General features: G+C 41.5%; 1 protein-coding gene across 2 annotated transcripts; it reads right to left on the bottom strand.

Moving 5' to 3' along the window:
- Nucleotides 1–41657: 41657 nt before the first annotated feature.
- On the bottom strand, nucleotides 41658–119439 carry BCL3 (BCL3 transcription coactivator). Of its 2 annotated transcripts, XR_010085996.1 has the most exons (9): nucleotides 118255–119439; nucleotides 80757–80904; nucleotides 67162–67270; nucleotides 55650–55845; nucleotides 47510–47598; nucleotides 45843–45920; nucleotides 43917–44084; nucleotides 42367–43210; nucleotides 41658–41867 (listed from the first exon to the last, which is right to left on the bottom strand). XR_010085996.1 is itself a non-coding variant. In XM_063436096.1 (8 exons), the coding sequence occupies exons 1-8, from the start codon at nucleotides 118637–118639 to the stop codon at nucleotides 42917–42919; spliced, it is 1467 nt and encodes a 488-aa protein (XP_063292166.1). In that variant the 5' UTR covers nucleotides 118640–119439; the 3' UTR covers nucleotides 42265–42916. The 2 variants fall into 2 exon arrangements, 1 of the variants encoding a protein (XP_063292166.1); XM_063436096.1 differs by lacking the exon at nucleotides 41658–41867 and having other exon boundaries at nucleotides 42265–43210.
- Between the last annotated feature and the right edge of the window lie 24740 nt (nucleotides 119440–144179).

Genomic DNA, 144179 nt, shown 5'->3' on the forward strand with positions numbered 1-144179 from the left:
TCTGGCCTGCCCCGCTTCAAGTGTCCTGTCAGAAAGGACTTTCAGTGCAGCAGGAGGTATTGTCACTGAGAAGAGAAGTCGCCTAGGTCAAAAAAGTCTAGATTACCTCACCTTTATTAAGATGAATGAGGGATGGATCCCGAAGGGACTGACACTGGGCGATACATTCGATTAAAAAAGGCCTGATGAGATGAGCTGCCTTGGGCTAAAAATGGTCCACACGCTGCTGAATTTTTTTTTTTTTGTAATTCTTTATTTTTGCGGTGCTTTGCATGACAGTAAAACAGTACATTGCAAGTCAGAATTTCCAGTATATAACATCAACATATTTATCTTGCATCTTGTGAGACTGCACCAATTATATAATTTTATAAAATACAAGCAATAACTTGGATCCGGGTCATTAACCGCTTAACCTGTGTTATTTGTGTGTTTGAGTCGTATATTCGGTGCTGGTATCCGCGTTCCGTGTGTGAAGTAGTTATGGAGTATGTGGTGCCTCCATGGTTATGACACTTGGGTGTGCCTGTATGTGTCGGTATGGTGTCCCGTGGGCATATTGATGGGTGTGTACTAGTGAGTGACTTCTGAAGCGTGTGGGCTGTCCAGTGCAGCCTCCTGCCGTGAGTGTGGTCTCTGCCTCACGTGATCGAATCTCCTAACCTAGGGAGTCGCACGGGGGGGGGTGGTCGTGGTAAGAGTGTAGCAGTCACTCCATTAAGCGTTTGTGGTATGTCCCCGTCTTAGGTGTACCAGTCGTGCGAGAGTGGGTCCCGTTGAGCCTGTGGTGTCAGTCAAGTACGGTCCATGTCAGGGTTAGGCCTGTCGATTGTTGTACGTGTGTCAGTCTTCTAGTAGGGATCGCAACAACATAAACAATAAACCGTTTAAACGTCCTTTTGTAACTCAGGTATGGTTTGAAGTTAGATAGGTTTCTCCTGACCTATGCTTTTGTATGCAATTCTTGACTCGTTTTAGACTTCACAAACCCTCGAGCTTAAAGCTCTACACCCACTAAGAGTGCAGGACAAACCCTAATCTTTGCAGAATAATGTACGTTGCCATATGGACACTTTGACGGTAGGTAATGGGTCGTATACAACCTGTACCTTTACTATGCTGCCCTCTTAAAGGCCGGCTACTGTACAGTATTCTAGATTAGTCATCTATATAAGGTCAGCATTTAATGGGCTTTAGCAATATATACATTTTGTCAGACCATTTAATCTTGCTTTTGGAGCTTGAAAGTAGTGAGGTGTGTTTATTAAATTTTAGTGCCCCTATTCAGCCTTAGGAGGGTAATGTCCCCTAGTCATGGGACACTGAGCTTGGCTTTAACCTCTATCAGATGTTTGGAGACCTTACAAACTGACAGCCACCGGCTCAAAAACAGGGTTCAGGAGAAAGAACAAGGTAATAAACAATTGTGATTTTCGCATTGAGTGTACGAACTGTAGGAATTATGGTAACGTTTCCAAAACGGCACTTGGTTACCAAAATTGGGCTCACAAAAAAATATATATATCTATATTGTTGCCCCCAAGAACAATGGGGTACTATAAGAAATGTTAAACGTTCAATGAAAATAACTTTGCAGTCTTTAGACCTGAGGTAAAGGTGAGCGCTGGGAAGGTGTCCCACTGATAGGAGACGCGGAAGGTATTAAACTGATATGAACATTTACTAAACTCACCACTCCGAGTGCTGTTATTTATTTAATTTTTTTGTGGTGAGGCTTTACAGGACAGAGTGCTTCTCCACGGGACATGTTAACTCACCGGCAGCTGGCTCATCAAGGAACCAGAGCAGCTTGAACGAGGTGACCTTGCTCGGGTCCCAGGTGTGCGGTTCCTAAAATGGCTGCCATATACACGTCCACTGATAGGAGACGCGGAAGGTATTAAACTGATATGAACAATACTCCACTCCTATCAGTAGGCCCGTCCCATTGTGATTTATGCCCCCCACCCACCGCGCAGGGATGGGGGCCGGGGGGGAGGAAAGTAGGCCCCCCCATTGTGATTTATGGCCCCCACCCACCGCGCAGGGGTGGGGGCCGAGGGGGGGAGGACAGTAGGTCCCCCCATTGTGATTTATGGCCCCCACCCACCGCGCAGGGCTTTGAGGACAGGTGTCAATCCATACCTGCCAAGTGACCCTATGTAGGGGGAACAGTCCCTATTCTGCTCTGTGTCAGTGTGTATCATGGTCTCTGTGGATGGAGAACAGTCTCTATTCTGCTCTGTGTCAGTGTGTATCATGGTCTCTGTGGACGGGGAACAGTCTCTATTCTGCTCTGTGTCGTGTGTATCATGGTCTCTGTGGACAGGGAACAGTCTCTATTCTGCTCTGTGTCAGTGTGTATCAGGGGTTTTGAGGACAGGTGTCAATCCATATCTGCCAAGTGACCCTATGTAGGAGGAACAGTCCCTATTCTGCTCTGTGTCAGTGTGTATCAGGGGTTTTGAGGACAGGTGTCAATCCATATCTGCCAAGTGAACCTATGTAGGGGAAACAGTCTCTATTCTGCTCTGTGTCAGTGTGTATCATGGTCTCTGTGGACGGGGAACAGTCTCTATTCTGCTCTGTGTCAGTGTGTATCATGGACTCTGTGGACAGGGAACAGTCTCTATTCTGCTCTGTGTCAGTGTGTATCAGGGGCTTTGAGGACAGGTGTCAATCCATACCTGCCAAGTGACCCTATGTAGGGGGAACAGTCTCTATTCTGCTCTGTGTCAGTGTGTATCATGGTCTCTGTGGATGGGGAACAGTCTCTATTCTGCTCTGTGTCAGTGTGTATCATGGTCTCTGTGGACAGGGAACAGTCTCTATTCTGCTCTGTGTCAGTGTGTATCAGGGGCTTTGAGGACAGGTGTCAATCCATACCTGCCAAGTGACCCTATGTAGGGGGGACAGTCTCTATTCTGCTCTGTGTCAGTGTGTATCAGGGATCATTAGGATAGGTGTCAATCCATATCTGCCAAGTGACCCTATGTAGGAGGAACAGTCCCTATTCTGCTCTGTGTCAGTGTGTATCAGGGGTTTTGAGGACAGGTGTCAATCCATATCTGCCAAGTGACCCTATGTAGGGGGAACAGTCTCTATCTTGCTCTGTGTCAGTGTGTATCAGGGGCTTTGAGGACAGGTGTCGATCCATACCTGCCAAGTGACCCTATGTAAGGGGAACAGTCTCTATTCTGCTCTGTGTCAGTGTGTATCATGGTCTCTGTGGACAGGGAACATTCTCTATTCTGCTCTGTGTCAGTGTGTATCATGGTCTCTGTGGACAGGGAACAGTCTCTATTCTGCTCTGTGTCAGTGTGTATCAGGGGCTTTGAGGACAGGTGTCAATCCATACCTGCCAAGTGACCCTATGTAGGGGGAACAGTCTCTATTCTGCTCTGTGTCAGTGTGTATCAGGGGCTTTGAGGACAGGTGTCAATCCATACCTGCCAAGTGACCCTATGTAGGGGGAACAGTCTCTATTCTGCTCTGTGTCAGTGTGTATCATGGTCTCTGTGGATGGGGAACAGTCTCTATTCTGCTCTGTGTCAGTGTGTATCATGGTCTCTGTGGACAGGGAACAGTCTCTATTCTGCTCTGTGTCAGTGTGTATCAGAGGCTTTGAGGACAGGTGTCAATCCATACCTGCCAAGTGACCCTATGTAGGGGGGACAGTCTCTATTCTGCTCTGTGTCAGTGTGTATCAGGGATCATTAGGATAGGTGTCAATCCATATCTGCCAAGTGACCCTATGTAGGAGGAACAGTCCCTATTCTGCTCTGTGTCAGTGTGTATCAGGGGTTTTGAGGACAGGTGTCAATCCATATCTGCCAAGTGACCCTATGTAGGGGGAACAGTCTCTATCTTGCTCTGTGTCAGTGTGTATCAGGGGCTTTGAGGACAGGTGTCGATCCATACCTGCCAAGTGACCCTATGTAAGGGGAACAGTCTCTATTCTGCTCTGTGTCAGTGTGTATCATGGTCTCTGTGGACAGGGAACATTCTCTATTCTGCTCTGTGTCAGTGTGTATCATGGTCTCTGTGGACAGGGAACAGTCTCTATTCTGCTCTGTGTCAGTGTGTATCAGGGGCTTTGAGGACAGGTGTCAATCCATACCTGCCAAGTGACCCTATGTAGGGGGAACAGTCTCTATTCTGCTCTGTGTCAGTGTGTATCAGGGGCTTTGAGGACAGGTGTCAATCCATACCTGCCAAGTGACCCTATGTAAGGGGAACAGTCTCTATTCTGCTCTGTGTCAGTGTGTATCATGGTCTCTGTGGACGGGGAACAGTCTCTATTCTGCTCTGTGTCAGTGTGTATCATGGTCTCTGTGGACAGGGAACAGTCTCTATTCTGCTCTGTGTCAGTGTGTATCGGGGGCTTTGAGGACAGGTGTCAATCCATACCTGCCAAGTGACCCTATGTAGGGGGAACAGTCTCTATTCTGCTCTGTGTCAGTGTGTATCAGGGGCTTTGAGGACAGGTGTCAATCCATACCTGCCAAGTGACCCTATGTAAGGGGAACAGTCTCTATTCTGCTCTGTGTCAGTGTGTATCATGGTCTCTGTGGACGGGGAACAGTCTCTATTCTGCTCTGTGTCAGTGTGTATCATGGTCTCTGTGGACAGGGAACAGTCTCTATTCTGCTCTGTGTCAGTGTGTATCGGGGGCTTTGAGGACAGGTGTCAATCCATACCTGCCAAGTGACCCTATGTAGGGGGAACAGTCTCTATTCTGCTCTGTGTCAGTGTGTATCAGGGATCATTAGGATAGGTGTCAATCCATATCTGCCAAGTGACCCTATGTAGGGGGAACAGTCCATATTCTGCTCTGTGTCAGTGTGTATCAGGGATTTGACTATCTTTATTCAGATTGAAAAATTACAATTCCAGGAAAAATGTAACAAACATTTACAAGAACATGTTATGCACATCATAGAAACAACGTGAACCTCTTTAAAGCCACAAACTTAAGACAAAAAATACGTACACACAATGTGTAAGGGTTTGAAAGAATATTCTGAATCCTTACATGTTTACTTTATCGTTTGTTTGATTTTTGTGAACCATATATAAACTACAAGCAGCGTGAAAACTATAAAAACTCAAGTGGCCATGCTGATCAAATTAAATAGTATGCTTTACACAGCGTATAAGGGTGATGTCACAGCACAACGGGAATCTAACAGGGGAAGAGGTGAAAGTCATCCTCCCCCTCCCACGACCCCGCCATATCTGCCAAGCGACCCTATGTAGGGGTAACAGTCTCTATTCTGCTCTGTGTCAGTGTGTATCATGGTCTCTGAGGACGGGGAACAGTCTCTATTCTGCTCTGTGTCAGTGTGTATCAGGGGCTTTGAGGACAGGTGTCAATGTTAGGTGATTTCTGCCCTTTATGGATTAAAAGCAGACTCTGCATCAACTGTGTAATTTTCCATGGGAGTTTTGCCATGGGTCCCCCTCCGGCATGCCACAGTCCAGGAGTTAGTCCCCTTGAAACAACTTTTCCATCACTTTTGTGGCCAGAAAGAGTCCCTGTTGGTTTTAAAATTCGCCTGCCCATTGAAGTCAATGGCGGTTCATGCGGTTCGCCGGTTCGTGAACATTTGCGGAAGTTCGCGTTCGTCGTTCGCGAACCGAAAATTTCGGGTTCGCGACAACACTAGTGCTGGGTGTTAATGCTGTTTTAAGGGGCCCAGTCTCTGCTCAGAAGATACTGTAGGACTTGGTTGCTTGGGAGTGCTGGGTGTTAATGCTGTTTTAAGGGGCCCAGTCTCTGCTCAGAAGATACTGCAGGACTTGGTTGCTTGGGAGGGTTAGAAATAACCCTTTCAATGCTGGCTAGACCTCCTAGGTAGTTAAGATCTATTCTCATGTAATTTTAAATAAAATAACATTTATACCAGTTCATTAGTCATTTCCTGGAACCATCCAATAAAGAAAATTACTATGTTATATAAGCAGAATTTGTCTAAACAGATACTTTATCTTATATTAGAGCAAATCAATACAGCTGGATAAATATCACGATATGCTAACATGTGATATGTCACATAAATACATACTTATCCTAATTCCATCTGCAGCATGGAATGGTTATAAATATATACTTCTTAGTTAACTAAGATTTCTAAATAACGAAATCTGATCGTGATTTACCCAGTCATATATCATGCTATTAGAAAATATTAATTAATTTTAATTAATTAATTGAAGCCAGTATATTTATCAGTTAAGTAGATATTTTCTCATCAGATATTCTCAGGTAGCTAAGTGTCAAGGAATGTTTCTCTGTCTTTTCTTTCTTAGCCTGCTCTCTCTTGATTCTTGATTCTGATGATTGCCTTGAATACTGAATCTCTCAATCTCTCACTCTCTGACCATCCTCTCTTCCCTTGTCTTAACTTTTTAAAGGGAAATTTCTCTGTTCGTCACTAAGTTAATAGACCAATAGCAACACTGGGTGTGGCTTATCTTCTAAATCATAAATTTGTTTGGTATTTGGTATTTGGTCTATAGAGGGCAGTCTTGTCCCACTAAACATACCTATCCAGGAAAGAGTTAACTTTTCCTGGTGGCTATTTTGACGTCATTTTGGTTTATCTATATGTTTGCTATAATTTATATTTCCTTTCACTTCAAAGGGTTTCTTTCAATTTTCTTCAGACTATGTGTCTCCATTTTCTGTAGTAATTCCTAATATGACAGTTTGTAATACTACAAATGACCCCTCAATACAATGGGAATCTGTTAGATATAGAAAGTAAAATTAAGTTATTTAATCTTCTCTGTCACAATGTCTGGGTTTAGAATTTTATTCTATTCCATTAGCATTTAGACAGTCTGTCCACCCCCATTCTCAATTCTTATCTATTTGGTTTGTATATACTAAGCATTCTTTCAGTTCTGGGAAAGCGGTTAGTTTTAGAGAAAGGATGGAAATTTCGTGTCTCTTTGTTAACTTGAAAATAACAAAATGGAGTCTGGTCTGTTCATAGTGAATTCAGAATATACACTTTTAATTTCTATCATAGCACAAAATGTCTGCCGATATAAATACCCTGACAACACTCCATATCCACTCTCTGATCACCACCTCTTATCATTTGCTCTTGCGTACCCCCTCACCCAACAACCTCAGCCTAACCCCCCTCAACTCAGGAGGGACCTTAATTCTCTTGATCTCCAACAGTTGTCAGCTGACATTGATTCACGACTGCTGTCCATCCCTTCCCTCTCCTGTCCTTCACTGGTCATCTCTACATATAACTCTTCTCTTACATCTGCCTTGAACGCTGCAGCGCCCCTCCAAACAAGCACCACGAGGAGGTGCCCCCAACTGTGGCATACTAAATCAACGCGCTACCTGCAAAGATGCTCCCGTTGTGCTGAACGCTCCTGGAGGAAGTCTCGCACCCAATCAGACTTTCTCCATTATAGATTCATATTGTGTTCATACAGTGCAGCCCTTGCCCTTGCCAAACAGTCCTATTTTTCCTCTCTCATTAGTTCATGTTCCCGCAACCCCAGGCGTCTCTTTGACACCTTTAATTCTCTTCTTCGCCCTGCTGTGGCCACCCCCCAAACTAACCTTACTGCTGATAACTTTGCATGCTACTTCACTGACAAGATTGAAGAGCTAAGGAAAGAACTCTCCCCTCCTTGCCTTTCGGTTTCTCAACCACACATAGATCATGCCTTTCCTACCCTTCAGACATTCTTCCCAGCTTTTGACCAAGAGGTGGCTGCTCTTCTTTGCTCCTCTCGCCCCACCACTTGCCCGCTCGATCATGTCCCATCTCACCTTATCAGATCTCTCTCCACTTGTCTCGTGCCTTCTTTAACACACATCTTCAACTGCTCGCTCTCTTCTGGCATCGTCCCTTCTGACCTTAAACATGCCACTGTAGTAACTATACTAAAAAAAACTTTCCTTGACCCATCCACCCCCTCTAACTACCGTCCCATATCCCTGCTCCCTTTTTCCTCAAAGCTTCTGGAAAGACTTGTCTTTACCTGTGTGTCTCACTTCCTCAATTCCAACTCTCTCCTTGACCCCCTCCAATCTGGCTTCCACCCTCTCCACTCTACAGAGACTGCCCTTATCAAAGTTACTAACGACCTAATCGCAGCTAAATCCAAAGGCCACTACTCCATACTAATTCTTCTTGACCTCTCAGCAGCCTTTGACACCGTTGATCATGCTCTCCTTCTTCAAACTCTTCAATCGCTTGTTCTCTGTGACTCTGTACTCTCGTGGTTTTCCTCTTATCTCTCCCAACGCTCATTCAGTGTCTCTTTTTCTAATGATACCTCCTCCCCTCGTCCTGTCTCAGTTGGTATCCCCCAAGGCTCCGTCCTTGGTCCCCTTCTATTTTCTCTTTATACTGCCTCTCTTGGCAAACTTATTACCTCTTTTGGATTCCGCTACCACCTGTACGCTGATGACACCCAGCTATATCTCTCCTCCCCGGACCTCTCCCCTGCCGTCCTGCAACGTGTCACTGCTTGCCTTTCTTCCATCTCTGACTGGATGTCCTCCCGCTTTCTGAAACTCAATCTCTCAAAAACTGAGCTCCTTGTCTTTCCTCCTCCTAATACTGATCCTCCTCTTTCGCTCTCTCTCCAAGTTTGTGGTACCAACATCAGTCCATCCTTGCAAGCGCGCTGTCTTGGCGTCATACTTGACTCTGGGCTCACCTTTGAGCCTCACATCCAGCATGTTGCCAAATCCTGTAGATTCCATCTTAAAAACATAGCCCGCATCCGCCCCTTTCTTGCACCAGATACTACCAAGGAGCTTGTCCATGGTCTAGTAATTTCCCGCATGGACTATTGTAACCCTCTCCTGATTGGTCTTCCCAAAAGCCGTACTGCACCCCTACAGTCCATAATGAACGCTGCTGCTAGACTGATTTTCCTTTCTAGTCGTTTCTCTCACACCTCAACCCTCTGCCAGTCCTTACATTGGCTTCCTGTATGCTATAGGAGTCAATTCAAGGTACTAACTCACACCTATAAAGCACTGAAGAACTCTAGCCCCTCTTATATCTCCTCACAGATCCATAGGTATGTACCTTCTCGGTCTCTCCGCTCTGCCCGTGACCACCTCCTGTCCGTTGTCCGCACCCATACGGCCAACTCGCGCTTGCAGGACTTCTGGCGGTCGGCTCCCTTCCTATGGAATAGCCTGCCTACAGCCATCAGACTCTCCCCTAGTCTTGCATCTTTTAAGAAGTGCTTTAAAACCGATCTCTTTAGGAAAGCTTATGGCCTCCAAGACTAACCCCTACCTCACATAACTGTCTCTTGCCCTCTCCTAAAGGGCAGCCCACCTTATTTGATTGCAAATTCCTGTCCTAATGTGTTTTACACCCCACCTCCTATAGAATGTAAGCTCGATTGAGCAGGGTCCTCTTCAACCTATTGTTCCTGTAAGTTTATTTGCAATTGTCCTATTTATAGTTAAATCCCCTCTCATAATATTGTAAAGCGCTACGGAATCTGTTGGCGCTATATAAATGGCAATAATAATAATAATAATAATAATAACTGATCTGGGTGATTTTTGGGTATGTTGGTCACCCAGATCAGGGCTATCAGGGGATGTGATATTTGTGGGAATATCATGTGTTTTGGGGGTACTTTTGGGGTTTAGTAAAATATGTGTTTTTTCTGCCTGGAGATAATTGGGTTAATACTGTATTTGACTCAATTATCTCCTAGGCAGAGGGGAGGGATTTTATGTTTGTTATAAGAGTGTCATTCGTTTATTCACTGTTCTTATTGGCCTGTATCTTTGTGTTGGAGTCCCCAACAAGGTACATGTGGGCGTACCCCTTGCATGTGGCACCATTAAAATTCAGTCCTGCATTACCCTCACGGTTGTAGGGACCTGCTATACAAGCTTTATCACTAGCTCTTATAAGAGCTGTTCCTGCTACGCTCTCTGGAGTAGGAGAGGTTCACCCACTGGAAGCTGTATCCTGGTCTTGGGTCCAGGGTGGGTGGAGGACAGCGAGTCCCCAACCAAGCTGCGGCGGTTCGTGGGGTCTACACTGCTGATGGTGTCTGGTGGAATGCTTGGAGTCCTCGGTGAACACTAGGAGCATTAATTGTTGGAGGCACCCGGTCGGCGTGGCAGGCGGACCGTCACATAGGGTGATATATAAACACAGTACAGGATAATGCACAAATAAATATATGGCATACACCACAAAATTAAAGGTGTCTGGGAATGCTGCTTCCTAAAAATGCTACTAGAATGTAAAACTTTGGTGTCTCAAAATATAAATTTGATCAAAGACACAAGGCTCACATTACGCATTATCTCTCTTTACAAATCAAACAGCGGCAAAAGGGTTAATGAATAATGTGGAAAGATAAAAAAAACATGAGGCAACCAAGCATGAAAACAATAGAACATTAGCAACAATTCAGCATTGACCATACATAATAAAGGGCATGGCCCCACAGAAATCCCCTGTTTCGAGCTGCGAATAACTGGAACTGAGACAACATCAACATCAAAAACTGTAGAATTTGAGGAAATTGCCATAGATACATGTGAATGTGATTTAAAGTCACATGTTTTAAAAGTAGATTCAGAGTACCAGTCAGCTGTTTCTAGAATGTCAGTCAGAGAAACCTGCTTGAAATACTTTTATTAGGAATAGCCTGATGCAGTGAGCCCCAAATTGAGGTATCAATCCCAGTCATCGTCATAGAAAGACTTACCTTACCAGCTAGAGTGGGAGAATACACTGGAATATAGGCTTTACAATATGAGATATAAAAGTTGAGAAAAGGAAGGATTTCTAAGAGAGGTAGTTTTGTATCCCCTATCAACTGGCATTGGAGTCTATGATAATATCGGGAAAATAGCCTAAAATAGCTTTTCCGTTAGAAATTTTATGTTTTGTAGCCAACAAATTAATTCTTCTTTGGTGTTTTGCGTGAGAGGTATTTTGTTCAAATATCCTAGGCTGTTTCTTAATTGTTGTGCTTTGAATCTTTGGGGGGAATGACAATGGAGTTGAGCAGGGAAAATTGCCTGAATAGAGACTGAGAGTAAACTGACAATACAGGCTATAGCATGGATAGAGATACATTTTTTTGAGAATGGAGTTAAATATTGTTCAATTTCCATGCGTGTTGCTTCCTGATAATTGATTGTAAAAACTAAAAATTATATTTCCAGAGTTGGGATCAAAATGCAATTCTTCTCGTTGAGTCTTTTAGCCCTCTTCACTTCAGAGTATAGATCTTTGAGATCTATTTTGATCATCACGTTGTTTAACTTTAAGAGATCACGAAGAAAAATAATTCCTTCCCTTTTGAAACATTGAAATTTGACAAAATCGTTGGGTTCTCTTAAATTTATTGCTGGCCTGTGGCTGCCATCTTTTTTTTTTTTTTTTTACTAGAAAGATGTTGTTTATAAAACCTGGAAGAGACTTGAGTACTGGAATCACAGCCTGTTTCGCGATTAGTTCTGACATTTCCAAATAAAGTATGTATTGTTTTTTTATGGAAAAAAAATATAAGATTGGGAGCTTGTGATAGAAGCTCTTTTAAACAATCGGAAGTAACGTGACGGTAAGTGAGCGTCATGAAGAACCATTAGAAGATCGCAATTGGATGATTAGAAAAAATGCGGGAATTACAAATGCCATAAAAACCAGAGAACGTATAATGGACAGTGTAGACAGAGGTGTCAATACCTGCCTAGGAAAAGAACATAAGAGGCAAAGGCAGAGGGAACAATATCTGCCTAAATAAGAAGTGAGCTGCGGAAGAGGTCCTCAGAGACTCTAGTCAATCTTTGGCAACTGGGTCTGAAGAGCTGTAGAGTCAATGGTAGCAGAGAGGAAATCTGTTGTGGAGGGGTAAAAATGTCTATCTCGTAACCTGTAACGGTATTGAAAACCTAATTGTCTGAAGTACTGAGTGCCCAAACTTGAGAAAAATAGGAAAGTGGTATGTGGAACGAAAGGGAAAATAGTTTTATTACCTCATGAAGGTCTGAAGCATAAATAGCCTCTTTGACCCATGGGTCTCCATGGCCTCATTCATGGAGGGAAGAATTGGTTGGACTGATAGGATTAGTGAACCAAAACAGGCCAAATGTAAAAACAGACAGATCTATAATTATCAAAAAATTATTATTATTTTTATTATTTTATTATTTATATAGGGAGTGCAGAATTATTAGGCAAGTTGTATTTTTGAGGATTAATTTTATTATTGAACAACAACCATGTTCTCAATGAACCCAAAAAACTCATTAACATCAAAGCTGAATATTTTTGGAAGTAGTTTTTAGTTTGTTTTTAGTTATAGCTATTTTAGGGGGATATCTGTGTGTGCAGGTGACTATTACTGTGCATAATTAATAGGCAACTTAACAAAAAACAAATATATACCCATTTCAATTATTTATTTTTACCAGTGAAACCAATATAACATCTCACCATTCACAAATATACATTTCTGACATTCAAAAACATAACAAAAACAAATCAGTGACCAATATAGCCACCTTTCTTTGCAAGGACACTCAAAAGCCTGCCATCCATGGATTCTGTCAGTGTTTTGATCTGTTCACCATCAACATTGCGTGCAGAAGCAACCACAGCCTCCCAGACACTGTTCAGAGAGGTGTACTGTTTTCCCTCCTTGTAAATCTCACATTTGATGATGGACCATAGGTTCTCAATGGGGTTCAGATCAGGTGAACAAGGAGGTGAACATGTCATTAATTTTTCTTCTTTTATACCCTGTCTTGCCAGCCACGCTGTGGAGTACTTGGACGCGTGTGATGCATGAAAATCATGTTTTTCTTGAAGGATGCAAACTTCTTCCTGTACCACTGCTTGAAGAAGGTGTCTTCCAGAAACTGGCAGTAGGACTGGGAGTTGAGCTTGACTCCATCCTCAACCCGAAAAGGCCCCACAAGCTCATCTTTGATGATACCAGCCCAAACAAGTACTCCACCTCCACCTTGCTGGCGTCTGAGTCGGACTGGAGCTCTCTGCCCTTTACCAATCCATCCATCTGGCCCATCAAGACTCACTCTCATTTCATCAGTCCATAAAACCTTAGAAAAATCAGTCTTGAGATATTTCTTGGCCCAGTCTTGACGTTTCAGCTTGTGTGTCTTGTTCAGTGGTGGTCGTCTTTCAGCCTTTCTTACCTTGGCCATGTCTCTGAGTATTGCACACCTTGTGCTTTTGGGCACTCCAGTGATGTTGCAGCTCTGAAATATGGCCAAACTGGTGGCAAGTGGCATCTTGGCAGCTGCACGCTTGACTTTTCCCAGTTCATGGGCAGTTATTTTGCGCCTTGGTTTCTCCACACGCTTCTTGCGACCCTGTTGACTATTTTGAATGAAACGCTTGATTGTTCGATGATCACGCTTCAGAAGCTTTGCAATTTTAAGAGTGCTGCATCCCTCTGCAATATATCTCACTATTTTTGACTTTTCTGAGCCTGTCAAGTCCTTCTTTTGACCCATTTTGCCAAAGGAAAGGAAGTTGCCTAATAATTATGCACACCTGATATAGGATGTTGATGTCATTAGACCACACCCCTTCTCATTACAGAGACGCACATCACCTAATATGCTTAATTGGTAGTAGGCTTTCGAGCCTATACAGCTTGGAGTAAGACAACATGCATAAAGAGGATGATGTGGTCAAAATACTAATTTGCCTAATAATTCTGCACTCCCTGTATAGCGCCAGCAAATTCCATAGCGCTGTACAATGGGATAAAGGTGAAGAGATAATTTGGGGGGGGGGGGGGGGGGGGGAAACAGTGCTGTTAGTGTGCTGAACTAGGCTACATAAAATGACAGCATATGTGAGTAATTGCCAAATCAACAGTATAAAATAAACTCTATAGGAGGAAATTATACATGCATAAGTACCTAACTGTTCAGGTGAGCAGCAAAGAATTAGGGGTCATGCCCTTTATTATGTATGGCCCATGCTGTTCTATTGTTTACATACTTGGTTGCATCCTATTTTTATCTAACGACATTGTTTGTTAACCCTTTTGTTGCTGTTTGAGTAGTAAAGAGAGATAATGTATAATACAAGCCTTGTGCCTGCTATAAAATTACTGTTAGTGTATAGACAAAAAGTATACTTGCCCTCATATCTGTAATATATAGGGCATTGGAAGCTGCAAAGAATCCTTGCAGAGTCCTCTACCACCCGAGATGTTGGAATGGTGCCATGAATTCTGACCTGAAAAAGATGCTTTTGAGTGAGAAAGTGAATGAGCAGAGAGTACCACAATTTAACAATAAGCATTGCATTGTCTTGCTGAAATGCTAATTGTCACTAGATGTCACTGTAGTGTGATTGATCTCTCTGTTCGGACTTTTATACAAAATGCATTTTCTCTAATATGTGGTTTTCTTGGACCTGTTAAAAATAAGGAGAAAGTCTCCATTATCTCAAAGCAGTACCAGTACTAAAGCTCTAAAAACAACAAAAACAAACAATTTACATGGTTATTTACTAAAATGTGTAATTATTTCAGATGACTTAAAGGTAGGCAGACAATGTAATAGAGCATCAGGAAATGCTAGCAGAATGCTTGGTTGTATAGGGAGAGGTATTAGCAGTAGAAAGAGGAAGTGCTCATGCCATTGTACAGAACACTGGTGAGAGCTCACTTGGAGTATTGTACGCAGTACTGGAGACCGCATCTTCAGAAGGATATTGATACTTTGGAGAGAGTTGAGAGAAGGGCTACTAAACAGGTTCATTGATTGCAGGATACAACTTACCAGGAAAGGTTAAAGGAACTTAACATGTATAGCTTGGAGGAAAGACGAGACAGGGGGATATGAAAGAAACATTTAAATACATAAAGGGAATCAACACGGTAAAGGAGGAGACTATATTTAAACTATATTCAGCCCCCCTCTCCCTAAGCCCCAGGCCCCTCTCCACCCACATCAACCCCCATCTCCTAAAGCCCCAGGCCCCCCCTCCACCCACCTTAGTCCCCATCTCTCTCAGCCCCAGGCCAACCTCCACCCACCGAGCCACCATCTCTATCAGCACCCACCTCAGCCCCAGGCCTCCTTCCACCTGCCTCAGCCCCCATCTCCCTCAGCACCCACCACAACCCCAGGCCCCCCTCCACCCATGTCAGTCCCAATCTCCCTTAGCATCCACCTCAGCTCCAGGCCCCCCTCCACCTATCTCAGCCCTTATCTCCCTCAGCACCCACCTCAGCCCCCATCTCCATCATCATCCACCTCAGCCCCCATCTCCATCAGAACTCACCTCAGCCCCCGTCTCCCCAGCACCTACCTCAGCCCCCTATCTTCCCCAGCACCCACTAAAGCCTGCTGTCACCCATCTCCCCCCAGCACTCACCTCAGACTCCATCTCTACTAGGACCCACCTCAGCCCTCATCTCCCCAGCACCTACCCAGCTGCTTTATAAACCAATCCTATGGACTGTAGAATGGGAATCTATTAAAAAAAACTTGGGGGGCATGGACAAATGCCTCCTCCAAATATTATGAAGCAGGAGGACTACATGCTCTTTCACTATTATCACCCATTCTGTAAACTCCCAAGGCATCTGCAACTGTCACTAGTCTAATACTATCCTTACCTTTTTGTGTCATTTTACCCCACTCCCTCTAGCATGTAAGCTCATTGAGCAGGGCCCTCAATCCCTCTGTTCCTGTGTGTCCAACTTGTCTGGTTACAACTACATGTCTGTTCGTCCACCCATCGTAAAGTGCTGCGGAATTTGATGGTGCTATATAAATACCATAATAATGACAATAATAATCTGGATATAGGGAACTCAGGTAAGGCGTCTGGATATACGGAACGCAGGAAAGGACTCTGGATATAGGGAACTCAGTTAAGACGTCTGGATATAGGGAACTCAGGTTAGGCATCTAGATACAGGGAACTCAGGTAAGGCAATGCAGGCTAGGCAGGACCAGACCAACAACATTAAATAGCATTAATTAATTAAGATCAATGAACTGGCAAACAAGAAGGGGTGAGGCTAAACTACATAGGGAAAAGTTAATCACAAAGTAAGGACAACTGGGAACAGATAGATCTCAGTCTGGGTGCAGCAGCTGGCAATAGCACCACAGACAGGTAGAGGTACTGCACCAGTTAAAGAATTAACCAAATTGTGACACTTTTAGGCATAATACTGGCCATGCATCAAGGGAGATGTAGCCCAGAACATCTGGAGTGCCAAAGGCTGTCTACCCCTGCTTTACTTAGGTTATTTTCAGATACATTTCCAGATACATTTTCATGATCGCATATATAGCCACCAAACTAGGCATTATAAAAAAAAGATTGTTCTTCCACAGAATGAACACTAGAGGTCACATGGAATACAGAAGATTTATCTGGAGAATCATGAGAACTTGTAAAGATACACTCTGTTTTGCCTTGCTGCATCTGCACATTCACAAATACAAACACACATTCTGTATGTATGTGTAAATGTATATCCTAGCTTAGTTGTATACATATGGATGTTGGGTTGAAATGCAGAAGGTATAAACACATTATAATAGGTATGATAATAGAATTGTAGACATTAGGAAAGGTGACCTTTCCACATTAAAAGGTCTAGTCTAAATTTTTATTTATTAAAGAATTCTTAATCCCTTGTCAACCAATTCAAAAACTGGAACTTTCCGTAAAACAACAAAGTTAAATATATGATAACACTGGGGATGGGGGAGGATTATAAAAAGGGATTTCTGGGAAAAGTTATAAAAGTGGAGTATCCCCATGGCAACCAAAATTCCCCTGATTCAAAATTACTTAATCTCAACATGACTATTTCTATAATAGGAAGAAAAAGAAGGCAATGGATACTCTAGGTCAGGCTTCCCCAAACTCCGGCCCTCCAGATGTTGCTGAACTACAACTCCCATGATTTTGATACCGGAGAAACTGACGGAAGCGAAGCACAGAGAGATGGACACAGGTTTCTTCAGGAAGGAAGAGATTCTTTATTGGATCACCGATCGGGACTCAGAGGGACTAGCGTCACCAAAATACCACAAGTTCTGAGTCCCGGACAATAGTGCAGGCTCCTTATATAGGCACATAACTCCTCCCATATTAAGCTCCACCCGCACATTCTCTTGACCAATCAATACAAATAAGAATTAACTTCCTGTTTGACCGCATGGCTTGTCCAGCACAATGGAGGAGGGGAATACTACATCCTGTATTCTTGCACATGCTCCGTACACTACTGATCGTATCTTGCCTCGTGCAACCAACTGATCGATACGTCAGCATATGCACGTACACATGCCACGTGGTAATCTCGGCCTACTAAATTTATTTTTACCGAGATTCCACCACATTCCCCCCTTTGATGCCTCTTGATATTTCACAATTACTTGAGGCATCACTTAACCTTGATTTGCATACACCGCAAGTTACCTTGAACCAGACCAGACTTATCTTATGATGTGAATCTTTTAACACTCATCTTCCTGCATTGGTTCTCCCTGATCTAGAGCCTTATACTTATAAATCGCCATTATCTGTGCAGCAGCCTTCCTCTCTGCTATATTTTCTATCAGGCTTTGCACAGACCTAACTACTAAGGGTATAAGACACGGCAGGAGTAGACACAACATTAAAATCAGTAGGACTCCACCTACCACTGCCTTAAGCCCTCCAAACCACTCATACCAGCTACCAAACCAACTACTTGGATTATACCCTTTCCATACCTGAGTAGGCACATGCGCTAGTTTAACCATATGGCTAGTAAGCTCAGCTATTGCTTGCCCTTCGTCATCTATTTGAAGACAGCAATTGCTCAGGTTAAACTTCCCACATACACCTCCCTCTACTGCCAAAAGGTAATCCAAGGCTAATCTATTTTGGTAGACTGCTGTCCTCATCCTGGTGTTATGCTTCGCTAGAAGATTGAGCGCTTGTGATGTCTCGTTGGTGATAATCTCAACCACCGCCTGTAATCTTATAATACGGTTGAGCATATAAATAGGGGTTCTATAACCAAAGGTACCATCTTCTGCCCACGTGGCTGGCCCATAATAATCTATGATACGCTGGGGAGGCCATTCATTATCTTCCCAGGCGCCTATCTCTATGGGCCCCCTTTTCTTCCTATGATTCACATCATATACTTTAACACCTAAAGTCTCACCTGTTTCAATCGGTAACAAGAAGAAGGATGGTTTGAGCATACCCAACTCCGAATAGGCTTTCTTACCACAGATCCAGTACAAATTTGCTGGGGCTCTCCAGGTAGATGTGATGGATAGGTCAAACCACACATCCTTTAAATTGGCGTATCTAGCAAACGGGTTAGATGGTTCTGAGACATTTGAAGCCGACCACCAAGTTGTATTCTTTGTATCATCATCATAAGCTTTTTGCCCTAGACAAGTTAATTCTCCTACAGAAGTATTATACATTATTCCTTTCCTTGCTATGCAAACATAACCTATGATGGAGGTCTTTAATCTCCACTCAGATTTACCTCTAACACTCATATGATAATCGGCTTGTGTAGATATTAGTTGGTCAACTGCCTCAGAACCGGACATTACCTCCTTTGCTTCCAAAGGCCATTGGTCTCCCATGTTAGTACCTCCACACACATAGCAGTTGGTAACATTAAGACTACCGGCAATACTTTCGGCTAAATCAATAAACAGGTTTTTAGCATTATGGGGGATCTTATTATCTATACTCATCTCTTCATAAAAGGAATGGTATACTTGATGAGTTTGGGAGGATACCGTATCAGTCTCTATCCCTATAAACAATACTGTCCCAGGATCTAAACCCGTCCCGTATATTTGAAACCCAAATAAATTGCCATATTTGTCTAAGAACTTATCGGGGTTATTTATAAGTATATGGATGGGATTACATTCCATAGACTTACAATATGGGCTGGTAGGCAACTTAGTCACTATCATGTCTTTGTCTACTGTCTGTCCCCAAGTCGCCCACCCCACACAAGACCAATATGGGCAAAAGTTATAGTCTTTATTTGGGCATCTAGGACTCACATATTTATTTTTACTACTGGGACAAATATATTTATCATTAGACCCATACGTCCTCTCCCATCTAAGATCCCCACATACATTCCACGGCTTTCTACCACTCGATATCGCTTTACACGCATCAAATAGCAGAACACCCGAAGAATGTACGGATTCTAACACCGTCTTATTAATTAGGGTCCCCTGAGGATCTCCATTCCTGAGAGTCAACCAAATTGTACGAGGTTGATACTCCGGACTGAAGCACTTAGGTTCTCCTACTCCTAAATGGCACACACTATAGTCTATATTTAGGTATCTACATCTCGATACATCTCCTTTACACTCATATTGTGAATGCCAAATTAGGGTTTGGGAAATATGGTTACCTGTTCTCGTAGTCTTAATGCATACCTCACAGCTAGGAGTGTCGGTACCTCTACCTTCCTGAATATAAAAACACACATAAATAAACACTATCAAAAACACATCTTTCGCCGTCATCCTCAGTCTTCGTCCGTGCGAAGGCACCTCAGCTTCCAGGATGTAAGGGCTGCAGGGAATGGAGTTCTGCTCGTCTTCACAGGAGTCCCTTCGAGACTTTCCCTGGCTTATATACTATGTGCTGGTGAGCGGACAGGCTTTATTATGGCCGTCTAAAAAAACACTCACTTCACCAAATCCCTGTAACAATAAAATTTGTAATCCACAATAGTTCCTCGTTACTCCGACTGAGTAGTGCGTTTTAACCGGATCTTGCAGGGATTCTCTGGATCTGCTGTAACTTGCCAAGAATCGACTGCTGCTGGTTTAACCCTGGAGTGATGTATCCACGGAGTCACTTCGGCTACTTTTATCGCTGTAGGGGTAGACAAAAGAACAACATAAGGACCTCTCAACTTGGGCCCTAACGGTACATTATTCCACTCTTTAATCCACACTTGATCTCCTGGATGATAACTATGAACAGGGGGATAAATATTCACAGGTAATCTATCTTGTACCCATTTCTGTACCTCCTCCATAGTCTTACCCAACTCTACAACCTGCTGCCGGGTAATTCCTTCTCCCAACTGACTCAAATCCCCCCTTAAGTTACCAAGTACGGGAGGTGGTCGCCCATACATGATTTCAAAAGGAGAGAGGCCCATCCTTCTGGTAGGGGTACTGCGGATTCGCAATAGAGCTATGGGTAAGAGAACGTTCCACTTAAGTTGGGTTTCCTGACACATTTTAGCCAACTGGTTCTTAATAGTTCTATTCATTCTCTCTACCTTACCAGAGCTCTGGGGTCTATATGCAGTATGAAGCCTCCACTTTATACCAAGCATATGAGTCAGTTGTTGTAGGCACTGATGAACAAAAGCTGGACCATTGTCCGATCCTATAGAACAGGGTAGTCCATATCGGGGTATTATTTCTCGTAGCAGGAATCTCACAACTTCTCCTGCTTTCTCTGTACGAGTAGGACATGCTTCTACCCAGCCTGAATAGGTGCACACAATTACCAGCAGGTAACGATGTCCACCCGATTTAGGCATCACTGTAAAGTCAATTTGTAAATCGGACATGGGGAGTCCCCCCATAAACTGGACTCCTGGTGGCTTTACTGGTCCTTGTCTTGCATTATTTTTAGCACACGTTACACATCTTCGTACAATGGCCTGAGTCAAGTTGGACAATCTTGGTATGTAGAAATGTTTTCTGAGAGATTCTTCTGTGCTGTCTCTCCCAGAATGTGTCCCATTATGATAATTTTGGACAATTTCTACCGCTAGTGATGCTGGTATGACTATTCTTCCATCTTCTAGCTGATACCACTTGTTCTCCAAATACTTTCCTGGTTCAGTCTTTAACCACTCCTCTTCTTGAGCTGTATAAACTGGAGTCCATTGGGACAGTGGAGTTGGTATAAGAGCAGCTATATGCCCCACATACTCCTGTCTTCCTGATTCAGCAGCACGCTTAGCTGCACTATCTGCCATCCGATTTCCCTTAGTTACATCACCATCTCCTCTCAGATGCGCTCGACAATGTATGATACCGACTTCTTTCGGCTCCCACACTGCTTCCAATAGTTGTAGGATTTCAGCTGCGTATTTGATTTCTTTGCCTTCTGAATTCAGTAGTCCTCTTTCTTTATACAAAGCTCCGTGGGCATGAGTGGTTAAAAACGCATATTTGGAGTCCGTGTAGATGTTCACTCTTAAACCTTCAGCCAATTGTAACGCTTGTGTCAGTGCTATCAATTCTGCCTTTTGTGCTGATGTTCCTTTCGCCAGTGGCCGAGCTTCTATCACCTTGTCTATTGTTGTTACTGCATATCCTGCATAGCGGATCCCTTCTTTCACATAACTACTGCCGTCGGTATAATATTGAACATCGGGGTTCTGGATGGGAAAATCACGAAGATCTGGTCTACTTGAGAATACTTCATCCATTACTTCCAAACAATCATGTTGACTTTCAGTAGGTTGTGGCAAAAGGGTAGCTGGATTTAAGGTGTTTACAGTCTCTAAATGCACTCTGGGGTTTTCACACAACATTGCTTGATACTTGGTCATACGGCTGTTACTAAACCAATGATTTCCTTTGTAATCCAACAACGTCTGTACTGCATGTGGGACTCGTACATAAAGTTCTTGACCCAGAGTGAGTTTATCGGCTTCAGCTACTAGCAGGGCGGCTGCAGCTACGGCTCTTAGACAAGGTGGAAGTCCGCTGGCCACTGCATCCAATTGCTTAGACATGTAGGCAACAGGTCTTTGCCATGATCCCAAGTACTGTGTCAATACTCCCACAGCCATTCTTCTTTGCTCGTGTACATATAAGTAGAATGGTCGTGTGTGATCAGGTAGACCTAATGCTGGGGCACTCATCAAAGCCTTCTTCACATCTTCAAATGCCGTTTGTTGTTCTTGAGTCCATAAGAAGGGGTCGTGCTCTGTACCTTTGATAGCTGCATACAGAGGTTTTGCCAGTATCGCGTAGCTGGGAATCCATATCCTACAGAAGCCTGCTGCCCCCAAGAATTCTCGCACTTGTCTTCTATTCTTGGGTATCGGTATTTGGCACACAGCTTCTTTTCTCTCTGGCCCCATAATTCTTTGACCTTCAGAGATATGGAATCCCAGATATTTGACAGTTGGCAAACACAACTGAGCCTTCTTTCTAGACACCTTGTATCCTGCCTTCCAGAGAATGTGTAGTAGATCGTGCGTTGCTTGCTGACAGATTTCTTTTGTAACTGCTGCTATCAACAAGTCATCTACATATTGTAACAATACACACTCTCCTGGGATGGACTCGAAATCCAGTAGATCTTGACTTAGGGCTGAACCAAATAGGGTAGGTGAATTTTTAAACCCTTGGGGCAGTCTTGTCCAAGTCATTTGGCGTTTTGAGCCCGTTACAGCGTTCTCCCATTGGAAAGCGAAAATACATTGACTTTCTGCGGCAATTCGGAGGCAAAAGAAGGCATCTTTGAGGTCTAAGACTGTAAAGTAAGTAGCCCCGCCCGGAATTAAAGCAAGCAGGTTATATGGATTGGGTACAACTGGATGTATACTAACAACCGCATCATTGACTGCTCTCAAGTCCTGCACAGGTCGATACTCATCTGTACCGGGCTTTTGAACAGGCAGCAATGGGGTGTTCCAGGGGGAAGTACAGAATTTTAGGATACCATACCGTATGAACTTATCCAGATAGGATTGGATGTTCTTCTTGGCCTTCTGCGGGATGTGGTATTGTCTTAGGCTCACTGGATAAACCCCAAGTTTTAGTTCAATTTTTATAGGTGGAATATTGCGGGCCAGTCCTGGTGGGTTGTTCTCTGCCCAAACTCCTGGTATGTTAAATAATGTCTCATCACTCCTAGGGTTTTGGCTAGTCAACGCTGTATAAAGTCGCCACTCTTCTTCCTTTGGTACGGATAATGTCATGATACCTGAAGGTCCATTAAACTTTAAGGATGTTGTTCCATTTGGTAGGAACGTAATCTGCGCTTGTAATTTTGATAGCATATCACGTCCTAGCAATTGGACTGGACATTCAGGCATATAAAGGAATTGATGTTTTACTACGTGGCCTCCCAATGTACAGAGTCGACTTTTAAGAACCGGTTTTTCAGCACTTCTTCCAGTTGCTCCTATCACAGTAATAGTCCTTCCAGATGGAGGAGCAACTAGATTAGTCACCACTGAATGTTCAGCACCAGTGTCGATCATGAACGCACTCCTTTTTCCCCCTATTGATACATCGACCATAGGCTCCGCTCGACCAAGGGGGATGGAGCCCGGTCGGTATCAATAGTCCTCCATGACCGTGTCAGCCAATCCTACAAAGTCCCTACCTTCTCTATCGCGGGACCTTTGCGCTGCTGGAATATACCTGTCTTCCCTAACACTTCCTCTGTTCCCATTACTCCCTCTATTACCATTACTCCCTCCGGGGCCTCCTCTACCTCTCGCTCTGCCTCTAAAGTTTCCATAACCTGCCCTGGGTTGGTCTCTCTCGTACTGCTCTCTTTGTGGACATTCGTTCCTCCAATGCCCTTCTTCCTTGCAATACGCGCACTGATTCCTACTCAAAGGCTCCCTATTCCATCTACTATCGCCTCTATCTGGGCCCCGTCTATCTACGCCTGCGATCGCTACCGCTAGCATATCAGCCTTTTTACGCATCTTGCGCTCTTCCTCTTTCTTACTTTCTGTTTCCCTATTCATATAAACCTTATTCGCTACCTCCATTAGTTGGGTGATTGACATACCTGCAAACCCTTCTAACTTTTGTAGCTTGCGCTTAATATCTCCGTAAGCTTGGCTGACAAAGGCGGAGTTCACCATTCGGGAATTGTCTGCGTCTTCCGGATTAAAGGGGGTATACAAGCGGTATGCCTCCAATAATCGGTCATAAAAGACACTGGGCGCTTCATCGCTTTTCTGAATCACCTCAACTGTCTTCGACATGTTAATGGCTTTCTTTCCTCCGGCTTTCATGCCAGCAATTATAGCATCTCTATAGGCTCTGAGTTGAACCATATCAGCACCGTTTACATTCCAGTCGGGATCGGTATTGGGATAATGTGTTGCGGCCCATGCTGCTGGATTAGCTTGGTTCAAAGTACGGGCTTTATCCTCTAGCGCTTTAATAGCCGCTTGATTTATTCTTGTCCTTTCCTCATTGTTGAATAAAGTCATTAATAACTGCTGGCAATCAGCCCATGTCGGGTTATGTGTCTGTACTATTGAGGTGAACAGATCAGTCATAGCTTGTGGTTTCTCAGTATACGAGGAATTGTGGGTCTTCCAATTTAAGAGATCGGTTGTCGTGAATGGGACATATACAAAGACTGGGTCAGCATGTGCCATTTGGCCTGCGGCATCGATATAGGCTGACCCAGGATTCAGACGAAGAGGCATCTGATAGTGTTTTAATTGTTGGGCACCGGTCAACTGTCGGGTCTGTATGGGGCTACGTGGAGGGGCGTCAGTCATAGGTTCCAGTCGGGGAGAAATAGGGTATGGGGATGTGGGAGCTTGGTTTTGGGAAAAGGTTGTAAATAAAACACTTCGAGCCGAGCTAGATGAAGCTTGACCGGAAGTCTGAAGTGGCGCCAAATCAGGATATTCGTTTTTAATGGGGGTTGGTTCTGATTCCGGAAGGGGAGATTTAGTACGAGGGGGGGTGGATCCTGTACTGGAGGAGGAAGCGGAAGTGGATGAGGGTAATGAGGGGAGGGTTGCAGGACTTCCTGCATTTGCGTCACTTCCTCTTAACGGAAAGTAAGGGGGCGGCAAAGGGATCTCGGACTCAGGGGGCGTGTCCAAAATGGGCCTAACACCAGTTCTAGTGGACAAACAAGTCCTAGCTACCATGAGGCGACACTGCTCCTCGTGGCATGTCTGGAGCCATTTTGGCGAGTCATTTACAGCCTGTCTCCAACAATCAATATAAGGAAACTGGCCGTAAAGTTCAGGCCTACCTGATACAGCCACGTGTAAGCGCTGTACCAGAGTTGGATCCAAACTGCCACGTGGCGGCCATGCCGCAACCAAAGTAGGCCACTCCCTAGTACACAAAGTGACCAAACGTACAGGAGACATTTTAACCCCAAAATCACAAGTTTTGAATCCCTTTTTAAAATTCTTCACCATACAACCTAAGGGATCCGGAATCGTTGACTGCGACGCACCCATACTTAACAATGGAACGTCGTCGACAACGGATACTATACACGCGTACTATTCAACAGTCACACCCGTTTCCTCTGGCAACAGCACCACGTGGTACGGTTACCAAGTGAAACGTACACAATAACACAATAAACACTCAGGGAATTCCCGTACACACACAGCTGTTACACCAGTCACTATATAATCAATATTATGCCCTTTGGCGAAACTATACAGTCACCCACGCTGTAATTCTCTATATACGAATTACCCGTCTATAACACACCCCAGTAACATCGTCTTTTACAAATAGCGGTTACAGTACGGTTAGCATAGGTCAAAGCACAAGTTAAGGTCACAATACAATTATTAGTGGTTATGGTGTTAAACATGCAATGGACGACAATGATTAGTACTTATATACAGTGTCAGTAAATATACAGGGTTATGGTACCGTGCACTATAATACAGCAACACACTATTAACACTCTCGCTAGACGGCTGAGCTCGCGCTATCTAACAAGATATACACTTTACTAAACAATCTTTATCACATTTACAATTCCCAACTAAACTATTGGCCAGTACCTTGAATGGACTACCTAAAACTATATACACCCGTTTTGGTTAGCCACACTGCCCAATCACCACATATAGCGAGCTAGAGAACCGAATTTACACAGGCGCCTCTTAGTCGCACTATCAAAAGTCTAGTGGGTTCCAAATTTACACGCCTTCCCACTTAGCCCAGATAGGTTGAGAGCTAGCGAACTGAATTTACACAGGCGCCGCTTAGTCTCCCGGTCCCTCCGACCTAGCGAACGTAATATACACCCTAGAACGCTAGTCTAGACAAGACACCGGTGTCCGGCTAGGGCTATTTACACCAGGACCCCGCCTGACTAACAAAATCAAACGGTCTGACTAAAGAGCGTTCGATCGAGCGGTGCGCCTTCGCTCCTTCCCTCCGACAGAGGGGGCAGATACACAGATTCAAACCCCTTTGGGCCTTCCGCACAATCGGTATACCCCTAGTGGGTCCTGCCGTCTAAAACAGCAGTTGTCTTACCTCCTCGTTCCTGAACCTGAGTTCACACTCATCGACGGGGACACCCCAGCACTTCTCACGTAGAGGCCGATGATCTCCTGGACAAAAGACCAGTGGCGCCGAGACGAAGGGAGGTCCACGCAGAAGTTCAGGGGTGCAGCCGTAGAGAACGTGGGCAAAGATAGACCGTCTCACGCCTCTGCCTCTCAGCTACCGTTGAACGATGAGCTTCCCGGCCAATGCACCAAATGATACCGGAGAAACTGACGGAAGCGAAGCACAGAGAGATGGACACAGGTTTCTTCAGGAAGGAAGAGATTCTTTATTGGATCACCGATCGGGACTCAGAGGGACTAGCGTCACCAAAATACCACAAGTTCTGAGTCCCGGACAATAGTGCAGGCTCCTTATATAGGCACATAACTCCTCCCATATTAAGCTCCACCCGCACATTCTCTTGACCAATCAATACAAATAAGAATTAACTTCCTGTTTGACCGCATGGCTTGTCCAGCACAATGGAGGAGGGGAATACTACATCCTGTATTCTTGCACATGCTCCGTACACTACTGATCGTATCTTGCCTCGTGCAACCAACTGATCGATACGTCAGCATATGCACGTACACATGCCACGTGGTAATCTCGGCCAACTAAATTTATTTTTACCGAGATTCCACCACAATTTTATGAATGAAATAGGCTGAGAATCATGGGAGTTGTAGTTCAGCAACATCTGGAGGGCTGGAGTTTATAAAAGCCTGCTCTAGGTGGTAAAAGGTGGCAGGCAAGGCTAGGGTGTGTATTTGGAAAATAATAACTTTACCCTTGCCGAGTGGTCTACAGAGGCTGTTCATAAAACTCTGTTTATGTGCGTTTACTGCTGAACACTTTAATAAAAACCCTTAAAATAATAAAATGTAAAAACAATGAATCAAAAAAAGCAATATGTTAGGCAATGAAATTAAAAGCTGGGGTAAGTGGAGCACTGCAACAAAATAACACAAAGCCGGATGTCAATGATACCAAAGTGGCATTTGGCTAACAGATAACACCACACACACATAGTACATAATCCAGAAGTGAAAGTCCCATACCGGTATATGCCAGATGTTACTTTATCACTGACATACGGCTTTGTACTGTTTTGTTGCAATGCTCCACTTGCCCCTGCATTTAATTTCATTGCCCAATACATTGCTTTTTCTGATTCATTGTTTTTACATGTTATTATTTTAACCCTTAGCCAGTTCAGGTATTTTAACCCCTTAAGGACTGAGCCGAATGTACACGTCAGGGCCGCCACCAAAAATTTTGGGGCCCCTAACTCTGCTCAGGGTCTGGGCCCCCTGGGGCCCGCCTCCAATCCCGCCCACAGTGCATGAGGATTTACACATACATACACCGACATTACATACATACACACAGACATACATTAATTCATACTGGCATACATACATATATACATACATACAGACATACTGACATACTGGCATACACACACAGACAGTCACAGACATTCTGACATACACACGGACATTCTAACATACGTACAGACATACTGACATACGTACAGACATTCTGACATACGTACAGACATTCTGACATACACACAGACATTCTGACATACACACAGACATTCTAACATACATACTGACATACATACATTCTAACATACACACAGACATTCTAACATACACACAGACATTCTAACATACACACAGACATTCTAACATACATACAGACATTCTGACATGCATACAGACATTCTGACATACATACAGACAGACATTCTGACATACATACAGACATTCTAACATACATACAGACATTCTAACATACACACAGACATTCTAACATACACACAGACATTCTATCATACACACAGACATTCTATCATACACACAGACATTCTAACATACATACAGACATTCTAACATACATACAGACATTCTAACATACACACAGACATTCTGACATACAGACATTCGAACATACACACAGACATTCTAACATACATACAGACATTCTGACAGACATACACACAGACATACATACACAAATACACTAATTTTTCTTACCTTTTTTGCAGGTGGAAGGCTGTGGCTGATGGGAGTCGGCGTGGCTCCTGCGGGCTGCGGCCTGTCTTTCCTGCCTCCCGCGCGGCGCTGAGGGGAGGGGAGGGAGCTGGGAGGAAGTGACGGCCACTTCCTCCCAGCAGTACTTTGCGGTTGGGATTTTTTTTAAAGGGGCCCGGTCGCGCAATTGCACGGCCGCAGCGCTGACCGGGCCCCTGAAGATACAGGGCCCATCGGGTGGCCCTAAGTGAGTGGGCCACCCGATGGGCCCCATCAGCATGCGCTACACGTGGGGCCCGGGCGGCCGGGCCCCCCAGGGCCGCCGGGCCCGTGACAACCGTTATGGTTGTCACCCCCTGATGGCGGCCCTGGTACACGTTGTGAACAAAACAAAACGCAAACAAAACCTGGCATTTGCGCTACATGTCTGTCCAACCGTAATTCACCTCTTTCATATTAAATGCACCCACACTTATTATATATCATTTTATTCAGGGGAAACAGGGCTTTCATTTAATATTAAATATTTAGCTATGAAACATAATTTAATATGAAGAAAATGGGAGAAAATAAGAAATTATGTTATTTGTTTAGTTCTACATGACATTTTAACTGTCAATGTCATAATACTGTTTACTTTTACTGCAATAAAATACACATATTTGTATTCAGCAAAGTCTCACATGTAAAACAGTACCCCCTATGTACAGGTTTTATGGTGTTTTGGGAAGTTACAGGGTCAGACATAGCACGTTACATTTAAAATAGAAATTCGCCAGATTGGTTACGTTGCCTTTGAGACTGTATAGTATCCCAGGAATTAAATTTACACCCATAATGGCATACCATTTGCAATAGTAGACAACCCGAGGTATTGCAAATGGGATATGTCCAGTCTTTTTTAGTAGCCATTTGGTCACAAACACTGGCCAAAGTGTAAATGTGAGGAGGTTTTGGAAAGCAATGTCACTTTAATTGTAATTTTAATTTGATATAGAGCAGATATATGACATACAATACATTGTGAGTGTACACATCTAAACACATCACATTAATTGTTTAGTTTTGACACTGCATTTTTCTGAATTGTTTTCATCACATTAATTTTGCATTATATGTATTCACAATGCTCTTACAACAGATTAATTAAATACACTTCAGTACATTTCGCACTAGCACTATTAGTCTACCACGTTGGTATTAGTCTAGGGCCCACCGATATTGGGGTACAGGGAAGTAGTGATGGGCTTAACACGATATGGCCATATAATGGAACTGAATCCTTAAATGTGTTTGTTTAAATAGGTATTTTAAGTAGCTTTATAAAATGTAAAACGTTTTATGTGTGTGTGTGCTGTTTCTTAATCAGAATTCTAAGTATAGTCACTTTATTTTCCTTAATGAGGCCAAGTACACATAAAGTTGTCATTTCTCCATAAAATATTATTATTGCTGCTAAAAGGTGACAATGTGCTGTTAAAAAAACACATTGCACTAAAAAAGCTCACTGTACTTTCCTTTACTATGCAATAAAAATGCAATTTATGACAAGCAATGACAGTTATGGCAAGGTGTACTTGCAAAAACTGCCCGTGAGATACATCTCCAAATGATTTCTACTTCCGTCCAGGTTGCTTAACTGCCTTTCAGCTTACATAACTATCTTAGTTAATATGCCTTCTGGGAGTCTGAACCGGTTATATGCAATAAGGATCCTATCTACATAGTCCAGCAATTGTGTGTCAAAGAGCTTACTCCACTTTATTACAAAACCCTTCATGTGATACTCAAAAGATTCCCGTACACCACAAAATTCCCCACCTCTAACAAAATACCCGCTGCACTTGAAAAAACATCTCCTACTGCAGGCTGCAAAGCGTTTTTTTGTTTCAGAAAAAGTTACTGTACACTTTGTCTGTAAGCTCATATCACACCATTCAAAGGACCTATGCGAAATTCCATCAAAATGGCCTGGTAAAGGGACACTTCAGACCCTTAAAGCACTTTAGCTTGCTGAAATGTTTTATGAATGAAGAGTTTGTCCTCTTTTTTTCATTTTGCAAAAAGTGCAGATCTCAGTAGAAATTGGCACTTTTATAAATAAAGCTGGCTACACCCCCGTGACTTTCAAGCAAATAACTGGTCCTGTTACTTCCTGGTTTGGTTAGCTCAATCTTGAGCTAAACTCAAGATGCAGCATTTACCCAGATCACATTCATTGAAAATACTTCTTGTTGAGTTGCATTGGGAAGTATGTGATTGGACAGCCACAGAGAGTCTGGGCGGGATTAAAAGGGAGGGCTTACAAACTCTGCAGACAAGAAAACTGTTTTAGATATACCACAATTGAAAAAAAAAAAAAACATAATTAAATGCATGCCTTCCTTTATTTGGGGTATATCTACTAAAAAATGATTCATATTAATTTTGTATTTGGACATTGGAGTGTCTCTTTAACATTTTATTAAAATGACATCTTCTTTTATCATTTTAAGCATTCTTTGAGGATATGCATAAAAGTAGATTAATCCCAGAACATGGAATTTCATTCTCACTCATCTAGTACACATTCCCAGACTTCTCTCCAATAAGAAGATTATTTACAAAACAACCTCACCCCAAACAGTGGGAAAAAAATATCCTCACCATATGTAATTATTTTTCTAACAATGTGCCGAAAGCAATGTACATGTTATGTTCATATTGGTATACAATTCTCATTCCACATTTTTAAAGTGTATTCCTATTCTTCTTTTAGTCCTTTACCGTTTGATATAATGTTTTCTTATTTCTGTGGAAATGTTATTACGTCTAAATTTTTTACATAAACAAAGCATTTACAAATTGTTCAAAAAGTCCCATAATGTACCAAAATATTCCAGTTCGCTGTGCCAAAAAGCACCTTTAAATTACGTCTTACCATCAAACTGTGTCAACGGTCCAAAATGACCCACACGCAATGTATCAAGAGGTCAGCCTGTAAGATATGACATTAATCCTCCTTAGAGCGACACATATGCCACCAATGCATAGAAACATAGAATGTGACGGCAGATAAGAACCATTCGGCCCATCTAGTCTGCCCAATTTTCTAAATACTTTCATTAGTCCGTTGCCTTAACATATAGCTAGGATAGCCTCATGCCTATCCCATGCATGCTTAAACTCCTTGAATAATGAGTGCATTCAATAGCTTTTAGCCTAAACAACCTGTGTATTCTGTGCACAATCAAATGTCAACTGTTTTTGCAAAAATAGCTAATAATTGAACGACAGCTTCCAGTAACTTCTGGACATCACTTTAAAAAGTCCCCAAGACAATCATTACGGCTTCGTTATTGGCTGTCAACTTCCTAGTTTAGGTGGTGCAAATATCATATTATCATATTATGTGTATTTTTATAAATATTGTGTGTATTATTATTTTTTTTATATTATTATTATGTGTCGTCTCAAGCTGCAGTGTTTTTTTTTTGTTTTTTTTTTAACTGTGTACTGAAATATAACATGCAAAGTATTCCACAGACCTACATTTTTGCATGGGTAAATACTATTGCACACTGTAGAAAGAAGCTGGATGCAAAGTTTTAAAAGGTTTCATGATGTGCATCCTGCACAATGGATACAAACTGCACGCTATTGCAAAAAGACACCTAGACTAAGAATGCTTCCTGCGCAATGTGTACTGTGCCAAAGTTTTACTCTGTTGCATGTACACTGTGCGTTCAATCTGACAAAGTATGGGTTCCTGTAGAATACGGGAAGAAATGCCAAAAGGCATGCCTGCACAAAGTTCTTAAAGCTGTGCCAAAATGGATTGTGAACGCTGTCTTTGTCCAATTTTGAATAAACTTTCTTAATATTTTTTTAGAGACTTGCTTATTCCCATTTTTTCTCTACTAGTAGGGTTTCTTTGGAATTAGTTATTATTCTTCAATGCTCTGTGGGTTATGCCCTTGCAGGTTCCCCAACACGACTATTTTATCCTCTATAAGGATCAATGTATACATTATTTTTGTAGTCTAAATGGTTCCATCAAGGATATCCAAAAAGGACCAACATACACTTGGCCGAAAGGGTCTTCACAGAATATCGAGAAAAACTCACTGACCTAGAGTCATGGGTCAATTGCCAGTAGAACAACAATAGTATTGTTTAGGATGTAAGCCTTATACATCAAAAAAGGGAAATAGAAAATGTTTCAAAAAAATGTGTCCTCTAGTGAATAATAACAGCCTGTTTATAAAAGCATGTATTCAATGTTCCTAAAAACTATAAACACTGTAACCATACACCAAACAGTATAAACCTATACTGTGCACAAAATATAGACAAAGGACAATTACCCTTCTTTATATGTGTACTGGAGTAATGGAGGGTCAAGAGTTCACCCCATCCATCACTTCCATAGCTGGTTTGTGATTCGGCTGGCGATCAATATGGTCAAGACGCCAAAAACTTAATTGTATTAATCTGCCCAGCTTCCACTCCACACACTCTTTCTGTTATTTTATATTATATTTCATAGTCTTTATTTGAAATTTAAATTTGCCTGCCTAAATAAATAGGGGGGGGGGGGAGTTTAATATGGGTTGTTGTATGCCACAATGTCCGTGTTATTTTTCCCTGGTGTTAAATGCCAGGTAATTATTTATGTTATTTAAGTCGCTGTGATGTCAGATAGAGGAGATATTAGCAGAAATATAGAAGGGATATCACTACATATATATATTAAAGTACCTCCCTCAAATTAAATTTAGTAACTTAAAGAAGATTATCTTGGTAATTGACAAAAATCATTAACCTTTAATTTATTTGCATGAAAGACAGTCCAGTAGTAGACAAGACGTGTCTAAGACAATGGCTGCAAGCTAGGACAATTTAAATGTTCTTGCTAGACCAACTGAACGTGCAAACAATTAACAATAGGGGTATCTAATATAAAAGGAAGAACATGACGGCTAAAATCAGAGGCATAACTAGAAAACACCAGCCCCCAGTGTGAATTTTCCCCGCGGCTCCCCCATGCGTCTTATTCTTCCCCAATCTGTCTCAGCACCTCCATGTGTCTCATTCTCCCCCTCCCCTCCATGTGTCTCTTCCCCCTCAGCACCTCCATGTGTCTCATTCCCATCCCAGCTCCCCCCATGTGTCTCATCCCACCATGCATCTCAGCCCCTCCTTGTGTCTCATTTCCCTCTGCCCTCCATGTGTCTCATTCCCCCTCCCTCCCGCTGAAGTTATGGCAGGACATCGCAGGGGTTGCAGCTGTTGTTATGCCTCTGGCCAAAATTGTATAAGAATAGCTGAGCCAGATGAGTTATGAGCTCCACAAATGCATAGACCCTTCCTACCTACCCCATTATTAGACATATGTCTGCTCTAGTTGCAAATAGTGGACACCCAGAAAAGACCCAAATCTGTATATTCTGACCAGCCTGCAGTCCTACAGAACATCGCTGCTGGAGACCTGATTACATATGTGTTATATAAGGTAGTGTCTGCTCTAGTGACTAAAGCAAACAAGTAGGGAATACCTCCATTGTAGCTAGCAAGTACCAGTAGCCTAAAATACCATACAGAGGAATGAACTGCTAAATAGCAGATAAATCCCCCCATATTAAACATTAACCCCTAGAACTCCAACAGCACCCAGGAACAATTAAAACAAAAAGAAATGCCTGACATGTTTCAGAGCTGCAATGCACTTTCATCAGAGGTCCCTGTTGGGTGTTTCTTTTTTGTTTTATATTAACCACATTACACTTCGGATGCTTCCGAATGGCCGAAGTACCAAGTGCCGAACAGAATTTCTGAAGTGTCAAAGTTCTGAATTTCCGAATTGCTGAAGTGCTTCAGACTTCTGAAAAGTGGCAAAACAGGTAGTGGTGGGTTAGGGATTGGGGTTGGGTTAGGGGTAGGGTAAGGAGTAGGGTTAGGGTTAGGGTAGGAGTAGGGTTATGGTTGGGTTAGGGGTATGGTTAGGGTTGGGTTATGGTAGGGTTAGGTTAGGAGTAGGGTTAGGAGTAGGGTTAGGGTAGGGATAGGTTAGGAGTAGGGTTATGGTAGGGGTAACCAACCCTTACCCTACCCTAACCCTTCTCCTAACCCTACTCCTAACCCAACCTTAACCCTACTCCTAACCTAACTCTAACCCTACTCCTAACCCGAAGTTCCAAATTCGGAAGTGCCGAACCGAACCGAAGTCCAGAATTTTGAAATGCCGAACCGAAAAAAATATTTTGCCCATGCACATTCCAAGGAAACCTAGTTCTTTAACTTTTGTGGGTTTGTTTATTATTTCCTCCAGATTTTGTATTTTATTTTCAATCAGGGTCTCTTTAACATCCATAGTATTTATTTAAGATATATTTTTACAGTACAGTGCCTCAGCATATACTGACACTACATAAGTACTAATGCCTCCAACTGTTAGTGTACTGGTTACAGTACCTGTTCGAACCTTCAAAACATGGTGGTCTAAGCCCTTCTTCCTCAACTATGAAATTAGTGCTATTGATGTAATATAACATCTATGCAGCAGGATATAGTAAAAAACTTCTGAAATTGAACTTGCCACTATGCTCACAGTTGGCAAAAAACATGAATAAATATAGTTATTATGTGCATCATATGCCAATCACAAGACAGGACATGGAAAAAGTCTGCCTTTGGCACAGCCATAGATATCCGAGATATCATGTTTCCACAATGCTCACAGAATGCTCTGTTGTATATGCAAATCAGCTCATCCAGACAAGATCAGTAATGATAAACTCAGCCATTGACTTCCTTTTGGATCACAGCCTGTGTTTAAAAAGCTTTTTCCTGGTTTCTGTATTTCTGTAAAACGACATTTGCCTACTGTGTGTACATTGTGTGCATGGCACATGAACTATATCAAAGCGCAGCCTGATTCCCGAAACAGCAGCTGCATCATGCCAGCTCTCAGTCTATAATACAGTCCCAATCATTCTGTGATGATTTGAACTGTGGTATTGGATAAGATCAGTCCCTATAGAGCAGAATGATTGGATTGTTCATACTGGCGTGGCAAGCAATGTGTTTTTGCTAAGGTTGCCTGCAGAAATGTAGGATATACAGTTGTAATCAGAATTATTAGACCCCAATAAAAATCAGATTTATTGTCAAAAGTTACAGACTTTCAGTTGTTTGCAATGAACAAATCAAACTGAACAATTGAAATAGCTCAACACAATGGATGCTTCAAGTTATTTCCCCAAATTCAACTGAAAATGCAACTTATAATGACTTCTCAAGTCTCAAAATGATTCAACACCCTGAATAAAATCCATGACAACAGCACAACTACGCAATACAGGTGTTGTCTCAAGCACACCTAAAGCAACTAATCAAGGGCTTTATTAGTTGCACCAGGTGTGCTTGACCTGAAATGCTTGAAATATCTGACCTCGCTAAGGGTTTGTTGAGTGTCGCGTTTGACTGCATGTTAGAAGTCAAAAGTTTAAAGTTGAAAGATCAGTGTCTGAAGGAAGAAGAATGAAGCATATGCTTAAAAAGAACACTTCCTAGTTAAGTTAAGCGTGGTAGCGGCTTGGTGATGGTTTGGGGCTGCTTTGGAATTGAAAACTGTGGAAGGCAAGATGAATTCATTGAAGTAATGGGCTAAGATTCCTCAGGAATGCTGCAAGAAGCTGGTGTCTGTGACCTGTTTGCAGCAAGTCATAACAGCATAAGGGTGCTTTACTAAGTACTAAAGATGCTTGCCATGAAGGGTTTGAATAATTTTGAAACTGGAAATGTCATTACAAGTTGCATTTTTTGTTGACTTTGGGGAAACCACTTGAAGCATTTGTTGTGTTGAGCTATTTCAATTGCATTTGTTTAATTTGTTCATTGCAAACAGTGGAAAGTATGTACATTTTGGCAATAAACCTGATTTTCAATGGGGTATAAATAATTTTGATTACATCTGTAGCTGGAAACATTATGACTGTCATAGCTCATTTCTCATCATTTTGACGCAAATGAGGTAACTGCTTCCTGTTAAATAAGTGTTAAAAGACTGGTTTACTCCTGAATCACGCTCGCAACATCAATCAACTTTATAGAACCTTAAAGAATTTCATACAGATATATATTATCTAACAGCATTTTGGGGCGGATACAGAAAATTAGCCTGGGGTTTAGGACAATCCTAATCCGGTCCTTGGCAAGCATACACACACTCTCTTTGTAACACAGCTGTCTCGATGTTCCAGATGTGCCTTAGGATAAAAGTGTTCTTTTGTACTGCAAATCCCTCATCAGGGGAAAAAGTGGTGCGTGTCAGCAAATAGGTATACTAGTTGAATCATGAGTCTGTATTTACAGTCAGCTATTTCAAGGGGGGAATTATTTTTTCTCGTCTTTGGTGGGGTAGGTGTGATTAGTCATGGAAGAGTGGTAAATAGTACTTATCTTCTCTTGAGAATACTTTAGCGCTGATGGAGTTTATTATCTTCGCACATTTAGGGTGAAGCATTATTTTTTTTGGTTTTGCACACTTAGTGCAGTGCTTGTTTTATTTCGAGCTCTGCATGTTTGTAGTGAAGTATAAATGTTTTGTGCACTGCACATCTATAGCATTGCAGGGGCTATTAAACTCTCTGTCTGTATATGAGGCAAAGTTGTGACTGTTGCACATGTATAGCAGATCAGAGGTTATTTTGTGCAAAGTCCAAAACAGAGCAGTAGGCCGTGGTTGTTCTGTTGTACATCTATAGCAGCACATGAATTATTTTTAAGGGTATTCACTAGCATTAGAATTCAAGGTGAATTCAAAATGTATTTCGAATTTAAGGAAAAATAGCCAAACTTGAAATATTCTCTAAGTAAGCCATGTTTTCAGTTCAGCTACTCTGGCCTTAAATTTTAAATCCACTTGGAATTCTCACTTTAGTAAATAACCCTGTTAGTGTTCCGTACTTTTATACCGGTGATGGAGTTATTATGCTCTGTCTGAAGTCAGCTTGTGCTCCGTTGTTGGGAAAATGTTATAGCATGTCTATGAAGGTGAGGATGTAATGAAGATCTTCATGGAGCTTAAAGGCTTAGTCAAACATTTACACTATAGTTATGATGTATTTTATGTATAATACATTTAAAAAAAATCCAATTAAAAAAAATAAAAATAAAACCAATTACTTACCTTGACATTGTTCCTTGTTGCACTGCTTAGTTGGTCTACATTCAACTGCTGGCAGAGCTAATCTCACACCACGATGAGGCAATCCGATGAGTAGTGTCTCATTCTGGTATATATGGTGACCTCATCCCTTACGCACAGTTCCAATTATCTCAACGAATGATGAAACTGTATTAAAAACTCAGAAGAAACATGATGCAGCTCTTGTATAGGGAATCAGGCTGTGTTTTGCAATAGGTTGTGTAACAAGCACACAGTGTATAGACTATAGGCAGCCAATTGTAAAAAAGAAACCTGATTGAAAACCCTAGTGGACTGTCTTATTGTAACAGTGACTTTAAGCCAGAAGTAAGAGTGGTTTCAGGGTGGTCTAAGCATCACGTGGTTTACAAAATGTTTATGGTGCCTAGATGAAACCGTTAATTTGTTCACTGCATGTCTTTAGAGGCGACAAAGGTATTTGTATTTGTAAGTATATAAATAATGTGTTTTGTCTTTCGACAGCAGCTGTCTCTGCAGCAAAGAAGAAGCTAGTTAGTTCTTCTCCAAGAACCAAATTTTGACCAAATGACATACTTGGGAAATCCCAGACTATATATCTAAACCAAATGACTATATGTGCAAGACAGGAACTCAGACTTCAATCTAGAAACATTTTTTCTATCACCACTACCAAATAGAACATTCACTGGCAGTATAATTCCACTGCGTAGTTGTAAATTCCACAAATATTAATAGCCTCATCATCCTTCTGTAAAAGAAAAGTCTTGAGTCATTATATACACATATACAGGGACATTCTACCATTCTAACGTGTTGATGGTGCATGGAGTTCCCTGCAGCCCCATGGTCCAGTGTTTTCCAATGGTTTCATATGGTTTATGACTGCATGCTGATTCCAGGGTAACTGCAGCCAGGACCATCTCTGTTGTTGAGACAAATGCTCCCTTAGGCTATCACTGCCTCCATGAATGGTGTGAATTGGAATGGCTAATGCAGAGCTACATTTTATCTTATCCATACCTCCATTGTTAAGTGGAGACATTATTGGCCGGTACCCTCATATCTCTGTTAAACCATTTGAAAATGGTTAATATTGAACAGTGGACAGGCACAAGTGGAATCCATGCATGATAACATCTACAGATGAAGTGGCTATGGTGTCTAGAGCACCACTTTAAAACATTGTCAGAGTTTAAAGTGTTTTTTCGATACTGAAATAACTCCATTAATAAGAAATTAGAAATGCAGTTTACAATTATGATGTCACCATGGTAATAGTAGAGTTTGGCGAGTTTGAAGGCATGTTGCTCCCAAAATCTAAAGCCTTGTACATTTTAATCCTAAATCCGTCTTAACCCATCCTAATTCTCCCTTACTTTCAGCACCCTTTAACTGTAATCCTAAACTCCAAAACTGACCCAAAACTTACTACAGGGAAATAACTGCTATACCATTTCAGTATTTGTAAGTATGCCTATAATAAACTATACTACAATTAGTAACACACTGTAGCGGAACCCCTTTGTGGCTGTCCCATCTGTAACCCTGTTTGGCATTTGATCTGCATCAGCCACTTACCATGTTACCTGAGAACCTCTACCCTTTGTTTTATTACCATCATCCACCATGCCTTGCACTTAAAGACAAAAACTGTTTCTGGCCATTTTAATTGTGTGGTGCAAAGAATGGGTACGTTTGATAAGACACTTCGGATGCAGCCGAAGTGCCGAAGTAGTCGAAGAGGCCGCCATTAGACAATCCAACACGTGGCGGCGGCCATTTTAATGCAGTCGAACGCGGTCGACCTGTACCTTCCCCTACCCTTCGACACCGCGGCTGGAGACTAAGTCCCGTTCGAAGATTCGAACACCCGTTCGAATGGGACTTTGTCATCTTTTGCATGGGAAATGGATTGCCACTCGACTAATGAACACCGCAGCAGTTTAACCCCGTTCTACTTTGACACTTCGACAGAAGTCGAAGTGCTTTCGACTATTCGAACGCCGCCTTCGGATGGGACTTTGTCAATTTTCAAGGCAGAAATAGACAGACCACACAGCCTGAATCTGTGGAACTGTTTTGGGCATGGAAACAGGCGTGCGGTCGGTCCAAAGAGACTTTTTCAATATCTCGGGAACCACTGAACCGATTTGTACACATTTTTAATATGTTTTTCCCCAAGTTGTGTGGTTCATAAAAATATAAGTTTTATTCCTGTGTGATACAAAATCATAAAGTTATAAAATTGTATAAAAATGCATAAGTTTCAGCTTGGAGATAATTTAGGAGATACAGTAAGAAACTCAATTATCTCCCAAGCAGAGGGGAGGAAATATGTGGGATGTAACCGTTATATGATTGGTTAATGCCTAATTGCCTGTGGGTGTCTCCCTTGCAGGGGAGCAATGCATAAAAGCAGAGTCCCTGTCATTAAACATCAGTTCTGCTCCTGATGCTGTGTGTCGTCCAGTCATTGGGATCTGTATGGGGATATTCGTGGATTACTTTATTTGCTGGAATTACTGCTTCATGGTGTTTTTACTGCTTGTTCCTGAGCCTCACTGGGATCTATAGTGGAGTTAACCTGTGGAATATCAGGCCTCTGCTACACACACGTCTCAATAGGCCTCTCTATGGTGATGGTGACATGTTAATGTTGACATTTTTGAAGTAAATCCAGACATTTTATTCCTATTATCAGCAAAATTGATTAAGTTCCTACAGGGCTAAACATACCCAAAAGTAGCCACAATTTCCCCCATAAAAATTAATAAACATTGTCTCAGTTTAGTACAAAAATATTTATTGTAAAAAAATATTAAATAACTTACAGAATTTATAGAGGTCTGACCAGCCAAACTCACAATGCGTCCGCAGCTTTGCCGCACACTGCACCCACCACCCTGTTTCATAATGCACCCACCACCATACTGCTTGAAGCATACATTAAATGATATGGGATAGGGTCATCATTCATTCTGGTGCTTAACAGTCATAATTAAGCTTTGTGTAGATTAAAAATGTTGAGACACGTTGATAAAGTACACACTTCAAATGTAAGAACTATTCTTTTTTGATGCAAAGAACATTGAGTTGGGAATAAACAAAACTGATATATATATATATATATATATATATATATATATATATATATATATATATATATATATATATATATATATACCCTGTTTCCCCAAAAATTAGACATCCCCGAAAATCCCCCAACATAGATTCGCGGAATTCCATTCGTGAGTAAGCTAATCTATGTTCGGGGAAGTTTCTCCAAACATAGATTTGCGGGATTCCATGCCTTAGTGAACTGGTCTAGTGCACTTCTGCGAATGTAGACCTGCTTTATAGCACATGCTTGCTACCATTTTTCCCCGAAATAAGATATCCCCCAAAAATAGGCCCTATTGCATTTTTTGAAGAAAACATTTAAGACCCGGTCTTATTTTCGGGCAAAGACGGTATGTATATGTATATATATATATATATATATATACATACATACATATAGTATACCAACCAACATTCCAAATATACAATTTTAGGGGACTGAGTAGGATAGTGGTCAAGGGTGGGGCTGTTCTGAGAAACTTGACTTAGTAAAAACAATTTATGCAAACAAGATGTAATTTAAAACAGCAACATGAATTCAGATTAGTCAGCCCGGTATAGAGTTCTGGACATACTGGATCACAGCTACCGGAGGTGGGGTTACACCTCTGGCAGCTTGATCAAATATCTCTGCATGTCCATAATGAAACACTGCACATACAGACTCCCTGCACTATGACATATTCAAAATGTTGAAGTGGTCATGATGCTTGGTGTAACCCCTTAAGGTGTTTATTCACGTAATACTGCAACCTTTTAAATAGACAACCAAAAATGCAGGAGTTAGGCAACAACAGCCATGTTGTAGAAAATTTCCCATGCAGCCATTTTTCCTGCTCATCTATTTTGGTCTAAATTGTGCAATTCGTGTTTTGGTGAATACACACCTATAGAGAGACACATTTGTAGAAAGCAATTTTGGGGGAGATTGCTACAACTGTAGCAACTACATGCAAATGTAATGTCAAATGTAATTGCCCTAAAATTGATTATTTGGCAATTTTGGGATGGGATGTGGAATTTCAGAGGATATACAATAATTAAAGAAGGAATTGCATCCTCGTTAGAAAAGATTGCATATTGCATTCATTCTTAATACATACTCCCATTGTTTGCTGGCCTTCACTAGCACCATTTAACAATCGGGAAGGAGAATATGATAGATGGGTCTCATGTTAACACAGTGACACGAGCTTGACACATTTAAAGGACCACTCTAGGCACCCAGACCACTTCAGCTTAATGAAGTGGTCTGGGTGCCAGGTCCAGCTAGGGTTAACCCATTTTTTTATAAACATAGCAGTTTCAGAGAAACTGCTATGTTTATAAATGGGTTAATCCAGCCCTTAAAGCCTCTAGTGGCTGTCTCATTGAAAGGCCGCTAGAGGCGCTTGCGTGATTCTCACTGTGAAAATCACAGTGAGAGCACGCAAGCGTCTATAGGAAAGCATTGATAATGCTTTCCTATGAGACCGGCTGAATGCCCACGCAGCTTTTGCCGCGCGTGCGCATTCAGCCGAATGGGAGGAGAGGACGAGGATTGGAGGAGAAGAGTTCCCTGCCCGGCGCTGGAGAAAGGTAAGTTTTAACCCCTTTCCTCTCCCCAGAGCCCGGCGGGAGGGTGTCCCTGAGGGTGGGGGCACCCTCATGGCACTATAGTGCCAGGAAAACGAGTATGTTTTCCTGGCACTATAGTGGTCCTTTCAACCGATTACTTTTGTGTCGTCTTTCTGAGTTTGTTAACATACTCATCCAATAAAATATCCATATATTTTGAATACAGTATTCAATAGTTTTGTTAAAAAGTTTATCACATGTAAGCAATTCTTTTAATGCATCCACGGAGTAATGCACGCTTGCAGAATTAGATTAATTTCCATAGAAGTCCTTCTGAAATGAATCCCAAACTTGTGATGGACAGACTAAAAATAATTTGGATTTCTCGTCATGCAGTCCCGGCACTGTAGATTGGATTCTTACTTAAACACGTGTGTATATTTCTTCTCAGGTTGATGGTAGGTTGTTGCTTGGTACCTGCCTCATTACATCGTGTTAAAGAGAATGATGGAACTTTTCTTTTGTTCTACTTTTTTTTGTAACCACAATCCTCTGTTTTTGCTGTTTGGAGGTTCCCGGGCATGTTCCATAAGGTATACATGACGATGGCATTGAATTGCCCACATCCCTGAATAAAGTTCTTAAAACACCCTCTGAACATCTTATTAGCATGTATAGCTGCAGTTGTAAAATTTAACGTCTTTCCCCTTAAAATTGGAATGTCTTTTCCTCACATTGGACTCTACCAAGCTGTCTTTGGCTAGACCCATTAATTGCTGGAGATAAGTCAGGTACTTTGATATGTCTTAATGTATCTTCTTGAGGTAGGGACAGTAATGGAGTTGCCTGTCTTCCAGGTGGAGGACTTACGGATTTATAACTGGGTGTTTTTACTTGTGGCGGTTGTGGTGATGGGGTAAGCGAGCTGTCGCTGTGTTCATCGGTGAGCCTATCATACTGATTCCGCGGAGAGGAGGATTTACCATGTAGGATATCTGTAATCTGATAAAAATAAATAGGTTGCTAGAATTGCAGTAACTAATATTATACATACATTACAACCTAACCAGACTACTGTCAAAGAGTGAAGAGGACCCAACATGCAGAATCTGAAACTAAGACTATCCTAAGTAAAGTTGTAAAAAGGAAAGATGGCCACCGGTCTTTAGGATGGCCGGGTTTAATGTGGTGTCTATAGCTAGGCTTAAAGAAGAAAGAAAGGTCAGAATGCAACTGAGGTCAAGGAATACAGAAATCACACAAACAGTAGGCTTGTCCAAGTCAGGGGATGTCGGCTAATAGGTTCAACAAGACAAGTTGGGTCATTTAACAAAAAGACTATGAAGTAGGAACCACAGCAGGGCTATGTGCTGAGGCGTGTGAAAGGTTAATATAAGCTGTATTGCCTGCAGATTGGTTTACATCATTCCTGCATGCCCAGAATGTACATGTGTATTCATGTCAGAATGACGCTGGGCTGTCTTCACAGAGATTTGACATAGCTCGCAATAAAAGGTGCGATTTGCCAGTGTCATACGTCAGAAGTGATGTTCTGAATGAAATATTGTGCAATGTTCCCATGTCCCATGTTCTAACCTTTAGTAAATAAGGTTCAGGGGTCATTTAATGGATTAGAGTAAAGGTGAGAGAGAAACAGAGTTGAAAGAGGAATGGCCACACAAGGAATGGCCACCAAAATGGTGTTTACCCTTCGGTTCTTTGCGACTGTTATTGAGGTATCATTATGGCAGTTTTTTATTCCACTGTCTGCTCCACTCCGTAGCAGCATTCGTGTAATTTCTTCAAGGCCACGTCCACTGGCCACATGGAGAGCTGTGTTGCCTGCATATGTTTGTGCATTGACTTGAGCACCACGCTGTAGAAAAGCCAAACATCAAACAGACACTGTGTAAGTAACATTGTGGTAATAAATGTTAAGATTGAGTTACCAATTTACTCCTTTGCATTTCTTTCCAGATCTAATTAAATAATAAACCTCCCCTCCATCCAAATCTATTTAAGATCATCTGAATAGAGTAGCAAGTGGGATCGTAACTACAGGATTAACAGGACATTTAGAGATTTGATTTATTAAATTGTTAAATGGCCCAAGTGGGCTGGCAAGGATGGAAGGGGGTAATTGCACATTGGATCACTAGAAAACGAGGATTTTTAAATACAAATATGTATTTGTAGATTTAAATGGTTTGATGCACATGTGACATCAAATTAAATGGTTTGATGCACATCCTTCTCCAGGAGACAGTAGGTAACATATGTTTAGCACCTTTCCTAGTCTGGCACTTTGACCTGCATTACTCATTTATAACCTGCATTCTTACTGTTCCCTAGTTTCCCAGGCCTGGACTAGCCTAACGGAATATTTTCCCAGGAGGCTGCAATATCTGGAATTAACCAAGTTGTGATAAGTATGTATGGTGTTGGTAAGAGATGGGAAAGTGCTTATCACAGCCATAACGCATACTGGACATCATTGGTGTACAATACAAAATCCGTAAGGTTTTTTTTTTTACTAGAGTGTGAATTCAAAGTGAATTTTACATTTAAGGTTAAAATAGCTGAACTGGGAAAATTAGCTATGCTTTCAGTTTGACTACTCTGGCCTTAATTTTGAAAATCACTATGAATTCACTTAGAATTTTCACTGTGTGTGTCTCTTAGGTGTGCAGAGACCTCTGCAGAAGCTCCAGCATGCTATGACATAACGTCAGCAGACTTTATCTGAAATAAGTACCTTGTGGGTTGAACTATGCACAAATAGATTAGTAATTTTAGTATGCAAGAAAAGGCTATTTGTTAGTACTAGCCACAGGCAAAAAACTTGTCAGCCCTTCCTTGTTATGTATTAACACAGGAGTCAATATTGGTTTCAAAATGCATTGACATCTGTCCTGAGATCGTATATTGGAGATATGTCTACTCATATGCTCAATAAGTTCTTACCAAGATCATTTTTGATTAAAATTCCCATTGGAGTTATGTGCACTTAAAAGGACACTGTAAGCACTGCAACTGCTTCACCTTATCAAAGTGGCTACAGTGTTTGGAGTCCCTTTGCAACTCCCTCCGATTCAGCATTAAACAATTTTTTAATGATATATTGCTATACAAGTGTACCCAGGATGTATTAGTCTGAGTAGCGATGGTTGGCTGTAATAGGCTGAGAGTGTCAGCTGATCGTTTTCAGCCCATCACAGTGGCATTGCAGGTATGAATCCTTATGAATACAAGGAAGTGTGTGATCTTTGCCTTAGCCACACCTCCAGTGGGGGCTGGGCTATGGGAAACCAGGGACCCTCATCCAGTGCTTAACTTCTTGAAATGTAATGGAGGGGCAGTGCCAGAGTGCCCCAGGCACTATAATCAGTTTAATGAGATGCAATTGTTAAAGTGTCTACAGTGTCCCTTTAATACAATTGAGGTTAGTCTGCCAGTTCGACAAACCAGCTCATCATATTTTTTATTTATTCATCCCAGAAACCACCACAACATTTCCCTCCCTATCTGAAGCACGGGGACTTCCCAAGATATCTCTTTTTCTGCATATTATTAGCATTATCGTTCTGTGACCATAGCCATAAAGCTGTACATAAAATACCATAATATCACTCACTTGGAGGAGAAGACATACTAGTTCCTCACACCCATTCTCCACGGCTTGGATTAGGGGAGTTCGGCCACTTTTTATTTCCTGTTAAAATAAATGGTAATGCAATAATGAGATATGATTGCTGAAACACAATTCATCCTTATTTTACATAGGTTACAGAGTTGCTCCCTCCAAATAAATTGAATTGACAGGTAAAGCTCTCTCTCTGCAAATCCAAATTCACACAAGGACTCTAAACTGACTTGTCTGTGTGATTTGATTTTTCAGCTTACTGAGATAGTTTGAAATACAGTTTGGTAACTAATGAAATACTGTAAGTATGAGACACAACTTTCTTGCTCTGAGGATAATATATACTGCAACGCCTGGATACACAACTACCTTGTTATATGAAGAGAAACCAATTGGCCACACAGACAGAAGGTACAGTCCCAGCCAGATTATATATTATTTCTAACTACTGTGTGTAATAAAACACTGCAAATACCCATAGGTTTTGTCAGAAGCAAAATGATATTCAGAGTTATTTACCAAAGTGAGAATTTTTGAGGATTCGAAGAGAATTCAAAATGAATTTCAAATGTTAGACCAATTTAGCCGAACTTAAAACCACAGCTGAACTAGAGATTTATTTTTCTTATTCATCTATTCTGGCCCTAAATTTTCAATTCACTTTAAATTCTCCTTTATTTCCTGACAAATCTCATTTTAGTGAATAACAATATAAAGTTAACTTTTTAAGGATGTCCTACTTTGCAAATTCCAAAACATAAAATAGATGGCTCAATTTGTTATGTATTTTATGACTGGCTTGAATTTATGAAATACCTATAAATGAAAGTTATATGAAGTGGTCATTTTGGAGTATTGGCCCTGCAAATGTGGGACTTGCCCTGTACTTCAAAATCTGTCCAGAAATTCAAATCTGGTAGGGATAGGGCACTAAGATCATGCATGAAGTGCGTAAGCAAAGCTCAGTGCCTGGTCTGCCTTTATGGGGCACTCTGTTGGGCCAATTTCATGGGCAGTGTCCTCCCCTTGGTGCAGTCTGCCCTTCTTTGTCACGAAAGGTGGACAGGAAAGAAATTCAAAGTGAATTTAAAACTTTCGATATGCCAACTATAGTAGAACCAGAGGAGGATCCATCTGAGACACAATTGATGTGGCACATATCCACCAGAATGACAGACCAGCCAATCAGGGTTTTCCATATGCCGAGCACTACTGAAGCTCTTACTTATGGGTTTAACAGCCCTGAAATTGGTCAAGTGCATTGCAAGTGCAGTTAAACATCAACATGTTCTACATTTTTCTTCAGTCCTCCCTTCAGTCTACTGAGTGATCGGGGAGACTGAAAAAAACTGGATGTCACATGGCGTCACCACGTGACTTGGACGATCTGCTGCCATAGTTAAGCTGGAAAAATCCTCACTATTTTGGCATAAAATTAGAAATTTACTTTTCAACGATTCACACTTTAGTAAATAACCCTGAAAGCTTGCGGATGTATGTAATTGTAATCTTATCTACTTGTCTGTCTATTCATAAACACACACACACTGCGTGTTACTGAGTGACATGCGCTGTAACAATTTATCAGTATGTGTCGCACAGTAAGACATTCTGATGGTAGGCTGCCTGGTCAGTACAGCAGTTCAGTAGGATCATACCACAGCGTCAACGTCCATTCCATTATCCAGCAAACACTGAGTGGCATCTGTGCGTCCTGTACGGATTGCTATATGTAATGCAGTCATACCTGGGGAACAACAGAAAAACAGACGTTTAGTTAAATGGAATCACCTACAAAGATTCCAAACTATTTTGCATATGCATACAAGTTTAAAAACATTAAACATCTACAGACAACATTTTCTGTTCAGTAGGCAGATAGAAACGGAGTACAGATCTTATATATCATTAGATTTGATATTCCATATAAAACATTTTGGATCCATACCTCTGAACAATGAGAGATATGAAATCTGGACAGGTGGTGAGTGGAATTATGGGGGAGTGCTGATGGCATCACTGTAAAGGGGGGATGCCCAAAGAACGTAAATGTCCCCATACAGCGACCAGCACAGCATGAATGAGCATATTGATGTACTTGCATTGCACTTGCTGGGGTCAGTTTCCTGTTGTCCCATATTAACCTAGGATGGTGAAATCAGGACAGTCCCACTAAATCTGGGAGTTTAGGAGGTGTGTGGAACAGGCATCCCTTGATAGAATGAAGAATTCAGCTAAAATGTCCAATAAAATATGTATAATCCTCTCCTGCATTATACACAGCCTAGATCTGCACAAGTTCACTTAAGGTCGCCATCGCAATGTTTACCTGGACACATATCACACCTTCATGATGAGCAACACATTAAAAGTGTTGTCCTGCATTATGTAGAATTAATTTGATTTAGGGTTTCTTCTTTTTGCATACAGCATGACAGCCTTATCTTTGTATATGTATAAGTGACATCATCCATGAAAAACATTATGGATCTGACAGCCCTAAATTAAATAGAATCGTGAGATAGTTTGCATGTGATGCAAAGCACTGTCACGTGCATTCCTATTTGCTACTATGTTATTGAGAAACATGAACGAGGTTAATTAAGGCTGTGTTTGTTTATGCAACAGACAAGGAAGGAAGATGGTTTACAGAAACTGCTTTACTCAAAGTACTAGCAATGCTCTGCGATGACAAGGCTGGGAATGTTCACGTCTCAACTTTAACTTTGTTTACAAGGAGTGTGGTAGTTTTCAATAATGGCATAGTTAAAGGAAAACTTGAAACACCATAACTAATACAAAGCACTGTAATGGTTATGGTGTCATTAGTGCCCAGGCCCTCCCCCCTCAATGTAAGTAGTCAACCTGTTTTCAACAGCTTGACAAATTACCTGGGTCCAGTCATCTCTGCCATTAAATGCTGGAAGCTCCTGCATGGAGCTTCAATTAACACTCCCAAGCCTGCTCTAACAAGCAGACCCCAGGTAAGTAGCAAACGGTTTAACTACTTACACTGGGAGAGTGCCACGGCACTCCTGTGCACCATAACTACTACATATGGTACTTTATTGCAGCAACACATGACATTTGCAGGGTTATTATCTAAATTCTGAACTGTAGCAAATTGAAACATGAGTGGCAAAATAAAGGTTATAAAGGCCATGATGTGACTGTAGTTGTATTGGATAATTTCTTCAAATCAGTTATATCTGCATACAGTGTTCCACTCAGATTTTAATTTGCTACAATTCAGAATTTTTATTTATTTATTTATTATTGCCATTTATATAGCGCCAACAGATTCCGTAGCGCTTTACAATATTATGAGAGGGGGATTTAACTATAAATAGGACAGTTACAAATAAACTTACAGGAACAATAGGTTGAAGAGGACCCTGCTCAAACAAGCTTACATTCTATAGGAGGTGGGGTGTAAAACACATTAGGACAGGAATTTACAATCAAATAAGGTGGGCTGCCCTTTCGGAGAGGGCAAGAGACAGGTATGTGAGGTAAGGGTTAGTCTTGGAGGCCATAAGCTTTCCTAAAGAGATGGGTTTTAAGGCACTTCTTAAAAGATGCAAGACTAGGGGAGAGTCTGATGGCGGTAGGCAGGCTATTCCATAGGAAGGGAGCCGCCCGCGAGAAGTCCTGCAAGCGCGAGTTGGCCGTACGAGTGCGGACAACGGACAGGAGGTGGTCACGGGCAGAACGGAGAGACCGAGAAGGGACATACCTATGGATCTGTGAGGAGATATAAGAGGGGCTAGAGTTGTTCAGTGCTTTATAGGTGTGAGTTAGTACCTTGAATTGACTCCTATAGCATACAGGAAGCCAATGTAAGGACTGGCAGAGGGGTGAGGTGTGAGAGAAACGACTAGAGAGGAAAATCAATCTAGCAGCAGCATTCATTACGGACTGTAAGGGTGCAGTACGGCTATTGGGGAGACCAATAAGGAGAGGGTTACAATAATCCATGCGGGAAATTACTAGAGCATGGACAAGCTCCTTGGTAGTATCTGGTGCAAGAAAGGGGCGGATGCGGGCTATGTTTTTAAGATGGAATCTACAGGATTTGGCAACATGCTGGATGTGAGGCTCAAAGGTGAGACCAGAGTCAAGTATGACGCCAAGACAGCGCGCTTGCAAGGATGGACTGATGTTGGTACCACAAACTTGGAGGGAGAGCGAAAGAGGAGGATCAGTATTAGGAGGAGGAAAGACAAGGAGCTCAGTTTTTGAGAGATTGAGTTTCAGAAAGCGGGAGGACATCCAGTCAGAGATGGAAGAAAGGCAAGCAGTGACACGTTGCAGGACGGCAGGGGAGAGGTCCGGGGAGGAGAGATATAGCTGGGTGTCATCAGCGTACAGGTGGTAGTGAAATCCAAAAGAGGTAATAAGTTTGCCAAGAGAGGCAGTATAAAGAGAAAATAGAAGGGGACCAAGGACGGAGCCTTGGGGAACTCCAACTGAGACAGGGCAAGGGGAGGAGGTATCATTAGAAAAGGAGACACTGAATGAGCGTTGGGAGAGATAAGAGGAAAACCATGAGAGGACAGAGTCACAGAGACCAAGCGATTGAAGAGTTTGAAGAAGGAGAGCATGATCAACGGTGTCAAAGGCCGCTGAGAGGTCAAGAAGAATTAGTATGGAGTAGTGGCCTTTGGATTTAGCTGCGATTAGGTCGTTAGTAACTTTGATAAGGGCAGTCTCTGTAGAGTGGAGAGGGCGGAAGCCAGATTGAAGAGGGTCAAGGAGAGAGTTGGAATTGAGGAAATGAGACACACGGGTGAAGACAAGTCTTTCCAGAAGCTTTGAGGAAAAAGGGAGCAGGGATATGGGACGGTAGTTAGAGGGGGTGGATGGGTCGAGGGATGGTTTTTTTAGTATAGGTACTACAGTGGCATGTTTAAGGTCAGCAGGGACGATGCCAGAGGAGAGCGAGCAGTTGAAGATGTGTGTTAGAGAAGGCACGAGACAAGTGGAGAGAGATCTAATAAGGTGAGATGGGACAGGATCGAGCGGGCAAGTGGTGGGGCGAGAAGAGCAAAGAAGAGCAGCCACCTCTTGGTCAGTAGCTGGGGAGAATGTCTGAAGGGTAGGAAAGGCATGATCTATGTGTGATTGAGAAACAGAAAGGCAAGGAGGGGAGAATTCTTTCCTTAGCTGTTCAATCTTGTCAGTGAAGTAACATGCGAAGTTATCAGCAGTAAGGTTAGTTTTGGGGGTGGCCACAGCAGGGCGAAGAAGAGAATTAAAGGTGTGAAAGAGACGCCTGGGGTTGCGGGAACATGAACTAATGAGAGTGGAAAAATAGGACTGTTTGGCAAGGGCAAGGGCTGCACTGTATGAACACAATATGAATCTATAATGGAGAAAGTCTGATTGTGTACGAGACTTCCTCCAGGAGCGTTCAGCACAACGGGAGCATCTTTGCAGGTAGCGCGTTGATTTAGTATGCCATGGTTGGGGGCGGGTCCTCCTCGAGGTGCTTGTTTGGAGTGGCGCTGCAGTGTTCAAGGCAGATGTAAGAGTAGAGTTATATATGGAGATGGCCTGTGAAGGACAGGAGAGGGAAGGGATGGACAGCAGTTGTGAATCAATGTCAGCTGACAACTGTTGGAGATCAAGAGAATTAAGGTCCCTCCTGAGTTGAGGGGGGTTAGGCTGAGGTTTTTGGGTGAGGGGGTATGTGAGAGCAAATGATAAGAGGTGGTGATCAGAGAGTGGATATGGAGTGTTGCAGATATTAGATACTGTACATGCATAAGTGAAGATTAGGTCAAGGGTATTGCCAGCTACATGGGTGGGAGAATCTGCCCACTGCGGTAGCCCGAGGGAGGAAGTCATGGAAAGTAGTTTGGTGGCTGCAGAGGTCAAAGGTGGGTTTATAGGAATATTGAAGTCCCCGAGAATTAGGGATGGAATGTTAGAAGAGAGGAAATAGGGTAGCCAGGCAGCAAAGTGGTCAAGGAAGAGAAGAGGGGAACCAGGGGGGCGGTAAATAACAGCAATGTTAGCAGAGAAGGGTTTGAAAAGGCGAATTGAGTGTATTTCAAATGATGGGAAAGAGAGAGAAGGGGGGGTGGGAAGAGGTTTAAAAGAGCAGTGAGGGGAGAGGAGAAACCCAACACCACCACCTTTACATTCAGAGTTTCTTGGGTTGTGGGTAAGTTGGAGACCACCGAAGGACAAAGATGCAGGGGTGGCAGTGTCAGAGGGGGAGAGCCAGGTTTCTGTTATGGCTAGTAAATCTATAGAACGAGAGATGAAGAAGTCATGGACAGCAGTGGATTTAGTTATATTGCAAACAGAGCGTGCGTTCCAGAGGGCAGTATTGAAGGAGGATTTAGAGGAACATGAGATGGGTATGAGATTAGTGTGGATCCTTGGGTTAGTATGTGCTGAGTTTGTTGCGAGGGGGCCGGGGTTAGGAGAGACATCACCAGCAGCTAGGAGCAGAAGGATAGAAAGGAAGTGAAGGTGGGAGTAGGATTTGAAAGTTTTGTAGGAGGGTATGTATGTAGAGGATTTGGGAGGAGTTGGTGGAGATAGGCTGGAAAGGTATGTGTAGAGTGCATGAGATGAATAGAGAGGGGAGGGGAGTAAGGTGGAAGTAATAATTATGGTGTTGCTAGGGACAGGTGAGTGAAAGGATAGGGATATTTTAGTGATGAGAGAAGTTAGTGTTAAAGTGAAAAATAGAAGGGAGAACATTAGAAAAAGTGTATTATATAGATATGTAGATCATATATACAAACACACAAATATCAATGAGTGATTAAACCAATGTAAGGATGCAGTGTGTTAAATAAATTCAGGTGAGGAGAGGTTTAGTGATTTGATTGGTGTGTTAAGGAAACCAGCTGATGTGCACTATCTATAAGTAAGTTGTCGACCATGGGGTGGGATGGTGTGGGGAGGGGTGGGTGGGCAATCTTCCAGAGATGATACCTCTGCTCTGAAGATTCAGCAGGACTTGGTTGCTTGGGAGTGCTGGGTGTTAATGCTGTTTTAAGGGGCCCAGTCTGAAATATAAGGTCTGAGGTTAGAAAAAAAAAAAGAAATAAAACACACTATTATGGGTGGGGAGACATGGGGCTATTGAGGTAATTAATTAGAGATGAAAAACTAAAAGGAGATAACATTTGGGATAAAAAGATAGGAAGGATCAGATAGGTGAAAGTCATAAACCATGAACATAAATTTACAAGATTATCAGTGAGTAGTAACACTAGGTAAACAAACAATTAACAAAAAGTCTTAAAGAATGAACATAAAATGACATGATCACAGCAGCTTTAAGCAAAACAAGAACAGAAGATCAGGATGGGAGATATAGGTATCAATTAAGTAGTGATAGTATAGGGAGGGAGATGGAATAGAACACAATTTTAAAATAAGAGTTTAAAGGAAACAGTAATACAGGTATTCTTGAGTAGATCTTAGTGAATAGATCAAGAATTTAGTGAATAGATCAAGGATTACTTACTAAACTGCCAAGAGACCCCATGTTTGCCAAATTCTGTGAAAATCCCGAAAGTTTCCATAGAATTCCCATTCCACATATACTAAAGGCAATGCAGGGGTTAGTTCGGGAAATTGTACTAAGTGTGCATTTCCTGTTTAGAGCATGTTGGTGTCTTCTAAAAACCTTGCAGAGAATTCATCCACATTTTATACAAAGTATGGAATTCTGATATTTATTAACACTGATAAAAGATATTATCTCCAGTCTATAACAGTTGCAGACTATCTTTGCTGAGATCTCTGCAGAGATGTTAAATAAAACTCTATAACATTAAATAAACAAACTACTACGAGAGACCAAGTAAAAAGGTAGCCTTGCGCTTACTGACACCAAAAGGCAGTATGAGGACTAATAAAAGAATGGGAAGTCACTATCGCCCATACACACACTCCCACCCCCATGACATTATAACAGAACAGCAATATGATTGGCTAGGTTAATTCAGCCAATCATATTGGCCTGATACAGCATACTGCAGCAGGTATATGAAAGGCAAATTATAGCATCGTGACTCCATTTAAAATTATTATTATTATTATTAGAGAAGAGAAGACAAATGTGTTTGTGGATATATGTGGGAGTGGGTCAAGTTATGCAAGTGTAGGAATGAAGTTGGGATGTATATTTCTGTGTGTGACGCTAGTTAGGCATGTGTGTGCTTAATAAAAAGTGTGTGGGTTTGAGGCACACAGAGTGTGCCCAACTAGTGTATGTGTTTGGCTAATAAGCTATATTAGCTCGAGCTATGTATGCACACTTCAAGATTATTTACTAAAGTGATAACTGTGGAGAATTCAAAGTGAATTTGAAATTTAAGACCAAAGTGACCAAATCTGACTTGGAGAATGTTTAGTACTTACCTATGTTGACCTTACATTAGAAATGGACTTTGATTTCCCCACAATTCTCACTTTCGTACAAACACCTGATACATTTACTCACGTACAAATGCATTTATATTACACCCATTGCACATATTACAAATGTGTTTTTTAAGAGGCATGGGTACATTTGGGAGTGATAAGGTGCATGGGGGGAGGAGGGCACATAGATCTCACTATGGCAGCTAAATACTCCTGGTATTTCAATAGAACAATTGGAATTCTATTAAGAAATCTGTATTTATTTAAAGAATCCTGAAGATCTATACTATTAAGAAGTTTGAGATCTTTATAATCTGCAGATATCCTATCCAGCTAGTGTTATCCAGTTTAGATGCAGTGCTCAAAGTTGTTATTGTACTTTTTGTAACCTGCAACATATGTGATAAAACCACAATTGTGAGATTTATGAGCACCCATTTCAAAATGGCCAACTAACTTATTTTAGTACGTTTTATTGCAACAGAGAGCACTATTATTTTCCTTCTAGATTTTTGTCATTTTGGGTTCTACGATACCTTTTCTCCTACGGGCACTTACGCACATATCCACTGTATGCTTTCAAAACTGGAGTTGGCCATAGCTCCATTAAATGTGAGTAAGCTGCAGCTGATTTACTACATATACTATGTTTAAGTTGATATATTGCACTATTGGATTTTTGATTTCTTGTTTTACATATTTGTATGGACTTTATACTAAGAAACATATACTTTTATCATCCTACTTTCTGGTACAAAAATGTACCACTTACCCGAGAATTCATACTGAACTTCAATTCATTTAAAGGGGTATTTCTATTTGAAGACTTTTTTGGACTATATTATTTATTTACACATATCGTGTTTTGATCACTGGTAATAGTATTTAATTGTATTCTTGTGGTGCAGCCTCTTTTTCTCTGTTTATTTCTGTTGATTTTCTGAAGGGAAAACTTTTTGGTTTGCTGACCTGTCTTATCTGGTTAATTAACCCTAAATCTATTTTATGAAATTTTTGGTATTCAATAGTGTCCCTTTATTTGGTCCTACAACTTATGTTTGTGGAATGCTTTCTATCCCATACATCAGTTTAGGACTTGATTCAATTAGTAATGTAAGGGTCTAATCTTCTAATCAAATAGCTATTTTCCCATTAGCTTCTAAGGTGGGATTGCTATTCAGTAAAATGGCTAAAACCGTACTCTGCTAAGATAATTCAGTCCTTAATGTTTTCCTGAAATTAACTACATGAAAATATGTAGTCCTTCAAGATTAATTGTTTTAGGAAGTTGTCCAGACATGCTTAATGGCTGTGAAACGTGAACCTCAAGCTTTACATCACTCATCATTACTACCACAATGAATAGGGTAAGGTAAGTGCTTTGATATGTGTATATTTTCATACCTTGGTAGTTTGTTGCTTCTGGATCCCACGTTCCCCCTTTTAACAACACTCGCAAGCTGTTTATGCTTTCATTTTCACACGCTAGGTGAACACATGTCTGTCCATTGCGATCTGGAATTTTTGGCGAGCATCCATTTGACAAAAGGAGAGAGACCAGGTCCGGCTGGTCAGTGATTACTGCAAGATGTAGGGGTGTCTGTGATAGGAAGAAAGGAGAAGATGAGATTGTTAATGTAAGGTAAGTGGATCGGCAGAATTACAGTGAAAACACGCTTGAGGTAGGTTGATCACTATAGTGCAAATAATGTGTGTCGGGGAATAAAAGGTAATGAGGTATATATTTGCAAGTCATAGTAGGAGAGGTTAAAAGATGTAAAATGAAAGGAAAGAAACAGGGTAATAGTGAATGGAAAGAAATACAAGGTTATAAAAAGTAAATACAGTTTTATATAATCAGTTGGAGAAGCAAGGCAGATGCGGATCAGTGGTGCAAATACCGTAATATCAGCTAGGGATTTATATGAGTCATGAATATGGTTAGACTGTAATGAAATCAGTGTACCGCAGGATACATCCTTTATCTCTAATTAAAGCACTAGTATGGTCAGCATAACACAACAGGTTGCAGAAAATATAAACAGAACACAGGGCATCCATACATATTACCAATACTAAAGTGTGAGTTTTAGGAAATTAAAGGAACACTATAGTCACCTAAATTACTTTAGCTAAATAAAGCAGTTTTAGTGTATAGATCATTCCCCTGCAATTTCACCGCACAATTCACTGTCATTTAGGAGTTAAATCAATTTGTTTCTGTTTATGCAGCCCTAGCCACACCTCCCCTGGCTATGATTGACAGTACAAAACAAAACTGGTTTCACTTTCAAACAGATGTAATTTACCTTAAATAATTGTATCTCAATCTCTAAATTGAACTTTAATCACATACAGGAAGCTTTTGCAGGGTCTAGCAAGCTATTAACATAGCAGGGGATAAGAAAATGTTAATTAAACAGAACGTGCAATAAAGAAAGCCTAAATAGGGCTCTCTTTAAGGAAGTGTTTATGGAAGGCTGTGCAAGTCACATGCAGGGAGGTGTGACTAGGGTTCATAAACAAAGGGATTTAACTCCTAAATGGCAGAGGATTGAGCAGTGAGGCTGCAGGGGCATGTTCTATACACCAAAACTGCTTCATTAAGCTAAAGTTGTTCAGGTGACTATAGTGTCCCTTTAAGATGAACTCCAAGTAGTAATGTATAACTATGTTCTCTGTTCAGTAATTTAGCCTAAAAGTTTCAATTCACTTTACTGACAGGTGACGTCACAATATAATGGATAACCCCAACTGCATTTGTTATGAAATTGCAATGAATTGGATCATCGACACAGGATCTTCAAAATGGTGAGTTTAAAACATAATCGAGCGTCATTATAGTGATGCTGTAATGCAGCTGCTGTGGTAAGACAACACATCATTATCACACCGTCTATACTAGTATCATAATGTCCCCATATTGTCACAGTACCACTGTACGGGTGTGCCCCTTAACTTTGTGCACAAAATTAATACTGTGGACTGTAACTCCGATCACTCCTAGCAATGCAAGATGTCACGGTCCACAGCACCACAAGTACAGGTGTACCTTTACTGGTATATTTATTCTCCTAACCCTACAAATGACATTACAATTACACTGTAAGCACCTAGTATGTCAATCATGTTTTGTTCGAGTTTGAATTTATTGTTAGTTTTGCTCACCTATTCTACAGCGCTGCAGAATATGTTGGTGCTATGTAAATAATTGTAATTGTTATAATCACTACATATCACTATAATTACTATATATCAGTGGTTCCCAAACCAGTCCTCAAGGCACCCATACCAGTCCAGGATTTAGGGATTACTCAGTTGTGTCTAATGTGTTTTTTTTTTCTTCTAAAAAAAAAAAAAAAAAACCTTAGACACAACTGGGTAATACCTAAATCCTGAACTGGTAGAGGAGTCTTGAGGACTGGTTTGGAAACCACTGCTCTATATATACATCTATATTTTTTGGAGAATTAATATATGCCTTGCCTGCTTCCCTGCTTACATTTATTCTCTTTAAATTTTAAATCTACGGTTGTAATGCTCCAACATAAAGTGCACCATAATGATCTATAGTCTCCAATTTTACACATACAATCTACCCTGGTCCCGTAGGTCTGCTATCAGCTTTCTTCTGCCCTCTGTATGCATCCTCACCTGCAATTGTCTCCTACGTGAAATTTTAGAAGAATGCCTCATTCTAATGGAATGCCTCTCCTCACTATTAGACCTTCCACCACTCCTTAAAAACCCTTTTTATTTATTTAGGGAAGCATATCTTTTTAATACATCTAATTATAGCAATTCACCCCATTCCCACCTCACACAACTTAATTCTCGTACACCAGGAACACATTTTGTATCGGCAACAAAGAGTTGTTTTAGAAGACGGAATTTAAAGGTGATTAGTAATTTTAGGAGATTAACAGTCTCATCTCTTATTTCACCTTTTTGCTCTGCTACTTTCTGAAGTCACATATTTATATAATTATTGTATATTTTTAATACTTGTAACAATCTACCTCCCCTTTATGGTTCATTGTGTTTTATACCTTTTCTGCAATCATATCCCACTTCCTTTAGCCTATAAGCATGTCTGTGCAAAGTTTACGTTACCTCTTGTTCCTGTTTGTCTAACTTGTTTGTTAAAGTTACTCATTTGTATCACACACTGTTCAAAACTGTGAAATATTTCCCTCTGTAGCAGATTGTATCACATAAGTATTGATCATACAATGGTGTAATACAATAAGGTTGGGCACCTTATACTCATTTTTTGCTTCCTTTCAGCATACCTTCCCTGGGGGAGGAGGATATAGGTTCAGTTATAGGTTTGTACGTGACAAGTGAGATAGAAGGTGCTAGCTTGCATCATATATCTATCTCATTCCCTCCTAACATAGTGAACAAGGTTCCATTGAGGCTACAGATCTCCTATTTCCTCTTTTGTATTACACAGAGGATACCGATTTGAAAATCATGGGAGTTAGAGTCCACATCAGTTTGAAAGTAGTTACCTATTACCATATGTTCTTCGAAGTACCCTAACCAGAATCACCCCCAAAACCTTTAGCCTTCCTGGTTGCTACGCTACGCCAACCCTAAACTTCCTCAATCCTAAAATACTAGCACAAATTTAAATTTATCTAACCCTAAACTTACTTTAGCAGTATCCTTTTCAAAGCAGCATCTTTTTTGTGACACTCAAACAAACACATCATCATTTGAATGCTCACCCTTAAAGAACCACTATAGGCACCCAGACCACTTCAGCTCAATGAAGTGGTCTGGGTGCCAGGTCCCCCAAGTTTTAACTCTGCAGCTGAAACATAGCCGTTTTAGAGAAACTGCTATGTTTACACTGCAGGGTTAACCCAGCACCCCGTGGCTGTCTTCCTGACAGCCACTAGAGGCTCTTCCGCGATTTACACTGAGTAAATCACACTTATTTGATACTGGAAGTCCTCGCGGACCTCCAGAGTAAAAAAAGATCCTGATAGGAAAGAATTGAGTAATGCTTTCCTATGGGCGGGTTTGAATGCGCGCGCCTCTGGCCGCGCATGTGCATTTGGCTCCACTCGGAAACTGACGTCGGCGGGGGAGGAGAGATCACTAGCGCCGGATTAAGGTAAGTGGCTGAAGGGGTTTTAACCTTTTCAGCGCTGAGGGAGGGGGCCCCAAAGGAGTGGGGCACTCCAAGAGATTATAGTGCCAGGAAAACGGGTTTGTTTTCCTGGCACTATAGGATCCCTTTAAAATGGAGCTGTTTAACCCCTTAAGGACACATGACATGTGTGACATGTCATGATTCCCTTTTATTCCAGAAGTTTGGTCCTTAAGGGGTTAAATGTCCCTATTTTACAGGGTGATCATTCAAATGTGTAAGCTTTCATTTGAATTACACTGTAGACACCATAATGCCTACAGTGGATTTAAGTGGTTATGTTGCCTGGAGCGGACAGGCACTTGGTGCTGCAGTTTGCTCACCAATTAAAAATGGAGATGCTCGGTTTTCGGCAGCTTGCAGCCTGACCCCTAAATATGATATGGCAAAGGCAGAGTTATGCTTTGCCTCACACCATACCAATTCATACCAGGGATAGGGCAGTGATAGGCTGATGCTCTCAGCCTTTAACTGATCATAAGCGTGAAGTGCAGCATTATTATGCCTTTGCAATATTGTAATTGTCGACCAGGCTGCAGGAGACTGAGAATGTCTGCTAAACATCTAACATTCAGGACACATCGCCTGCGACTTCAGACACCATAACAACTTCAATTTCTTTAATCAAGCACAACTGACTCACTACGAAACAGACGGCATGCCGGTTCTGCCCTTTGCTCTACTCACGTTTTTCAAATACAACTACGTTTTCATATACTACAGGATTTGATATCTAAGTACATCTTTATTAGTTTAAGAGGGGACTTCGGTGGAGGTGACCCAGTTTTTCACTTTACCACCGGGTCCAGGTACTCTGATCGGCTTGTGAGAACAATGTATATTTTTGTATGTTCACTTTGCAGACATGTGGTTTTTGTGTGTTACAGGATCTCAGCACAATTACATTGCAGCCCTAATAAAGGAGGGGTCAGGAGGAAGTACACAGTTCAGAACAAAGGGGAAATCCCTAGTCACATGACTTCCAGCAAAAAAGGCAAACGCAAGAGTGGGGGGAGCTCTACAAAAATAGATATAGTAAACGGTTTTACATAGTTATACAGGCAGTGTGTTTATTAGCCCTGCTGTTTGATGGCCGCTAGCAAGGTTTTTGGCTGGCAGTGATTCTTGGGAGTAGAAGTTAACTCTCTGGGAGTAGTCTGCATAGCTGTAAGTGGTTAAAAGTTGAAATATGAAGTCATTTAATTAATTATAAAGAGATTTTACACCTGGCAGAACAAATATATGACAATATTTGGAGTTTTAACAAGATATTTTATGAAGCATTAGAAGTAATCAATGCTTTAAAATGTGGCCTCACGTGTTTTTTTTCTCTCTCTGGCAACAAGAGAGCTCCCACTGGATTCAATTATTTTGATCACCAAAAAACAGATACAAAAACAGATATCAAATTCATGTTCCTAAAAGATACCAGGTTTGCATTCTGCTATGAACTTTGTATAACATTCTTCTCTAGCAACCACAGAGAATACTACAAGGGGTTTCAATGGGGACTGTCACTTTTATGTTTAGTTATCCCTAGAGTTAACAAATACGTATTTGCAAGATGTGAAAAATAAAATGTAAATGCAGAAATCCGCAGCACTTCACGTTGTTAATATATGCCTCCATCATAGCTCCATCACAATCATTGTTATTAAAACTGTCCTTTACACCTGGCAGTCAGCTCAGGGAAAGCATTCGATGAAGAGGAGAAATTAAACTTTTTTTTTTGTCTCTCATTTCATTTGTATTGTTTCTCTGGCTTTACCTTGTTTAAACTGGATTGTTATATCCTTTTGCAACTCTTAAACATAAATTTGAAAAAAAGTGAACCATCGTGTGAAAAAAGATAAGAATGAGTTATGGGAGATTTTCAGTGTTTTATTCAAAGGTGTAAATACCAGAGAAGTCATAGTTATTATTATTATTTTATTATTTATATAGCGCCATCACATTCCGTAGCGCTGTGCAATGGGATAGTTCCCTTTTAAGAGCCACTCCAAAGCCCAAATAAAACAATACAATGAAAATCACTGTTTAGTTGATATACCCCAAATAAAACATGTGTGCATTTAAAGGACCACTATAGGCACCCAGACCACTTCAGCTTAATGAAGTGGTCTCGGTGCCAGGTCCAGCTAGGTTTAACCCTTTTTTTTTTTATAAACATAGCAGTTTCAGAGAAACTGCTATGTTTATACTGAGGGTTAATCCAGCCTCTAGAGCCTCTAGTGCGCATTCAGCCGATGACGTCGCGAGGAAGGGGGAGAGGAGGAGGAAAGGAGAAAGGTAAGTGTTTAACCCCTTCCTCTCTCCAGAGCCCGGCGGGAGGGAGACCCTGAGGGTGGGGGCACCCTCAGGACACTATAGTGCCATGAAAACAAGTATGTTTTCCTGGCACTATAGTGGTCCTTTAATAATGTATTCTTTCATTTGGGGTACATCTGAAATTAAATCTGCAGTTTTTGCAAAATGAAGAGGACACACTCTTCACACATAAAGCTATTCAACGAGCTGTAGTGCTGTATGGGTCTGGACTGTCCCTTTAAAAGTAACAGTATGATAATTGAGAAGAGCTGTTTATGGCGGAATTAAACCTGCTGTTGTAATTTATTTTCTGTTATGTAAACTGCTGGACTGATCAAAAAGTAACACTGTAAGCAGAAATTTATACAAATATGCCCTTCAGTTTTAAAACAAACTTTTTAAAGGAACACTATAGTGTTCGGAAAATAAATGTAAAATCTTAACGCTATAGTGCCTTAGCCACTGTTTAAGTAACCGGGCCCCCGCTGCCAGGGTTAAAAGGTGATTTTTAATTACTTAGTCTCCCTCGCAGTGCTGGTTTCCTGCGTTCCACTCTGCCTCTTTGTCTGACATCATCACAATGAATTATCTCACCCAATCCAATACTCTCCTATAGTGTTTTACTTCACTATTTTGGCTGAATTGCCTCTTGTGGTTCTCAGTGTGACCACCACTAGAGGCAGCTAACAATGCAATGAAATGATTGCTGTACCTGCAGAATTACAATATTTTTAGCTGCAGCCTGCAGGGTTAAAACGACAGGGGTGGGGGTGGGGAGTTGGCGCACGTAGAGGTCATTAACTGCACCAATATCAGAATATTAGAAGGGCAATCAATAACAGACTATATCAGATGAAGAGATATAGCCAGATTTGCCGTGGTTATCTATTAACCCCTTAAGGACCAAACTTCTGGAATAAAAGGGAATCATGACATGTCACACATGTCATGTGTCCTTAAAGGACCACTCTAGTGCCAGGAAAACATACTCGTTTTCCTGGCACTAGAGTGCCCTGAGGGTGCCCCCACCCTCAGGGACCCCCTCCCGCCCGGCTCTGGAAAGGGGAAAGGGGTTAAATCTTACCTTTTTCCAGCGCTGGGCGGAGAGATCTCCTCCTGCTCTCCTCCCCCGATCCTCCTCTTCTCCTCCCCGTCGGCTGAATGCGCACGCGCGGCAAGAGCTGCGCGCGCATTCAGCCGGTCACATAGGAAAGCATTCATAATGCTTTCCTATGGACGCTGGCGTGCTCTCACTGTGAAAATCACAGTGAGAAGCACGCAAGCGCCTCTAGCGACTGTCAATGAGACAGCCACTAGAGGACATAGAGGGAAGGCTTAACCCATTCATAAACATAGCAGTTTCTCTGAAACTGCTATGTTTATGATAAAATGGGTTAACCCTAGAAGGACCTGGCACCCAGACCACCTCATTAAGCTGAAGTGGTCTGGGTGCCTAGAGTGGTCCTTTAAGGGGTTAAAGACTATGGAGTTATTTATTAAAGTGATAATTCACAAGAACTCAAAGTGACTTCAGAGTACATTTAAAATTTAAAACCAATGTAGCTGAACTGAATGCATAACGGACGTTCGACTATTCTTGTCTTAAATTTGAAATTTACTTTGAATTAGCCATGAATTACCAACGAGTCTCATTTTAGTGAATAACCCTGGCATCATTACTTTAAAAACTGAAGGGAGCCTTTGTTTAGATTACTTTTTTGTAATTACCTAATTTTAAGACCTGCTAAGGAACAGATGATTGTAATTATGTCCTGATATGTAAAACCATAGGATTTTTCCCATGATTGTATATACAGCATTTAGAGATCTAAACTGGAGAACTAAAGAATGAATCGCTATTAAATGGACATTGTAGTCACCCAAACCACTTCATCTCAATGAAATGGTCTGGGTGAAGTGTCCCTGTCCTTTTAACCTTTTTTGTTTTTAACCTTTTTTTGTTTTTGAAAGTGCAATGTTTACAGTACAGGGTTAAGTCCACCTGTAGAGGCACGTTTGCGTTACGGACCGAGTAAAACGCAGTCACATGACACAAAAGCCCCATAGGAAAGCAGTAATGCTTTCCTATGGGGAATTTTGAATGTGCATGTGACACTAGAGACACATGTGCTTTAGGTCCCCAATGCTCCTCTATGAGCATTGGATCGGACATCGGCGCAGAAGGCAGGGAGGTAAACAGCGCGTGGGAAATCTTAAAGTTTATAAAATTTTAATGCACCAGAGGGGCATGAATGAGAGTAGGAATAAGACTACTATAGCACTTTTGTATTCTTAATGCCATAGTGTTCCTTGAATAACTTATGTTAGCAGTATATCATTTTATGTCAAGACACGGAGGCTCATATGGCGTAACCCTTTCTCTTCGCAACAACAGAAAATAATAAACTATGTCAATGTAAAAATGTAATATCTACATGGTACAAACACTCTGTGACACAACTAACAACAGAAAATAAACTGTGTGAATGTAAAAATGTAATATCTCCGTGGTAGACCTCAACTCAAAACTGCAATAAATCACCCGGCGGCTCCAGTTAAAACTTCAATCCATTGACAAATCAAATACGTACGTCCTATAGGGACAAATTCCCCTTATATGAATCAGCCCTGCTATATGAACCGGGCTCTGCATCAATATGAAACAACCATGGCCTGCCTCTGTATGCAGCTCCTAGCATTGACAATAACGGAAATATGAACAACGTAATATCGCTTCAGCAGAGGTGTGAAAGAAAAGAGAATCTTCCCTTTCTATCAATGTAAATTGCTGTGGTTTATGTTGGTGATATATAAATACCATATAATAATATAATAATAATAATTCATAGCTAATATATGACACCCAGAGCTTTAATCATGGCACATCATTAGACTCATAGGGAAGGTTTCACAGGAGTGATTAAATAAGACATAAAGCTATTCTAGAATCCTATAATTATAGATACCTGTTGCATAATGATCCCACAAGAGATTTATATTAATGAATGCGTGTCTAGAATATGGTGTAAATGACAGGCAGAACTAGTGTCTACTAAACTATTTTGTTTATTTTCCTTTTACCTTTATGAGTTCTACATAACTTAGAATAGGCTGAAGATTATAGGGAGGAGAATACTCTTGATGAGTGATAAGTCTGCTTTACTCCTATCCTTGTGAGAGTGTCAGTTTGATTATTTTAGTCCTATAACACAGACAATCTTGCTTTTAGATAGGATTCTTTTAGACTATCTACTTTGTTGCGTGTTATACGTTTACCGAGGTGTATTATTTTCTTTGACCTTTGTGCACTTCTACTTCCACCTAAGTCTGGGGTCAATTTTGCATTTTAGATCTACTAGACGACACAGAGAAAAACAGCAAATATCCCATGCTAAAGTATCCTTTTGGGTTAATTTATTTAAACAGTGAAATGCAAAAAATGCAAAATAGAAATGCAAAATTTTATCCAAAATATCTGCTTTGGAAAAAAACATTCCCAGTTAGGCTATATTAGCTTGAATTTTGGACGTTTTTTTTTTTTGCGAAAAACAAATCAGAAAACAAATGTTAGGTAATGGAACTTTTCGTGTAATCGTGGAATATATTCTACCTTGGGTGTAGTTACCGGCAAAGTCTTTGTATAACTGCGTCTAAATTGTGTACTTTTTCAGTTACTGGAAATGGATGTTTTAAATAAATAAGAGAAATGAAAGTGATAACTCTATTTACCATTCATATCACTGGTGTTAATCTCCATTGTTGCAGAGCTTGTAATTTTAAATAAAAGCATGCACTGAGACTTGAAGGCAAAGTGAATAAAAAATGATATACAAATGATAGATAGATATATATATACACAATCACGTGAATGATCAGCCCAGAGATAGAAAGGAACAAGATGATACAATTTAATAAGACATGTACGCTCACAGAAAGACTGAGATAAGATGGAAAACACTGAAAACCTCTGGTATCCGTGCTTTAGTCATAGTGCCACGCTATTTCTGTCTTTTTCTAGCTTATTTGTCTCTCTCACCGGGCGGCCATTCTCAGTCCAATTTCTTGACCTTAAGTCCATGTCTGCCTCTTAGTTTTTGTTCCATCACATTTCCAGGTCAATATCTTGGTGTGTTTTCCACTAGTTCCAGTCTCCCAATGTATCTTTCATTTCCATTTCCCAGCAATTCTCACTTCAGTGAATAACTATTTCTATTTGTCTCAGTCCTTCCAACTGCCTTTATGTAATATTGTCAGTCCTCACTATTAGACAGTGCATCCCCTATCCAACACTACAGCCCCTATCCCTAAATGTATCCCCTAACTCCCTACTACAGCCTCCTAACCCCCACTACAGTCCCTTTTCTTTCTCACTACAGCCCGTTACCCTCCTACAACAATCCCTACCTCTCCACAGCAGAAAATATCCCCTATTACAGCCCCTATCATGGTGTGTGTGTCTGTGTCATGGGGTGTGTGTCTGTCTGTGTCATGGTGTGTATTTGTCATGGTATATGTGTGTTTCTGTGTCTGTCATGGTGTATATGTGTGTTTAAAAATAGTGTTTTTGCTCACCTTTTTTTTCCCCATGCAGCGTGCTGGTCTCCCCTCGACTGGCCCTGCCTCTATGGCTGAGATCATCAAGCTTGATGATCTCAGCCAATCCAATGCTTTGCCATTGGATTGGCTGCAAAACATTACACCAATCAGCATCTCCTTATAGAGATGCATTGAATCAATGTATCTCTATGGGGAACGTTCAGCACCTACAGAGTGTGGAGGCCCTGAATGTAGGTGCACTGGCACAGGAAGCACCTCTAGTGACCGTCTGAGTGACTGTCACTAGCGGTGTCACTTTGAAGCAATGTAAACACTGCCTTTTCTCCGAAAAGTCAGTGTTTACGTTGAAAAGCCTGTAGGGACATGCATATATAGATTACTCAATCATCTGTCATGGCAAGACATTGCCTTACATATTACACGCGACAATATATGGCGCAGCGACTTATGTGGCTGGCATACAATTTTTTTCCAGGGCTGCTTTGTATCCCCAGTCCGGCCCTGTTAGACATTATAGTTTCGCTTTGTTTGCTACTGACCCCGTCCTTCTGCCTCCATCTACCTCTGTGTCATTTCTTACAGTTGTCTCTCTCAGCCCGGCCACCCTATGACTTGTAGAATATTTGGTAATTTCAGTATTCACAAAAAAGGTTGTTTACAACAGATTTCTATATATTGATTTGCCTTAAATTACATTGCAATCAGAGAACCCGAGAAAACTATTTGTCAACCTTTATGAGCTGTATGGTCAACCTTTATGAGATGTAGATGGAAGTAGTATCTTTTGCCTAGTAGATTTTTAAAAAAAAATTTTTTGCATTGGAAGCTTTTTGAATTATGAGCCATGAATCTTTGAGTAAAGGTATCTAGTATAGCAGATCACTCACTTACCTGCCTTAGATTGTTGACGGGGTCCATGTTTTTATGCCCCTGATGGAGAAGATAAATCACCCACTGGGCAGCTTGAATGTTTCCATGTACTACGGCAATGTGCAGTGCTCTGCTCAAAGAGAAGAAACATTGAGTTGAGGTGTTTAGTAGTTAGGGAGACAGAAGACTATATTGTGCACCAGCTTTGGACACATGGAGATATGAAGTGAGCATAATACCTATTTACATTTTATCTACGATATCTTTGAATCAACTATATTACACATTGAATGTTTCTATTGTTTTTATCTTCCCGAAGAGGAATTTCAACAAGAAATAGTGGTGGGATGCTGCCCTAAAAAGCATACCAGTCCAGTTTACAGAGCCAATAATATAGGCTCTTGAAAATGTGAGTGAACCATTTATCTACCTCACCTAAATTGCACAAGTGTTCTACAATCTGCACTATATTATATTTTTTTATTTTTCATTTTTGTATGCAATGTATACAATCCAAGAGATTGAGATTCTGTGAAGTAATTCCTCAACATTTATAGCACTCCACATGAGGTATATATTAATGATATACCATACACTTTTTTTTCTATATTAATTAGTGTACAGATCAGCTATTCACAAATTTCACCACTAGCACATCTGTTGTAGTACACATTCTCCTAAAAGGAGATTTTTGGTTTTAATTTATATTATATATCCTCCTGGGACCCGAGGAAAAAAAATGTCTTCCAATTTGTTAGTTTTTTTGTGTGATTTCCTACCTAGGAGGATCCCAGCACCCCAGCCTATCACATAACATGATCACTGGAAAGCCCAGGATGTCATCTTTACAATAAAGCAGGGGTTGATAGAGTAGCTCAAAAGAATAAAAGGAGATGCATGTGAATGAAATGTCCAGTACAGAGGACACGAGTTAATGGGCTGGGTACCAGGAGGATATTATTAGGATGTGTTGAATTGGAGGTTTAATTGGTGAGATTACATAACTGTGAATGGAAGAGGAATGAGATGTGGAGTCAAGATATAAAATAACTAACATCTAAAAAAAAAAAAAGCCAAAACTAAAGTTATTCCAAAATTAGGTATTAAAAATAAAAAAAAACAAGATACAAACTAAGAGGCATTGGACTGGATAAAACAAACATATACAGTGAGGGAAAAAAGTATTTGATCCCCTGCTGATTTTGAACTTTGTCCACTGACAGAGAAATGATCAGCCTATAATTTTAATGGTAAGTATATTTTAACTGTGAGAGACAGAATAACAAAAAATCAATCCAGAAAAACGCATGTCAAAAAAGTAAAAAATTGATTTGTATGTCAATGAGTGAAATAAGTATTTGACCCCTTTGACTTAGTACTTGGTGGCCAAACCAAGCACCAGAGCATGGAGCACCAGACCAAGGGAGACTGAAAGTTATTTTGTGTTTCTTCCATTTGTGAATAATCACACCAACTGTTGTCACCTTCTCACCAAGCTGCTTGGTAAAGGTCTTGTAGCCCATTCCAGCCTTGTGTAGGTCTACAATCTTGTCCCTAACATCCTTGGACAGCACTTTGGTCTTGGCCATGGTGGATAGTGATGTCCCGAACGGTTCGCTGGCGAATAGTTCCTGGCGAACATAGCTTGTTCGTGTTCGCCACGGATGGCGAACACATGCGATGTTCGGTCCGCCCCCTATTCGTCATCATTGAGTAAATTTTGACCCTGTACCTCACAGTCAGCAGAAACATTCCAGCCAATCAGCAGCAGACCCTCCCTCCCATACCCTCCCACCTCCTAGACAGCATACAATTTAGATTAATTCTGAAGCTGCATTCTTTTTTTTTATTATTAATTTTTTTGTGTGTGTGTTTGTGTTTATTATACATTATCCTCCATAGCCAGTAACCTGTGTTTATTATACATTATCCCCCATAGCCAGTAACCTGTGTTTATTATACATTATCCCCCCATAGCCAGTAACCTGTGTTTATTATACATTATCCCCCCACAACCAGTAACCTGTGTTTATTATACATTATCCCTCCATAGCCAGTAACCTGTGTTTATTATACATTATCCCCCCATAGCCAGTAACCTGTGTTTATTATACATTATCCCCCATAGCCAGTAACCTGTGTTTATTATACATTATCCCCCCATAGCCAGTAACCTGTGTTTATTATACATTATCCCCCCACAACCAGTAACCTGTGTTTATTATACATTATCCCTCCATAGCCAGTAACCTGTGTTTATTATACATTATCCCCCCATAGCCAGTAACCTGTGTTTATTATACATTATCCTCCCATAGCCAGTAACCTGTGTTTATAATACATTATCTCCCCATAGCCAGTAACCTATGTTTATTATACATTATCCTCCCATAGCCAGTAACCTGTGTTTATTATACATTATCCCTCCATACCCAGTAACCTGTGTTTATTATGCATTTTCCCCCCCATAGCCAGTAACCTGTGTTTATTATACATTATCCCTCCCATAGCCAGTAACCTGTGTTTATTATATATTATCCCTCCCATAGCCAGTAACCTGTGTTTATTATACATTATCCCTCCCATAGCCAGTAACCTGTGTTTATTATACATTATCGCTCCCATAGCCAGTAACCTGTGTTTATTATACATTATCCCCCCATAGCCAGTAAACTGTGTTAATTATACATTATCCCCCATAGTTTATCGTTGGACCTAGGCAGCATGATGTCTTAGGCCGGCCAAGAGAGTGAGTGAGTGAGTGAGTGAATAATATAATATATATGTTCAGAAACATATTAGTAATATATGTAAATCGGGTTCGTGCAAAGAGGGTGAAAACACACTTATTGCATCAAATTTACAAAGCCAAACTTTTAAAAGCTTTCCTAATTTCTTTCTCAGGATGAGGAATATATCGGTTGTAGACTGAGAATTTCCATCTGCCCAATCTTTTAATAATATGCACTGGAGTGTCAGTGTTGAAGGAGACCGAAGCTGCCCCTATTCTAAATGAAAGACCCGAGACATGGATACAACCCAATCTTAGGAGTAGTGTTCTGATGTAGAAGATGAATTTAGCCGTAGTCAGAGGGATTCAGTGAGAGTAGTGGTGAAATGTGTGTGGCATGACTGAGTGTGGGTAAGTAAGAGTCAAGTATTTTAACTGGGCACTAGTTCTAGGTGGGATAAAGTGGTATAGGGGATGGATGAGTAGTTTGGTTAGTTTTAGAGGTTTGTAGAGAAAGTATATAGTGATCATGATTTTTTGCGATATCCAATATTTTTAAGGTGGTCTCAAACAAACATAAAATGCTATATAAAATTTGTGGGAATATCGAATAGTCGTGTACAGTAAATCAGAGAGGGCTCAGAATATCGAACCATCGATCGGTAACCTGGATGAAGTAGGGGGTCTATCTGTTTTATTAAATACGCGGTAATATGCTTTTAATGGGATAGGACGTTAGGAAAGGTGTGTGATTGGGATAAGTGGTTGTGGCTGTATTTATACATTTAAAAAATGGTGAGTTTGCGGTTGTGCAAATGGACTGTTTGCGGTTGTTTGCGGTGCGTTAAACGGGGAGTTTGGTCTGTCACTGTGAAGCGGGCGTAACCCTTACTCTACCTGATCGATACAATATCATACCTGATGTTTTAAAGCACGTTATTCCAAACAATTTAGGAATGTTAGGTGATTTATGCCCTTTATGGATTAAAACCAGACTCTGCATCAACTATGTAATTTTCCATGGGAGTTTTGCCATGGATCCCCCTCCGGCATGCCACAGTCCAGGTGTTAGTCCCCTTGAAACAACTTTTCCATCACTGTTGTGGCCAGAAAGAGTCCCTGTGGGTTTTAAAATTCGCCTGCCTATTGAAGTCTATGGCGGTTTGCCCAGTTCGCCCGTTCGCGAACATTTGCGGAAGTTCGCGTTCGCCGTTCGCGAACAGAAAATTTTATGTTCGCGACATCACTAATGGTGGAGAGTTTTTAATCTGGTTGATTGATTGCTTCTGTAGATAGGTGTCTTTTATACAGGTAACGAGCTGAGATTAGGAGCTCCTCCTTCAAGAGAGTGCTCCTAATCTCAGCTCGTTACCTGTATAAAAGACACCTGGGAGCCAGAAATCTTGATTGATAGGGAATCAAATACTGTTTTCACTCATTGACATGCAAATTAATTAATAACGTTTTTGACATGCATTTTTCTGGATTTCTTTTTTTTTGTTGTTCTGTCTCTCACTGTTAATACACCTGCCATTAAAATTATAGCTTGATAATTTCTTTGTCAGTGGACAAACGATCAAAATCAGCAGGGGATCAAATACTTTTTCACCTCACTGTAGCAATTTGGAGTTACAGAATTCGACCAATGTGACGATCATCCAAAATTCAGACTAATCACAATTCATTTGAATCTGAACACACAAGTCAGAGTAACAAAGTCTGTTACTAAAATTAATTTTATCTCTTTTCAAACAGGCAACAAATAGACTGCAATTGGAAAAATGTCATTCGATTAATAGTGATAATGTTATCTTATGTAACATAAGCCAACCCTAAGAATGTTAAATGAAAAGGGCAGGGCAAAACACCGGTGGATATATAGTGAATAAACTGCCATTGTACACATTAAAACACCTACACCAATGATTCATTGCTAATGATAATAAAAACTAAATCTCATATGCAAAAAAAAACATCAAATATTTAGTTGAAAGAAAAATTATAACAAAACATATAATTATAACAAAATGATTGCCTTAAAAAGGTGAAGGCAATTTGAACTATGGACTAAATATCTGAAGGTGGAATCATAAAAATAGTTAATTTTATTTTTGTTTGTTTCCATGGTGATTTTAGAATGTTTTCCCATATTTGACCTTTATAACTGAGCCCTGCTTTATCACTGTTTGTTTTGGGGTAAGAACAGAACAGATTAAATGCACACAAAGCATGTGATTTACGTGCATATAGGTGGTTGACCTGAGCTATGCATGCACCTAGTTGAACCAAACGGAAAGAGCTGTTAAACGTTATTAGTTTAAGAGAAGAGAGCAGAGGGGAGGAGGAAATGGTTACATGTGCGTCAGTTTTAGGAAGTTTAAGGGATTTCACAGAAAATACAGCTCTTACTATAAAGTGAAACTAAATAGCCTTGTGGGTGGAGGAGAAGAGAGAAGCAATGAAGACAGAGAGAATAACGACTGATAATCCTGGATTCTACAAATGTATCCTCACTTGTTCAATTCATTGTCATGCAACATTGTGTTGTCTGTATTAAAGGTCTAGGCAACTTCTGATAACGTTCTCTCATATAATAGATTCCTTCTCTTAGAGAACTCTAAATGGAAGGTGATAGAACACAAAAATTTTGACATATCAGCCAATTGCAACATGCTGCTCTCCATGTCTAACCCAAGTTTATTGTTTTTACCCTGGTGTCCTTCGTCTATAGTGTATTCCACCGCTCCATAACAATAAAACTCACACAGTAATATGCTGTTATCATAGAGCTCCCAAGCAATCAAGCTCCCAGTAATTTGCAAATTTTATAAATGGTTCTAAGGGCTTTCCAGGACAATCACACGCTCAGTAAAATGTGCGGTGTATGTGGGTGTATCACAGAGCTCCTCAGCTGTTTAACTCACGTATGCTTGCACTGCAACAAATATGCTTAGAAAAAACATTTGAGCAAATTAAATACATTGATCTTTTGCTTTAGTGTAGCCGTATCTCCACAGACAAACAAGACAAAGGGATAGACAGATAATAGGTGAGAAGACCGGTGTGGGGAAGCAAGAATGGAAGGATAAATTAATTCCTTAGCGAATTCGAAAGGCTAGGAAGTAACATGACATACAAATAAGGTTAGGAATTGTTGAAGTGTTTACATATTGCAATGGAATACAAGGAAATAGTGAGATACAGGAAGAAATCAATTTCAAAACTAACAGGGTGTGGATGGAGTGGGTGCAAAGGCCAAATGTACATAGAAAAGGAGGTGAGAGAGCAAAGGGACTGCAAGTGTGATAGGATATAAGTATTTAACCCCTTAAGGACTGGACTTTTTTTGCGATGTTGTACATTTGCGACCAGGCATCTTTTTACACTTTTGTGGTGTTTGTGTTTAGCTGTAATTTTCCGCTCTCTCATTTACTGTTCCTATACAAATTATATATTGTTTTTTTCAGGACAAAAGGGGCTTTCTTTACATACCATTATTTATATAATCTCATGTAATTTAGTTTTAAAAAAATGAAAAAATATGATGAAAAATTGAAAAAAAAATACATGTTTTTTGACTTTTATGTGAAAAATCTTTTACTCATCTACAAAAGCGAATGAAAAAAACTGCTAAATAGATTCAAAATTTTGTCCTGAGTTTAAAAATACCCAGTGTTTACATGCTTTTTGCTATTTTTTTGCATGTTATAGGGCTATAAGTACATGTAGGATATTGCGGTTTCAAAACATACATTTTTAAAATGTATCAATAGTGACATTGTAACACTATTATCTGTCATAAATCGCTGAATAACACCCCACATGTACATATTTTTTTTAAAGCAGACAACCCAGGGTATTCAATATGGGGTATGTCCAGACTTTTTTAGTAGCCACTTAGTCGCAAACACTGGCCAAAGTTAGCGTTCATATTTGTTTGTGTGTGAAAAAAGTAAAAAACTAAATTGAACGCTAATTTTGGCCAGTGTTTGTGACTAAGTGGTTACTAAAAAAGACTGGACATACCCCATTTGCAATACCTTGGGTTGTCTTCTTTTGCAAATGGTATGCCATCATGGGGGTAATTCTCATTCCTGGGCTACCATACGCTCTCAAAGGCAACGTAACCAACCTGGCCATTTTCAATGTAAAAATATTTGACCCATATATTTGACCCTGTAACTTTCAAAAACGCTATAAAACCTGTACATGGGGGGTACTTTTATACTCAGGAGACTTTGCTGAACACAAACATTAGTGTTTCAAAACTGGAAAATGTATCACAACAATTATATCATCAGTAAAAGTGCTGTTTGTGTGTGAAAAATGCAAAAAAAGTCACTTTCACTGACAATATCATCGCTGTGATATGTTTTACTGTTTTGAATCACTAATATTTGTGTTCAGCAAAGTCTCCCGAGTAAAACAGTACCCCCCATGTACAGGTTTTAGGGTGTCGTAGAACGTTACAGGGTAAAATACAGTGCTAGCAAATTAAATTCTCTGCAATTTCGGCGTGGGTTGGCAGGCAGGTCCCTCAAATTGCAATTAATAAAATTACTTAATTAGGTAAAAATATTACATAAATACGCACGTAGAATTTAAATATATATGCATATTTATATATTTGAAGTCTACATGTATATTTATATAATTATTTATGTAATTTTGTATATGGACATATGAATAGTTCGTATTCTTTTTATTTATTTATATATACATAGATATATATACAATTTCATTCTAAGTGTATTTTGATATAAATATATATATATTAATATCAAAATACAGTTAGAATAAAATTTCGTATAGATATATAATTTTTTTTTAAATTTTTATTATTATTTTTATTTTTTTAATTTAATTTAATTTACTTATTATTTGTATTTTATAATAATATATATATACAATATATATAGTTATTATATATATTATATATATATGTGTGTAATTTAATAATACGTGTATTTTTATATTAATATATGTACATATTAATATAAAAATAAACTTAGCATGACATTATATATATGATATATAGACATATATTATATAGGTATAATATATGTCTATATATCATATATATATATATACACATATATAATATTTTTTTTTTTATTCACTATAACTTTAATTTTTTTCTGATTTTACACTGGCAGGGAGACTGCCTGTCAGCACAGACAGTCCCCCTGCAGGCAGATACTTGGACACCTATTGTGACCATGTGGTCGCCCTGTTGGGCGATCACATGGCCACAGGGGTCCTAATCCGCCATGGGGAGACTGTCTGGGCTGCAGGCAGTCTCCCCACAACTGGAGCAACGCCGATCGCCGCCGGGGGAACGACGGCGATCGGGTAAGTACCTCTTAAATTTAGGACGGTTCAGGACCGTCGTCGGTCGGCAACGCAAAAATGCCGATGACGGTCCTGAACCGTCTAGCGTCGTTAAGGGGTTAACATGGGAAGAAAAGGGGGAATCCTGTGGTCACATAGTGCAGAATGTGTAAACAAGGTGGGAGAGGGGGGCATGCAGAGGTGCTAGGTGGAAATCTGTGGTCGCAGAGTGTTGGTGGGGAGTGGGGTGAAGATGTGTGGTTTCTATACGGCATATTGGGTGGTTTCTCTACTCCCGTCCATCACTTCCAGTAACAACATTAACAGCTGGCTTCCAGATCACATGCGTGTTAATAAATATCAGACACACGCAAGCACAACATAAACTGTCTGGCAAAGCACAACATACACTGTGACATGTGGACTGACATAAAATGTTTTCCATGATAAAATGTTTTGCCATTCGTGTCTGCACTCATGTAAAAGGATACCCACCAAAACAGCAATCAATATGTTAATTCCACCAAAATACAATGATTATCATTGATTTCTGATTTTTGTTCTTAACATACAAAACAATATCTACCAAAGTGTCCCATTTTTAGATTACTCTGGTGTGTTTTAGTTAATTCTATATTTAGTAAAACTGCAATGTTAGAAATATTTCTCTGTTTTTACATAATGCCCATTTAGACGTTTTTATATATAATATAAAATAATAATATCTCTTTTATATATATATTATATACAAAGTAAAAAAAAAAAAAAAAAGACCAAATAGATTAGTAATTGTTCGTTTATTTATCTTCCAGTGTAACAATTTAACAGCTACTAAGGATCTGCTGATAGTTTACGGATGTCTATAAAACACAAAGATAATGACTGTGTTTTAAAGGGTACTGTCACTTCTGTGGAATTTACAACATTAAATAAAACAATGAAAATCACCTGTAACTTTCACCTGAACAACTTTAGCTTAATGAAGCAGTTTTGGTGTGTAGAACATGCCCCTGCAGCCTCACTGCTCAATCCTCTGCCATTTAGGAGTTAAATCCCTTTGTTTATGAACCCTCCCTGCATGTGACTTGCACAGCCTTCCATAAACACTTTCTGTAAAGAGAACCCTATTTAGGCTTTCTTTATTGCAGGTTCTGTTTAATTAACATTTTCTTATCCCCTGCTATGTTAATAGCTTGCTAGACCCTGCAAGAGACTCCTGTATGTGATTAAAGTTCAATTTAGAGATTGAGATACAATTATGTAAGGTAAATTACATCTGTTTGAAAGTGAAAACATTTTTTTTTTCATGCAGGCTCTGTCAATCATATCCAGGGGAGGTGTGGCTAGGGCTGCATAAATAGAAGTGATTTAACTCCTAAATGACAGTGAATTGAGCAGTGAAATTGCAGGGGAATGATCTATACACTAAAACTGATTTATTTAGCTAAAGTAATTTAGGTGACTATAGTGTTCCTTTAACCTTTTTTTTTTTTTTTGCAGAAAATGGGTTGTTTTCTATTACATTTATATGACTGTCTTAACAAATTACATCATAATCCAGTTCAGATAAGGCAAAGCCAATGCAAACTTTGCAAATGAAGAGGGGAAATAGAAGATGGTGGAATTTCTCCTCATGTTTTCTATTCTGACTGACAGTGGAAAGGACAGAGCTTCTAGCATGACTGACAGCTAGCTACGATGGAGACACTTAGTTGCGGGATAAAAAAGTGCATATTTCTGCATTTAATTTAATTTTTTTACATCTCACAAATACAGGGATAAATATAATTAAACATTTTTAAAAAACCTTGAAAGTGGCAGTTTCCCTTTTAAACAATACTACTCTGAGGTATGTATTTTTATATGCACCCCTAAAATCAAGCCAAAGATATTGCTCTTTTCTCTTAAGGCAATCTGATTGTGAGTTGTGCTAATTTTAGCCTTGATTTGATATTTTTTGGAGAAGCTTTTCAAATTATTTAATATTTTTGAATAAGCTTTTTAAATTTTTATTTTCAAATTATTAAAATATCAAAAATTATGTCACATTAAAAAAAAATCAATATATAAAAAAAAGATAAAAAATATTAAGATATGTTTTATAGGGGCGGGGCCAGGCCGCCGGGCGAGCTGGTCGCATGTCAGACCAGCTCCTGACACTTTTAACGAAAAGAACCAGAAATCTAACTAGATTGGCATAAAAAGCTGACAGGCGACGGCGAAACTCAGCGGGTGGAGAGCACCGGACCCAGGGTGAGGCTGGCCCGACCGGTTTCAGTCCCCTGGTGGATAAATCCTCACTGGCGCCAACGAGGCCTACTCCGGCGGTGAGTGGGGCAGACGGCCGCTGCCCCGCTATCCTGCACAGCGGTGCTCAGACAGGAGCCAGACCCGTGGAGACGTGGCCCCGTTTCCCCCCCCCCCCATGGACCGGGGGGGTGATCCCGGTCCCCACCCCCAGCATGCCCCGACCATCCTGGGTGCAAAAGCAGGGCCGCCCGGATCCCACACCAAGGCGCAGCAGACAAGATGGCGGAGACCATAGATGCTGGCGCCAAAACCGAGGCGCGGCCCACACCGCTCCCTCCGAAAAATATGTACCTGCGGGCAGATCCGGCAAGCAGCGGCACCTCCACAAGAGGGTTTCACTGGAGATCCCTGCCTGCAAACCACAAGCCTGAACACAAGCGATGGCCCATCTTGAAAGTCACTACCTACCTACTCACGGAGGAAGCTTGGCTGCCGCGACTGCCTCCCTGGGCCTAAAGACCAGCCTGTACAGGATCCCCATTGATGGCCACGAGGAATCAGCAACAGCATGGTGCCCAGAACGCACAGCACTGCGGGGCATCTAACCGCCGGCAAGGACATGACCACGCCACACAGCAAATCGGTCTGCGGGGATACCCCAGAGATATCGGGCGGTCAGACCAGCTGACCCATCTGGCAGGGCACCGGTGGACTATGTCGGAAGCCTCGGCTTACCTGGAAGACTGTATGTTTAACAGTATGTTGCCACCTATTTTTGTTCTAACCCTTATCCACCAGGACAGGCATATACATCTTGGGACACTCATAATTTTACTGCCGTCTAACACAATCTTTACAATGCATATATGTTTAGTTAATGATGTGCTACTGTCCAAACTCAATCAGCAGATTGTATGTATAACGGTGCCCGGCAAGAACAAAGTTATTGTTACATAGATAGTCAATCTAGGGAGCCCACCCATCTTCTCTGTTCCCGTTTCCTCCTCTAAAACCTGTGTACTACTCTGCACATTTTCCACCAGTTTAGACTTTAGCTTGCATCTTACCATATAAAATGTGCTGTCTAACTGAATCCCATGACTAAGATTAACTTTATACCCTTAAGCTACTGTCACCACTAGTCTGGGTAATTCATTTTGGACAACCAGCATGTACCCAACCTGTTTTCTCATCTATTGTTTAAAAAAAAAATGTGTGCGCACTTGCTAAATGCTTCACAACTGTCTGAACTCCTGTATGTTTATATTACTTAAGAATGCTGTTGTGGCATTACAGTCCAACGTTTGTTATACATGCACATCAAAAATAAAGAATTTAAAAAAAAAGATATGTTTTATATATAATCAATCATTTGCAAAGTTTATTCAAAAATATTATGTCCAGGCCTTTATTGGTATTATAAATAAGTGCTAAGCACCTATACCAAATCAGCTCTTATTTTCCTTCTGTTGAAGATATTAGACAAAAGAAGCACAACAGAGCATGAGTTAGGAGCAATTGGCATGTGTGTGTGGTACAGGAAATCTGAGACCTAAAAACTCTCCTGTAATCAAGCTCTGGGACAGTCTCATAGCAGTCACTCCTTCTTCTGTAAGATCACGTTTATGATCTTGGTCTAATTCAGTAATTATTTTGATGGAAGAGCATTGAGTCAAATTAAACTCATGTGGTAACACTGCTCCAGCAGTCAGATGCTTCTCTTAGAGAAGCACTTAATCCAATGAGAAGCATAATTAACATACTGCATAATCATGCTGGGAATGATTATACTGAATGTAATAACCTTCGATTTTCAAAGGTCTTAAGGAGGAAGAGCCTCTAGTGGATGTCTGTCTGACAGCCAATAGAGGTGTGGTTTTGGACAAATGTAAACATTACAGTTTCTCATAAACAACAATGTTTCACATTGTGTGAAAAAAAGAAGCATTGTCTATGTACCCAAATCACTGCATTAAGATTAACAGGGTAATTCACTAAAGACAAATTCAAATTGAAGGCCAAGGTAGCCAAACTGGAAGCCTAGATGGCATAGAAAATGTTTTTAAATGTTGCTATTTTGATCTAAAATGTGAAATTCACTTTAAATTTTCACATAACTGAATAATCATGTTAGTTGCTTCAGTGATTAGAGTGTCCCTTTAAGGTAAGTGTACATTTTATTAAGTATGTATTAATAAAATGGGAGCTATAGCATGGATTGTCTGTAACTTAAAGTGAATAATAGCTGAATGAAAAATAATTCTCCAAGTTTTCGAATGAGCTATTTTGGGGTAAAAATTTTAATTCATTGTGAATTCTCTTTGAATTTTCTACAATTCCTGTTTGCAGGGTTCTTCACCAAGATACATCTAACCTCTTCAGTTATATTACAAGAACTAAACTAACCCGAGTGACTGAACTGAGCTCTCTGACATGCATGGTTCCCTACCAAAGGCATACCCAGGATTTGGACATTCCTTAACTTTGTTCCAGTGATGATACTGACAAAACCCATACTGTTGGTGGGTGTCCGTTGAGATATGCTTATCTCTTATTAATGCATATGTTATCTGTCATCCTTCTAATTCAACTTCAGTTGTTTATTCAATCTACATTGCGTTGGTAAATATCTATTTTGAATAGTCAGTGGATCTACACCAGTCTATTAAATTGTCTTTGGCTTTCAACATTGTGCCTGAAGATATAGAACAGGTAAATCAAGCTCCCGGACATGCGGAATTACATTTTTATTTTTTTTAAAATAAACTTAGCGGAAAGGGCAAGATTTCATCTGCAGTGCCTACCCAATGTCCTGACAATAAGAGCTTCATACGTGCAGGAAATCAGAAGAAGTGCATGCAGGTGTAAATCTTAGTTGCACAATTACAGGATTATTCACTAAAGTGAAAACTGGCTATTTTGGCCTTACATTTTAAATCCCCACCAATTAGTAAATAACACTGTAAATGCTGAAATGTTGAGAACTAACTTTCTAAGTTATAATCGGACCTAGCCGAGCTGGAGACACAGCCTAGTCGGAAAATTCTTCTATTTTTGGTTAGGTGGCATAAAACATATTTCTTTCATTATTTCTGCACAAAACACAGACTGGTGAAGAGACTTCTTATTGAATTGGGCCAACAGAATATCAGATTGAGCACTAACAAATAAATCCGTAAAGAGCTTGGTAAGGGGGTGCATTGCACAATTTATGGCTGAAAAAGGCCCAATGATTTGGGGTACAGCTGGTAAGGATGGATTAGCAGAGGAACAATCAATAAGGTAGTTGATTCTAAATCCTTACGTGTCTCCATCATCATCTGATTGGGTAGCTGCCTCGATATCTGCCTGGATCTGCAGGTCAGGGCTTAGCAACATTGGCAGAAGTGGTGTGTTCAGCATGACATGGCTCGGAAATGAATACAAAGATTGTAAAAAGGAAGGCGCGTCCCCTGAAATCAGAGTAAAAAGAGAGATTATGTACCTTCATGGAATGTTTGTTATGTACGCAGTTCTTCCAAGTGTGTCAAAAGCCCTCATGTGCAAGAAAACAGGTGTCACATCCTACATGTGCATTTCTTACATGAGAAACGAAAGGTAACATTTTATCTACCTACGTGTGACATTCCAAAAGTTGACTTAAACCCAACATATTCTTCACAACTCTAGTGAACCACATTCAGTAAAAATAGAATATGAAAAAATGCAACCCTAGGCTGTTGGAGTGTCTCTCACAATTTTGATTTAAGCATCTAAAACATGGCTTGCACTGGGGCATTCTCACGTCAACTAAGCTCCTAATCAAGTATCATTTTTTTTTGCTTTCACTATTTAATGAACAGCTTTAAAGTTGTATGCCTTGCTATGTTTGATAAGATTACAAGTGATCATAAAATAATTATTCATGCTTCTCATTCCTATGGCATTAACTGGATCATGGCCTGCAGGTATCCAACTGATCTGGGCAAAATGCTCTCATAAGGATGTTCTGTAGTTTTTTTTCATAGCCCAATTGATGACTACTTTTGATAACTTAACAGACCTCAAATGGGATCAGAATTTGCTGTAGAAATTTGCATTTACCTTTGTGGGTGCTTAAGAATAGATGTTAGATCTATCTTAGAATTCTAAATCAAGTGTTCTTCACCCATTGGTAAATAAGCCTGAGGCAACCCACGGTTTTCTCAGAAGGACATACTAAAAATGAAACCATGCACTTAGGAAAGCATCATGCAAATAATGAACCATGAAAAAAAAAACAGATGCATGGTGTTTACAACGAAAACTCCCTGTGCTTCATCTGTACTCTTTATATGTCTCTCAGTCTTTAGAAAGCAGGGACCGAAGTACTGGAGGTGTGACTGGTGCGCATTTCACAGTGCCCTGTACATGTGAGTGTCATGCCATATTTTCCCATTTTATTGTCCCCTGCTGGGAAAAAAGGGGCACCAATAAAATACCAAATCCTGTGGCAGTCTGGGGGCTGCATCACTAGAAAATGCTTCACATATGCCATTCATTAATTCATCCATTTATTCGTCTGATGCCATGCATTCATTTTGGCTCAGTAAATCAAAAATAGCAATTTGAGACACAGGAGATAACAGAATGTTATAAATGTCACTGTCACTCTTTAACATTGTAGTGAGAATGTTGAACTCATGTCTAGTTTGCATATATTTGAATATTCTGATTGTTGCAGACACACTTCTTTATATTTTGATGTTCTCATTAATCTACTCAGGTACTGAGAGATATTTTATTATATTCTGGAATTGGATATCTGTTCTCTGTTTTTACTTATAATAGTATTTATATAGCATCTTTCTCCCAGTGATACTCAAAGCATGTTTCAGAATTAACTGGCAGCTTAATAATTATAAACTGATGGTACTCGTTTATCAACACTGGTGGGATTTGAACTTGTGTTTTTGAACAGACTGTAGTCAAGGAATTTACCAACTGAGCTACCTCAGTTTAGAATAAACATGTTATGTATAAGTGACAGACTTGTTGGACCTGTGTGTTAAGAGCTGATTCAGTTGGGCCTGTGAGACAAAACCATCCTTGCAAAGTTGGTATTAAGAGCTCCTAGACGTATTGATTCCTGCATGCAAGAAGGAAGAGTTTGAGGAGTTGATATTTGCCTGTCCAGTGATCCTGAAGTTACATGGTGATGGTCTCTATGCATTACTTGAAAAGATGGGAGACATAGTGGGTCTGGTTTGGATCCCAGAATGGGGACCAGTCTACACTGTTTACTGTCTACATTTCACCGGATTGGCCAATCCCTGTTTAGTGCTGGGGCAGGAAGGCAGAGTGTGAGAGATCCTATAAGCAAATATTAATAAAACCTTTTTCTTTTTATATAACAGTATTTTGATATTTTGCTTAATCTATTGATATTGGTGTAAAGTATAAACTAGTCAATAACTGATAAATAATATTTTCGTACTTTTGTACAGAATCACATGACAGTTTTTCATGAGATCACAACCCAAAATTCATAGACTATTGGAAAACGGACATTTAAGGCATTGTGCAAAATGTTTACGTAGTTATTTTATCTTGGTATGTTTTTTTACAGTGCTTATTTTTCCTTTAAAGGATCACTATAGTATCAGGAAAACAAACCCGTTTTCCCTGGCACTATACAATCCTAAGGGTCCCCCCACCCTCAGGGTCCCCCTTCCGCTAGGCTGAAGGGGTTAAAACCCCTTCAGCTACTTACCTAATCCAGCGCCGTGCTCCCTCGGTGCTGGTGACCTCTCCTCCCCTGCCGACGTCAGCTCCCGAGTGGAGCCGAATGCGCATGCGCGGCAAGATCGGCACACGCATTCAAACAGTCCATAGGAAAGAATTTCTCAATGCTTTTCTATGGACGTTTATGTACCTATCACAAGGTCAAAGGAAGTGTTTGTGGTGTTTGCCCTGTCAATGTGTATAGTGTCAGGATCGGGACAGGGATCCAACACGCAGAGTACAAACAGTAGAAAGGTACGTATACCGGGCCTTAGAATGGCCGGACTAACGTACAGAGTATAACAGAGAATAGTCAGAGACAAGCCGAGGTCGAGGGAACGAGAAGACAGGTAAGCGAGAGACAAGCCGGGTCAGAGGGATAACAGAGATAAGCAGAATAGTACAACAAGCCGGGTCAAAACCAAAGAGAATACTAGAATACAAGAGCACTGAGTGACTAGACAAGCTAGAACCACGACAGGGCAATGAGCTGACGAGTGAAGCAAGCTTAAATACCCTGAGTCCGGAGAGTAGACACGCCTCAGCTGAGTGCTGATAGGATAAAGCCAATAGAGTGGCAGGTCGCTCGGGATAGCGTCAAGACGTCACGTATCGAGCGTCATGTTAGAAAAGGAAGCGGATCCCTTGCGGCCAGCGTTAGAATGACTGGATGGACCGCGAGGAACGGGAGATATGGCGTGTCTAGACGGATAAACAACTAAGTCTCTACCCTTCTCAAAGGTAGAGACCTCAGGTACCCTGACATATAGATCATATTGCTTGTACCTATCATGAGGTTAAGGGAAGTGTTTGTGGTATTTGTCCTGTCCATGTGTATAGGTCATATTGCTTGTACCTATCATGAGGTCAAGGGAAGTGTTTGTGGTCAGGGGCGGGCTGGGCCGGGGGGCAGGGAGGCAATTGCCCCCCAGGCCGCCCGAAATTCTTTTAGGACCGGCCGCGGCGGGCCGGCCCTTTAAATGCTGCAGCCGCCGAGCGCTCTGTAAAGAGCGCTCAGACGGCTGCAGCTGCTTCTCCCCTCCCCTGTAGGTGGCCGAGCTGCACTCCAGTCCGCGGTCCCGGCCGGATTGATGGGAAGGTGCACACTGAGTGTGCACTTCCTGTCAGTCCAGCCGGGTACAGGAAACAGAAACTCCTGTTCCGCGCGGAACAGGAGTTTCTGTTTCCTGTACCCGGCCGGACTGACAGGAAGGTGCACACTGAGCACCTTCCTATCACTCCGGCCGGGACCGCGGATTGGAGTGCAGCTCGGCCACCTACAGGGGAAGGGGTAAGAAGAGTAAAAAGAGGGGAGGGGGGAGAGTAAAAAGAGGGGAGGGGGGAGAGTAAAAAGAGGGGAGGGGGAGAGTAAATAGAGGGGAGGGGGGGAGAGTAAAAAGAGGGGAGGGGGAGAGTAAAAAGAGGGGGGGGAGAGTAAAAAGAGGGGAGGGGGGAGAGTAAAAAGAGGGGAGGGGGGGAAGAGTAAAAAGAGGGGAGGGGGGAGAGTAAAAAGAGGGGAGGGGGGGAAGAGTAAAAAGAGGGGAGGGGGGAGAGTAAAAAGAGGGGAGGGGGGAGAGTAAAAAGAGGGGGGGAGTAAGAAGAGGGGAGGGGGGAGAGTAAGAAGAGGGGAGGGAGGGAGAGTAAGAAGAGGGGAGGGGGGGAGAGTAAGAAGACGGGAGGGGGGGAGAGTAAGAAGACGGGAGGGGGGGAGAGTAAGAAGACGGGAGGGGGGGAGAGTAAGAAGAGGGGAGGGGGGAGAGTAAGAAGAGGGGAGGGGGGAGTAAGAAGAGGGAAGAGAGGGAGTAAGAAGAGGGAAGAGAGGGAGTAAGAAGAGGGGAGGGGGATAATAAGAGGGGGAAGTAAGAAGGAGGGGAGATAAGAAAAAGAGGGGGGTAAGAAGAAGAAGGGGGGAGTAAGAACAAGAGTGGGGAGTAATTAGAAGAAGGGGGTAAGAAGAAGAGGGGGGAGTAAGAAGAAGAGGGGGGGTAAGAAGAAGAAGGGGGTAAGAAGAAGAAGGAAGGGGTAAGAAGAAGTAGGAGGGTTAAGAAGAAGAAGGGGGGTAAGAAGAACAAGGGGGGAGTAAGAAGAACACAGGGAGGAGGGGGGTAAGAAGAACACGGGGGGGGTGAGAACATACAGAGGGAGGAGTAAGAAGAACACAGGGAGGGTGGAGGGGGGATGAGAAGAGCCCAGGGAGGGTGGGTGAGTGTGAGAAGAGACCGCTAGGGGAGGGTGGGGGAGAGGAGAGACCACTAAGGGGCAGGGGAGAGCTCTAAGGGACAGCTCTATAGGACAGGGGGCAAGACAGGGAGCTCTTTAACACTACGCGCACACACACACACACACAGACAATGCATCCCTATACATACACAGAAACAGAACATGCTTCCCTTACACACAGAGAAACACACAATGCATCCATTACACACACACACAATGCAACCCTTACACACAAAGACAATGCATCATTTGCACACATACACAGAAACATACTGTCAGGGTACCCGTGGTCTCTACCTCCGAAAGAGGTAGAGACTTAGCTGTTCCTCCATCCAGACGGTCTGATGGCTCCCTTCCCCGCGGTCTATCCGGTCATGCTAGGCCGGCCGCGAGGGAGTGACTGCCTTTTACAGCATCTAGGCAAGAAGTAGTCATCAGGACACTCCCCCGGAACAACCTGTCAGTCAATGGCTGCAGGACCAATCAGGACGCCTTGGAGGCGTGGTTACTGCTCTGAACAGGGTATTTAACAGAGCTTCTTTCATTAGCTCATTGCCCTGTCGTGGTTCTAGCTTGTTCTAGTCACTCAGTGCTTGTGTATTCTATTATCCCTTTTGGTTTTGACCCGGCATGTTTACCTTACTCTGCTTATCTCTGTTACCCTTGATTCGGCTTGTCTCTCGCTTACCTGTCTTCTGTTACCCTCGACCTCGGCTTGTCTTTGACCATTCTATACTGTACTACTTACGTTAGTCCGGCCATTCTAAGGTCCGGTATACGTATCTGGCTACTGTTTGTACTCTGCGTGTTGGATCCCTGTCCCGATCCTGACATTACGACAGGGCCAATGGATCCTGCAAGTACAAACAGTCAGCTGGCTGCTCCTGATCCTAGGTTTGAAGCCATGGATCACAGAATGGATCAGATGGCGCTTGCGCTACAGGCTCTATTAGCTTGTGCCAATAACCCACCAGAGGAGATACGTGATACCCCTGTTTCTCCTGTCGGTTCAGGTCTAGAGGTAGCCACAGTGGGTGCTTCTTCTCACATTACCCCCCCAGTACGCTATGGTGGGGCTCCTGAGAAGTGTTGTGGTTTTTTAAACCAAATTAGTATCCACTTTGAATTGCAACCTCGCTCTTATCCTACAGATAGGGCAAAAGTAGGATTTATTATCACCCTACTCATTGAGAAAGCTCTGAGATGGGCCAACCCACTATGGGAGAACGATAATCCATTAGTTTATAACTATAACGCATTTGTAGCTGCTTTTAGAAGAACATTTGACCCTCCAGGTAGAAAGGTTAATGCAGCCAGATTACTGTTGCGCCTGAGACAGGAGAACCAAACACTGGTGGATTATGCACTAGAGTTCAGGTCTCTGGCGGCAGAAATCAAGTGGAATGAGCAGGCATATATGGATGTATTTTTGAATGGCCTATCTGATGTAATCCTTGATGAGGTTGCTACCAGAGAACTCCCTGAGAATTTAGAGGATTTAATTTCGTTCATCTCTCGTATAGATGAACGTCTAAGAGAGAGACAGAACACTCGAGAGAGGAACCAGAGACCTTCTTTTAGGTTAGCTCCCGCTGTTCCAAGTCCTGACTCCACGATATCTTTGCTTACTGAACCTATGCAGATAGGGTATACCCGCCTCTCTGAGGAGGAAAGACAGCACAGGAGAAGAGAGGGTTTGTGTATGTATTGTGGAGCCAAGGGTCATTTACTCTCGAACTGTTCTAACCGCCCGGGAAACGCTCGCACCTAAGTCTCTCTAGAGGACAGGCCTTGGGTGTTTCTATTTTGTCCTCTACTCCTGATTATAAAGATCACAGGCTTCTGCTACCAGTTTCCTTAACTTGGGGGAAGGAAGTAGTAAGGGCTATGGCATTGATAGATTCCTGTGCTGCTGAGAATTTTATCGACCAAGCCTTTGCTAGTAAGAACAATTTCCCATCCCAGCTAAGGGAGACACCTTTGGCCGTTGAGGCCATAGATGGTAGACCACTACTAGACCCTGTTATCTTTCGTGAGACCATACCCATTAATTTAAATGTGGGTATCCTACACATGGAGAATTTATCTCTTCTGCTCATTTCGTCTCCTTCCGTTCCCATAGTTCTGGGGTACCCATGGTTGAAAAAACATAACCCTATTATCGATTGGGAGTTAGGAGAGATACTCTCGTGGGGCCAGGGCTGCCAGGATCGGTGTTTGTGCAAGGTTTCTCCATTAGCTAATATTAACATACCGGAGAATCCTACTCAGTCCACAGAAAGACAAATACCAGACCTTTACCTAGACTTAAGGGCAGTGTTTGACAAGAAGAATGCCGATTCTTTGCCTCCACACAGGTCATTTGACTGTAAGATTAAGCTTCTACCCGGCACTATGCCTCCGAGGGGCCATGTATATCCTTTGTCTGTTCAGGAAAACTCGGTTCTAGAGGAGTATATTCGGGAGAATTTAGAAAAGGGATTCATCAGGAGGTCTTCTTCTCCGGCCGGGGCTGGGTTCTTTTTCATTAAGAAGAAGGATGGCACGCTGAGACCTTGTATCGATTACCGAGGCTTGAATAAAATAACTGTCAGAAATGCCTATCCTATCCCACTGATTACCGAGTTATTTGATCGTCTTAAGGGCTCCAAAATCTTCACCAAGTTAGATCTCAGAGGGGCTTACAATTTGGTGAGAATCCAGCAAGGTCACGAGTGGATGACGGCATTCAATACCCGGTATGGCCATTACGAATACACTGTTATGCCATTTGGACTATGCAATGCTCCTGCAGTATTTCAAGATTTGATTAATGAGGTACTTAGGGAGTTTCAGCATGATTGTGTTATTGTTTACCTGGACGACATACTAATACACTCTAAGGAGATTGAGACTCACCATAGACAGGTCAGAAAGGTATTACACAAGCTGCTGCAACATGGTCTATATTGCAAATTGGAGAAGTGCAGTTTTGATCAGTCTCAGGTAGACTTTCTTGGATACGTGATTTCTGGGGAGGGTTTTAAAATGGATCCTGTAAAACTTCAATCTATTTTAGACTGGCCCTTGCCCAAAGGACTCAAGGCTATCCAAAGGTTTATTGGTTTTTCCAACTACTATAGGCGCTTCATTAAAGGATACTCCTCTATCATTGCGCCTATTACCAATATGACCAAACAAGGGGCTGATACTAAGTTCTGGTCTAAGGAAGCTCTGGGTGCTTTCAAGACTCTCAAGGAACTTTTTGCCTCGGCTCCCATTCTAGTCCATCCTGATACGACTCTGCCTTTCTTGCTCGAGGTCGATGCCTCTGAGACAGCAGTTGGGGCTGTTCTGTCTCAAAGGTTAGGGGTGGATAAACCATTACACCCTTGTGGTTTCTTCTCTAAGAAATTTTCTGGGCCTGAGAGCAGATATGACATTGGGGAAAGGGAACTGTTAGCAGTCATTAAAGCCTTAAAAGAGTGGAGACATTTGTTGGAGGGGACCCTACACCCTATTACGATTTTGACGGACCACAAAAACTTGTCCTATATTGGGGAGGCTAAGCGCTTATCCTCTAGACAAGCTCGTTGGTCCTTATTCCTGACTCACTTCAATTATGTACTGACTTACAGACCTGGTTCTAAAAACTCTAAAGCCGATGCATTATCTCGCCAATATGAACCTTCTACTGTACCTGAACCAGTTCTTTCTTCTATAGTTCCGAAATGCAATATCATTGCTAATACGAATCTCAGGATTCATTCTCCATTACTGGCCGAGATCATTAAGTTGCAACATCTAGCACCTAAACAGACTCCTGCGGGCCGTCATTTCGTTCCTCCTGCTCTTCAATTGGAACTTTTACAGTGTTTACATAATAGCAAGATGGCGGGACATCCTGGTATTCGCAAAACTTACGCGTTGATCTCTAAGGACTTCTGGTGGCCTGCTTTACGGAGGGATATTGAGGAGTTCATCGCTGCATGTGAAGTTTGTACTAAAACCAAACAACCCCATACGCTTCCATGTGGATTCCTGCAACCCTTGGAGGTTCCAGAAAAACCATGGTCCTGTTTGGCCATGGACTTTATTGTCGATCTACCTATCTCTAAAAGACAGACTGTTATCCTCACCGTGGTTGACAGGTTTACTAAGATGGCACACTTCATTCCCCTGCCTAAACTCCCGTCTTCTCCCGAATTGGCAGAGATATTCGCTAAGGAGATTTTTCGCCTACATGGGATACCCTCTCAAATTGTATCGGACAGAGGCTCCCAATTTGTTTCCCGCTTTTGGAGGTCCTTCTGCTCTCAACTTGGTATTAAATTAAACTTTTCTTCTGCCTATCATCCTCAGTCTAACGGAGCTGCTGAACGTACCAACCAGAAAATTGAACAATATTTACGATGCTTTGTTTCTGAACACCAGGATGATTGGGTCGGTTTGATTCCTTGGGCGGAGTTTGCACACAACAATCTCGTTTGCGATTCTACTCATTCAAGCCCCTTCTTCATGAATTATGGTTTTCATCCGTCTATTCTTCCTTCGGATTCCCCTTCCCAGGGGGTGCCGTCGGTTGATGTTCATGTTGCCAATTTGAGGAAGTTGTGGGATCAAACTCGACAAATCCTTGTGCACAACTCTATGTTGGTCAAGAAACCCGCTGATAAACGTAGAAGGGCGGCTCCGGTCTTTGTTCCAGGTGATAGGGTATGGCTGAGCACGAGGAACATCCGTTTAAAAGTGCCCTCCATGAAGTTCGCTCCTCGTTATATTGGACCCTACAGGGTGCTGACCCGTATCAATCCAGTTGCGTATCGTTTAGCTCTTCCTAATACCTTACGCATCCCGAACTCGTTTCACGTTTCATTGCTGAAACCACTCATATGTAACAGATTTTCCTCCACAATAGCCCCTCCTCGCCCCGTTCAGGTGGAGGGTCAGGAGGAGTATGAGGTTAACTCTATTATTGATTCTCGAATTTCCCGGGGGAGAGTACAATATCTGGTTGATTGGAAGGGATATGGTCCTGAGGAGAGGAGTTGGGTACCTCAGGAGGATGTTCATGCTCCCCGTCTCCGCAGGGCGTATCACTCTCGCTTCCCATCTCGTCCCGGTTCATTCCGCCCGGTGGGCGTATCTGAGAGGGGGGGTACTGTCAGGGTACCTGTGGTCTCTACCTCCGAAAGAGGTAGAGACTTAGCTGTTACTCCATCCAGACGGTCTGATGGCTCCCTTCCCCGCGGTCTATCCGGTCATGCTAGGCCGGCCGCGAGGGAGTGACTGCCTTTTACAGCATCTAGGCAGGAAGTAGTCATCAGGACACTCCCCCGGAACAACCTGTCAGTCAATGGCTGCAGGACCAATCAGGACGCCTTGGAGGCGTGGTTACTGCTCTGAACAGGGTATTTAACAGAGCTTCTTTCATTAGCTCATTGCCCTGTCGTGGTTCTAGCTTGTTCTAGTCACTCAGTGCTTGTGTATTCTATTATCCCTTTTGGTTTTGACCTGGCTTGTTTACCTTACTCTGCTTATCTCTGTTACCCATGATTCGGCTTGTCTCTCGCTTACCTGTCTTCTGTTACCCTCGACCTCGGCTTGTCTTTGACCATTCTATACTGTACTACTTACGTTAGTCCGGCCATTCTAAGGTCCGGTATACGTATCTGGCTACTGTTTGTACTCTGCGTGTTGGATCCCTGTCCCGATCCTGACACATACAATGCAAACCTTTACACACACATGCAAACACACACACTGTTTTTCTTACATACACACAGAAACACAATGCATCTCTTACACTCAATGCACACACATACAGACACACACCTTGCATCCCTTATGCATACAAACACAGATTCACACAATGCATCCCTCACACACAACCAAAAACGCATAATACATCCCTCATACACAAATACACACTGCTTCCACTACACACAAACACACTGCATCACCTGCACAAACTGGTATCCCTATACACTACATACCATAAGCACACATATTAGATAACACATAACACATCCCCTACATACTCCACTCCCTGTGAGCGAGCTCATGGGTGGGTGGAACATATAAGTGGACTTATGAGTGGGCCTTATGGGCATACTCACCGTCAGGCACTGGGGCCCAGACCTTGAGCTGTGTAAGAGGCCCCCAAAAAATGGAGCTGCTTCCAATTCTCCCAGAACGTTGAATTTTGTGACCACAGTTGCAAACAGCCTCCAGAGGTCCTGTTCTACACCAGACCAGTGGAGCCAAACTGCAGCCCATCATCATCCTCATCTAATTGTAAGTAGGCAATCTAGTATATTATTAGTGACACTAATCTATAATTTACCTCACATTAAAGGGACACTATAGCTTAATGAAGTGGTTGTGGTGTCTATAGCTGGTCCCTGCAGGCTTTTTAATGTAAACACACACTGTGTGCAGCACTGGTGTTAGTTCATATGGCAGATCATATGGGTGGGGCATTGTGATGTCACATGGGGGGGGCGGCAAATTTATATTTTGTCTAGGGCAGCAAAAATCCTTGCACCGGCTCTGATCCTGGGCAGGTGCACCAGTCTACTGGTGACCCACAGGAGGGGAGTGCACTGATTGCACTGCACTCTCCTCCTGCCCAGACCCGTCTTGACCACAGTGCAAGTGCCCTCTGCCCCTAATTTACAGTGGCTCACACTCACAACAAGCAGTGCCTGGAGCCCTTTGCAGAGACGGAAACAAAGAGGTTCTGCGGCAGCTGGCCGTCCTGCAAGCATTACATTAAACAGCTGTTCCCCATGCAGCCGCAGGTGGCATTGTGCTGGGAGACTGTGATTACTCTTCACTTCCTCCCAGCCTACAGAGCAGCGCATGGGCGAGAGAGGAGGAGGCATGATTTAATCTTGAATAAATCCTCTAAGCAAACCTTTATAAATTTGGGGGGATCAGCTCTGTTTCCACAGTTTATTGGTGTTTACTCTCATCTCTGTATTAATATTGAGGGATGTCTAAGTAGTAACATCAGTGTGTGTCAGCAGGGCCAGCCGTTGGGGTGGGCAAGCTGTGCGGTCACGCAGGGTGCCATGACAACAGAGGCGCCCGGCGGCCAACACAGCTCACAAGTTGGGTACACCAGCATATTTAATTTAAACGATTCGCTGGTGGTCCACTTGTGCGCACCAGCAGTAGGTGCAGTCAGATCATATCCTCTCCCTCGTGGTTCCAGCGCTCAGTTAGTGAGTCAGAGCACAGGCTCAGAGATTCTCAGCCTGTGCTCTGACAACATTGAAAGTCAGAGCCGTGAAGGAGCGGGTATGGCAAAGAGCTACTGATTAGCATAACATCAATATCCGTTATAAAACCAGAAAAAGGTGGGCATGGATGGTGAACTGATTTGGTGGTGCAATGGGCCACTTGACTGGTTTTGCCCCCCAGGCCTAAGGCTGCCAGCCCTCCCCTGTTTGTGGTACTGTCCATGTGTATAGGTCATATTGCTTGCGCCTATCATGAGGTCAAGGGAAGTATTTGTGGTGTTTGCTCTGTCCATGTGTATAGGGTATGTTACTTGTACCTATCACAAGGTCAAGGGAAGTGTTTGTGGTGATTGCCCTGTCTGTGTGTAAAGGTTATGTTGTTTATACCTATTATAAAGTCAAGGGAAGTGTGTGTGGTGTTTGCTATGTTCATGTTTTTAATTTGTATAGATTATTTTTCAAAATCCGTTTAGATGTTGAATTTGTCCAATGGTCCCAATAACGGTAACCGGTAACGTGTTAACCTTTTTTTCTTGTTGATTAAATAGTGTATTTTCTCTATCTGTATGTAATATCTATACTGACTGTCAGTTACAAAGGATACACTTTATAACAGTGATTGACAGGGAGCTAAGATGGAGGCACCCAGTTGTAGGGATTTCTAAGTTTAATTTAATTTTTCACTCAACTCAAAACTACATATTTGTTCAATAGAGGGATAAGTAAACATCATATTATAAATACTGGGACGCAACAGTTCCCCTTTAACCCCTTAAGGACGGTGGGCGTTCTATGCCATCCTTGGGGACCCGGCTGTAAACGCCGGCGGGCAGAATAGAACGCCCAAGCCGTCATATGTACTTATCCGGTCATCGGCGATCCCACGTCGGCGATCGCGGTGTTGGGACTCACCTGGGAGCCAGGGAGTCCCCCTCCATCCTCTTCGGCCCTCCTGGGCCATGTGATCGCGAGGTCCTTGCGAGGACCTCACAATCACATGGACGGCATAGCCATCCATGTCAGTGCCAGCAGGGGGAGTACCTGTAATGACAGATACTCCCCCTGCTGCCTGAAAATTGTAAAATAAAAGATTTAATAACAGTTTAAAATAAAATATATACTTAGATTTATTATATATATGATCTTCATATATGTATACACATATACATACACTGTCTAAGTGTATTTTAATATTAATATATATATATATATATATATAATTATAAATATATATTAATATATTAATATCAAAATACACGTACAATGATATTGATTAAATATATAATCTAAAATAAATATGTAAATACGTAAAAAAATATATATATGTATAAATTCATTCTAACTGTATTTTAAAATTAATATATATATATATATATATATATATGTATAGATATCAAAATACATGTAGAACGAAATAATATATATATCTATATACATAAGTATATACGTATATATCACTATATATATATATATATATATATATATATTTGTATATATACCTATATATAAATAAAAATAATTTAAAAAAATTATATACACATATATATATATAGATATATACACACGTATATATATATATAATAATTATATATATATATATAAATATATATATATATATATATATATATATATATATATATATATATTTATGTAATCATTTTACATAATTAGGTAATTTTATTAATTACAATTTGCGGGACCTGTCTGACAACCCAAAAAGTACAGGGAATTTAATTTGCTAGCACTATATTTAACCCTGTAACTTTCCAAGACACCATAAAACCTGTTGTGATACGTTTTACTGTTTTGAAACAGTAATATTTGTGTTCAGCGAAGTCTCCCGAGTATGACAGTACCCCTCATGTGCAGGTTTTATGGTGTTTTGAAAAGTTACAGAGTCAAATATAAGGCTTGCGTTTCATTTTTTTCACATTAAAATTCGCCAGGTGTCAGGGCTCCGCGGGCAGTGGTGAGGGAAGGCTGCAATCCTCTCGCAGCACTCACCCTCGGTCCGTCGCCGCCCGCGGTCCCCTTTCCCCTTACCGATAAGCGAGCGACGTCCTCTCCTCTTGACACGCCGCTCGCGTCCTCCTCTCCTCCTCCCAGCGGCAGCATGTCTAACGCTGCACGCTGAGAGCCGGCACTATTATCTAAGCGCCGGGGTCACCCACGTGACCCAGCGTTAAAGCTACAGTGCAACAAACACAGTGGGGGGTATAGATATCCCCCACGTGTGTTTGTTAATACTGATTGGTGGTTAGCCAATCAGGATTCAGGCTAGGATTTATATACTTACCTTTCCTGTCTATCTGTGCCCTGTTGTGGTCTTTGCTTTATAGTATTGATTCTGAACGTGTGCTTTCTGGTTACGTACTCTCTGGCTTGTTATACTGACTTTGTGACTTTCTCCTACCCTTTGACCTCGGCTTGTTTCTCGTTATTCTGTTTTCTGGTTCCCCTTACTCGGCTTGTCTCCTGACTATTCTGTGTGTGCTTAGCCCGGCCACTCTAAGGACCGGTACTGCAAGCTTTCTGTGTGTGTGTCTGTGTGTGTGTTAGCGTGTTGGGTTCCCCGGAATCGTGACATTACAACAGGGCCATAATGGAACCTGCTGACATACCACAGCTCCTGGTTAATCAGGAGGCTAGAATGGATGGCTTGGACCACCGTATGGATAAGTTTGCTCAGGCTTTGCAGACCATACTGGCTCGTACTGCACACCTGCAGCCTGCCGTCCAGGAGGCGGTTGCTGCTGTGCCCGAACCCATTGCCACTCCAGTACCCGTTCCTGCTCATGTAGTCCATATGACACCGCCACAGCGCTATAGTGGTGACCCAGCATTGTGTCGTGGTTTCCTCAATCAAATTGACATCCATTTGGTGATGAATCCACGTTCCTATCCCACCGACAGATCCAAAATTGCCTTTTTGATAAACCACCTGTCTGGGAGAGCTTTAGCATGGGCAAACCCCATGTGGGAAAATATGTCTCCTATGTCCTTTGCGGATTTTTTGTCAGCATTCAAACGCACGTTTGATCAACCCGGTAGGGTTGCCTCTGCTGGCAAAGCTCTGCTAAGGGTTCGACAGGGTAACAGATCTGTAGCGGATTATACTATCGAATTCCGCACTCTAGCAGCTGAAGTGGTTTGGAATAACGACGCCCTCGTAACAGCCTTTCAGGAGGGTTTGGCCGCTTACATACTGGATGAGATAGCATCCAGGGAACTGCCTGTCCTTCTAGATGATATTATAGACTATGTAATCCTTATTGATAACCGCATGAGAGAGAGACGTAGTCAAAGACGGCTGGATACACGGGTGTTACCTGCTCTACCCAGTACTGCATTACTAGCGTTACCCGCTCCTAGGCAACCATCCCCCGAACCCATGCAATTGGGTGCTACAGGGTTAACTGAGGCTGAAAGAACGTATCGTAGAAGGGAGGGGTTATGTCTTTATTGTGGTAAGAGGGGGCACCACTGTAATACCTGCCCTAAGTTACAGGGAAACTACAGCACCTAAGGCCCAGAGAGGGGTCGGCCTCGGGTGTTATGACCTTGTCCCCTCATGTGTCCATCTCCAGACCGTTTATTACAGTTTCTCTTTTGGTCAATAAAACCACTATAACAACCAAAGCCTTGATCGATTCAGGTGCGGCAGACAACCTTATGGATGAGAACTTTGCCAAAACCGCAGCCCTGACTTTGATCCGAAAGGCCACACCCTTGGCCGTTGAGGCCATAGATGGTAGACCACTTGAGAAACCTCTGGTGACCCATGAAACCCACGATATAGTTATGTCTGTGGGTGCTTTACACAAGGAACGATTAACCTTCCAAATAATTGACTCCCCTACTGCTACCATCGTTCTGGGTTTTCCCTGGTTAGTTAAACACAACCCAGTACTTGATTGGGGTTGTTTAGATATACTCTCCTGGGGGGAATCTTGTCAACGAGACTGTATGGCCCAGGTACGTCCCGTTTGTTTACTCAACGTGCCCACAGCTAAACCACTTTCTGTTTCTGTCCCTTCTGTATATGCAGACCTTGCATTGGTTTTCGAAAAAAGGGAGGCAGATAAGTTACCTCCACACCGTGAGTATGACTGTGCCATTAACCTATTACCGGGTACTATGCCTCCTAGGGGTAAGGTCTACCCTCTTTCTGAGAAAGAGAACCAGGTCATGGAGGAGTACATACGGGAAGCCTTAACTAAAGGTTTTATTAGAAGGTCCTCCTCTCCGGCTGGTGCTGGTTTCTTTTTTGTGGCGAAAAAGGAGGGCGATTTGAGACCGTGTATAGATTACAGAGCACTAAACAATATAACGATTAAAAATGCCTATCCGATCCCTCTCATTACGGAGTTGTTTGATCGTGTCAAAGGTTCTAAATATTTTACAAAACTAGACCTCAGGGGGGCTTATAACCTTGTTCGTATCAAGGAGAACGATGAATGGAAAACGGCGTTCAATAAACGCAGTGGGCATTACGAGTATCTAGTCATGCCTTTTGGATTGTGTAATGCTCCTGCCGTATTTCAGGATCTCATAAACGATGTCCTTAGAGACCTACTGCATGTCTGTGCCGTAGTTTACCTGGATGACATACTGGTATATTCTCCGGATTTGGAGACACATCATACTCATGTTAGGATGGTGCTTAAAAGGTTGTTGCAGAACGGTCTTTATTGTAAATTAGAGAAATGCTTATTCGACCAAACTTCTGTACAATTCCTGGGTTATGTTATTTCTGAACAAGGATTCAGCATGGATCCTTCAAAATTGGAAGCTATACTGTCCTGGCCCCTTCCCCAAGGACTTAAGGCAATACAGCGATTTATAGGGTTTGCCAATTATTATAGAAAGTTTGTTAAAAACTTCTCATCCATTATTTCCCCTATCACTAAACTGACAAAAAAGGGTTTACACCCCAGGGTTTGGAATCCTAATGCTATTGTGGCCTTCGAGACTCTAAAAAAGGCATTCGCCACTGCCCCTGTGTTACACCATCCTGATCCTTCCCTTCCCTTTGTATTGGAAGTAGACGCCTCTGAATCAGGTATAGGAGCAGTGTTGTCACAAAGACAATCGTATGACGAACCCCTCCTTCCCTGTGGTTACTTTTCAAAACGCTTGTCAGAGTCTGAAAAGAATTACGACGTTGGGAACAGAGAATTATTAGCTATAGTGATGGCATTTAAAGAATGGAGGTACTTGTTAGAGGGAGCTAGACACAAGATTCTGGTTATAACCGATCATAAAAATCTATCCTATATCGCAGATGCTAAGAGGTTATCCTCTCGTCAGGCTAGATGGTCTTTATTTCTCTCACGTTTTCAGTACATAATCACATACAGGCCTGGTTATCGAAATGTCAAGGCTGATGCCATCTCCCGCCAGTACGAACCTGTAGATTCTATTACCTCCACTCCTGAGCCCATTGTACCCACAACTAATATAATAGCTACTACCTGTTTGGTTATCTCGTCTCTTTTTCTTGATGGTATCAAGTCATACCAATCCCAAGCACCCTCTGAGACTCCTACTGGTAAGCTGTACGTGAAAGTAAAAGACAGAAAGAAGTTGTTAACTTTATTCCACACAGCCAAAACGACTGGTCATCCAGGGGTTACCAAGACTTACAAGGGTCTTTTCCAACAGTTTTGGTGGCCCTCACTCAAAAAAGACGTGGTAGATTACGTGCAGGCTTGCCGTGTCTGTACACAGTGTAAGTCCCCTAATGTTAAACCCCTGGGACTCCTTATGCCCCTATCTGTACCCAAGAAACCGTGGACACACTTATCCATGGACTTTATTGTGGATCTTCCTTCATCTGATGGGCAGACAGTAATTTTGACTGTAACGGATAGGTTCTCCAAAATGGCGCACTTCATTCCGCTTAAGAAGCTACCTTCTGCGGTTCAGTTGGCTCAGGTGTTTGCCAAAGAAGTGTTCCGCTTGCATGGTATACCACAAGATATCGTATCTGACAGGGGCCCTCAGTTTGTCTCTCGGTTTTGGAGAGGCTTTTGTGCTGAGATGGGGGTCTCCTTATCGTTTACTTCCTCCTATCATCCGCAATCTAATGGAGCTGCCGAACGAGCAAATCAGTCTGTGGAGTTGTATTTACGCTGTTTCACGAATGCACACCAGGACAACTGGTCCCATCTCCTTCCCTGGGCTGAGTTTGCCAGGAACACTGTGTCTCATTCTTCTACTGGCGTAAGTCCTTTTATGGTGGCTTATGGGTTCCAACCCGCTGTCCTTCCCGGTGTGTTCTCCGACAAGGGAATGCCCGCTTTGGACGAGCACCTCGCCTCCTTACGGAAGATGTGGGATCAGGTCCATGCTGCTCTTTGTCGTGCTGCTGCTACTCAAAAGAAATTTGCTGATCGTCGCAGATGTGCGGCTCCTTCTTATGCTCCGGGTGATAGGGTTTGGTTGTCCTCTAGGAATCTCCGCCTTAGGGTTCCCTCTATGAAGTTCGCGCCCAAGTTCCTTGGTCCCTATAAGGTGTTGCGTAGGGTGAATCCTGTGTCTTACTCCCTGGCCTTGCCCCCTTCCATGCGCATACCTAACACCTTTCACACCTCCCTTTTGAAGCCCTTGCTCTGTAATCGGTTCTCTGGGTCTCTCAGGCGTTCCGATGCCCTCCGCGCGGTCTCTAGTGACGTATATGAGGTGGCTGCTCTCCTTGATTCTCGTTTCTCTCGAGGTCGGTTGCAGTATCTGGTTGATTGGAAGGGTTACGGCCCGGAGGAGCGGTCGTGGGTTTCTGTCTCTGACTTGGACGCGCCCTCTTTGATCCGCTCCTTTCATGCGCGGTTTCCTTTGAAGCCTTCGGCTTCCCGCCCTCTGGGCGGTCTTCGAGGGGGGGTTATGTCAGGGCTCCGCGGGCAGCGGTGAGGGGAGGCTGCAATCCTCTCGCAGCACTCACCCTCGGTCCGTCGCCGCCCGCGGTCCCCTCTCCCCTTACCGATAAGCGAGCGGCGTCCTCTCCTCTTGACACGCCGCTCGCGTCCTCCTCTCCTCCTCCCAGCGGCAGCATGTCTAACGCTGCACGCTGGGAGCCGGCACTATTATCTAAGCGCCGGGGTCACCCACGTGACCCGGCGTTAAAGCTACAGTGCAACAAACACAGTGGGGGGTATAGCCCGGCTTAGCCCGGCCACTCTAAGGACCGGTACTGCACGCTTTCTGTGTGTGTGTCTGTGTGTGTGTTAGCGTGTTGGGTTCCCCAGAATCGTGACACCAGGTTGGTTATGTTGCCTTTGAGACCGTACGGTAGCTCATGAATGAAAATTACCCCCATGATGGCATACCATTTGCAATAGTAGACAACTCAAGGTATTGAAAATGTTCAGTCTTTTTTTGTAGCCACTTAGTAACAAACACTGGCCAAAATTGGCATTCAAATTAGTTTTTGCATTTTTCACACACAAACAATATTAACACTAACTTTGGCCAGTGTTTGTGACCAAGTGGCTATTAAAAAAGACTGGACATACCCCATTTGCAATACCTTGGGTTGTCTACTTTTGCAAATAGTATGCCATCATGGGGGTAATTCTTATTCCTGGGCTACCATACGGTCTGAAAGGCAACATAACCAATCTGGCAAATTTCAATGTGAAAAAACTGAAAAATGTAACATGCTATATTTGACCCTGTAATTTCCCAAAACACTATAAAACTTGTACATAGGGGGTACAGTTTTACATGTGAGACATCGCTGAATACAAATATGTGTATTTTATTGCAATAAAAGCAAACAGTATTATGACATTCACAGTTAAAATGTCACGTAGAACTTAAAAAGTTTTTAAAATTCTTATTTTCTCCCATTTTTTTATATTTTATTCATATTAAATTATGTTCCATACCTAAATATTTGATGTTAAATGAAAACCCTGTTTCCCCTGAATAAAATGATATATAATAAGTGTGGGTGCACATAATATGAAAGAGAGGAATTACGCCTGAACAGACATATAGCGCAAATTCCAGTTTTTGTTTACGTTTGTTTTGATCACAACGTGTACATTTGGCTCAGTCCTTAAGGGGTTAAAGCTTCAATAGCTGTTCTGTACAATTGTGATTGCTTAAACTTTAGTTTTAACATAAGGTATAGGGCATTTTTCACTGATTCAAAAAATGGACAAAGGGTTTTTGAATAGTATCGAAGTGGTGGGATTGTGATCGCAGAGACATCGTCAGTGGCTCATCAGCAGGGCTGAATTGTTAAACTCCTATCAACAATAAACAATCATTTAATTGTATTTTGCTAAACTATGAAATTTCCCTTTATTTTATGATGCATTAAACCCATTGTCTTATCATTATGCTTCCATGAGATAACACTGAACAGTCTGAAAACACACATATTAGGCAATTGTAAACATATCTCATGGATGCTTTGGCACGTACGGTTACAGGAAGTTCTGGGGAGCTTTGCCAGCACTGGAAACTACCTGACTTTTCAAGGAACCCCAATTATTCCTCATCTGCTAGTGCTAGACAAATGAGGTATGAACGGAAGGAATCCCCCAAAAATACATAGATAGCAAGCTCTTTGGGGACTGCTTTCAGTATAGCCATAGCCGTACAATTAATGGTGTCCTATACATGATGGACAATTCAGTACTGAATAACTTCATAGAAAATTCCTTAGAGAAATGCATTGTGAAGAATTATACTTAGCAATGCTGAGTGCGGTTTTTGTATATTCTGAATATTTACAGATCTCCAAAATAGCGTGCCGCAATGTAATATGCATGCTAATTTTTTTAATGGTTTAATCACATTAGAGGGAGCATTGGAAGAGGCAATGCCACCAAAAATATACCTTTCTCCAATTGTTTCCTCTTCCCTTCCTCTTTCTGGATTTATTTTTCTTTTCAAAACTATTTCTCTTTAAAAACACAAAACAAAGTAAGGGCTACTTGGTTTTATGCATTTTGTCAATGGTTGACAAATCTTGACAACGGGTGGAGCTTGAGGAAAGTCATGTCTAAATACTCACCTTTCCATCACGTCATTCCTCTGAAATCTTGCAACCCAGCCTTTTTTCCTTCCTCGAGCACCGTGCATGCCCAGTCCAATTGACTTTGCTTTTGGCTTACTGGGCATGAGCAGCGAGCATTCGTTTCCATGATTGGGAAGAGATCCAGTACCAAAAACTAAGAACTTTTTAGAGGTAAGAATCGGGTACCTTTACCAAAAAAAAATTCAGGAGAAGGAACAATAATTGGTTTGGGAGTGGGCAAAAAAAAACCAAGTTTTTAGAAATATACTATTTATATACTATAGGGAAATTTGACTGTAATAAAATACAAAACGTTTATTGTAAAAGCACATATTTAAGGAAGTTTTGGCTTGACTAACAAAACTGTATGATGTGCCTTTCATTTTTAGACAGATTAGTCATTAAAAATGACTCTACAGTAAATGGATTTATTTAGAACAACCAAGTGAGGATGAACTTGCATTATTTCAACATGAACCGGGTTATTCACGAAAGTGAGAATTCAAAGTGAATCTCAGATTTAACCCCTTCACTTCTAAGCACTTTTTGATTAAAAAAAATAATATTGGCATAACATTTAAAGTAAGGGGTGCGTAACTGGCATATAAACATATCACAACAAAGCAATTTTGTGTATAGACCAACTTCAAAAATAGAATTGTGTAAATGTACAATAACGGTTTGATTTTTCACTTATTTATAAATACATTTGGGAAATGAAAAGATTTAGACAGTAGACAGTGTCCTTTATCTTGAAATATCTCAGAAGTGGGCCTGAAATGTTAATACAAAAGCAAAAATTCCATTTTTCGCACACACAGAAGGTGTGACAAAAATTGCTTATACGTATTTGTAAGGCCCTTGAAGACATTACTAGAAGTACAACTTACAGAAAATGGCAAGACATTTACATAGAATGTCTGCATTTGAGCATAATGCCTACATACAGTAAACAGAGTTAAATCATATATTTAAAAAACAAAAATTAGTTAAAACTTCTATAGCAATCTTTTTCAACCTATGGACTGCTAATGTAATACTAACAGTAAACTGATAAATGATAAAAGTGCAAAGTGAAAATATACTAGTGGCAATTCACACATAAAATATACATGTTCAACAAACCATGATTATTGCAATATTTATGGAGTCTGTGTGTTATATGTAACATTAAGCGCTATCTTTAACCCCTTAAGGACACACGACATGTCTGACATGTCATGATTCCCTTTTATTCCAGAAGTTTGGTCCTTAAGGGGTTAATATTTAATTAATAATCCATTGTCAATAATATCCTAAACATAACAGTACATAGCAGAACATATCACTGTGATAGAAAAGTATAGAAAAGTATTTGACTTTTAAAGGAACAACAAATTAAAATTCGCTATATTACTAGAGTCCTTCAAGTTCAACCTTGAAGCCCATTATTTTATGCTGTTGATCCAAAAGCTCTATTGTAGCCATTTCCAAATATACCACAAAAATGGAAAAATATCCTTCTTGGAATTGCATGGAAACAGGAGGATGGCTAAAATATATAAATGACCTGTGTGTGTATATGTGTGTGTGTGTGTATTTGTCAATATGTATGTGTGACTGTGTATGTGTAAATATGCACATACACCAGCATTCAAACACCAACAGTACACACAAACACACCCCTGCATTCAAACACCACCACTGCATACAAAAAGGCCCTGCATTGAAACAAAACCACTACACACAAATACACCACCGCTTTGAAATGGCAACAGTACATGCAACACTATGCATAAATACACCAATACATTCACACGCATACTCCATACAATACATGCAGACATTCAAACAATGCTCACAAATACACCCTGCAAGAATGAGAAAATGGTAGATCCCTAGCTGGAAATGTTTTAATACAGATTTTTTGGGCAGCCTTGTGCTAGAGGGGGGCCCAATAGAATTTCTTACACCAGGGCCCTCTCTACATATAAATGGCGAGGTATAATTATCTTATTACATATTCCTTTCCACATTCTTTATTAAAGGGACACTCTGGGTTCATTTACTGCATCTGATATACCTTACACGGATTTCTTCCCTCTTTTGCAACTACTAACTTTACCTAAATTGAAATAGTTCTATATCATTGGTTTGACGAGCAACCCCAAAGTTGATGTCAGCCCTGTCCATTAATCTACATTGATCACAGTCTTTGATACTTTAACAGGTGAGATTTATACGCACACATCTTACTGAATATTTCTCACGAGCCGTGACTGTAGAGAACTGCAGTACCATATTATTATTATTATTGCCATTTATATAGCGCCAACAGATTCTGTAGCGCATTACAATATTATAAGAGGGAGGGGAGGAGTATCAATATTAAGTATACCCTGTTCCATAGCCATTATCTATCAATTCAAATAAGAAAGCAACAATTTTGAAGACTGTGTTGAGAATAATAATTATTTTGAGACTTATTTTGAGACTTTCCTGTGATGTGCATTTTCAATGCCTGTTGTCACTGCTCAGAGGGACAATAAATACTTGCACACTATCTCGGAATTCTAGGGACAGTCCCTAGGAGAAGCTAGATGTTTCTTTACCTTTTAATCCTGGGCGTGTTTTGAAATGGGTGTAGGCTTTGCTCTCCACAATAAATGTTTACTGCAGTGTTTTCATTGTGGTTTTTGAACTGAAATTATGCTTTCACATAACTTGTATGAAGATGTGAAAAAAGACTGATATGTTAACTTATCTTCATAGTAAAATATTAAAAGTCTGATTATAATGAAGTATGTTTTCTTCCAAGAGATTAAGGCTGCATTACACAGCAGACACTGAAACTATTATCGTACAATTTGTATATTAAACTGTTTATTTCACCCTGACTTTTACAGAAACAAGCAAACAGAAACGGATAAACTGTGTTACAGTAAGGAAACAAATAATGCAATCGCCTACATGTGGGTATATAGGTAAACGTAAATACATATAGTAATGTATATGTATTACCATATAACCATGTGTAAGTGATTGCATTATTTGTTCCTTACTGTAACACACTTAATCCATTTCTGTTTGCTTGTTTTGTTACACATTTGTTCACCAGCTGTTGAGAATCGTTATGGGATTTACTGCTACCCCCTTTATTATATAGTGAGTGTCTTTGATTGTTTATTTGTAACATTTTTATAGAAACACGCTTGCAGTTTTTAGCTGTTTAAGGCATTAATTTACACAAAGCAACAGGCTGGCATTGAGCTTACAAAGGGATAACAATTGAGATTGTTCAATAAAAAGGGCTGAGTTGGGATAAACAGAAATGTCCATGCATTTCAAAGAAGACCAAATCATGTTCCAGCTTTGGGATTCTAGAATTTTTGATAGGAGAATTTCAGTTAGGGAATAATTGGGGCTAGGACAATAAAACGAACACTCAAAGCAACATAACCACTACTGTTATGAAAGTAGTGGAGGTACGTAGTGGTACCCAGGTAAGGCATAGAATCATTCTAAAATGTGTTGACTCCTTATGATGGGCATGAGGGTGTCAGGGCCATAATTATATCGGGATGTAGTTGTTATGGTGCTAATAGTGTTACTTTAAGGGATTTCGAATTAATTGAATAAGGACATTTATGATTAGGATTATTAGGGTTATGGGTTGTATGGTAAGAATGACTAACATTAGGGGTGAGAGGGTTTAGGAATAGGAGAACTAGACTTATAGGTTAAGAGGGTCAGGGTAAGGGCAAGGCAGACCCCGCTCTAGCCTAACGCACCTGCCACATTCATTAGCTCTGTAGAGCTTACAGCAGCAAAAAAAAAAAAAAACAATTCTAAGCAAGTAGATTTCTTTTGTAATTTGCACTTTTATAAACTGTCACAAATATGACAGACTCCAAACACATAAAGCACTCCAGCAAGATGTATTCCTTTAAATGGACAACAGAAGGTTGGTAAAAAAAAAAAAATGTTTGTGTTTTGACAAATCTCAATTCATGCCACATAGTGTTACATAATCGCAGGCTCTCAATCCGAAACAGCACTTTAGGAATGAGATGGAACGTGAGTTTTATAGAAGGAAAGCGTGGCCACAATCTCTGGAAGGACTGTGTGATGCTATCAAGTCTACACGGATAGGAATCCTAAAAGTGAGGTTTCCAGAAACGTATTCACTCTGTGTCATAAAGAAAACTGTTATGAAGAATAAGAGGTCCTACCCAGTCCTAGATTGGACTACCTGGTGAAGTGATCCATGAGTGCAACAGGTGGTGTATTGAATTAAAGAATTAAGGAACACTTGTTTACCATAAACAAACAAAACAACAAGATGGTATTCTGCGGATCTTGGGAGATGGAGGTTTTAGTGCTTACCGTATATTAGAAAATGAAATGCTATATGAATGGTAGCAGACATTCACATCCTGTTTTAAACTTTCAGGAAAATACTTGTCTAAGTGATGAACACTATTTAGAGGCACATTGTTTTTAAATGCTGCAGATTAGCAGTCAAAAGTGCCTTTGCAATTTCCACACGGTGACGTATTCCATGTATTTTTCCTGCAAATGATATGGATTGTTCCCGGAATACAAAAAAAACAATTAAAAAACATTCCCGGTAGCAAAAAGTTTGCAATCTGTGAAGAAAGCCCAACGCTACCTCTTACAGCATAGGGATGTAAGGAAACCTCAAGGATCATTTGCCGGAGAACCCATTTCTTATACCATTATGCCGAGTCATGTCTTACAAATCATAGGGACATATTCGTACTGCCCATATTCAAGCCCACTTTTCTTTTGACTGTTTCACTAATCTAAAAACGTACTGTGTTGAGCATGTGTGCCATGAGCCTATGTACCCAGTAAGCGTACCCTAGCAACCTCAGTACACAATATAGTGCTCGCTGAATTACTGCAGTAAGCAAATTCCTCACAATTTTGATGCAAAAGGCATGGATAATCATCCCCATGGTTTTCTCATAGGTAAGATAGAGGGGTTAGTTCGTAATATATGCATCAACAGATGCTACATTGTTTGGACATGAGCTTATCTTAAGCTTTTACTGTGCGTTCTAAGACATTCAGGTTATTGGCTTTAAATGCATAAGCCACCAGGAAGGGAACCTCTCTTGACCCCAGCCCCACTGGGGAGTGAAACAGGTTTTCCTTAATTACTGCCCAAATGTCAGACCATATTTATACGTCTTTATTGTTTTTTTCTGCAATTGGCTTCTTACCATGCACCTGTGAAGACCAATTGTCCCAGGAATGTTTTTTTTTCCAAATGCAGCTATAGTTCTCTCCCTTTTCTTCATAGTTTTGACTCACCTTTTGGTTGCTACTGTAACTCAAGTCTTCCTCGAATGATCACTGAACTTTGGTGGACAATATTTTCCAAGCTAAGTTGCATGTATCTCATATATTTTCCATTGGTTTTAATGTACTCAGAAGCATGTTCAATGTTTGAGATTATTATTTTGTAAGACAACCCTGATTGGTGATTCTCTGGGTCTTTACTCTGGGCTTGTTATGATAACAGCTTAGTCCTGATGTTTGTTTTGATATATTTTCTAATAAATTATGGAACCTTTCAGAAATAGGTGTTTGAAAACACGTGACTCTTTAATTGCATACTGGTGAACTCCATCTCCTAATTATGTATATTTAGGAGTTTCTTAGCAAACATACAAAACTATTCAGAAAATGTTATGCATATTCTGTAAATAAAATGGTAAAAACCCAAATAAAATTAATTTTGATTCCAGAGTGGCAATATAAAATAGGTGGAAACAACCAAGGGTTTGTAAATACTTATGAAAGACAATGTAATGTACCTTGAGACAAATTCGACACACAAAGCTTAATGCTTACTTCTATGTAATCTATATTACAAAAATCAATGCTGGCATTATTGTGCTTTATTTACTAATCTTGAAAATGCAAAGAAAAAACAAGAAATTGCAAATAAATTTAAATATGTAGGTCAAATTACATAGTTACAAAGGCAGAAAAGAGACATGTGTCCATCAAGTTCAGCCTCCCTCACATTTGTTTTTTGCTGTTGATCCAAAAGAAGGCAAAACAACCCAGTCTGAAGCACTTCAAATTTTGCAACAAACTAGGAAAAAAAAATCCTCTTGACCCTAGAATGGCAGTCAGATTTATTCTTGGATCAAGAAGCTATTACCCGACAGTTGAAAAATTATATCATTAAATATTATGTTTTTTTGTAAGTATGCATCTAGTTGCTGTTTAAACATCCGTACGGACTCTCATAAAACCACTTCTTCAGGCAAATAATCCCATATCATTATTGTTCTTTGCCTTAGACTAAATCTTCTTTCTTCCAGTCTAAACACATGAACTCCTATCCTATGTAAAGTCCTGTTTGTGAATAGATTTCCACACAATGGTTTGTATTGGCCCCCGGATAAATTTTTATAATGTTATCGTATCCCCTCTGAGGCAACGTTTTTCTAAACTAAAGAGGTATACATTTGTTAACATTTCTTCATAGTGAAAATGTTCCATTCCTTTGATTAATTTTGTAGCCCGCCTCTGCACTTTTTCTAGTGCCATAATATCCTTCTTTAGAACAGGTGCCTAGAATTGCACAGCATATTTAAGATGTGGTCTTACCAGTGATTTATAAAGAGGCAAAATTATATTTTCATTCGGAGAATTAACACCCTTTTTCATGCATGACAATACCTTACTGGCCTTAGCCGCTGCTGATTGACACTGCACATTGTTGCATAGTTTGTTGTCTATAACAATTCCCAAGTCCTTCTCGTGTGTTGTTATCCCTAATTCGCTTCCATTAGGGGTATAAGTTGCTTGTGCATTCTTTACGCCAAAGTCCCCCAGTCTATCTAAATCCCTCTGCAGCAAAGTAATATCTTGCTCACATTGTATTACTTTACCGAGTCATCTGCAAACACTGAAACATGACATTCAATGCTTTTTTCAAGAGGAATTTATAAACATGTTAAATAGAAGGGGTTCCAGAACAGAACTCTGAGGGACACCACTTGCCACCTATGTCCAGCTTGAAAATGTACAATTAATGACAACTCTCTGTACTCTTTTTTTAAGCCAATGTTCTTCCCAAGAACAAGAATTTTCATCTAGACAGATTTCCTTGAGTTTGAACACTAATCTATTGCGTGGAACTGTATCAAATGCCTTGACAAAATCCAAATAGATCACATCCACTGCAACTCCCTGATCTACACTTCTACTTATTTCTTTGTAGAATGCAATCAAGTTAGTTTGTCATGACCTGTGCTTCATAAAACCATGCTGATTTTTGCTGATAAGTACTTGAAACCTAGGTAACCTTGCCAATTAATTTATGTTCAATGTCCACATCTTTTACGTCTTTTAATAAGACTCCATAATTTGTCTTTACATGGATTCAAGGTGCTAGAAATTTTCTTCAAAGAATATGCTAATTGAATCTCTGTCAATCTCCCTTTTTTCTTACATCAAAATGTGTTCTATTGGCCTGAGACCTGGTGACTGTGAAGGCGTGAAGGCCATAGGAACACATTGAGCTCATTGTCCTGTTCGTGGAAACAGCTTTGAGGTGACAGTGCTTGTTTTACTGCTGGTCGTAACCATTAGAAGATGGATGAACTGTGGCTGCAAAGGGCACACGATCAGCAACAATATAGATATAGACTGGGTCATTTAAAAGACAGTTGGCAATAATGCGTCTAAGGTGTGCCATGAAATTATTCCAAACAATATTTTCTATTGGAACAAGCCTCATACATTGATGCAAGCCATGACGGAGTCTCAAATTAAATATATATGCCAATTCTGCATAAACATGGCATCTGCTTTCTCCTGGAGAAATTGCTATTCGTCAGAGTAGGAGACGTTTTTTTTGCTGATAAGTACTTGAAACCTAGGTAACCTTGCCAATTAATTTATGTTCAATGTCCACATCTTTTACGTCTTTTAATAAGACTCCATAATTTGTCTTTACATGGATTCAAGGTGCTAGAAATTTTCTTCAAAGAATATGCTAATTGAATCTCTGTCAATCTCCCTTTTTTCTTACATCAAAATGTGTTCTATTGGCCTGAGACCTGGTGACTGTGAAGGCGTGAAGGCCATAGGAACACATTGAGCTCATTGTCCTGTTCGTGGAAACAGCTTTGAGGTGACAGTGCTTGTTTTACTGCTGGTCGTAACCATTAGAAGATGGATGAACTGTGGCTGCAAAGGGCACACGATCAGCAACAATATAGATATAGACTGGGTCATTTAAAAGACAGTTGGCAATAATGCGTCTAAGGTGTGCCATGAAATTATTCCAAACAATATTTTCTATTGGAACAAGCCTCATACATTGATGCAAGCCATGACGGAGTCTCAAATTAAATATATATGCCAATTCTGCATAAACATGGCATCTGCTTTCTCCTGGAGAAATTGCTATTCGTCAGAGTAGGAGACGTTTTTCAAATCTTCTACAGTCCAGTTTTGGTGCACCAGTTCCTGCTGTATTCTCTTACCTATTCTTAAAGGACCACTATAGTGCCAGGAAAACATACTCGTTTTCCTGGCACTATAGTGCCCTGAGGGTGCCCCCACCCTCAGGGACCCCCTCCCGCCCGGCTCTGGGGAGAGGAAAGGGTTAAAAGTTACCTTTATTCCAGTGCTGGGCGGGGAGCTCTCCTCCTATTCTCCGCCTCCGATCCTCCCTTTCGGCTGAATGCGCATGCGCGGCAAGAGCTGCGCGCGCATTCAGCCAGTCGCATAGGAAAGCATTTACAATGCTTTCCTATGGACGCTTGCATGCTCTCACTGTGATTTTCACAGTGAGAATCACGCAAGCGCCTCTAGCGGCTGTCAGTGAGACAGCCACTAGAGGATTTAGAGGCTGGCTTAACCCTTATATAAACATAGCAGTTTCTCTGAAACTGCTATGTTTATATAAAAAAGGGTTAAATCTAGCTGGACCTGGCACCCGGACCACTTCATTAAGCTGAAGTGGTCTGGGTGCCTAGAGTGGTCCTTTAACTGAATGGAGTGGAACCTGGTGTGGTGTTCTCACCCACTTCGAGGTTTATATTTTGTGTTCAGAGATGCTCTTCTGAATAGCCGTGCTGTAACCCATGGTGACTTTACTTGCTATCAACTTCTTGTTAGCATGAACTAGTCTATCATTTTCTTCTGACCTTTCTCATGAACAAGTCAATTTTGCCCATACAACTGCTGCTCTTCAGATGTTTTTGGGGTTGTTTATTTTTTTTTGCAGTATTCTCTGCAAACTTTTAAGACATTGATGTATTTAAATTCCTGGAGATCAGCAGCTCCTGATGCTCAAACCTCCATGCTTAGCAACAGCAATAGTTCCACTGTCAAAGTCACTTAGACCACATTTTTTCCCAATTCTGATATTTTGTTTTTAATGAAAAATTAACATTATAAATCATATCTGCATGATATTAGGCATAGAGTTACTGCCATGTGTTTGGCTGCTTAGATATCTCTTATAAAAAGTAGGTGTACAGGTAAACATAATAAATTATTACATTACAACATGGTGTCTGTAAGCAATTAATATTTTTGTATTTTTGACTGTAATTGCATAACAGTTTTAAAGTTATCAAGGTGAACCACATTGCTTGGACAATTGCCATTAATGCTGCCATAGCCATAACATTTTATTGTCTTGAAACTGAGTTTAATATGTATTTTTATTGTTAATCTTGTGATGTTGAGCTTGATAAGCTGTTATTGGTAAGTTAGCAAGAAAAAATACTTGTACTTTTGCTCTTCAGTTTGATCACAAGTTGAATGTTACAGTAAGCCAGGTGCATCAATGATGCAAGTAGGTGAGGTATGTCATTAACATACAGACATGGCAATGTGTGTGTATGTGTGTGTGTGGGTGCGCGTGTATTCCAACCATCGCAATTACATTGGAACAGTCCTGTTTTTTGGGTCCTGTCACACTGTCTGACTTTATTCCCTGGTGTTCAGCTTTTGGGGACACCAGGGAACTGTCCTTAAAAATGTATAGCACAAGTACATCATTCGACACCCTTACGATGCAATCAGTACACTATGACCCTGCAGCGAGCACTGAAACAGTGCTCCTTGCAAGTCCTGCCCTTGGTGGCCTGGACTGTTTGTTTGGAAAAATACAGATGAAATAACAGTGCACCAACAAAAAAATATAAATAAAGTTTTACATTTTTTTTAGGCTACCTAAAAATCACATATCTTAGCAAACAAATATGGAGATTCAGTTACAACAGATGGCCATATTGTGTGAAGCCCACCACTACATCATAGTACACCAATATCGGTTGGATTGACCCACCTCCTTTGGGCAGAGCCAATGACACAATGTTGTCACTGTCCTGTCCCCTTTAAACCCCTTCCACCGGCGTCCTGCTTCTTGGGATGCCAATATTGGAAGGTATGTGTGTTTGTTTGTTTTTTTAATGCCTTTAAACTGTCATTTCAGGTACTGTGCAGATATGCAATTGTTATGTTATAAATGTTGCTATTGTATACTATAGTTACTTTGTTTGTTCTATAATTGGTCTAATAATTGATTGATGCTGAAACGTTAGTTAACATTGCTTGCATACTTAAAGGAGCACTATAGAGTCAGGAACACAAACATGTATTCCTGACCCTATAGGGTTAAAACCACCATCTAGCCACCCTGGTCCCATCATGCCTCCCTAAATATAGTAAAATCTTACTTGTATTCAAGTATGCAGCTGCTTACTTAGTGCCTGTTTCCTTTAGACCTGCCCACAGCCTGGTGACATCAGCAGAAGTGGTAGCCTGATCCAATCACAATGCTTCCCCATAGACTGACAAAGAGGCAGACCAGGGGCAGAGCCAGCATAATTCAAACACAGCCTTGGCCAATCAGCATCTCCTCAAAGAGATGAACTGAGTCAATGAATTTCTACGAGGAAAGTTCAGTGTCTGCATGCAGAGGGAGGAGATACTGAATGTTTGGATGCATTTTAGGCAGCCATGACCCAGGAAGGATCTCTAACAGCCATATGAGGAGTGGCCAGTGAAGTTATCACTAGGCTGTAATGTAAACACTGCATTTCCTGAAAAGACAGTGTTTACAGCAAAAAGGCTGAAGGTAATGATTCTACTCACCAGAACAAATGTAATAAGCTGTAGTTGTTCTGGTGACTGTAGTGTCCCTTTAAGCAAGTCAAGTAAGGTATTTGATTTTTTTGTTCTTCTAATTTTTGTTATATAACACTAACTGATAACTAAATGTATTAACTGACATTGCTATTTCTTTGTTCAGTTGTTGAATACACTGGGTGTCCAGTGGTTCTGTTATTGTGTTGACAAATTTTTGTCCTCAAGATCGTGTCGTCTGTTTTTACCAGTTCAAGAATCAAAGTGGCATTGAAAAATAACTCTGTGGTGGAACTCTTTAACAACATGATGGCTTGAGGATAGCCATTTATGCGTGGATTAATATTTAATGCAAAACTTGAATTTACTTTTAAGTGACCACTGAATGTGTTTTTCCACTATAGCTTAAGTTTCTCAAATACAATCATTAAAACTGTGCAATTTACATCATTATATAAATTCAAAGTTGAATATAAAAACTTACTGAAATTGCTATTCAGTAAGCATAGTAAACTCCTAGAGATCCAGTCCCAAATTGTAAACTGGAGTGCAAAAATGAAAGCTGATTTAAAAAAAAAAAAAAAAAGAAAGAATCTGCAATCAGCTACAATGACAGCTAATTTTAGCCTAAACTTTGGTGTCACCCCGTTCCGTCCTTATTTCATACCTTCTAATGTTGCTAACTATATTAACAGACATTTCTGATGCCAGCACAGCTTCACATCAAAAACTCAAGCAAAGTGAACTTTGTGGTGGCACCTTTTCAATCAGTGCAACAATTTTTAGTATAAAGCATGTCACTCGTGCTTTCTGCTGGCCATTTAGAAGGTTGGTGAGATAGTAGCATTATGCTTGATCTTTGAAAAAAAAAAAAGAAAAAACTGGTGGATGGTGGTAACCCAGTGGTTCCCAAACTAGTCCTCAAGGCACACCTCTCAGTCCAGGATTTAGGGATTACCCAGTTGTGACTAAGGTGATGTTAGAAAAAAAAACCTTAGACACAACTATGTAATCCATAAATTCTGAACTGGTAGTTGTGCGTTGAGGACTGGTTTGGAAACCACGGGTGGTAACCAATGACAAGCCTCTCTTCCGATTGTGAGCTTTTATGTTGATTATAGTTGGTTTTTCTTATGGATAGCCTTATGAACATTTAAGATAATCTCCGGTGCCTTTAATAGGCAATAGTTTACTGGTTTTGCTGGAATGCTATTCAGAGTATCTACTACATTTACATTTTTTTCTTAAATTTGTCATCTGTCTTTCATCCTCAGAACCATAGGCGTGCGCAGCCTATTGCATTAGGGTGTGCACCCTAAAGCACAAGCACACGCCGCATATATATATGTATATATATATATATATATATATATATATATATATACACACATACACATACATACACACATACACACACTGCTGTGTGTGTGTGTGTGTGCTGTTAGTGTGATGTGTGTGTGACGGTGCTGGTAGTGTGCTATGTGGGTGAGGGTGTTTGTGTGCGCGCGCTTGTGAGGGTGCTGTTAATGTACTGTGTGTGAGGGTACTGGTAGTGTGCTGTGTGTGTGTTTGTTAGGGTCCTGTTTGTGTTTGTGAGGGTACTGTTAGTGTGCTGTGTGTGTGAGGGTGCTGTGTGTGGGTGCTGTATGTGTGTTGGTGCTGTGTATGTCTGTGGGTGCTGTATGTGTGTTGGTTCTGTGTATGTCTGTGGGTGCTGTATGTGTGTGGGTGCTGTATGTGTGTGGGTGCTGTATGTGTGTGGGTGCTGTATGTGTGTGGGTGCTCTGTATGTGTGTGGGTGCTGTGTATGTCTGTGGGTGCTGTGTATGTCTGTGGGTGCTGTGTATGTCTGTGGGTGCTGTGTATGTCTGTGGGTGCTGTATGTCTGTGGGTGCTGTATGTCTGTGGGTGCTGTGTATGTCTGTGGGTGCTGTGTATGTGTGTGGGTGCTGTATGTCTGTGGGTGCTGTATGTCTGTGGGTGCTGTATGTCTGTGGGTGCTGTGTATGTGTGTGGGTGCTGTGTATGTCTGTGGGTGCTGTATGTCTGTGGGTGCTGTGTATGTCTGTGGGTGCTGTATGTCTGTGGGTGCTGTATGTCTGTGGGTGCTGTGTATGTCTGTGGGTGCTGTGTATGTCTGTGGGTGCTGTGTATGTCTGTGGGTGCTGTATGTGTGTGGGTGCTGTATGTGTGTGGGTGCTGTGTATGTCTGTGGGTGCTGTGTATGTCTGTGGGTGCTGTGTATGTCTGTGGGTGCTGTATGTCTGTGGGTGCTGTATGTCTGTGGGTGCTGTATGTCTGTGGGTGCTGTATGTCTGTGGGTGCTGTGTATGTCTGTGGGTGCTGTATGTCTGTGGGTGCTGTATGTCTGTGGGTGCTGTGCATGTCTGTGGGTGCTGTGTATGTCTGTGGGTGCTGTATGTCTGTGGGTGCTGTATGTCTGTGGGTGCTGTATGTCTGTGGGTGCTGTATGTCTGTGGGTGCTGTTTATGTCTGTGGGTGCTGTGTATGTCTGTGGGTGCTGTGTATGTGTGTGGGTGCTGTGTATGTCTGTGGGTGCTGTATGTCTGTGGGTGCTGTGTATGTCTGTGGGTGCTGTATGTCTGTGGGTGCTGTATGTCTGTGGGTGCTGTATGTCTGTGGGTGCTGTGTATGTCTGTGGGTGCTGTGTATGTCTGTGGGTGCTGTATGTCTGTGGGTGCTGTGTATGTCTGTGGGTGCTGTGTATGTCTGTGGGTGTTGTATGTGTGTGGGTGCTGTGTATGTCTGTGGGTGCTGTATGTGTGTGTGTGCTGTATGTGTGTGGGTGATTGTGGGGGTGGAGGTGGGGGTACATTACTTGCTATCCCCCCTCCCTTCTTACCTTTTGTAGGGAGGGGGGATCCTTGTTGCTGCTGATTCCATCCCTGGTGGTCCAGTGGAGAGTGAACTCTAGCCCCTCTGGGGCTAGAGTTCACTCTCGCGAGATTTGAGCGTTGCCGTGGCAACGCTCATATCTCGCGAGAGGAACCCGGCAGAGCTGCCGGCAATAGCTCCGCCGGGTCCTCTCCTGCCTCCCTCCCTGCATGTGGGTCAGTGAGGAGGGAGGCTGAGAGCAGAGCCGGCGCTCGGATAGCGCCGGCTCTGCATGAGCCGACAGGGGAGATCCTGAGATCTCCCCTGCCGGTCTCAATATACATAGGCGTGCCGCGGGATTAGGGTGTGCCCAGGCACACCCGGCACACCCCGTGCGCACGCCTATGCTCAGAACTGACCAGTTTACCTTCATGCTCTATTGCATTTATTTCCATCAAAATCCTTCCCTTTGAAGTTTATTTATTCTTTAAATACATCTGAAGGTCTCTGTAACAAATTCTCTCTCCCTTTCACATCCAACACACATATATTAAGGTGCTGAAACCAAACTCAAGTAAATCCTAAAAAAGTTGATTGAATTCATTAAGATACCTCCCTCGTTCAGCAATTCTGATCTTCACAAACCACCTACACATTCAAATTTATGGTTTTGAAAGCATAAAGGTGTATCCTGTGTGGTTTAATCACAACACGAATGATAAATAATAATCAAACTGACTTCTAAAAAAGGATAAACAACAAATTTTTAAGTTTACAATTGTTAACTTTCCTCCCTTCTCATTTTTTTTTGGTATCCCCCTCCTTTTTTCAGTGCAGTTGTTTCGGTACTGGTTGCTTTTGTATAGCGTTCCTTTCCTGCTGTTGTTTTGGTCTCCATTTATTGGTGTCCCATCTTAATTAACTGAATATTTTAGATTGAGGGATGGCCCATCCATCCATAAGACACTAGGGTATCTGCAAGTTATCTTAAGAACATTTGATGAACGACTACTGAAGTATGGCACACAGATGACCATTCCAAATGAAGTTTACTTGGAAAAAGAAACAGAAACTATATCACTATATAACAAATGTTAATCATAGTTATATAGGCTGAAAAAAGTTCTGTCTTTCTCACTTCTGTTTCTGCTGTTGAAGGCAAAGAACCAAGTTTGAAGCTTTTTCCAGTTTTGCAACAGACTAGGAAAATAATCCTCCTTGACCCCAGATCTCTCAGATCGTTCTTTGTATCAAGAAGTTGTGAACCCACATATTAAATATTATGCCCCTGAAAATTACGCTTTTGTAAGCATTTATCCAGTCGCTGTCTAAAAAACTGAACAAAGTATGATAAAACCACCTCTTCAGGCAGAGAATTCCACATCTTTATTGTTCTTATTGTAAAGAACCCTTTTATTCTGCCTTAAACAACACTATTGTTGGTCAAAAGTTACAGACGTAGACAAAGTGCTACCAGTCACTCTGACAGCAATCACTTACGTACGTTCACCTATTTGTTGCTCTCTGGTTGACATTAGATTAGTATGAATGATGGAAAAATGAATCTGTGCAGCAAAGTAAAACTACAGTTAGAGACTTGTTGATATTTTAGTGATCTCTATCTGGGTTCCCAGTGCTGTCACTGTTTCTGAAGAGATAAGAACTAAGAAACTAAAAAAACATACAAGCACGCATGTTCATTGTTAATATAACTATGATGCAGATATCTTTGCACTGTTGGAGCCCGTAACCGTTGGGGTGGCATAAAAAAAATTGCCTTGCAGCATGTTAAAAACTTTTTGTCGTAATAGTAATAGTTTTAATGTGTTCACAAAACACTGCTTCTATTGCTTCTATTGAACCTATCAGTCAGGATCTGTAATTAGTGCAACATGTTTTATTTTACCAGGGTGTTAACTGCTGCTGAAAGAAAGTCAATGACCTGGGAGGTGTTGGGTCACTTCTCCAGCCAAATGTTAGCTGAGCCTACCTCCCCAAGATCCACCCTGCACCAATAAAGCAGTGTGCTTTCGATAATTAAAAACAAAACGAAAAATGAAATAACATTTTAAGCTCTTTGGTTTAAAATAAATAAAAATACTTAAAATTCATGTTGTAAACAATATATTTAAGCACTGTGCATGAAATGCAAAGCATGCCATTTAGAGCTAATTTTGAGAATGATAGTTAAAAGTGCCTGTTGTAAACATAGGTTTCGTTTCATTTCGAGTAGACAGGGTCTACAAACTCATTAGGGAATGTGTAGTACATACTGAACAGAGAATGCATACTAGATGTTAAATACATAATGACTCCTTGGGTATTAGTAGATGGAAAACATATTGCATGACTGCCTTGCCTTCAGCTTTTTCGTCACCTCAGATGTGAACTCACTGATCCATTTGAAACCAGACACTCTGCTATTTCATTTTAATATTGTCTTCTCATACCCACTGAAAGAGTTCTCTGGAAGATTAGTTCAAAACATTAAGGGCAATTTGTGCTAGTAGATGTTCATGATTTTTGCATAAATTCTGCAGTGTCTACAACTTCCAGTACCTTAATTTCTAGTTAAACAAAACCGAAATATATTCTAATTATTAGTTTAGAGCAATTACCTGAGTAGTAGCATGGCTGTGGTACTTGAATTTTTGATGAGCCACACAATTTCTTTGGCCAGCTTGGATAATCTTCCATGTGCGTCGTCAATGGTCTTTCATCCTTGGATGGAGGTGGGTACCTTCTTTTTCTGAGGGGAAGGCAGGTTTGGTCCTTGCAATGTCCTGGATCCTCAACTGAACCATTTTGTCCCTCAGTAGACTGGGTCACCCCCTCCAGGTTGTTCATCTTGAATGGCTGTGAGCCTTTTATATCTCTCGCTGACCACATTTTATGAGGGCTCCTTGGATTTGCACCAAACCTATCCATACTTTTTCGGATACTGAGGTCCAAGGGATATGAGGTTTCCATGTTTCCTGTGCAAGAGTTGTAATGGGCATCCATCAGACAATGTTGCGTTATGTCACTCCATTTAAAGTTAAGGACCAAAAAGAGCCAAAAGACCCAACTCTTCTATGGAACTCTTCTCCCTTTCTCCTCTTTTGTCACTTGTCTAGACTTCTCCTCCTTCTCCAGTTTCTTCAGTACCCCTCCCTATCTCATTACCTCCCTCTTTTTGTTGGGTCTGTCTCCCTTTTCTGTTTGGAGCAAGTCTCTCTGGATTTTCATATGCCTCCTCTTGTATTAACATCTATATGTCCCAGATCTGGATCACTTGCATGTTCTTGGTTCTTCAATGACTGGGTATCCCTCTCTTGCAAGCCTCACTCTCTGCACCCCCCTGTTTATGGAGACGGCATATATGGACATCTTTCTTCCTTATTGAACCCCTCACTTTACCTTTAGGGCCGTCCCTCCTCTGTGTAGCTTCACTGTTAATCCACTGCCCTCAGGCTAATTATCTATCCTCTCATCCCTTTCTTTCCTCTGCACGTGTACATCCTAAACCCCAGCTTTCCACCTCCCTCAATTTTTTTTGCTTAATGCTTTAAATACTAAAATTCCTCCAGTTCTCCTTTCCACTTTACTATGCCCAGTCTCTTTTTGTGTCTCTTTCTTATACAGTAACAATCAATTGCATTTTCTTAATTGTCACACTCCCCCTGTTGATTTCTTTCTATCTTTCCTCCCAAGCCTTCTTTTTCTTGCATCACTCCTCTAGCTTCTCTAACAAGCCCGGTGTCCCCCCTCTCACTGGCTCACAATCTCATACACTGACAGCCTGTGTAGGAAGCAGCTTCACAAAGGGACTTCCCCTCCTAAACATCACACACCCAGGTGCTTTCTTACTCTCTTCCCTGAACAGTCCCTCCCCTACTGCAAGGTCAGGAACTAGGAGGGGGAGTACCCTATTATACAGTCACCTCTCATAGCTCTACCTTCCATTTAACATTACTGTCTACTACTGTCCCACAACACCACTGCCTATGTTTCTCTCTGTATCACTACATTAAATGTCTCTGCATAATGTCGAGTGTTATATGTATGCCTGCTTTATACACTATATGTAATATATACCAGGTCTTAATATGAATACTTCTAATTCTATTGCTCAATTTATTCTACCCACAATTCATTATTCTTACTACATTTCTTCATGTCCTTCCTTTGGCTCCCTTTTCAAGTCTCGGTGTAATGTTAATACTGCGGAAGCTTTGATAAATTCCTGTCTGCACTCTTAGAAACCCCTCCAGCTGCCCACTTTTGTTTACGCGTTACAATGTTACCATGTAATATCTGGTGAGTTTTCCCTAATTTTGCAAGCCGAAACTGCTTCCTGTCCTGAACACTCATTGGTTGATTTATCAATAATCACATACAGGTTACACAAAATAAACACAGTGCATCCTGCCTGTACATGCCACATGTTGGTAAATCGACACAGAAACAGACAGTGCCACAAAGTAACCTTACCGACAGGTGTCTGTATTATATACACAGATCTAGATAGATATAAATGTCTAGATAGATACATGTACAAACTATACATACACACACACACACACACACACACACATATATATACATACACATATATATATATATACAGCGAATTATGCAGCCAGGCAATATAAACACAGCCCCTCCTTCGTAGGGCTGAATCAGGGAACGAGTCCAGGAAATGTAAAATTCACAGGAATTTAAGAGTACAGTATGTTAGGGAGGAGAGATCACTGCATGTTGCAACACGGGCAATGAGATAGAGGGGGTGGAGAGGAAGGCTGATGAGGTGGCTATTACTTTCCAAAGAAGAGACTGCTGTGGTCTCATAAGCATATGCAATTTACTAAATTCATGTGTTATTGCACAAAAAATGCATCACATCATAAGAAGTTTAAAAAGCACTATGACTGTGCATACTTCTCATGAACAGTGGGGGTAGGGAGGGGGAACTGAAGGGACTTTCTGTGATGGAGGAGTAAGGGGAGGAACTGTGCAATTAAGGAGACAACCGCTAATGTGAAATGAAGAGGTAGTTAAAAAAGTCAGGGGACAAGGGATGGATTAACCTCTTCACTACCGAGTTAATTCTATTTAAAAAAAAAAATAGTAGCATATTTTTTGAAACATGAGATGCATTGCTAGCAAACCCAGAAACTTAGAATAAAATTATTATTTATTTTAGAGATCGCTGTTCGTGGTGTCTCAAAAAATCTAACTTTAGGCAATTACCACAGCTTTCATTTTTCATTGTGTAAATGTATCGTTTACAGAAACAAGGGAGATGAGATAAAAAATGGTTTACTTCATCATGCAATAATTCATATGGTGTCTGAAATATTCGCATAGAAGCAGAAAAGCCAGTTTTAACACTTGTACTAATTCTGACAAATACATAACTAAAAACGTTTTTTATACTCCACTTATGGGTATTTATAAGAAAGGGAGTATCAGGCAACTATCAAAGGAAAAGAGAGAGGGTTTCATTTACAGGAAAAACTGCAAAACTGCAGGACAGAATGAAACTGAAAGATAAATGTGTATCCCTGACACTATAGGTCTAAATTTGGCGCTTTGCTCCTTGAACCCACCTTACCTCTTTTAAAAGGTGATTTACCCACCTCTTTTACAGTGCTGCACGCCACACTGCTCCCACTTCGCCTACTTGGCTGAGATCATCAAATTTGATGATCTCAGTCAATGCAATGCTTTACCAGAAAAAAAGCATTGGGAGGGTATTGTGCATGCGCGGCAAAATGCTGATAGAGGAGACACTGAACGTCAGTGCTGCACATTGATCCAGTAAGCACCTCCGGTGGCCTTCTGAGTGGCTACCACTAGAGTTGTAGCAAGCCAGCAATGTAAACACTGCCTTTTCTATAAAAAGGCAGTGTTTACATTAAAAACCCTGCAAGGACAGGCAACAGGAACAAGTACAAGTACATTAAAATGTAATTGTTCTGGTGACTATAGTGTCCATTAGGATTCCGTTCAGATGGTCCTGAAGCTACTGACTTCCAAAGTTTCAGCAATTCAGCAAACATGTATTCCTGCCACAATAGTGTTAAGCTACCTATTTAGGTAACCAGCCCCCCTACAATCGCATGGGAAAAATGTTTTCACTCACCTTTTTGCCGACGTTGGTCTTGTCTCCATCTAATCCAATGCTTTACCATAGTAAAGTATTGGGAGGTTATTATGCATGCACAGGAATATAATGAGCTGCGCCAATCCGCATGTCCTCATGGAGATGCATGGAATCAATGCATCTTTATGGTGAACATTCAAATCCTCCATGTAGAGTGTGGAGAGCGTGGACTAGGAAGCACCTCTAGTGGCCGACTGAATGACTGCCATCAGACGTGCTAATAAGCAGAAATGTTAACACTGCCTTTTCTCTGAAAAAGCAGTGTTTACATTGAAAAGCCAACAGGGAGAGGCTGTAGACACCAGCATCACTATAGTGTCCTTTTAAAGGACAGTTTAGACAGCATGCTTCATCTGAAGTCCCTCAGGTGCACCCCTCTCGAACGGTTTAAACTCTGCCAAGGTGGCATCCAGCTTCAGAAATTTCTGATTTAGGAAGACTGGAGTGCCACTGGGCAAGGGCGCCGCTGATTGTCTGAGAGCGGTCATTAAATAAACTGCTATTAAACAGAAAATACTGGCTCCAATGTGCAATTTTAATTGATTAGTAATAACTGCCACTAGTTTATAACGAATTGCACTGATCAGGTCTCTATTGCAGTGTCCCTGTCATTTTAGCCCTTTAGAGAAATTGCAATGTTTACATTGCAGGGTTAAACAGCCTCTAGTGGCTGTCTACGAGGCAGCCACTAGAGGTGATACTTGACTTTTCACAGAGTTTGACTCCATGAAATGACACTGGATGCCCACATGTTTTGCATGAGGAGACCCAGTGTCTTCGAAATCATCAAAGGAAATTCTTTCCTATGGGGAAGACCTTATGCGTGTGCGGTTCTCGAGTATTAGGTTCCCCATCAGTTGACATAAAATGACCCGGACCAAGTACCAAGGGACATTGGCTCTTGAGTAAGCAAAGTGTTAAAAGTTTTTAAACCCTTTATTTGCTGCTGGGGGGTAGGGGTGTGTGTGAGAGGTGATTGAAGAGGGACACTAAAGTGTTAGGCATACCGTTTTGTATTCGTAACACTACAGTGTTCCTTTAAATTAAAATAAAAGACCATATTTAAATTAGCAATAAACTTGCGAAGACAAGCTGTAAAAACATATTATATATTTTCATTAACGAATGCTATAAACTGGCACAATATAATATTATAATATGTACTAAACTGGAAATTGTGGGTAATTTATATAAGTGCTATTTTGGCCTGAAAGTTACAACCACTCCAGTCAATTGTGCTAGTGATTCTAGCCTAGTGATAAATGCATATATTCATATAAAGTATAAATTCATTGTTTATTCACTAAACAGGGAAGTTTCAGACGTTGAGCAAGGAAATTAAAATTTTATATTAGAGGAGACTGGGAAAAAAGATGCTTCAAAACCTTGCAAATATATACAACGACCAAAAATGTATAACACGCAGCTGCAACACCAAGAACACCACACCCAAGAATGCATGCAAACATTTTTAAAATTGAAGTGACAAAAGGAAAAACTGCAATCATAAGTAGAGCACTAAAATGTAGGTGTGCAAAATAAAAATACACTCACCGTCCGACAAAATGAAGTGTAAATATGCATATGGACCCAAAGAAGAAAAACAAGATAAATCTAGTGCCATTTTGTAATAGAAAGTCACAATAAGGTATAAGTAATTATCTGCACTCATATTTGCAAACCCCCCAAATTCGTCATCTTGCTTCTCTGGATGTTGAAGGTAGGGTGCATGGACCCAACTTACTGACAGGTCAGCTTGGCAAGAATGCATTCGAAGCTGCTTGTCCATGATTCAAATCGGCCCAGATTTAGAGCAGAACCTGCAGGGGCACTGTTTCTGTGCTCTCTGCAAGATCCTGGTGCCCTGAACATAGTGCATCTAATGATGTTCTCATTCAATGCTCGTTGGGGACCATTCCCTGGTGTCCCCAAAGGCTGGACGACAGAATAGGACCCGAAAATCAGGAATGTCACACCGAAATCAGGACAGTTGTAAGGCCTCCACTTGGGCAGCTTACAAATGATCGGTTCTAGTCTAGATGGTGTTAAACCTTTAAAGTGGTACACTATTTCTTTGGCTTGTTTCCTTTGGATGCTCCACAAAGAATAAAACAGACAGAGCCACAAATGGTGCAGTAATTTTAAGCAGATGTAATGGATGCATATTAAAAATTTGTAAAATGTATTCGTTTTGATTGATTAATTTAGAGCCTCAGACTACTGACTCCAAGTTAAAATAGCCACATTGCCAATTTAGGGTTGCCATTACCCCATTTGTACTCCTGAAACAGCAGGATAATAACAGAGATTCCGTTATATAACGTGGAATCGCTCAGTCCAGGACACGTTTCACTGTGATGCAGCTTTCTTAATCGCTGTTGGAATCCTTGTAAATAGCCCTGCTAATACGTGCAGAAAGTGCACCTCCATTGAAATTATCCAACCATCAGCAAGTCAGGGCATGGTACTGGCAAGAATATCTTACCAACCATTTATCTTGAATCTACAGGAATGATGCATTGAAGAAAGGCACTTCCAACCCAGGTGTATAAACTAAAGTCACAGCTCCACCTTGCTTCCATAGAAACATGTAATTAAAAAAATGACAGAAAACAATAACAATGTATCAACTAAATAAGCTATAGCAATGTATAACTATTTCAAGTAGGGTGTAAGAGGGGATTTATAAAACAAATATAAAACTAGAATCATAAAATTATAAAGAATGTGTTATCCAATATTTTCAAGTAAGTAATATACCAATTAAAATTATAAAAAGCCATTAAAATATGACCGCTCTATCACTATACTCCCTCATACCCCCACTTGCCATGCGACAGGTGAGTGCATGCTTATTAAACTTTAAAATTTAGCAACTGGGCAGCCGTGACTGGCAAATAATTTGAATTTTTTTAAATTCTAGCTCAGGTTTTGAAGCAGCTTTCTGTGCCATGTTCTAGCTCATTCAAAACCTTCTTTGCTAAATCTGGGCATGTTTAAACGGCGCAAACAAAGTCCAGATCTTTCAATCCGAATTTCACTAGATGGTTTTGCCCCATTCGTAATCAATTTATTCAGAGTTTAGTGAAATACATCAAGCTTATTCAAAAGTGATCAGGGAATTCCAAAATATAACTGATCTACAAAAATACAATAGAGATATTTTTGCCAGAAGCTCAAGGAAGCAAGGCGAATGGTTAGCGTTAGGACCCACCTGCTTTGATGTGGCAGGTGGGCATACCCTTACATGGCCATTGGAGGTAACTAAAAACCTCAATTTGTTTAAAAATACATAGGGATGTGGAAAGAGCGCTGGTAACTTTTTTAATGGGAGTTTGAGCGCAGGACTAGTTTCTTTGTATTAGAATAGAAGGATGCACATCAAGGAGATATGTTTTCAGAGCTGCTAGCAACTTCGTCAGGGCTATTCACCAAGACTGTATCTTGATATTTTTATTTTAAAAGCTGCACAGTCTCCCATAACATAAAATAATACAGTAAATGCAGGTTACATGATGTTAAAGAGAAATAGTAATGAGGTTTAAAAACACATTGCTACTGAATAGTTGTTTCCTGTGAATGGGAGCTTGCAATCTAAAATATTTTATTTAGAGTAAGAGATGAAAAAAAAAAACCTCTTGGTACTGGTATCGTAAAGGTCAAGGTTTTGAATGACGTGATTAGAGAGCACCCTCAAATCCGAGTGTCCATACGTAGGATTTGTAAACTATAAATATCAGTGAACATTCTCTCTAATCAAAGGACATCTATTTTAGTGTTTCTAATTGACTTGTGTATGGTGAAAAAATGTGTTTCTTCTGAAGTAATTCATCTGGAAATATTTTTGATTATGGTAACTCAGGTTTCTGCCATGTACAACTGCTAGTGTTGTGCTGCCGGGTGTTTGTGGTTTATCTGAAACTAGGTTAATATTGGGTAAGGTGTACTGGCGGTTAGAGGTTAGCAGCTCTGGGAGTTTAGTAATGACAGATAATATTTTGATGCATCTAATTGTATTTATTTAGATGTTATCAAGTAGCTGTTATTTCTGGTTTTGCATCCTACGGGATGCAATGTCAGTGGTGTTTATGATATGATGTTACCAATAGATAGACTGCCTGAATACCAAAGCACAATCACTGGTTGGTACTGCTGGCCGACCCCATAACCCTGACTCTATCGATGTATGCATGTGTATATCAAAAATTCAGCCTTTACACTTTACAAAGCAAAACGTGAAGCTCAGCAACTGTGAAATATTGTGTTTTCATAGTTTACCCATGTTTCCATGCACTATATGTAAATAAGCGCAGGCAGAACTGTCACTTTGATTAAAGCACAGGTTGCATAACAACAACAGGGATTTGTCACGTCTTTGGCATTTATTTACATAATTGAATCAAACATGGGAAATCACCTATAACTTGTGTTAACCTTGTTTTCATGGGATGCTGTATTTTCTTTTAAATGTAGTGAAATATAGAGATAGAGTATTTTACACCCCACCTCCTATAGAATGTAAGCTCGTTTGAGCAGGGTCCTCTCCAACCTATCGTTCCTGTAAGCTTTTTGTAATTGTCCTATTTATAGTTAAATCCCTCTCTCATAACAGTGTAAAGCACAACGGAATCTGTTGGCGCTATATAAATGGCAATAATAATAATAATAATAGAGAAAAACCTATCAGGGAGAAGGTGTCAGGTTACACTGAGGTAGGAGGGGATAACCCCCAGGATCAATGAACTAAAGAATAGAGGGAAGAACTAAAAGGGTGAACCATTTAGTGGGTGAACCCTTCTGAAAGACGATTAACCTAGATAAAAGGTAACTTTTAATTAATATAGTATACAAAGAAAATGAAAAAAAATAACCTAGGGCCAAAATTTAGATATCACAAGGTAGAGGGCACAAAAAAGGGGGGTAACCCTTAAATGGTAAAAGACAATAAACAAAAAAAGAAAAAAATACCATTCTACCTGTGTATGATTTGCTGAGAAGATTATAGGCTTAAAAAGTAACTTTTAATAAATAAATCTAGAATAAAAATATAGACAAGAAAAATAATATGAACAGCAGGAGTGAGTGGAGACTATACAGCGAGTAAATCTCTGTGACTACTTATATAAGCTGAGTATACATAATGACACTAATGCTGAAGCAATACTGTTTTGCTACAATATAACATCAGTGTATTCCCAAGTAATAGAATTTTTGCGGCCCTGATGTTCCGTAGAGATTGTCAGGAGACTCGAAATCCAAGTGACCGAGGTTTTACGAGCCAGGAGAAGGTACAGACTTAAATTGGGAGTGGAGATGGTCGGTCCTACTACCCAGCAACAGGTAGTGTTACTGGGAGTCGAGACATTCGGTCCGACTCCCCAGCAGCAGTCAGTGGTACAGGGAGAGGAGATTGTAGGTTCCTCATTCCAGCAGCAGCAAACATCACTGGGAGTGGAGATGGTCGGTCCCACTACCCAGCACCAGGCAGCGTTACTCGGAGTCGAGACAGTCGGTCCGACTCAGCAGCATATGCAGGATTTTAAGGGAGAAGAGACAACTGCACCCTTTCCCTCCAGCCACCAAGTGATGCCGCAGGAGTGGATGCTAGTTGGTGCCCTGCCCAGGAAGACCCTGGATATTTAAACTGGAACATGGGGCAGGAGACCCTCTGGAGCACTGCACCGTTTGGAAAAAGACAACAGACTAACACAGACCCATATCGATTGGAGGTCTGATTAGTCTCCTCATGAAAGGGGGAGATATGTGACGAAAGCCCCCTTGCCTGGGCCTACTCCACGGGCTCCTGGAGGAGTGTGGAGGCTAGCCCATGGCCAGACTGGGGATATGAAGCAGCCCTGAAAAAAAATCTAGGCCAGCCCCGTAAGTCATTGTGCTATGTAGGGTGTACAGACAAACTCTGATACACACACAAGCTTACTACAGAAAAGCTCACTGTCTCACACACACACACTCACTACAGACAAGCTCACTGATGCGCACACACTTTCCCTACAGACAAGCCCATTGACACACACATGCTCCCTACAGAAGAGCTCACTAACACACAGATTCACTACAGACAAGCTCACTGACACACACATGCTCACTACAGACAAGCTCACTGACACACATATGGTCACAACAGACAAGCTCATGATCACACACATGCTTACTACAGACAAGCTCACTGTACACACATGCTCACCACAGACAGGCTCAGACACACCCATGCTCCCTACAGACATGTTCACTAACACGCGCACAAACACATATGATCCCTACAGACAAGCTCACTGACACACATACAAGCTCACTAACTAGCAGGCACACACACACACACTTAAACTCACTAGCAGGCGCACACACACAGAAGCTCCCTTACTAGCAGATGTGCACACACACACACACACACACAGAGAGAGAAGCTCGCTCACTCACTAGCAGATGCACACACACAGAGGCAGACAGTCACTGACACCGAAGCAGACATCCACACACACAAAGACAGGCAGATAGCCACACACAGGCAGACAGCCAGACAGCCACACACTCACAGGCAGTCACACACACACACACACAGGCAGGCAGACAGTCACACACACACACACACACAGACAGTCCCACACTCACAGGCAGTCACACACACACACAGGCAGACAGTCACACACTCACAGGCAGTCACACACACACACACACACAGGCAGACAGTCACACACTCACAGGCAGTCACACACACACACACACAGGCAGACAGTCACACACACACAGTCACACACACAGGCAGACAGTCACACACACAGTCACACACACACACAGTCACACACACAGGCACACAGTGTAGCGGTACTTACCCTTTCCAGGGGCCGGCTGGGGTCCTCTGTTCGAGCCACGCGCGGTCCTGCTGCTGCACGAGCCGCGAGCGGATCATACGAAGGCAGGAACAGGAAGGCGGGCAGTGACCGCGAGAAGCGGGTCTCGGGCGCGCTCTTAAAGGGACAGTGGGAGCCTAAATTGGAAAATGCCTCCCATTGGTCCCTGTCATGCCACACTCCCCATACACTTACTTTTTGGGGGCGTGGAGATGACAGGGACCAATCAAAATAGATGTTTAGTTATTTATACTCACCTTTTTCCCTTGGTTCCTTGCCCTATCGTGGTTTCTGTTTCAGTTCCCTTTAGCGCTTGTTGTGTTCAGTTGTGTTCCTTCGTACTTGACCTTGGCTTTGTTTTCTGACTATGTTATCTCTTTATCCTTATCTGTTCTGTTAGCCGGCTTGCTGTTTACTGCGTACCAGACCCCGGCTAGTCCTAGTTGACGCTGTCTCTTTGTGCCCTTGACCTCGGATCGTTCCTGACTCTGTACTTCTCCTATATACGTCGAGTCCGGCCACTCTAAGGTCCGGTAGATGTATCTCCCCTCTGTGTTGTCTTCTGTTTAGCTGAATCCTGCGTGTTGGGGTATATTCTCGTTACACACAATCACACACATAGGCACACAGTCACACACACACACAGGCAGACAGTCAAACACACAGGCAGACAGCCACACACTCACACACACACACACACACACAAAGGCAGAAAGTCACACACACACAGTCACGCACACACAGTCACACACACAGGCAGACAGTAACACACACACAACACACAGTCACACACACACAGGCAGACAGTCACACACACACACACAGTCACACACACACATGCAAACAGTCACACACACAGTCACACAGGCAGGCAGTCACACACATACACACACACACACAGACAGACAGTCACACACACAGGCCGACAGTCACACACTCATAGGCAGTCACACACACACACACACAGACACACTGACCTGCTTCTTACCTCCACATCCCTTGGAGCTCCTGGAGGCTGGTTGTTGGGGAAGCAGGGACTCCTTCCTGTTCCCATGCTGCAGTTACCAGGGCCCCTGCCGCACGCTAAGCTCCTCCCCCGCTGCATGCTAAGCCCCACCAAACGCTAAGCTCTGCCCCTGCCGCAAATTTTTTTTTTTTTTTTTTTTTATCCCGGCCGGTCATGTGTGAGCTGTGCCGGCTGCCTGGCTCCCCCTGCTCCCATGGGGCCCTGTGCGGCTGCACAGCTCACACATAGCCGGTCGGGATTACAGGATCACTGATTAGGGCTGTCAGCCCAGCCACAGGTGCCACGGCCCATCGGGAATTTTCCCGGTATCCCGGTGGGCCAGTCCGGCCCTGGGCTAGCCTCCTGCCCACTGACTATGGGCCATAGAAAAGGCTAGTAAAAAGACTTGGTTTGTGGGGTTTATTTGTACTGTTCGGGAACCAAACAAATTCACGAACTGCTGGCCACCACTGGGCTTGTTAACCCCTGGTAACCTCTCCTGACACTTCAATTATCATATGTTTTAATTATGCGGCTGGGTGGCCGCCGTTCGTATGCACGAACACGTGGGAACAGTGTTCCACTGTTATGAAGTTCAGCCAATACGGACAGCCAAATATTGTCTTCGGTACTCTGTTTCTTAAAGGGTTTAAGGTTCCTACAAATCCTGCTCTTTCGTGGGAACTGTGTTGGTGGCCATCTTGTTCACGGGAATGCTGGCAGCGGTGTTTGGGCATCGATCGCATAGAACTAAAATCGAACACGGAAACTATTGCTTCAGTTACCAGGAGCCAACATCAGTGCTGTAATCTTGCGCATGCACAAGAGTACAGCATTGAGGTCTATGGAGGATCATTTGGTCTTAATTCCCTGTAGCCAACACAGGTGATGGCTGGGGGAAATGAAAAGTTAGACGGCAGTAGCTTCACCCAGTGTCAAGCTTTGTAAAGCACAGGAAAATACTGAGACAAAGAAGTCTCTCTTTTGACTGGGTTGAAACACAGTCAATCTGAGTATTTCATAAAAATTCTGTCTTAATGCAATACTCAATGTGGAGGGGGATGCCAGTGAAGTTTCAAAAATCCTGCTCTCTCTTGCCAAACAAGACCAATCAAGAAATTGGAATTTCACAGTTGGATTCTTCTACTTTTGCACCAGTTGTACCTTTCATGACCAAATTTCTGAAGAGGGAAGAACATTGATGCTCTTAAGGGAAAGACAGTGGCCAAAAGGTCTCTCTTCCTTCAAAGTCCAGCTCGGTGAACAATGCTGAACAGCTATGAAAGTTTTTGTTTCTGCAAATCTCCCAGAATTCAAGGCAAAATGTGCAAATAAATACAGACAGTGTAGTCACAGGTTGTCATTTGCTATGATGATTTTACAAACACACTGGCTTACAAATATCACATGTGCCGTAAATGTCACTTTAAAAAGTTTTCAATTTTTGTTAAAAATGAGTCACACTCATGCGGATTCAATTCCAAGTTGCCCAGTTGCACTTTCAGCAATTAGAATAGTGTCACATATGTTGGCAGCATGTTCATAACTCTCGCTTACATTGCCTCATGTGGTTTAAAGTGCACAAATTATTAATCATTATTACTCATATTAAAGTATTATGGAGAGAAAGGAAATTGGTAGGTACACCAAATCTGCATTTTGCCTTAGGTCTGGCACAAGTAAAATGTTGACCTGATAAAAATGAACAACATTGTTTATATAGACAGGAAGAAAGGCAGAATGTATTTAAAGGGACACTGTCGACACCCAGACCATTTCAGCTCATTGAAGTGGTCTAGGTGCTGTGTCCCTTTTGCACTCAGTGCCGCAATGTAAAACATTACACTCCCAGAGTACTGCAGTACTTCTGGAATCGAAACGGACCTTTAGTCCTTTATCTGATGGTGGATGTCCTCACGCTCTACATGAGGACCTCCAGTGTCAGATTTTTCCCCATAGGAAAGCAATCCTGAATGCTTTCCTATGGGGAAATCCTAAAGTGAGCATGGCTATTGCAGCCCATATGCATTAGATCTTCCCCGCCGGCTGACCCCACCAGCGAGGGAGTTGGGCACCTTAGAAATCTATAGTGCCAGGAAAACGGCTTTGTTTTCAGGGCACTATAGGATGCCTTTAAGTGCTCGCAGGTCACACTAGAAAGAAAATAGCAAAAAAATTGTCAATTTCTGCACAGCCTGAAATTTTCATAAAGTTGGGTACATCGTGAAGTGTGCATAGATGCAAATTGAGTCACTGCCTTTCCTGTATAATTTAAACAAGCAGCCTAACACATTTTGGGGATAAGATAGTAGCCAATGCTTTATTTAAATTAAGTATGTTCTCCACATAGAAACAAGAAAGAAGTGGGAAAAACACCTAGTATATGTACAATAAATTAGATACAACCTGGGAAGTGTCAGGGTATTTATATCAGCAGACATTTTGTGCTATGATAGAAATTAAAATGTATATTGTCAGAGTCACTCTGAACAGGGTCTCTATTTTGTTATGCTCAAGCTAACAAAAGACACAAGATTTCTATCCCTTCTGTAAAACTAACCACTTTGCCAGAAGCTAAGGAATGCTTAGTATATACAAACCAAATTGATAAGAAATGAGAACGGGGGATGGACAGACTGTCTAAATGCTAATGGAATATAATTAATTCTAAATCCAGACATTTGTGACAGAGAAGATTAAATTATTTAATTTTACTTTCGATATTGTATAACGTCCCATTGTAATTTAAAGGTCATATTTAGTTTACGAACTGTCATATTAGAAATTATAGCAGAATTTGCCAGACACATAGTTAGTAATGTCGCGAACATAACATTTTCGGTTCGCGAACGGCGAACGCGAACTTCCTCAAACGTTCGCGAACCCGCGAACCGGGCGAACCACCATTGACTTCAATGGGCAGGCGAATTTTAAAACCCACAGGGACTCTTTCTGGCCACAATAGTGATGGAAAAGTTGTTTCAAGGGGACTAACACCTGGACTGTGGCATGCCGGAGGGGGATCCATGGCAAAACTCCCATGGAAAATTACACAGTTGATGCAGAGTCTGGTTTTATTCCATAAAGGGCATAAATCACCTAACATTCCTAAATCACAATGGATATGGATTGACAACTGACATATGACATATTGACACCTTGACATATGGATTGACACCTGTCTTCAGAGACCCTGATACACACTGACACAGAGCAGAATAGGGACTGTTCCCCCTACATAGGGTCACTTGGCAGATATGGATTGACACCTGTCCTCAGGGACCCTGATACACACTGACACAGAGCAGAATAGGGACTGTTCCCCCTACATAGGGTCACTTGGCAGATATGGAATGACACCTGTCCTCAGGGACCCTGATACACACTGACACAGAGCAGAATAGGGACTGTTCCCCCTACATAGGGTCACTTGGCAGATATGGATTGACACCTATCCTAAGGATCCCTGATACACACTGACACAGAGCAGAATAGGGACTGTTCCACCTACATAGGGTCACTTGGCAGATATGGATTGACACCTGTCCTCAGAGACCCTGATACACACTGACACAGAGCAGAATAGGGACTGTTCCCCCTACATAGGGTCACTTGGCAGATATGTATTGACACCTGTCCTCAGGGACCCTGATACACACTGACACAGAGCAGAATAGGGACTGTCCCCCCTACATAGGGTCACTTGGCAGATATGGATTGACACCTCTCCTCAGGGACCTTGATACACACTGACACAGAGCAGAATAGGGACTGTTCCCCCTACATAGGGTCACTTGGCAGATATGGATTGACACCTGTCCTCAGGGACCCTGATACACACTGACACAGAGCAGAATAGGGACTGTTCCCCCTACGTAGGGTCACTTGGCAGATATGGATTGACACCTTTCCTAAGGATCCCTGATACACACTGACATAGAGCAGAATAGGGACTGTTCCCCCTACATAGGGTCACTTGGCAGATATGGATTGACACCTGTCCTCAGGGACCCTGATACACACTGATACAGAGCAGAATAGGGACTGTTCCTCCTACATAGGGTCACTTGGCAGATATGGATTGACACCTGTCTTCAGAGACCCTGATACACACTGACACAGAGCAGAATAGGGACTGTTCCGCCTACATAGGGTCACTTGGCAGATATGGATTGACACCTTTCCTCAGGGACCCTGATACACACTGACACAGAGCAGAATAGGGACTGTTCCTCCTACATAGGGTCACTTGGCAGATATGTATTGACACCTGTCCTCAGGGACCCTGATACACACTGACACAGAGCAGAATAGGGACTGTCCCCCCTACATAGGGTCACTTGGCAGATATGGATTGACACCTCTCATCAGGGACCTTGATACACACTGACACAGAGCAGAATAGGGACTGTTCCCCCTACATAGGGTCACTTGGCAGATATGGATTGACACCTGTCCTCAGGGACCCTGATACACACTGACACAGAGCAGAATAGGGACTGTTCTCCCTACGTAGGGTCACTTGGCAGATATGGATTGATACCTTTCCTAAGGATCCCTGATACACACTGACATAGAGCAGAATAGGGACTGTTCCCCCTACATAGGGTCACTTGGCAGATATGGATTGACACCTGTCCTCAGGGACCCTGATACACACTGATACAGAGCAGAATAGGGACTGTTCCTCCTACATAGGGTCACTTGGCAGATATGGATTGACACCTGTCTTCAGAGACCCTGATACACACTGACACAGAGCAGAATAGGGACTGTTCCCCCTACATAGGGTCACTTGGCAGATATGGATTGACACCTGTCCTCAGGGACCCTGATACACACTGACACAGAGCAGAATAGGGACTGTTCCTCCTACATAGGGTCACTTGGCAGATATGGATTGACACCTGTCCTCAGAGACCCTGATACACACTGACACAGAGCAGAATAGGGACTGTTCCTCCTACGTAGGGTCACCATTTTTAGCCCAAGGTAGCTCATCTCATCAGGCCTTTTTTAGTCGAATGTATTGCCCACTGGCAGTCCCTTCGGGATCCATCCCTTATTCATCTTAATAAAGGTGAGGTAATCTAGACTTTTTTGACCTAGGCGACTTCTCTTCTCAGTGACAATACCTCCTGCTGCACTGAAGGTCCTTCTAATAGCATGATATATGACTGGATAAATCACGATCAGATTTCGATATTTAGGAATCTTAGTTACTAAAGAATATATAATTAAGCATTCTATTCTGCAGATGGAAAGGAATAATTATATGTATTAATGTGACATATCACATGTTAGCATATCGTGATATTTATCCAGGTGTATTGATTTGCTCTAAAATAAGATAAAATATCTGTTTAGGCAAGTTAAGATTCTGCTTATAGAACATGGTAGATTACTCTTATTGGATGGTTCCAGGAAATGACTAATGAGCTGGTTTAAATGTTATTTTATTTAAAATTACATGAGAATAGGTCTTAATTACCTAGGAGGTCTAACCAGCATTGAAAGGGTTATTCTAACTGTCAGCTAAAGTTTTATGAGCTTAAGCTGCAAGCTCTGTGTGTGTAAGTTTTACTTTCGTTTCTCTGTGAACTACCGTCATAAATCTTCTCTATTCTAGCTGTGTTAACCATTGGAATGTATTGCCATTTGTATTGCATACTCATGTTATACTGAATATTCATTGATTATTATCACGCATGTTACATATTATTGTTATTTAATTTGTCACAATAAATTGTATCTATTTTTATAACAAATTGTGATTTTATTTATTTGGAATACATTTCACTTACACGATAACGATCTTTGGGATCTGAGAATTGAAATAGTGGGCAATTCTCAACTGTTTACTATTATTATCCCATAAATATCCCCACAGAAGATGAACCAGGATAAATATAATTAATTGTATAGATCTGCAATAATGATAAACATTACATAGCATAATACAGTTACAGTGAAATAAGATATGTGTTATATAGGAGTTACACTCACAAACATAGGTGAAAAAGAGCTTCTCACCCCACCAGGGGTTAAAATGATAAGGAAGGCTGGTAGATTTCAATCCTCATTGATTCCTTTAGTTAGTAGAGAAAAAAAGAGCCATACATGGTGAAGTATAGTTAAAACTTAGACAATTTATTAAGATTCCACTTACAAGCAGGCAGACAATCTGGGCAAGTATCAACACAATGTGGAACCAAATGAAGCATGGTAGTCTTCACAGAGCCAGCAGGAAGCAATAAAAACAAGCAAAATAAAACAGATGAAATAAAAGTCCATAAACAGTCCAAATAATATAGTCCAACGCGTTTCGTCCAATGGGGGGACTTCCTCGGGGATCTGGTGTGGTTCTTCTATGGACAAACTTCTTATACTGGTGATAATCTTCATTGATTCATTCCACATGTCGGCGTGCGTTCCATCTGTGGAACGCAGTCAGTGGCGTGCACACAATCCATGGAGCCCCGATGCGAAACTGAAATAAAAGTATAAATACATAAGAAAAAATATATAATAGAATAATTAAACTAATAATAGTAAAAAATAGTAAAGAAAATATTAATTAAAAAATCTAATAATAATATAATAAAATAATTAATATAAAATACCAGCAGTGGTGTATCTACATATATGTGTTATTGAATACATACACATATTTATATATACAGGGCCGGTGCTTGGATTTTTAGGTACATAGGCGAAGATGCATTTTTCCGCCCCCTCCCCTCCCCCCCCAAAAAAACATCTTCACCTATGTGCCTCTTAACCAGCCCCTCTCCCCTCCCTGACCATTAATGGTCCCTTCCCTGTCCCTTAGTGTTCTTCTCCCCTACCCCCTCTTTTCCCTGTCTTTTGGTGTTTCTCTCCCATTCCCTCCCTGTCCCTTGGTGCACCCCACACCCCTTTAGTGGACACACTCCCCTTCCTGGTGTGTCAGTGTGTACAGAGTGTAGCGGAGCGGAGCGCGGTACAGGAGCTTCAGTTTTCTGTACCCGGCCGAACTGACAGGGAGTGCTCTCTCTGTGAGCACCTCCTGTCAGTCTGGCCAGGTACAGGAAACAGAAGCTCCTGTACCGCGCTCCGCTACACTCTGTACACACTGACAGTCACACACTCAATGACAAACACACAGACGTCACTGACAGACACAGACTCATTGATCTGACACACACTCATTCATTGACACTGACAGACCCACACTGATTGACCCTCATTGACAGACACACTGATAGTCACACACAGACTCAATGACAAACATACTCTCACTGATTTGACAGACACACACTCATACACTGACAAACACACTCATCATACACTGACAGACACACTCATACACTCACATGCACACACACAGACGCACTCACACACACACGCTGTCACTCACAGACGCACACACTCTGTCACTCACAGACACACACTCTGTCACTCACAGACGCACACTCTGTCACTCACAGACGCACACTCTGTCACTCACAGACGCACACTCTGTCACTCACAGACGCACACTCTGTCACTCACAGACGCACACTCTGTCACTCACAGACGCACACTGTCACTCACAGACACACACTGTCACCCACAGACACACACTCTGTCACTCACAGACACACACTCTGTCACTCACAGACACACACTCTGTCACTCACACACACTGTCACTCACAGACACACACTCTGTCACTCACAGACACACACTCTGTCACTCACAGACACATACACTCACACACAGACACATACACTCACACACACAGACACATACACTCACACACACACTCACACACATACACTCACACACACACACACACACACACACACTCACACACACACACACTCACACACATACACTCACTAATTATTTTATAAATAAATATTTTCCACCCAGCCTCCCTACCTGGAGAGCTGGTGTGGATGATGAATCCTTCCCTGGGGTCCAGTGGGGCTGCTGGGCGGCGTGCGGCTGTGCTGTAATCAGACGCGGCGAGGGAGCTCTAACCTCTCTGTTCTGCTCCCTCGCGCGCTGCCTGTCTGCTGATACCGCGGGAGCCGGAATATGACGTCATATTCCGGCTCCCGCGGTATCAGCAGACAGGCAGCGCGCGAGGGAGCAGAGCAGAGATGTTAGAGCTCCCTCGCCGCGTCTGATTACAGCACAGCCGCACGCAGCACCGGGGGCCGAGATGATGGCCCGGCAGGAGGGAGAGCTTCCCTCCTGCCGGTCACTGAAATCTTGCGCCCCCAGAGCCCGTGCGCCATAAGGCGGCCGCCTGTGCCGCCTTATGGACGCGCCGGCCCTGTATATATATATTATATATATATATATATAATTAATACAATTCATTCACCATATTTATCCAAAAAGAACTGAAAGGAAGAGGATACTATTATAATAGGTAGGTCTATCTCTGCATTTAGACCTTGATGTAAATTGTAAATCCAAAAGGCCTCCTGGCGGATTAGTTCCTGCAATTAATTCCCCCCCCCCCCCCTCCAACCTAAATCTATCTTGTCTATGCCAAAATCCAAGAAATGTTCCCACTAGAAATAGGGGCATGTGTTACAATGTTTTGGAACACTGTGGTCTATGTTGCCCTTTTTTATATTATTGAAATGCTTCAAGAGTCTCACATGGAGTTTTCGAGTGGTGTGACCCAAATATTGGGCTCCACAACCACACTGTAATAGATATATTACAAAGGTAGAGGAGCACTGAATATGTTTTTTTATTTTATAAATTTCTTGTGTATATGTACCTTTAAAGTTTTCGATTTTTCTTTTTTGATGTTTACACGTGGAGCAGCGACCTCAGCAGTAAAAACCATATATTGGAATTTGAAGCCAATTATTTGGAGTTATAGTATTTTTCTTATTGGGAAGAAGACTGTGAGCTAGTTGATTTTTGAGATTTTTTGCTTTTCTATATATCACCATTGGGAAATCCGGTAACATCTCACCTAAAATATCATCCTTCTTTAGGATGTACCAATGTTTCTTAAGATTTTTTTTCAATTAAATTGTTAAATTGTGTTATGAAGGCAAATTGGAATTTGTTACCAGTATAAGAAATCTGTCCATAGAAGAACCACTCCAGATCCCTGAGGAAGTTCCCCCATTGGACGAAACGCATTGGACTATATTATTTGGACTGTTTATGGACTTTTATTTTGCTTGTTTTTTATCTGTTTTATTTTGCTTGTTTTTATTGCTTCCTGCTGGCTCTGTGAAGACTACCACGCTTCATTTGGTTCCACATTGTGTAGATACATGCCCGGATTGTCTGTCTGCTTGTAAGTGCAATCTTAATACATTTTTCTTAGTTTTAACTATAATTCACCATGTATGGCTCTTTTTCCTCTACTTACTAAAGGAATCAATAAGGATTGAAATATACCAGCCGTCCTTATCGTTTTAACCCCTGGTGGGGTGAGAAGCTTTTTTTTCACCTATGTTTGTGAGTGTAACTCTTATATAACACATATCTTATTTCACTGTAACTGTATTATGCTATGTAATGTTTATCATTATTGCAGATCTATACAATTAATTCTATTTATCCTGGTTCATCTTCCCTGGTTGTATCTAATTTATTGTACATATACTGGGTGTTTTTCCCACTTTTTTTCTTGTTTCTATTTGTAAATTAGTTGTTTGTGAGGTACACCTGGTTAACACCTAGTCTTTCACGTACCACTTAAAGTTTCTCACTAGTGTGTTCTATTTTATTCTTTCAGTAGTGTGTGTATATATATTTATTTCTGGTCACTATGTTCTCAACATAGCTGTAACAGAATCATCCATTACTTTGGTACTTGGAAAGGACTGCGGGTCATTCTCCTTGCCACTGACTATGGGCCCTGGAAAGTAGGTCCTACTTTCCCATATTGATAACGCCGTATTGGCGAACGCGTTTATGGTTATAATATTATGTATTTTAAATATTAAAGTATAATTTGTTACTTTTAATTGTATTTTTTAATACATATTTATCTACTTTTTACCTGGCATTTTAATCATCACTCTGGACTCCAAGTAATCCTAGGTGGGGATAATACCACCAGCGCTATCAAAAGAGAGCAGCTGTTCTGCTCCCCCCTTGTGAGTACCCATTTTATTTCTTTATTTTACAATTAGCTTTTTATCCAGTGTGCACTATTGGTTGTTTCTCTCTACCCGAGTGCCTATTGTATCAAGAACGGAGGAAATTTCCCACAGACGAAGGATACCTACTGTATATCCCATAAGCGGGGATTATACCGCTGAACGCCCTTTCCACCTGAGCAGGTTTTAGCTCTCTCAAATGTGAGTTTACATTCACAAGTTTTATATATTTTATTCACTTATATTTTAACTTACTACACTATCCGGCTTCCTGTATATACCCTTTTGTCTCCTATATATGAGTGGATCTACAAGGAAGAATCAAACGAGGACAATTGTTGCAGACTGAATATTGCCGTACTAGACGACTGCACGAGACACTCTTAGATAAGACTTTCTCCCTTTTATCCATCTATTTTATTTGGACTAATTTTTTTACTGTTACTAGGCGCAGCTTTTATTGTTTTTTCTTTTTGTTATATCTCCCTTAAGGGTTTTTGAGGGATTCCCTTATCAAGTTGCTGCCTACTGTGTTATCTAGCGCTCACTCATTGTTTTGTCTTTTGTCCTATTAACAGAGTCTTCAGACCTGTTGGCTGGCTGCATAGTTGCTGGCTGCTAGGCCTGAGAGTCACAGCTGCCTTTATAAAGGCAGTAGCTTAAAAAAACTGGAATCACTATAAGCAGAGGTATTGATACATCCTTGGGAGAGGAACTGGAGCGGCAGAGGGGACAATACCTGCTTGTAAGAAGGGAGCTGCAGCATTATCGGATGGCAGAGCTCCAGAGAGACACCAGTCAAGCTTCGGCGACTGTGGCTGAAGTTCTCTAGAGTCCCCTGTGCCATCTAGGAAGCGGACTGGGTGGAGATACTTAGTCAGATTACAGGCTCTGCCACAATACCATGCTGAAACATCTCCATATAATGAGCAGTCAGCAAAATTTACAAGGGCCTGCAACAGGTTATAAGTCCAAAATGATCAGAACGTTTGGATCCTTTCCACGCAATGAGCAGATCCGAGACTTCTCAAGTTCAAAAGGTATCTTCTTTATTGTAATTCCTTCCTAACAGAGTTTTCTAGGGCTTTGTTCTACATGTATGACAATAAATGAAAATATGCAAGAATAAAAAAAGTGAGAGTGGGTTGACAATTTTGAAGTGATGAGCTCTGTAATACAAGCGTAGCATTGCACCAGGTAGCAATCTTGCCCACTTTCCAACTTGATAAAGTCCAAGGTCCTATCTACCAACTAAATAATACAAAAGTAAATATTGTAAATATTATTTATGACTCTTATATATAGTTCCTAAAATGACAAATTCCTAAATTTACAGTTCCATAAACCTACATAACTCAACTCAAAGATTAAAACAATTGATATATAAATATTAAAAATTCACCTTTCTCTATCTGATTGCTTGTGAGTGCAGCCATCATTATTGTTATTGCTTGTGATAATTATTCCCTTTTAAAATGTTAATGTTCTCCTGGGAGAGTTGACATGAATTAACAACTTCAGAGATGGCAGGAGGATGCCTGGATAGCTTAAGGGCCTCATGGACCTGGAGCTGCAAATTTTGATGTTCCTGATTACTAGACATGTGCAATTCGTTTTGGTCAGAATATGAATTCAGACGAATTTTGGGCAATTCGGACATTCGGGTACTTCCGAATGTCGGAATTGCCGAAGTGGCGAATTGCCGAAGTGCCAAATTGCCGAGGTCCCGAAGTTCCGAAATTACCGAATTTCCAAAGTGTCGAAGTGCCGAAGTTCTGAAGTGCCGAAGTTCCGAAGTTGCCGAAGTTATGAAGTGTCAAAGTGCCGAAGTTCCAAAGTGTCAAAGTGCCGAAGTGCCGAAGTTCCTAAGCACAGTATTGCCTAAGTACTAATATATGTACCCAGTGAAAGAAGAAGAATGTTACATTGTAAACAATTTTAAATAAAAAGTACACAAACATAGCCAGGATGCAGCTGTTAGCATTTGCAACACTTACAACAATCAAGTAACATACATTCATATAAAATGTAAGTTACTTGGCCAGTCAATGTAATGACAGGAATGAATAAGTAGATGACTCCCTAATTCCCACAGTATTAGGGAGCTATCTACTAAAAGACTGAAAGACCTAAATTGGTCTTTCAGCCAAATTTACTAATACTAAGTAAAGATTACTTAGTATTAGTAAATTATGCCCCTACTCGCTATACCGCGGGTGGGGGCCCTAAATCAGAATGGGGGGGACCTAATGTCCTCCCCCTTGGCCCCCACCCCTGAGCGGTGGGTGGGGGCCCTAATGTAAAATAATGGGGGGACATATTGTCCGCCCCCCGGGCCCCCACCCCTGAGCGGTGGGTGGGGGCCCTAAATCAGAATAAGGGGGGGACCTAATGTCCCCCTGAGCGGTGGGTGGGGGCCCTAAATACTAATACTAATGTCCTCCCCCCTGGTCCCCACCCCTCCCCACAGTAGGTCCCCCCCTTATTCGTATTTAGGGCCCCCACCAGCCGCTCGGGGGTGGGGGCCAGGGGGGTAGACAATAGGTCCCCCCCCTTTTTCTTGTTTAGAGCCCCCACCCACCGCTCAGGGGTGGAGACCAGGGGGGAAAACATTAGGTCCCCCCCTTATTCCAATTTAGGGCCCCCACCTGCCGCTCAGGGGTGGGGGCCAGGGGGGAGGACCTTAGGTTCCCCCCCTTATTCCAATTTAGGGCCCCCACCCGCAGTTCAGGGGGGAGGACAATAGGTGTCCCCCCCCATTATTTTACTTTAGGGTCCCCACCCGCCGCTCAGGGGTGGGGGCTGGGGGGGGAATTTTTTTTTTTTAAAACAGTGAGCAGCCACAGGCTGCTCACTGTTTAATAGACATGCCCCTACTCACGGTATAGCGAGTAGGGGCAACATTTACTAATACTAAGTAATTTTTACTTAGTATTAGTAAATTTGGCTGAAATACAAATTTAGGTCTTTCAGCCTTTTGGTAGATAACTCCCTAATACCGTGGGAATTAGGGAGTTATCTACTAAGCGGCTGCAATAGAAGTCCCGACGTGCCGAAGTCCCGAAATGCCGAAGTTCTGAAATTCTGAAGTTCCGAAGTGTAGAAGTGCCGAAGTTCCGAAGTTGCCGAATTTCCGAAGTGTCGAAGTTCTGAAGTGCCGAAGTTCCGAAGGCTTGAAGTGCCGAATTGCCCAAGTCCCGAATTGCGAAAATTCAGAATTTCTGAATGCCGAACCGAACCGAAAATTTTCCCCATGCACATGCCTACTGATTACTAAAACAATCTGCACATGATATCTTTAGTGTTGCTTTGATACCCTAGGTCTGGCCAAGTTTATTCATCCTTCCTACTTTATACAATATAGGGTGTATTCAATATACTAAATTATGTAGCAAACTCAAATTTAAATTACAAAATTATGGCAACAATAGTTGACTTGGACAAATTCTCCAACTCATTTGTAGTCACAGTAAAGCTACTTTAGCCTCAATTTTGCAATTCAGATTTACATAGTTACATAGTTACATTGCTGAAAAGAGACTTGCGTCCATAAAGTTCAGTCTTCCTCACATTTGTTTTTTGCTGTTGATCCAAAAGAAGGCAAAAAACCCAGTTTGAAGCACAATTTTGCAACAAGCTAGGAAAAAAAATCCTTCTTGACCCCTGAATGTCAGTCAGATTTATCCTTGGATCAAGCAGTTACTACCCTACATTGAAAGATTATATCCTTGAATATTCTGTTTTTGCAAGTATGCATCTAGTAGCTGTTTGAACATCTGTATGGACTCTGATAAAACACTTCTTCAGGCAGAGAATTCCACATCCTTATTGTTACTAACATTGGTTAGTTATTGTATAACCCTGTACATCGCACTCTGATGTATATATGCATGTAATGGGCAACATGTAATATATGTGAATGCATTTGTATGTGTCTGATACAAACAAATGCATTGGAGAAATGCTGCGGAACTCGCAGCAGGCCGCGTGGTCCAAAATGGCGCCGGCCGACGACCTCACCTCCTACTCCTCGGAGGACTTCACACCGGACCTCATGGAGGGCCCACCTTACGGGGCCATGTCAGACCGCAAAACGGCTCCACAGAGGACCGGGGACCCGGTCACCGCAGACCAAATTAAAAAGATGTTGGCGGACCTCCGCAAAGACCTAGCAACTGACATGGCTGGATACAAAGAGGCCATAGCAGGGGCCACATCTAAAATCTCCCTGTTGGAGGCCCACTCTACTGCCCAGGATACCAGGATATCGGAGGTGGAAAAGCAAGTGGCAGACCTGGCACGGCAGCAACTAGCTACATCAGATAGGCTAGACGCCATGGAGGATCAGAGGAGGCGGTATAATCTAAAAGTCAGGGGGATACCGGACTCGGTCGACGCCGCCGACTTGCCC

Source organism: Pelobates fuscus, chromosome 11 (genome assembly GCF_036172605.1).
Source record: "Pelobates fuscus isolate aPelFus1 chromosome 11, aPelFus1.pri, whole genome shotgun sequence".
In the NCBI taxonomy this organism is placed as follows: domain Eukaryota; kingdom Metazoa; phylum Chordata; class Amphibia; order Anura; family Pelobatidae; genus Pelobates; species Pelobates fuscus.

Coding starts and splice junctions, on each gene's coding strand:
- BCL3 (XM_063436096.1), bottom strand. CDS start 118,639: ATGGATGCCCATTACAACTCTTGCACAGGAAACATGGAAACCTCATAT. Junction 80,905..118,254: donor ACAGCCATGCTACTACTCAG/GTAATTGCTCTA, acceptor CTCTGATTTCAG/GGGACGCGCCTTCCTTTTTA. Junction 44,085..45,842: donor TAGTATGTCTTCTCCTCCAA/GTGAGTGATATT, acceptor GCTTTTCTACAG/CGTGGTGCTCAAGTCAATGC.